The sequence below is a fragment of the Triturus cristatus genome, chromosome 4_1 (genome assembly GCF_964204655.1).
Source record: "Triturus cristatus chromosome 4_1, aTriCri1.1, whole genome shotgun sequence".
In the NCBI taxonomy this organism is placed as follows: Eukaryota; Metazoa; Chordata; class Amphibia; order Caudata; family Salamandridae; genus Triturus; species Triturus cristatus.
In genome coordinates, this window is record NC_140585.1 from 80,187,342 (window position 1) to 80,331,520 (window position 144,179).

At 46.4% G+C, this 144,179-nt stretch overlaps 2 protein-coding genes across 7 annotated transcripts in view; one reads left to right on the forward strand and one right to left on the reverse strand.

The window, feature by feature from the left end:
* The first annotated feature begins 1,769 nt into the window (after window positions 1-1,769).
* AIP (AHR interacting HSP90 co-chaperone) lies at window positions 1,770-86,994 on the forward strand. Its single transcript, XM_085651651.1, has 6 exons — window positions 1,770-1,982; window positions 24,154-24,333; window positions 57,716-57,904; window positions 58,291-58,467; window positions 65,086-65,227; window positions 85,043-86,994. Exons 1-6 carry the CDS (start codon window positions 1,776-1,778, stop codon window positions 85,243-85,245), a joined length of 1,098 nt encoding a protein of 365 aa, XP_085507777.1. The 5' UTR covers window positions 1,770-1,775; the 3' UTR covers window positions 85,246-86,994.
* A 32,116-nt stretch (window positions 86,995-119,110) lies between these two features.
* PITPNM1 (phosphatidylinositol transfer protein membrane associated 1) overlaps window positions 119,111-144,179 on the reverse strand; it is a 393,174-nt gene continuing 368,105 nt past the window's right edge. For all 6 annotated transcript variants that reach the window (XM_085651656.1, XM_085651652.1, XM_085651654.1 and 3 more), the window contains exons 21-24: window positions 143,904-144,053; window positions 140,667-140,850; window positions 139,602-139,730; window positions 119,111-120,595 (exon numbers count right to left, since the gene is read on the reverse strand). In XM_085651656.1, the coding sequence (XP_085507782.1) occupies window positions 120,314-120,595; window positions 139,602-139,730; window positions 140,667-140,850; window positions 143,904-144,053 (745 nt within the window). In that variant the 3' untranslated portion in view covers window positions 119,111-120,313. The remainder of the gene's footprint in view (window positions 120,596-139,601; window positions 139,731-140,666; window positions 140,851-143,903; window positions 144,054-144,179) is intronic.

The window sequence follows — 144,179 nt, forward strand, 5'->3', positions numbered from 1 at the left end:
GAGCCCTGGACCAGCACCTGCGCGCCATGAGAGGTACTTTACCTGTTAATACGTTATTGGCAGTCTACGCGGCACCCCCTTACACTTAACTACTCCCTGCTGACGAGAGGCAACTACCTCGAAACACGTGTCCAGGGATGGCGAATGCGACACTTACTTGCTTTCAACACTGTGGCACAGGCGTACTCGCCGTCGCCACTACATCGACCATAGTTCCTTGGGCCAACTTGCTGGTAAGACGAGCAGTGTGCGGCCAACTGGATTTGTTATATAGAGGCTCCCTTGAGCCATTTGGACTGACGAGCCATGGACCAGCACCTGCGCGCCATGAGAGGTACTTTACCTGTTAATACGTTATTGGCAGTCTACGCGGCACCCCCTTACACTTACCTACTCCCTGCTGACGAGAGGCAACTACCTCGAAACACGTGTCCAGGGATGGCTAATGCGACACTTACTTGCTTTCAACACTGTGGCACAGGCGTACTCGCCGTCGCCACTACATCGACCATAGTTCCTTGGGGCAACTTGCTGGTAAGACGAGCAGTGTGCGGCCAACTAGATTTGTTATATAAAGGCTCCCTTGAGCCATTTGGGCTGACGAGTCCTGGACCAGCACCTGCGCGCCATGAGAGGTACTTTACCTGTTAATACGTTATTGGCAGTCTACGCTGCACCCCCTTACACTTACCTACTCCCTGCTGACGAGAGGCATCTACCTCGAAACACGTGTCCAGGGATGGCTAATGCGACACTTACTTGCTTTCAACACTGTGGCACAGGCGTACTCGCCGTCGCCACTACATCGACCATAGTTCCTTGGGGCAACTTGCTGGTAAGACGAGCAGTGTGCGGCCAACTGGATTTGTTATATAAAGGCTCCCTTGAGCCATTTGGGCTGACGAGCCCTGGACCAGCACCTGCGCGCCATGAGAGGTACTTTACCTGTTAATACGTTATTGGCAGTCTACGCGGCACCCCCTTACACTTACCTACTCCCTGCTGACGAGAGGCAACTACCTCGAAACACGTGTCCAGGGATGGCTAATGCGACACTTACTTGCCTTCAACACTGTGGCACAGGCGTACTCGCCGTCGCCACTACATCGACCATAGTTCCTTGGGGCAACTTGCTGGTAAGACGAGCAGTGTGCGGCCAACTGGATTTGTTATATAAAGGCTCCCTTGAGCCATTTGGGCTGACGAGCCCTGGACCAGCACCTGCGCGCCATGAGAGGTACTTTACCTGTTAATACGTTATTGGCAGTCTACACGGCACCCCCTTACACTTACCTACTCCCTGCTGACGAGAGGCAACTACCTCGAAACACGTGTCCAGAGATGGCTAATGCGACACTTACTTGCTTTCAACACTGTGGCACAGGCGTACTCGCCGTCGCCACTACATCGACCATAGTTCCTTGGGGCAACCTGCTGGTAAGACGAGCAGTGTGCGGCCAACTGGATTTGTTATATATATATATATATATATATATATAATGAATCCAGCGGTGAGCCCCAAGCCCGACAAGGAGTTCACCGCTCCCGATGTGGGTGCACATTGTAGAGTAGAAAATTTAGCTTGTAACATGTGGCTTGTTATTCCCAGATGGGATGGGGTCGGGGATTTAGAGCACAGTACCTGCTGACTTCATTACTCTACCTGCCCGAGCTAGTGTACAATTATTAGCGCATGCGCACTGCAAAACGCTAGTAGGTATATCTATTTGCGCATGCGTTCTTTCACCGACGCTTGTAGGTAAGTCTTTTTGCGCATGCGTTATTGCTCCGAGTCTTGTTGCTTGAAGATGGCGGACGTCGAAGCGGTGTCGCCGGTGGCTTGCCACGGGGAGCACAAGACCCACCCGGGGTGTTGCGGTCAGCAGGGTTCGGTGACAGAAGCAGACCGTGAGAAAGGCATGCTGAAGAAAGAGGTGCGGCCTGGGAGAGGCGTCCAATCAGAGTTCGAAGATGGCACCAAGGTGAGTGACGTTGTGTTAACCGGAAGAGGCGTCATCGCGCGAGGAACGAGGTTGATAGTCTTAGTGACGTTAAGCGTGGCGTAGGCGAAGCCATGACGTCAATACGACGGTTGCGCAGTATCCTCGCCTGGCTCTTAAGTTAGCATCACAACATTGTGACATCTTCTTCACAAGCTTGTTCCCCCAGCAAAGCCCGTCCTTCTTTAGGCCAGCGCTGTCAGACACCTTATCTCGGATTTTTGCAGAAATAAAAGCCGTCGCTCCATCATCTTGTTTTGGGCTGCGTGGTGTTTGATTTGTGCCTGTAATACATCGTATGCTCTAAAATTAAAAAATAAGCATTTGAAATGCAATAGGACTCGCATTCTTCAGTGTTAGAGATGTTTGTGTTATTGTAGTAACTGGGCTATTCTGCATGGCTTGTATTAGAAATATAGAATGGTAGTATGTCGTTGGAGTGTATTTGTACTAGAGCTTAGACTGTTACTAGGTCATTGAGAGATAGCCTCGCGTTACTGCTGTCTGCAACCTTTTTGTACTCCGCTTGTAATCTTTAACAAAGGAACAGAACTACGTGTACAAAATGTAGTGAAATGTCTACTCCCGGTATCTACAACAAGTTGGTGGTACGCCGCAGATAAATCTAATGTGGAAAACCACTTGGCGTACCGCGTTAAGGATAGCATTTCGTCGATTCTGGGGAGTGGAAACTGATCCACCAAAATGTTGTTAAGATACCTCAAATCAACACACTAACAAGCCTTTCCGTTGTATTTACGGGCAACGACCAATGAAGAAACCCATTCTGATGCTTCCACAGGGTCAATTACAAATTTATCCAACTCTGCCTTGACTTTTTCTCTAACTATGAAAGGAATGTTTTGAGCTTTATGCACTTTCGGAACAGCTCCATCCTTCAATCATATCTGGTGAGTGAACCCCTTGAGTTTTTCCATTTTACCTGCAAAAACTGTTGGAAATTCCTGTAGTACCCACTTTTTAGTGTCTTCTCTATCACATGCGATAAGAACTTGTTCTTTACAGTTAGGATCATGGGTAATATTTAACCCTTTCTGGTCCTTCCACCCTAATACTGATGGTCCTTCTTTAGAGATTTACAATTTCCATGGAGTATGTCTTTTTTTTTTTAAACGGAACACCAAAACTCTGTAGCCTAAGAGGTCCTTTTTTCCACCAGCGTAACTCTCCGGAGAAAATCTCATTGGGTTCTAGCCAATTGCCAATATTATTTATGAAATGCTTTTCCCATACACCCTGGGAAATAATCGTATACGGGGACTCTGAATCTGCTGCAGGCTGAATAGTAATGCCACCTAAGGAAACTTGGTATAAGGGTATATTAAGTACCACCTTTTTCTTGAATGAATTTTGTTTGAACCTCACTAGAGCGTGAGCATGTGTCCTCCTCTCGTTCTTGTACAAAAGCAACTTTACTTTTAGATTTCTTTTTTGATTTCCTTTTGCAAACTCTGGCAAAGTGCCCAATGATGCCACTCTCAGTACTCTTTGCCGATTTTGCGGGACATCTATCAAAATTAGCTGAGTGCGAGAAATTGCTGCATCTGTAACATTCTAGGTTGCCACTTCTCTTAGGTTCGATCTTTTCTTTCCTCTTCTTGTCTGCTCAATAATTCCGGTTACCTTTGTACCCAGGTTTGTTCCCAGAAATTTTTGCCACCAACTCAGTATCCTTCTTATCCTTGGGAGAGAGTGGCTTTCGCACAACGCTCAGACAACTCTGCCCTTTTTTACCATGGCAACAATATCTTTGAGAGAACCCTCACCTTCCACCCATAATTTGTCTTGCATGGTTTTGTTTTTGTATACATAACCACCTGATCGCAAATTAATTTATCATGTAATTGTGCATATTTACATTTGCTAGCCAATTTCTTTAAAGCCAAAACGTATTCCTCAATGTTTTTGTGCTTTTCTTGTTTTCTCTGAAAGAAAGAATGTCTGGTAACAGCAATGCAAACAGAGGGAGAAAAATGGTCATCAAGATATAAAATCGCTGCTTTAAATATATCGATATCACCTCCCACCCTTTCAGGCTTTTGTAATTCATTATATATACGCAGGCCCTCAATAATACATTAGCATCCTTTTTTTTTTACTTTCTGGCGCAAAATTTCCATTAAGGTCTTCAAGGTTAGCAATGTAATTAGGGAAATACTCCTTCCAGTCATTCCAAGAAACTAGGGGTTTCTCCGGGTGTAGGGAAAAATTTATTTGGTGAGTTAATGTGCATTAAAGTACCACTAGCATCACCCACTGCTGTGCTTGTTTGTGGTGAGGACATGACTAAGAGGGGAAGTCTCTTGAAGATGAAGAAATTGAACCACACTATGTGAAATGTCACTTGAATGCAGTAGAAAGCCAGTAAAGAAACACACGAATGTGGTGAAAAGTATAGAACACAAAAGTACTTCCAAACGCTGTAAACACCCTTGAAAACACAAAAATTGCTTTATAATGGAGTCAAAACAGTACCGTGATTCCTTTACGTGTACATGGAAATCGCTACTCAAAATCAGATAGAAACGGGAAACTGGTGCCGATGAGACGAGTTCCAAGTCAGTTCCGACTCACTGAAATTGACGAGCATGACAAAAAATATGGCTCCGGTGCGTGCGTGATGAAATAGGGTGACCTTTGCACTGAGCGCGACGCATCGTGGTCCTTCTTTAGTGTTGCTGTCAAGCGCTGTGTAACGTCACGCAGAGAAGGCTGCCATGGGATGGTGGAATGATGACGCTGAAGATGCGGGATTTGAATGTCCCGATGCATGTCGTTGAAATAAACCGTTTGTAAGTTATAAGCAGCGCACTGCCACACTTACTTGAATGAAGGTTCCCGAAATCCTAAAGCACTGAAATTCACGTATTTATGCCATTCTCAGTATCCAATGACAGGCAGTCAAAGATTGCTCCAAGAGCGTATATTCCCATGAACAGATCAGGCAGAATTGATGAAATAGTAGAATTTGATGTGAACGTGGGTTCCTCAAGCTCTCCAGCTCGTCGTCAAATTCATGTAGTAACCACACAGAAGATGCACGTCTTCTGTTCCTTTATTAAAGATTACAAGCGGAGTACAAAAAGGGTGCATATACAGCAGTAACGCAAGGCTATCTCTCTCAATGACCTAGTTACATTCTAAGCTCAAGTACAAATACACAGTCCAAGGACATACTACCATTCTATACTACGCTCTGACCACAAACCTTTAACTAAGCTACTTCCCACTGAGGGTTTATGTAGAGCTTCTGCCAGAATAGCTAGGTTATCTATGAGGCTCCAAGATTTCGTGTACGATGTGAAATATGTTCCTGGTGTTAAGAACATAATTGCTGATTTGATTTTCTCAGCAGATTGTCATTGCCTTTGAGAGAAATTGATAGAGATCCCTGGAGTGAATTTTGTGTAGCCAGCATATTTTCTGACACTTGTGGATTGCCAAGATTAGAATGGAGGGATGAAAATGAGAAGGACGAAACCTTACTTGCTGCAAAGTGTAGGATTTCTAATGGATGGTCGAATGAATGTAAGATCAACCCGGAGTTGAGAGCATTCTGGAAAGTGAGGGACATATTAAGCCTGGATGATGAATTTGTATGTAGAGGAGAAATAATTATTATTCCTAAGGGTATGCGAAAAAAAATCATCTGCATTCGACATGAAGGGCAACTTGGTGTTTTCAGGACAAAAAGGAACATTAAGGCACTGTATTGGTGGCCTAGGGTGGATCTGGAAATCGAAAGATTTGTACATTCATGTGTAAGTTGTGAAAGTTCTGATAAATCTCAAAAGACACTTAATCCTCCTTTGTCTCCTTTAAGTTGTCCTAATTTATCTTGGGAAGAGGTTGCTTTAGATATTATGGGACCTATACCATGGCAAGATGGTTGCAGAAGTACATTTTGGTTCTGGTAGATTTATTTTCTAGATGAATTGAAGTTGAAGTTGTTCAGAAGGTTGACACTGATACCGTTGTCAGGTTTCTTGAAAAATGTTTCATTAGAGAAGGTTTTCCCGCATCCATCCTCACAGATAGTGGTGTACAGTTTAAATCTGATATTATGAGGACATTTATGGAAATGCCTGGCATTGAACAAAGGTTCACAGATTTGCACCATCCTAGAGGTAATTCTATCGTGGAGAGAGTTAATAGAGTTGTTAAGGGTGTGTTACCGTTAGCTATGCAAAGCAATAAAAACTGGGAAGATGAATTAGATACATTAATTTGGTCTTATAGAGTAATAATCTATGATACTGTTGGAGAAAGTCTGTTTGGTCTGATGAGAGGAAGATTTCCTTACAGTAAGATTAATCCTGGATGGATGGGTAGAAATAGGAAGTACGAGTGGGACAGTGATCAGGTGAGGGAGTGCATTGTGAACTCACAGAGCAAGAATAAAGCATATTTTGATGTCCAGCATGGCACCAACGAAGTGTGTTTGGGTGTCAGAAAGCTAGTCAGAGTGAAATGTGGCAAAAAAGTTGGAAAATTGCAATGTTGATTTTCTGAACCTAGAACTGTGACTAAAGTCATGCGGAACACAGTGGTATTGGATGATGGTAGTGTTCACCACATGAGTCGCGTTGCCCTTGCACGACTTCAAGTTTCTGAGTTCTGTAATAATGTTAAGGGGTAAGTGGTAGTTACTGGTGGATGGATTTGTTGCCTACAGGTAAAGTAAGAGGGGAGTCTGAAAGGGAGGGAGAGAGGGATTGCCTTATCCTTTGCCTGAGACGGTCCCAGGTGATGCATGGGCGTACCTGTTGTGGGTAGTGAGGGTGTTGCGGACGATGTTTCAACACCTATGCCTGATACTGGTCTACCTACGGGGGTTGAGCTTACAGAAAAGTTCAGCAGATGTGGTGGACGCATCAAAGCTCCTAAAATTCTCGAGGATTTTGAATGCGATTAATTCTGCACTGTTAATATTCGTTTCCTGTTCTTGTGTTCTCTCATGTAGTATCTTTAACTGCATCTTTTATTTTTTCAATTGTTTCCTTGTTCATGTTTCCTCTTTATTTTTTATCTCTGAAAGGAAGGGGGATGTGTAGTAACTGGGCTATTCTGAACACAGTTTTATTTAATGTTAAATAACAAAAAAGTGAGTTAAAAACATGCAAGAACTAAAAATGACGCCATGTTACATGCAGATGTTTTCAGTGTTTTTGTTTCCAATTATAACTCGAGATCTGCCGGCTAACTATCTCTGAAACAACAGTTTTAATCCACTGGCCCACCTTAGACAAGAGTGATGCTGACTGACAATAAAAAAATAGCAAAATCTTTGAAAAAGTACTTAAAACACTTGAAACAATTAGTGGCCAAAATACGGGCTACTAGTGTCTGTTTAGCACAAAGTGCCCAGGCCCTTGTGATGAAGACGGAAGCCATTTGATACACGTACCCACACAGAAAGCTAGGATGTGAAATCAGTGTGGTGTGAACTAAAACGCTTCTACGCACAGGGGAAAAAAACATTTGTTAAAAGTTTAGCCCATCCTTTAATCTTTCCTGTTTGAGAAATTGTTTCCTTTGTTCGCTATGCCTCTGTTTTTCCTTTTATTAAAAAGAAAGAACATCTAAGAGAGGCCAGAGGAGGAGGAGGATCACCCCGCAGTGTGCCTGGGGAGGTGCCTGTGTGCATGGGAACTCTTTGCGACAGACATCTACATCTAAGCCCTCTGTTATAATTGAAAAGGTGTGTTTTTCAGATGCGGGCCAGTCAAGAGCATTTGGTTTGATGGCCCAAGGGGTAGATGGAGGAAACAAAATCGCCATTTGCAGTGCCAGCCATTAGCAAAACAAAAGTGCAGGGAGGGGATAAAAAAACATAATTAAGGTACAATTCTGCACTCCTCCAGAAAAAAAAATACTGGACGCCTTCCCATTGTATTTCACTTTAATCCATTTTATCAACAACTTTAGGAGTGCTGCTCCAATTGTCTAAAAGAGTGTGCAGCTATACGAGAAAAAATGCCCAATGTCACTTATTTAGAAAGTGAAACTGTATGCCTAGTCGAATACGCCTGGGGAAATATCACATGAGAGCGAATGCTAGGGCGGAGCTAACTGTAGCCTAATCCTTTGCCCCGGAGGCATTTGCAAAGTCTTGAGCAAGAATATTTTTTTTCTGTCTGTCTCGCACTATTAAGGAATCACACGCCAGCATTTACGAAGGACAAAGACACAAGCCAATGAAAAATATTGGCGGGGCTTCTCCTCCGTACTGTACCTACAGCAGATCGCCAGAGCAGCGCTTGCGCGCTGGCTCAGGCTCCACCTGATGAGGCATACGTCTCCATCTAGTCACTATAAACCTGTGGGGCTAACTCTGAGGAGTAGTAGCTGTGCTTTTCTTTAGTTTGGGTGCATTGTAATTAGGCTTCCCATGTGGTTTCAGTATGCTTGTCATGAATTCTGGTGGGGTTTTTCCCAATATTTAAAAAAAATGGGGGGGGGGGATCAGTGGTTATTGGTATTTAATCTTTTTAGCTCCTTACAAAATCACTGGGTTGGCGTTTTTCCAATTCTTATAAATAAATATGCTTTTATTTCCTGCCTTGTTAATTCCTCCCTTCTTTTCAGCACCTAACTTAATTTGTCAAACCCGTTCCTTGAATTGTTTTTCGAGTAACTTTTCATTATTTCCCGTGCCTCCCTGTCTAATTTACTAGCACTCAAATCTCTTTCCAAACCCTCCAGTCCATTCCATTGTCAAGAACGCGAATGCATGGTGGCATGTTTGTACCAAATTAAAATTTGATTGTAGCATTTAAAAGGCTAATGTTAGGCTTTTAACACACCCTTGTGCTGCTCTGTTCTTTTAAAAATGGAAGAGATAAGATAAGTTAAGATTTTCTACTCAGGATGTGTATCCATGCCAAGTACCACACATCAGGCGTTAGAATTACGTATTTTAATCTGGTGGTCGGCATCACTGCAATAAAAATGCATTATCACACGTTTTTGGCACCATGAGCACCTGCTTGCGCTGAGCCTAGGTGAACCAAGCAGGTATTGGGTAGTGCCTGTCTGGCGATCATGCTGCTGCATTTAGTTTTGGTCACACAATCAACTGAGAGAAGGTCATACTTTGTTTATTTAGTTGCCGCAAGCGTAGTGTGACTTATGATCCTTAAAAAAAACATTAAAAAAATTTGTGATCTCAGATCAGGGCAGGACTCTCTGGGCCACGTGGGTTTGACGTCACTAAAATTAAAGCAACAAACCGCAGCGCTGGATTTGCCATCGCAAATGGAGCCGGCGGGACATATGTTGAGCAGGGCACACTGTATGAGTTATGCACTGGTCCTCCTGTGGCACAGATGCTTACCTGATGCACATAATTTTCACATGGATGCAGACATGGTTTGGTGCTTTGAAGAAGCATTGGTCCTGTTCACGGTGCAAACCATAAGCTATTGGAATATTGATTGGTTCTGTTTGGGATGTCCTATAAAAACCCCAATGCATTGACAGCTGCAGAAGAGTCAGACGCTGCAGCAGACAAGCAAATTATTTTTTTCTGGGGAATTCAATGCTTTCCCCTGGTTTGTGTCGGCTTTCCACTAATTCAAGCATTTCATCCATCAGTTTGTTTTTAGGTCTCGCCTGACCCAGTGCTCCAGCGTGGAGTGCAAAATCCCTCCCTCTGTCACAGACCAAAGATCTCACATACACACATTATCCATACATTCGCTGGTGGGGCCCATAACACCAACATTCACTCACCATTAATCCGTGTGGGAGGCGATTATCTTCCAAACGCTGGTATGAGAAGGAAATACCACTTTTACCCTAATGAGTGACAAATCTACACCACCTTCTGTTACTCATTAGGCCCTATATTCCATCTTTGGTATTCCTCCCATAATTTTGGCGGTGGATCTGCTAGTTGCTGTTTAAATGATTATCTAATTCTCTTTTCCCTTCGCATTAATACATTTTCATAAATAAACAAACCAACTCATTTCTGTAATGATTCAAATCAATTCTTTATCTAATCAATGCAAGTAAATTCTTTAGTTGTTCAAACAGCTGACCATCATATTTACCTATTCTGGCTAATTATCGTCTTCTGAGTCAAATCCAGTAGTCTCGTCAATCTATGCCCGTCAAATTTGAAAGTTCAGTTCCTCAGGAAATTGGGCATCCGATCAGTCTGTCAAAGATTCAGGGAAACAGCTGTCCTGCAGTGTCACCGTCCTCTCCGTCAGCATAACATCAGGAAATTGGAAAACGACCCCTTTACCCCTCTATTCTACCATAATTTATAGTGAAATCAATGTTAAATGTATCAAAGTTTCGGCATCCGAGTTCGCTGATTGGACAATCAGGGATCATCCTTTTGGTTTCTCACGAAAGTGTCTTTTGGGTTATGACCCTTGTCAGTTCCGGTTCACACAACAGTCTTTGTTCAAAATATTTGGCTGATGTCCCAGGCTGTCCTTGGAAGGTACATGTTTATCTGGAGTCAGGTCCAGGCCACAGTTGCTAGCGTCAGCGCAGGCGCACTTCACCCAAGCCTCGTTCGGTGTCGGCAGTCGGGTTAGGCACCAATGGCAGCCATCTTTCGATAGGCCAAAATGGTCAACTTAAGCAAAGAAACACAAAACGTAATTAATACATAGAAATTGCTAATTAAATGTTATTCCCTTGCTAATACCCATATGTGTGTGTATTTATCTAGCAAAAGCAACACTCAGTGCGGTTTATACTTACTAAATAAAGCACAAATCACAATTACATCACAAAAGCGACATATATCATGCAATATTCTAATTGTCTATCATTAATATGCGTACAGAATTTAGTTCATGTATTAATTAGGCCATGCAGGTGCAAATCCCACGTGTAATTCATATATTAGTAAGGTTGGTAAGTAATTTCCACATCACTCCAAGCCATTAGTTGGATTATAATTAATTAATTAATCTAATTAATAAAAACAACATGCAAAATGGGGTGGGTATACAAAAATTTTCGTATTACCCACACCAGCGCATGCGCTGGTCTGGCGAGACTTATTCAGAGGGCTCCAAAAAGTGCTACCATGCCAGCCTAGAGCTACAGTATATGTGCGCGGGCGCGCGCGCGCCACGCTTTACCGCGATTACTTTCGCGGCCGCACGGCCGCTTTGATGTTTGATCGTGATCGCGATCACTTTAACTTTCGCGGCCGCATGGCCGCTTTGCATAGCCAATAGGTCTCGCTTTTGGGACCTTATAAGTATTTAGTTATGCAACTGTTGCATGGCTAAACACATATAAGGTTCCAAAGGCGAGACCTATTGGCTATGCCAATGCTTGTTTGATTCTTCCATTAGGCGCTAGTTCTTTCCCGCTACTTTAGTAGGTCAGACTTTGCCTCAAAACCTATAGGTGTTTGCGGTGACCCTCCCTCAGAAACACTTGCTTGCACTGGGGTAGATATATAAGGGATGCTTGGTCATTTCAAGTCAGTTCCACACTTCCCTGATCATTGCCTTGAGGCACCAAAAAAGAGCTAGGGTAATACATGAATGATCACTGTCTGTACTAGGCTTATTCCTGCTCTTTCTCGTCCCAGGGGAGAAGTCTCCTAAGGAGTTAATATGCATACTTTACTATTGGGGCTTTAGTGACAGCACACTGTGCTGCTGCATAATTATGCAGCTGAGGTAGTAAAGAAAGTTCATGCCCTGCAGGATGCATTCGCTCATTTGCTTGTGCCTTTCACACAGTGAATGATGTTTATTATACATTGATGGGATTTTGTGTTTGTTTCAAAGCAGCGTGGGGATTGTCTTCCTGCAGGGCAGATATGAAAATTGCACAGTGCTCCTTACCTTTTGTGTTTTGTGAAGGGTTCACTGTTCTAGTGCATTTTTTATCTCAGGGAGAAGAAGGATCACGGCTCGATATGTTTCCTTTAAATGTGATCACTGGTTTGAATGGGCGATTTCGCCAGCTGTCAAGAGTTGATCCAGCACGAGAAGTTCCACTCTTCATTTTCACATAGAGGCATTTGCAATGATGGTTGAATTAGGTGGTCCTGGGGCCCTAACAGGAACACATTGGATGTCACTGCACAGGCTCAGAACGTCTCTACGCATCTGTTTTTGTAAGTGCGTTGTCTGCAGCATATACTAGGAAATACAGAGCAGTGGTTGACTAGTCCTGTTTCTCAGCTGTACTGTATACAGCATCTGCACTAACTCACACATTTTTAAAGTTAATCTGTGTGAACAAAAACTGTACCGTTTCTCCAAAATCTGCACACACTCGACTCCAGGGATTGCACAAGCGCACTAAAGAGATTCATGATCTAGTCTCTGATCTTTTTGTGTGAGTGGAGGCTTCTCCTACAGGCATGCTTTTCAAACCATCAAAATGTAAGCCTAACAACCCATACACTCATTCATACACTCATCCTTGACCACCACCAGTCCATTATTTTACACCAGGCTGCAGCAGAGCTCTTTAGTAATGCCCTGCAGGTAGCAACTAGACGTTTTCCAGGGTTGATACTAATACAGTTAGTCCACACACATAGAAGTTAGTCGTGACTTACAATGAGCTTTGCTAAGAGACTCCTGACTTGCAGCCCTCACGGACATACACACAGGTACCAACACAGCGAACAGCCCCCATGGGAAAGCCATACCTTCAGCTATTTATTACGGACACATTAATACCTTTTCCACTGCACTTAATTCTGAACTTATGGGTGGTGCTTCCGACATTGTGATGCGCACAGACACTCGTGCACATGCTCATGTGAATACACACCCACAGACGCACTTACATATTTCTGTGAAACCACATATTCACTCTTTGAGATATCTTGCCTCTGAATAACATATTTATTTTACCTAGCTTAATGGTACTTATTTTATCGTCCTCCGAAGGATGAGGAGACCCAGCGGGATTGGAAGCTGTAACTACAAATTTAAACAAGATTCCTTCACACCCAGGCACACCCAAACACTTGTGAACACACAATTATGTGTGCACCTCCTTACGTAAACATGCATTCAGTGCGCACACACAGACATGCGGATCCTCAAGTGAATACACTCACATGCTCACACACTGACATACACACAGACTCGTGCATCCTCATTCACCTGAGGGCACACTCATGTGCACCACACACTCATATGCTCACACATTCAGACAAATAGATGTGTACTCACAAACACTGTCTGCATTCACATTTGTTTTTTTGCTTACTTTAATGGTTCTGCTTTATCTGAGGAAGCAGAGTGGTAGCCTCCCACCCTATCCTCAAGCATCACCAAAAAGGACCACACCTCTTGAAAGCAGTATGGATCTTGAGGGTACAGAGGCCCAACTGAACGCTGGATCAGTGGCCTGCAGGAATGATTGAGCAGGATGCTTCGATTTCGCACTCCTTAGTTCTGACCCAGACATGTCTACTTTTTTGACCCCAGTCTCTATGTGCCCCATGCATGCCTAGCTGCCTGAATTCTCAATAGAAGGGGTGGTGAAGAGGTGTGCTTGGCCCCATCATGTACCGGAGACGTGTGTGACGCCAACCAATGCTGTCTGTAATGCGATGCTTTGTGTCTCTGGGTCACCCTGACCAGGGCAAGCCAGTGCACAATATTGAATTTCAGATGACATGTGCATCTCCTCCTGGTCCTTGCCACAGCATCCTTTTTTTTTTTCTTTTTTTAAATTTTTTTTTTATTCGTTTTTCTCATAAACATGTACAGTTTTAGCATGAGTTAATATCATACAGAATAACCATTTCTCAGAGCATATTATGAATCGACAGTCCCCCGGAATCCAAACATTAGTCCAAACGGAGCCCAAATCAAAGACATATTACATTGTTTCTTAATAGCTGGGTATGAAAGGTGTCAAGCATAAATGTGTAACCCCCTTTAGCGCAAGCCAGCAACATCAGCCGCACCCCCGCATGTCTGCGAAACTACCAACCCACACACCATCTATTAGTATTGTGTTTCATCTCATGTAATAGCATCGACAGTGACGTCATTGTTGTCAGTTGGATGTGATAGAAGATAGCTCGTAAGGGGACCCCAGATATCCACGGGCCTAGAGGCAGAAGGTAGAAGCTCCGCGTATCTGAGCAGAGCGTCCTGACAACGCATTATGTCTTGTATCCATTCTTTGAATTTAGGGGCTCTGCCCCTACCCCAGCGACAAGCCACTCGTCTCTTTGCCAACAAAAGAGCAACAGTTATGAATCTGCGATTCGGTTTCTTGACTGTTTTGGTGTACCCCAGTAGCGCCTGCGTCGGAGTCTGGATTAGGGGGATGTTAAGCATCTCAGAGAGGCCCGAGTACACCTGCTGCCAGTAGCTAGCGACGTCAGGGCATCCCCATGCCAGATGTAAGAAGTCCGCTGCCGGCGCATGACAGCACCCACAACGGTCATCCTCTCGGAGGCCACATCTGCACATCTGAGCGGGAGTGCAATAAAGCCTGTGCAAAAATTTGTAGTGAATAATCCTAAATCTACTGCTGGATGAGATCTGCTCGGTTAGTTGGCAACAAAAGCACCAAAGTTCGTCCTCCAGGGGCGTGCCCAGTTCCTCTTCCCATCTAGTGCGTGCTTTACAGGGTCCAGGGTCGAGCGAGTTGTGGATTGTGTGATATAATTTAGAGACTGCATGTGCAGGGGAGGCAGCTTGAAGCAGCTGGTGCAGTGGCTCCAGCGTGGAGGGCTCGTTAGGGTATGCTTCTGTTATTGCCTGAATTCCACTCCGCAACCGGATATATAGAAATGTGTCCATGGGTGTAGGCGTCAGTTCCCCAAACATATGTGTTATTGAACGAAAATGGCCCCCCTGGTAAAGATCTCCCCATGTCCTAATTTTAAGTTTGGTCATCATGTTTTTAAACAATTGCTCTTGTATTAGAGGTAATGAAGGATGGTACGCTAGCGGGAGCAGTGGGGAATAGATTAGCGATGTTTGGGCTTTACGCGCTATGTGCCGCCAAGCAAGAATGGAGCTAGAAATGGGAGTCTGGTACACCGCTTGTGTCTCAGGTTTACTAAATAATGCCCCCTCAAGCGGGACGGGAGCCGCAAGCCAGTGTTCAACAGCCACCTGAGGCATAAAAGGAGGGGGATGGATCCAATAGTAGACGAATTGTGCCTGTGCGCTGTGATAGTATAGCTCAAAATCTGGTATATCAAAGCCCCCCTGCGCAAAAGGGCGGATCAACGTATCCCAACTCAGCCGAGGTCGTTTACCACCCCACACCAGCCTAATGAGTTCAGATCGTAAGAATTTGAAAAAGGACTTTCCCGGGTGATAAGGAATATTGAGAAATAGATAAAGGAGTTTTGGCAGAATGTCCATCTTAATGAGGGACGCTCGTCCTGCCATGGAGAGAGGAAGCGTAATCCATCTGGTCACGTACGTCTGAATAAGGTGAATTGTACGGCCATAATTCAGCCGCATTAGTTCCTCTCGATCCCGGGAGATCATTATTCCCAGATATCTGACTTCCCCGTCACACCACTGCAAAGGGTAGTCGAGGGGAATGGTTGGGCCGCCACTGTGAGTGGGAAAATGGTAGATTTTCCCCAATTTGTTTGAATACCTGACAGTGCAGCGAAGCGTATGAATTCTCTCAAGATCGGGTTAAGATTGACGGCTGGATCCCTGATGTAAAGCGTAATGTCATCCGCGTAAAGGGATATTAAAACCTGTCTTTGAAAGCAGCGCAAAGCCTTGTCTCGGTGGTATTGCCGGAGCCGGGTCGCCAAGGGCTCAACGGCCAGCGCAAATAACAGGGGAGACAAGGGGCACCCCTGGCGAGTGCCCCTTGATATCCCGAAGGCCTCGGATATACGGCCATTAATACCCACCCTGGCCACGGGATTGTGATAAAGTATTGTGATCCACCGCGAGAAACCAATGGGTAGTCCCATGTTGCGCAGTATAAAAAGGAGGTAGTCCCATTCCAATGAGTCGAATGCTTTGGTGGCGTCTCTCTCACCCTGGAAATGAAATAAAGAAAGCAAGAAATAATTCAGAAGACAAAAGATACCAAAACAAGAGGTGAAAGGAAATAAGTGAAAAACTGATTAACACCCAGTTTTGCTAGTCACTGTCTTTGTTAGAACAGATTCACAATTGCTTTATTAACCTTCCTGCTTTCTACAATTTGCTTGAAACGGCACCATTTGCCCACTTTCTTTTAAAAATTTCCTCTTAGGTGGTTCGGGCTTGCTCGCTACACTGCTTTACCGTGTCGCGAAATGATGCATGTCTAGAAAGTGTGTCATCAACATCTAAAGTTTGGAAAGCTGTGCTATAGGGGCATACCCGTATTGGGGGACACATGGGGTCCAGACCCGCCCTAATTTTCCCCCTGATATTACACCCGCTGCACACCCGTCACAACAACTAGCGGCAATTGCGGGAAGGGGAGTAAAAGATGCCAGGGCGATTAACCGCTATACCAAAACGCAAACCCTGAGATTACTGCAACTTCACAGCTGTTAGGTGAGCATTGAAACCAATGTGTAAAACAGACATTGCCAAGTGAGAGCTAGACATATCATAAGGTGGAACTAGCACTAATGCCATATATGTAGAATAGTCCCCGGAGATCGCCTTCCCAGATTAGTCCAGTGCAGATGTAGGCGAGCGGGAACGCGCCCGCTCCGAGGGGGGTCTAGTATTGTCGTGGAGTCGCTTATTGTCTTTCAGAAAGTGTTCCACTTGAGCTGGATCTTGAAATAGATGCTGTTTGCCCTGGTGAACAATATGTAACTTAGCAGGGTAGATCATGGAGTATTGAATGCCCCTCTGAAGAAGCCTTTTTTTCACTGCCACAAACTTATGTCTCGCATCCTGTACTGATTGCGTGAAGTCCGGATAGAAGGAAAGCGTGACGTTTTCAAACTGAACCGGTTGTTTCTCCCTGGCAAGCCATAGCAAAGTGTCCCGGTAGTTCAAGAATCGGATAATGATGGGTCTCGGGGGAGCACCCGGTACAGGCCGAGGGGCCGAGGGTCCGGTGGGCCCGCTCCACCACCAGTTGTTGGGAGAATGCCTCCGGCCCGAACAGGTCAGCCAAAAGCTTCTCAATGAAGACTTCCATTTTTCCCACATTGGTGGATTCTGCAAGCCCTATAAGGCGCACATTGTTTCGGCGCGATCGAGCTTCTAAGTCTTCGCTCTTATCAGCGATCACCTTTAGAAGTCTCTCCATCTGTGAAACCTTGGTAGTAGTGGCCGCCGCACCATCCTCCAGTCCAGAAACCCGTTGTTCAGCTTCCTTCACTCTCTCCTCCTGTTGATGCATGCGATGCACCAGAGAGTCCAGGCGTTTAGACATGTTGTCTAACTTAGAGTCTATAGAGGTGAGACTCGTTTGCATACTGAGCAGGAGCGCCTTCCAATCCACCTCCGTGCCGTCTCCCTCATCAGAGTCGCCATCCTCCGCTGGTGGTGGTAGGGGCTGCTTTTTCTTTTTGTGGGACTCAAAGGGGAGCTTAGATTGTTTAGTGTCTGTTTTCCCCATGTTGGCGATGTAGGGAGGGGGGGGGTACCTACCACACAGCAGCAGGTACGGAGCACCCACCCCGCCTCTCCAGTCAGCAGAACCAGCAGTCGCCCATATACAGGAAAGTCTTACTTGGCCCTACGAGGTCCACGCACCACCCCTCAGAAATGTAGAACCGTATCCACTGGTGTCGAAGCGGGTCAAAGGATCGATGGGGCGGCCCACGGCGAGTCCCCGGAGTGATCCCCGAAGGCTCTCAAATAGATAAACTCTCCTCGTCCGGGGGCCAGTGGGATGCAAGCCAGCAAGGGGTTCCACAGAAGGACCCCAGGTGTTTATAAGTGCCGTGGAGGGTTATGGGCTGTAGGGCGCAACTCGATCCGCCGCAATGCAGGTATACCTCCCCCTCCGCTCCTTTCATGGCAGTGCTGGAGACTCTCTATCCCCCTCGTGGAGCCCAGAGGCACGATCCCGAGTATTCCTCCCACGATTGCTTCCACCTCTCCTCACCGTGCAATCCGGTGGCTGAGTGGCGTTCCGAAATCACCGGAGCTTCCAGCCGCCCTCCCGTGGCTCGCGGCAACGCCGCCTGGATCTTGCGGCCCTGCGTCCCCGGCAAATCCCCGGCCTTGCGTGCCCCTGCACGCCACTCCTCTCAGTGGGGAAGAGCCGCCGCCGCGTCCGCTGTCAGGAGGATCGCCCAGAACTCCGGATAGCGAGGTCCGTTCAGTTTCAAACTTTCAGCGAGCGTGCTCGCATGTGTTCTGCTCCGGTATTTTAATTTGGGTGCGGGTTTCCGTTCTTGTGGATGAGCTGGAGGATGGAATGATCACCCGGCTGGCGAGAGCCTCACGAGTGTGCGGCCATCTTGGTCTGGCGCCCCCTGCCACAGCATCCTTCTTTACAGCCAGGGGAAAAGTCAGTTTATAAGCCGACCAGCCAGTCTGCTGGGGCATGTTACCTACTGACTGTAAACATTGAGGGGGTGGGGGAGGGTGTCGGCCCACACTCCACCAAACATACGCTCCTGGGTATTACATCTTTACACAGGTTTGGCAAAGACCCTCCTGGAGAGCATAAATATGCTGTCCTAGTAGTTAACATTTTGAGTGAGTTTCATAAGGCACCTTTGAGGTTATGAGGAATGAAGGAATGACAGACTTCGGTTCCAGATTGCTGGGGGGGGGGGGGTGGGCACTAAGGAATGGATTTGACATATAATGCAATAGCGTGCTTTTATCTTGTGGAGGTGCACATTCTGAGAGGAGCAGTTAAAGCAGGACGGCAAAAAAAAATCTAAAATCTGCCTACTCTCCACCAACTACCACTTTGTATAGTTGCAGTCCAAGTCTCTAGCAGTGGCTGGGATATGTAGCTGATGGATGTCAATCCGGATGCTGGCGATGAAGGCGCCTGCAGGACAACAAACAGTCTACTACACCATTTGCCCCCAGCTTTCTGTGCCAGTGTTATTGATGCAGTCACTCTCTCGAGTAAATTCATGGGCCACTTTTAGAGGCCACTTTACTCGTCCTGAACCTGGCCAGTCCACTGCTCAAGGACCTGCCACTCTGTTGTGTGCTTAGAAATTGCTGGTCCGTCCAGGGCACAGTCCTCCGGTAGCTGGCAGTGTCATATGTAAGCTCTTCAGTGCCCACTCTTTCTGTCCTTTTTCCAATATGCTTATTTAGTTGTACAATTATTCCAGAAGCCTGATAAAAAGCCCCTAAAACCACACAATATTCTATAATTTAAATTTGATATTATTATACTTCCCATATTTCGTCCCTAAAACACAGACGTCGTTAAAATATAGTGAATCCATCTGTACGCCGTACAGCAAATTATTTGGTTTCCGTCTTCCGTTAATAAAGTGACTTCATTTGCCATCATCACCTTTCGATTTCAGTTTCCAGGGTATAAAAACCGCTACCATCGTTAATGGACAAGTCAATAGGAGATGTTTAAAATATTTTACAAAACTTCTCTCACATCTGCGTTTGCTGTGGTTGTGTTTAGCTTATTCTAGAAATCCATGATTTTTGCACCTAGATCAATTCTGATCCTTATTATTAATCGGACAACTCCTCTAGTTTACTATAAGGAAGGAGTTCCAGAATCTAAAACTAATTTAGTTTAATAACCTGTGCATCTGTTGAGTTCTGAACCGAAAGCTTCCAATAATGTTTTAACAGAGGACTTCTTCATAGCCTCCTTTGTTTTGAGGTTCCGGCCAGCTTAGTGTGCCTTGCCTAGATATTTCTTGCTGCTAACCTTTAAGTAATTCCTTCATAAGGTAGAAATCTTCTTAGGATCGTGACCTCTAAGCCACGTAACAGCCACACAGGTTAGATCCTGACTAATACTTCCAGAGAAATTATTCTCAGCTCAACGTGCAGGGGTCAGACCACTGCATTTCTAAATAGTTTTGGACCTTTTTTTAAACATTTCCCTTCTAGCCGGTCAAGTGTAAAGCTTACACATGAATGGGAGCTGACAGAAAATCCAGTGGTTTTGTCACTGATCTGTACTTAGCCTGCTTTGCAGTACCCCAGTAGATACTCTGTCTATTTTTACTACCGTGGTGGGTATTTGATATGCTGGGTGTACATCAAGGACACTGATTAGTGGAACGATTAGGGCAGATATGCAGGCCCTTGCTGGACAGCATGACACATCTTGCTCATGCTGCATTGCCTTCCTTTGTGTACCTGCTGGATATGAATGGAAAGTAGTATCGAGGATAATCTCTGCATTACCCAGCAGAATTGTGGGATCCCTTCCAACAACATAACAGGTTTCAGTATTGTGCACCGTGCTTGCTGTGCAAAAAGGTAGAGGGTCCTGCCAAAGAATGTGCCATGTGTATTTTATCATTCTTCAAAATCGTTGTTGCTTGTGGCTGTATTCACATTAAGGGCCCTTGGTGCGCTTACCTAATTTTGTGTGCAGAAGGGAGATACTGGTGTTGTACACCCTGCTTCCTATCACTTAATATGACTTGTGTGGAGTTATTTTCTATGCTGGTGAACCATTGAATGATCGATTCTACTCATTATCTGTGTTGGTCGTGTGGCTTATGTTGGCCCACACTGTTCCATCTGCTGCTGTGCCTTGATTTTAAGTTCCAACCTAATGGTTTGTCATTTGGAGCTTGTACTGCTCTCTTGCTTTTTTTATTCTCTTATTAATCTTAGACTTTTATCGAAGTTTGTTTAGGCCTGTTGTGATATTTCCTCTGATGCGGTACACGTTAACATTTGTGAGAACTTGTAGTGGTGATAAAACTCTTGATTGTTATAGAAGCCAAGGATGTCTCACCATCTCAGGACCTCTGCAACAAGCTCAGCTCCTACTTCCACCTGAAAATCAAGGCCCTCTACAACAACTTCAGCAAACAGACTCCGGACACCACCCCCCTCTCCACCACCGACAACCAGCCGACCATCACCACCTGGAAACCTGCCACCACTGAAGACACCACCATGAAGAACACCCACTCAGGTGCCCCCACTGACCCCTACCCACAGCATATCTACCACAGAGCCACCGCCGCCATAGCACCCGAACTAGGCCCGACCATCAACGCCTCCCTCGAATCCGGCATCATCCCCGACGGACCTGAAAAACTTCCGGCCCATCTCTCTCCTTCCCTTCGCAGCCATAGTCCCCAAGAGATTCATCAACGCCCAGCTGACCACCTTAATCGAAGAGAACGCCATCCTCGACTCCTCCCAGTCCGATTTCACAGCAACCACAGCACCGAGACCGCCCTCCTCGCCATCGTCGATGACCTCCGCATGCTACTCGACCAGGGTCACACTGAGGCCCTCATCCTACTAGACTCGTCTCACACCGCACTCCCGCAGCCAGACTCCACGATGCCGGTATACGAGGAACCGCCCTCGACTGGACCCGGTCCTTTCTCTCTGCCAGAACCCAAAGGATCAGACTCTCTCCCTTCCACTCCAAACCTACAGCGATCAACTGTGGAGTACCCCAAGGATCCTCGCTCAGCCCCACGCTCTTCATCATCTACATGGCCCCCCTCGCCGCCATCGTCCAACAGCATGGGCTCAGCATAGTATCTTATCCAGCTCATCCTCTCTCTCACGAAGAACCTCGAAGACACCAGACTCGGCTTCCATAAAGGAATGAAAGACGTCGCAGCCTGGATGAGCGACAGTTACCTAAAACTGAACTTGGAGAAGACAGAGGTCCTCGTCCTCAGACCCTCCCCCACTGCGTGGGACAGCTCCTAGTGGCCCCCTGCCCTCAGAAACCCACCCACCCCGACGGACCACGCCCAGAACCTCAGTATCATTCTAGACTCCTCTATCACCTTGACCTGCCAGATCAACGCCGTCGCCTCCACCTGCTTCAACTCCCTCCGCAAGCCCTTCAAGTGGACCCCCCCCCACCCGGAATGCAGAAAAACCATCACCCACGCACTCATAGCCAGCAGACTGGACTACGGCAACGCCCTCTACGCTGGAATCATCAAAACCCTGCTACACAAGCTCCAAACCATCCAGAACACCTCAGCCAGACTCGTCCTCGGAACCCCACGACCCGAGCACATGAGCCAGCACCTACGACACCTCCACTGGCCCCCCATCGAGAAGAGAATAACCTTCAAGCTACTCACCCATGCCTACAAATCCTTCCACAACATCAGACCCAAAAACCTAAACGAAAGAGTCTCCTTCCTTGATCTCAAAAGGAATCTCCGCTCTGCCGACCTCGCCCTGGCAGAGACCCCACGCATCCGCAGAACCAGAGCAGGTGGAAGAGCCTTCTCCTACGTCGCAGCTAAGACCTAGAATGAGCTCCCAGTCAACATCAGATGCTCCCCCACTCTGCACACCTTCAGGAAGAACCTCAAGACCTGGCTCTTCAAGTGATTCGGAGCTGCACCACCGACCCTCCCCCGGACCCTCTCCAGCGCCTTGAGACCCATACGGGTGAGTAGCGCGCTTTATAAATCCCTGATTGTTTGATTGTGGCACACAGTGTTGCAGGACCACTGCAGAACCCACACACTGTTCTGGACAATGGAAACAATACAGTTATTTGGAGTGGTTTATGAGTGGTCAATAGTTGGAGATAGTTTATTAAAGTACAGTTGAGTTCTATGATTGCATATTTGGACCACAGTGATTTTGACATAAAGTAAAACTCTGAGATAACCGTGACATCATTATAGAATTTTAATTCTAATCTGCAATCACACCTACTAGGTATACCACTTTAAATTATTTTTGTGTATGGCTGATGATCTGAGACAAAGTAGAAAATTCTTTTGCATCTAATGTTTGCCAGTAACATTTCTCGTACGTTGGAGCAAGAGGTTATTATACATTAGATGAGCTTCTGTATAAGCTATCTAGCATGGGGATAGCAGAGGTAACTAGTTCCATTAAAACGCCTTTGTGGGTCTCTTCCTTAAAGATGTGAAGCCCGTTTTGGTGATATGGAGTATTTGAGCGTGATGGAAGGGCTGGAATGCAGAGATGACTTATGGAGTGAGAAAAGATAAAGACGTAGTTTATGGCAAGGTTAGGTTGACACTTGCCCAACATCTAAAAGGCATTTTTTCGGGAAAAACAGAGGCATGGACGAATCTCATCCCAGAGATGCGATTTCTAATGCTAACCTTACTGAGGTTCAGCCCCCTCTTCAGCAGGCCTTTAGCTTGTAGAGAAGTGATAGTTAGCATCTCCAGGTGAGTATGGATGGTCTTTATTGATAAGGAGGTTCAGCTCCATTTAAAGGCAGGGTTTTAGGCCCTTGGGTATTGGTTGGTTCTTTCTAGTGATTTAAGGTTGGCATCCACTGAGATCTTGATCTCGTGACAGTAGGGTAGGTCCTTGCTACAGGGCGAAATCAAGTATGGCTTCCTTACTTTGAAAACTCTTCTGTTCTTTCATTGTGTATTTGCTGCCCAATCTACCAACAGCTGCATATTATAAACACTTACAAAATGCCTTTATAATTTGTAAAATTGGGTGTCTGATCTTTTCCATGTAGCTGCATAATGCCAGTGACCTTTGGGCTCTCTTTTGATTGTAGTTGATTCTCACTGGTGGGTGGATACATTTCAACAGGCTTGCGTGCCTACTGTTCAGTGAGGTTGGTGTCCACAAGTTTAGAAACTTGCGTCCCAGTTCACAGTGAGCTTATGCCAACCTCTGTGCATTGTGGAGAAGCTTGCTTTGCCGTGGATCTTTTTATTCTTGCACCTTTCTTCCTGAAATGTGTTCAGGGAATACAACAGTCCAAGTATGAATGTCATCTCTTCCACCTGGGCTACCTCTCTAGCCTTGCACGCTTCCAATGCTTGTCTTGTTCCATCCTCACCTTTTTCTCTGCATTCTTCTCGTCCATTCCTCTTTTATTCTGTCGTCCCAGTTAGTATTTTCTTTTTTCAAATTGCCTTTACAACATTCATTTTCCCATTCCTTGCTATTCTGATTTTCTTTTGTCGTTCTACCTTTTTGCTTTTTCTAACTTCGTTTCTTTCTTCCCATATCCTGCTTTTTGACCGCCATATATGTTTATAATTTATTTTTTGCTCCATTCAAATTTTTACTAACACTGCATTCCTAATTTCTCTCCATTCCGCTCTCAGGCAACCTTTCACTACAGGACCCTGAAGTGTGACCCTCAAAGGACGCTAATTGATGACAGTCGCACCGATGGGAAGCCTATGGAGCTGATCATTGGCAAGAAGTTCAAGCTGCCTATCTGGGAGTCCATCATCTCTACGATGAAAGAAGGCGAGGTCTCTGAGTTCTTGTGTGACACACCGGTAAGGACGAAACTTCTCATGACAGACTGATATCGCCCCCAAGAAGTCATCTTTTTTTGTTCTTTTCGTAAAAACATGATTTTCAGAATCCAGCATACCATGTTTTCTATCAACACAGTGCCCACGCATCCAAAATGAAATTGTAACCGTCAAGGTTGAACTCCACATACATTATGAAAGCTACAAGTGGCATGCATTCATGTGTCTCAACGGAGCTAAATTTATTAAGACAACTAAAAGTAGTACATTAATATAATAACATGATTAAATCCAAAAATAAGTACACACGGTAACCTATGTCAGTGGTTGCCCCCCCCCCCCCCCAATGAAATTCACACAGATGGAATCTTAACCTCCCCCAGGTTGTTCTACAAAAGCACTATGAGGAAATTGTAGCCACTGAAATCACAGATTCAAGCAACAGTCTTGCAGCTTTTAAAATTATCCCATAAAGTATAACTCTTTTGCTCTACTCTTTAGAGACCCCCTGGATCTGTCAAAGAAAAACAAATCTTTCAAACTCCTACTGACGTGTTGCTTGAATGTAATATTAGGTGGAAGTTTAGTGCACCGACCTTCATTCTCTCTCTACACTTGGCTCTTGGAATTGGTTCATGGGGGGAGATTTGGTAACCTCCTGGAGCAAAAGTGTGAGAGCTTGTGTGTGCTCTGATAGTCTTCGTTTCCTGCCTGAGACATAAGAGGGACAAAGTTTAAGTTACCAGTTGAGATTGCTATCTCCAGAGTTAGTTTCTTTCCCGGTTGACAAAGAAGTGTTGTCTGGTTCATAAGTCTGTTGCATTTGAGTTGATAAATTCTCAAGACATGAATAAGCATTTGAAGAAGAGAGTTGGATGTGCTGGCCAAGGAATCGCTTTGCTGTGATTGTGATCATCTACCAAAGTAGGCTGCACCCTAAAGCCAAATTAGAACGCACCTAAACTTGATTCTTGGAGGTTCTGCTTGTGTAAACATATTCATGTTAGTGTAGTAATTTACACATACACTGTTGTAAATTCAACCTTTTTTATTTAAGACAAGTACTGCAACCTCCAGCCAGCTCACAGCTAATCCAGCTGTCACCCCCCAGAATTATTTTCCTCTTACATTCCATATTGCATCATAACTCATAAGTAGGAACTTTCCTACATCTCTCTCCCCCTAAAAAATGCGTAAGGAATACGAATTTTATACAAATATACTTTAAAACATACTGCAAAGGATAAATTTTTCAAATTTAAGAATACACTCAACTACTTCAAAATAAAATTGTGAAAATATAAAACCTATACATAGATACTCTAAAACATAACAAACATTTTGTTCACCCCGTTACTCGTCAGGCCCAACCACTTCGCTTAGATTTCAAAAGCTCCATTCCTTCCCATCCTCCAACACAACCACATTTTCCTTTATTCCAGTTACTCTCCGGGGTTGAGAGTATTTACTTCCCCCCCCTTTTTAGGTCGAACCTAGTGGCAGCGCACATGCACTGCACACTCTGCGAGGCATGATGTAATAGAGTATGCTTTGGAAGACCCGCCCACTCGCCGCCCATATTTTTAATTGGCTTGTTTCATTGTCCTTTGTAAACGCTGGCTTCCGATTGATTATAAGGCTTGTTAGTCCCTCCTTGGTACCGCCTTGTCTCCAATTGTTACCGCCCATAAGGACTGGACCTTTTTCTTGTCTCGTTACACGGTCTGCATTATATTGGATGTGAGCACTATTTTGTTTAATGTTATGCCCCTATTTCGGGCAATTGGTTGCAGCACGCTGCCTGCTTTTATTTTACCTATTAACCGCGTTCCTCTTTTACTGTAGCGGTCGCCTTTCTTTCTTTATTTAATGTACTAATGTCGGTCCGCTTTAAGTATAGCAGCCGCATTTACTTATTTTTTTTATTCACTAGCACCCATGCAGTGCTTTCACATTTATTGAGGCCACCCCCTTTCTGTAAACAAACCGTGTCTAAAGAAGGGTGCGTGGCTGCTACTAAAGTAAAAGCGTGGCATGGGTGCTTGTACAAAAAAATATCTGTTTATCAAGTTGACAAACAGATGTTTTTTTTAATCAAAGCGCCGCATGCAACCGTTTCACTTTGATAGTGGCCACGCCCCTTTCTCTAGACCCGGCTTGTCTAAAGAACGGGACACAGCATTCATAAATGTGAAAGTGCCATATGGGCACTAGTACACATATAAACATTTGGCAATGCAATATGCGAGACCTATTGCATTGCAAATGCTTTTTGTTTTCGCCGTCCCTTCTAAAAGTATTATTTCTTTCTTTGGCGTCACTGGCTCCCTTTCCCAGCTCTGCTGCCGGCGCATTTAAATGCGTTCTCCCTTTAACTGTCTGCGGGCCGCTGCCTCTCAGAGGAGGAATGGGCTGCCAGCTGCCCAAGTTTGCTGCACTCACTGAAGGGTGCGCATTGCTGCTTCTCGATTTCATTTACCATAGTATTTTCAAGAATCACAACGTACCAATATAATGGGTCCTGATGTTAATTTCCATGACGCATAGTTCATCAGCACTGAAATTTATTTGGATTATCAAATGCTTTGCTTATGCCCCCCTCCCACCTAATGGTTTGTAGCGCTGCATGCACAGCATGCAACTGTGCTTTACGTCTAAGTCACCGCAGCGTGAGTATTTTATTTTTGTATCTAGGAAATTCTGCTTAAACTAAGGCATGTTGATCTCTTATTCTAATGTACCTGGTAGCAATTTAGCCCAGCACTGGTCAACGCCTTGCTGGCAAAAGATCATTTCTGTGGTTAAGTTGCCAGCACCGGAGTGTTTACTTTGCGTCCGAGCGTGCCATGCTAGAACTCGAGTGTCTCACCATTTCCTCTGCCTAGCTCCTCTTGCTAATAAAAGCCGCCCTGCGGCAAGTCATTTGTGAGATAACCGGTCAGCTAACTGCAGGCGCTGCAGGTAACTGCATTAACTGCAGTTGGAATTTAACCTGGCTAGTGAAAAAGGTCTCATTTCACCCTTCAGAAGAGCTTTACTCTGACTTTTGGTAGCCCATGGTATCTCCCTAGGTATTACGTAGTTTTAAAACTTAATCGACCCAGAACCGAGTTATAGGCCCTTTAAATTCAGTGCATATATTCCAAGTAAAGGTTTACGTAGTAAATAGAAGTCTCACCCGAAAGTTCTAAAATGTGTTCTTACCACCGGGATGGTCGGTCGTTTTCGGTTCAAGCCCCAAGATCTGGAAGTTGTTTAAGATGTTGGGCTCACCACCTCTGTCCAGAGCTTCTGGAAGAAGCCGAAGACTCACCAATTCGTAATGACAGAGTCATAACCAATCGCAAGCGGACAATCGAAGGGTGCCAGTCAGTATGTAGTTGGGCGCAAAGCACAGTAGTTGTACAGTGTGGGCAAAATGAGTATTATTTTGCTCCTTAACAGATACACAGGTGATTGCCACAAGCATTTGTTTTTTTCTTTCCATGTATATCGGTGGCTTAGGAAACAAAATTGTGGCATGCAGATTTTTAACTGCAGGAACGCCATGCAGCCGCATGGGATGAATGACAGGCTGGAATTTAACTGTTTTCTATAATAGAATAGGATGTATATTTTCCATAATTCACATAACTAATGTCCTGCCCACTGGGTGGCAAATTTTTTCTCATTTGTTTATTTTATTTATTATTATTTTTATTTTTTTGGATTGGTTTAACTTTATTCACTCTTTGAGTAACCACACCAACTTTACTTTGACGGCAATCCCTTTGAAGTCTATGAAGTGGGAACACTGTTCATGTCGGGTCATTAAAGTCTGGAGTTTTTCGGTCACAGCATGCAAGTCACCATTTATTTTTCTATGATTACGGTACACAATCTCCACTTTGGGGCTTTGGTTTTGATTAAATGTGTGAGCATTTTTCACTGATCACGGGTGTTTCTAGAAGCAGGACGAACAATCGATTTCTGCTTTTATAGTGGCATGGCTTGGAAATGTGTCAAGTTTTACACAGTGGCATAATTTAAGAGTACAGCACCATGGAGGATTAGCTCCAATTTGGAGGACTGTTGAAACAGTTATACTTGCGGCATGTTTCACGTATTGTCAATGGTTTGGGTATGTGATTTATTTCTGTATTTTTATGAAGGACTGGATTGAGTAGTCTCCTATTTCATTTTATGTTTTTAGACTGTAATGATGAGACCCCTAAGGAAGGATTGCCAATGACCCGAAATGCATTGGGTTTAAAGAGCATTTGTGTTAAAATTTAATTTCAACCATCACCAATTGGTACAAAAGAATTTTCCTTAACAACAAATAAAAAGGACAAGAATGAACATTGGATGACTTGATATTAATTGAACATAGCGTTTATAAACGTTTTGAAATTCAGTGAAGAAAACTATAAAGTTTTCGATGTAAGTGCTACCGTCAGCCAGGCAGCAGTTTTCCAAACCTGGCATTCCTGCAGTTATTATTCTTTCAGCGCCTTCAGACACAGCGCGACAACAGGGACGCACACAGATATAACCAAGAGTAATTTCAGTTCAGGCATTTTAAATTTGAGTGCACCGTGGCATCATTAGAGATTGACATTGTTTGGTCTGAATAATTTTCCGAAGTGCACCATCCAAAATGTTTTTTGAATAAATTGCACACCTAACCACCAACAAAGCTGAAACTTTAGCACTCTCATCAGAAGCAGCATCAGAGATTTATAATTTGATTCAAGAGGCCAGACTTTTCAGTCCTCATGTACTAAAGCGTAGTTGTTAAAGCAACTAGAATTATAAAGCAAGAAAGAAATTAACCATGCACTCCACACGACAACACACCTACAATATCATAAAGCCAAAAGTATTCCACGAGGTTTACAGATTGCCCTGAAACCAATGCTATGTAAAACTAATAAATCTTTTATGGAAAGATGGTACTTCATTTTAAATCAGTGCTCCTTGGACCTGATTTTGATAATTATTGAAGGATCATCAAATATCCTAAAGAAACTGGAGGAGGAGATTCAAACTATCAAAGGTGAATTATCTAAACAAACTGAAGAAAATTGGAGCGATTTGCTTGAAGATTTAAATCAAATTGGATAAATACGCTAAAGAAATCCATGAACGCAAAATTTAAAAAAATTCGCTGAGACATTATTGACTATAAACTCGATGAGGTCTATACATGAGCCGAAGTCTACAATCAACAGAAATGGCAGAGACAGCCCAATGCGGGTTCATCTCAAGAAAGTGTGGTGTCCGAGACGGATGTGGCACAGAATAGACCACCGTTAGTAAGAGAAGAAAGATTGCTTACTCAACCATCTACCAGTGTGGATGGCCAAAAATCATCAAAGGCATCCTTTTTGTCCACCAGTCTAGCTGCCAACCACCAACCCAACAAAAACGAGGAAAAACCAGGAGGAGCCAAAGAATCCCAGATAGACATGGAGAAAAGGGTTTTTCGCAGCAAAAGGAAACCAACTTAGTGATCTATATATTGCAACATAACAAGGGTACCCCTAATTTAGTTTCCTATCTCAGGGTTTTAAAGCAAATATTTATGAACAAAAATATATAGGAAACAATTGATAAAAAAGCAAGGTGATGTACAAACAAACAAACAATCCTTATATATACCCCCCCAATGATTAAGTATGACTAATGATAGACCTATTTTTCATGAAATCTCTTTATTTCCTGTTATTTTATATTTGTTTCAATAGAAGGTCATTTCATTTTTCTTATTTCTTTAAAGCCTTTCTTTATAAACATTTGCTATCGTAAATATTATATCATTTCATATCCATTTAGACTATTGCGTTTACACTCCACATTTAAATACAAAAAAAAGACAAAAAAAGAAAGAAAGAGACAGGGGGTAATCATCAATTATGGCTATTGTTAGATCTACGCGCGTTTCGGCGTTCAGCCTTCCTCAGGTGGCCATAATTTCTTAACTCCTATAATAAGAAAAACACAAACTATAATTGCTTGTACATACCTACTCATTCAAGTGTACATTTATAATTCTAAAAAAATCTATATATATATATCTACAAAGATGCATTAATCCTATTCATATATACATTTCTATACATATTATTTACAAAAAACAAACAACCAATATAATCCATTTCCAATTGCGCTGTCAAGTCCACAAAATCCTATGTGTCACAAAATGGAGCCTATTGGAAAAATCTTTGAACGCCATCATTTACATCTAGGGAGCTTCCACCCATCCGGTATTTCACAGCAATAGACATTAACGCCATCTATCATATTTCATGCCGATCTTGTGTTTATATCATTTGAGTGTATAGGTCTTAACCGGAGCTATATAACATGATATTCACCTTAGTGTAAAATCATTATTGTTCCGATAACCTGATTCTGGTTCTAAACAAAGTAACTATCAACAAGAGCGGGTTAGTTTAGTTTCTATTCCCTCGCTGTACATGTAACCGCATTAGCGTGTTACTAATGTTACCTTGGTTTTCTTTATATATATAGATTCCAGATTTCAAACGTGGATGAGTTCAAAGTCCTCCCTCCTTACTTAAGGATATCTTGTTATTTCGTTTTGTGGGTAGTCGTCTCTGTACTGGGCTGGATTTAGACTCGGCTTATTGGAAAACACAGACTATTCCGATGCTTCTAAAACATACAAAGATCAAAAGGCAGGAAATTAAAGTAAGGCCTGCCTAAGGTTGGGGCTCATAATAGTTATTTCTCCGGATGATGTATTTTTTCACTCACTCGTAGTCGCCTGCGTCTTTGTAATTAGCCATGTATACGCTTGACTTTCAAGGGATTGTAAACCATGCTAGTCACAATAATTCTAGAACAAATAGAAACAAAAACAACATGAATATTTTGGGGTGTCACCCTTTCTATGCCCAGGGCCCGTAATGACTCTCCAAGCAGATACGATGCTTTGCAACTTACTAGCGAGTGTTCGCGTAATTCGAATGTTCGTCGGTTAGCCGTTCCCGCCAAACTTAAGGCACGTCGATAGGCGCTCACTTTTCAAGAGATGCTACCACGCCATCTGAAAGAGAGCGTATTATCAATAGTACTTTAAATAACGCCTCGACATGAGGGGGTTATCCCTATGGACGTCGTTCACTACTACAATGAATATAATGTTTTTTTTAACTTACTGAAGAGCGCTGGCGTAATTCAAATATCCAGCGATTGGCTTATCCCACCAGATTCGAAGCGTGTAAACAAAACGCTCGCTTTCTAAAAATGTAGCCACGCCATCTAAAAGAGAGCGTACATCATAATGACCACCTTTAAATACCGCAGGGCCAAAAGAGAGTTACCACTACACTAGCTTGGGAGCATAATGAGCCCACACTTACCAGGTCATCTTTATATTCATTTCATCTCGGTTTGGAAAATACCGTCGAAGCACAAACGAGACCGTCCGTCGACGAGCTTTATGTATGTCCTAAACCCTTCATTTATTGGTCAGGTTTTTTCACCTGATCTTAGCGCATCCAATGGCACGCCTCCAAAGACCAATGTCCATTTGCATGTTAAAGGTGTATACGTGCCGCTGCCTTGTATACAACTTTTTCGTAATTGAAATAGCGGTGGATATTGACAACCAAAATAGGAATGGTGAAGACAAGAGCAAGAGGAAAACGAGCACCGCCAATGATATCCTAATCGTTGGGGAGTTTGTTTGATAACCTAAGCTAATGCATAGAGACATGTGCCCATTATTGCTTGAATCGTGTGCGCGTCAAAGGTATCAGCATGATAATGCTTTGCATCTAAACCCTTTAAAAGTTGCCAGATAAGCTACTCCTGTCCTATTCTGAATAACAATGCAGCCACTTATATGTTGATACAAATTCGATTTATAGGTTTAGGAAGATTGTAGTGCCCTGCTATTGAACATAGTATGGAGTCCCTTGTCATATAGGTTCCTTTAGATTCAGAGCATATTTTCCGGTGCATTAGGAAGACATCAATTGTTGTAACGAATCGCTTGACTCCATGGAATCTCGTTGTTTAGACCTCTTTTATATGTGTCCAGAGAGAATATCCAGTACACCTCTCTCCTTTTGCGGATCTCCATTCCTTGAGGTCCACTGATATTGACTTTCTCTAGGATCAACCAACGGATATCCTCTATGGTGTGATTGAAATCAATAAAATGTTGTACCAATGGCGCTTGTAATTTTTTTTTTTTTTTTTTTTTTATAAAGAAAGGCTTTAAAGAAATAAGAAAAATTAAATGACCTTCTATTGTAACAAATATAAAATAACAGGAAATAAAGAGATTTCATGAAAAATAGGTCTATCATTAGTCATACCTAATCATTGGGGGGGTATATATAAGGATTGTTTGTTTGTTTGTACATCACCTTGCTTTTTTATCAATTGTTTCCTATATATTTTTGTTCATAAACCAACTTAGTGATCAACATATTCAAAATCGAGTTGACTCAAGGACAAACGGCCTTACTAAACAAAGGTACCTCTTTTGTCTCAGTGTATCACAGCAATGTAGCTGAAACCCAGATCGCGATTTTCAAATTTCTGAGGACGATGAGGCTTAAATATTTTTTTAGTACAATTGAACCCTCCAAAAGTCCTCCTCAAGAACCAGAATACAAAGAATTTAAGGCCAAGAGTAACTTTTATTCGCCCATTTCACATAAGTCAATTGATGCGTTTGAACGGCTCATCAAGTTAGACGGAAACAAGATTGATTTTCAAGAAACTAGAGTTTCTAATTTCTCACCCAGAGAGTGGACGATATTGTCTTCCTTGGCAAACAATGAAAAATTGACCTTTCAAAAAGCCCACAAAGGAGGGGCTTTGGTGATAATGGATACTGAATTCTACAACAGGAGCGTGTTTTCACATGTTCAAGACACAAGCATTTACATGAAGCTGGACCTAGACCCAACCAAGGATTATTAACATGTCCTCAATCAAATACTACTAAGAGCAGTAGACCTGGACTGGATCAACGAAAACACCAAGAAGTTTTTATATACGGTATACCCACGCTGACCGCAATTTTATATGTTGCCCAAGGTACACAAAAGTGCAGCAAACCCCCCTTTCAGACCAATAGTATCAGCTTGTGCGTCAATTTCCGAACCCATTTGAAAATACTTAGAATTTTTTTCTTTAACCGATTGTCCAACAATGGGAAACGGATAAAAGATACTTTGGCATTTTTGAATGAATTGTCTACACTAGACATTAAGGGTAGTGATAATTCGTGGTTATGCACAATTTACGTCACTGCACTATATACCTCCATTCCTCACAATAAAGGCATGGAAGCAATGGAATGGGTTCTTTTAAAACAAGAAAACGTGGGAGCAAACAAAATCCTGCTATTAGAACTTCTGCAGTTTGCATTATTTCACAGTTACTACGAGTGGAAAGGGAGTTTTTATGCTCAATGCAACGGAACATTGATGGGCTTTGCTGTAGCACCATCCTATGCAAATATCATTCTGTCCAAACTGGAACCTGAACATATTCTTTTGAATAAAACATGGCAAGAACACCTGGTTGTATATAAAAGGTATATAGATGATATCTTCGTAATTTGGAAAGGTGAATTAATGAGCTTACAAGAAAAAATCTCTGAGCTGAATCGAATCCATGACCACATCAAATTTACCCATCAGATTGACCAGCATCAAATCTCATTTCTAGATGTTCTGGTTCAAATTGATGCACAGGACATCAAGACGAATGTATTTACAAAAGAAACTGACGGAAAAAACTCCATACATTTTAAAAGCTTCCATCAATATGCCTTGAAGCAACACCTACCTTATTCGGAATTTATAAGGTTAAAAAGAATCGCATCAGATCCCACAGAAGCAGGAGAAACCGTAAATAGATTTGCAACAAGATTCACACAACGTGGATACCCGAAGAAAATTATTGAAGATTCAATTCAACAAGTTTCCACACTAGTCACTGTTACGGAGAACACAATCCACCAAAATTAGTCCTATCAAATGTGTATTCAAACATTCCACTAAATCTCACCAAGTCAAATCTATCATCATGAAACACTGGGCAATCATTCAAATTGAACCGGACTTTCAACATCTTTTTAATCAAACACCCACCTTTTGCCTTTCAACGATCGAGCAATCTAAAGGAACTTTTAACTAAAAAGAAAGAAACTGACATCAGAGTGTTCAAGGGGATGCAAAGGTGCTCTAATTGTGTAGATTGCAACAACGTGATGACCGGTAATCAATTCATTCATCCCACAAAAGGTTCTATATTGATGTTACAACATTCAAGCACGTGTGACACTTCCAACGTCATTATGGCATTAAAATTTCCTTGTGGAAAAATTTATTTTGGGAGAACATAACGTCAAATTAAAATTCTAATCACTGAACATGAGAGCAATATCAGGAATCAGAACATGAAGTCCACAGTAGCGATGCATTGGAAGGAAGCAAGACATAATATCTCACAATTGCATTTCACCATTCTAGAGGTTCTTAAACCCAGACCTCATGCTGATCATCAGAAACTGTTAGCCAGATCCGAATTTTTTTAGATCAAAAAACTGAACGCCATGCAGCCGCATGGGAATGAATGACAGTCTGGAATTTAACTGTTTTCTATAATAGAATAGGATTTATGTTTTCCATAATTCACATAACTAATGTTCTCGACCACTGGGTTAACTTGTTTTTTTTTAAAGTTTCGGTTGTTTGCAAACATTTTCTCATTTGTTTATTTTATTTATTAATTTTTTGAATGTAATGTAAACAGAATTTCTAAAGCGCACTATCACCCCATGGGTATCCTGGCGCTGACTGACAGTGATTCCTCTACATGCACTTATTTACCCACCAGCTGAAAAAACCTACACTACCTCCTAGGGAAAAGAGAAGTGTGGAGTCTACTCAAAGGTTGAATGTAAGGCTTGTTGCTAGGGTGGGATGTTGATCTTTGAAGTGGGGTAGTTGATACTGTGAAGCTGGAAGAGTAAGCTGGAGGTACCTATCCTGCATACTATTAATATAGACAACCAACATTATTTCTGTGTTGGAGTGCATCTTTCCATTGGCGACGAAGGACCCAGTCTGTGCAGGGGGCAGACATCAAGTACCTCCACTCCTGGACCAATTACCAAGTTTCTGGTAGATGCTTTCTACAGGTAAGAAGAACCAGCGTTTCCCTGGATGAATTATCAAGATACTAAAGTTTTGGTATGTACTTTATATCCTGCAAGAATCCAGCGTTTTCACATTTACTTATTCTATTATAACTCTTTCAGCATCTGTGACTGTTGAAACTGTTCCCTGTTTGAAACTGTCACTGAGTTTATGCTATTTCTACTTTGGTGTTTCATCATCCCTAATCTACAGTTTTGGTCCTCTCTTGCTATACGACTGTATGCACTGTGCTGCATTTTCTGCATTTGACTGTCCTTCCTGCAATATAAACTGCACTGGGCACGTTCAAAATTGTGGCATTTTACACCGCACCAGTTGTGGCATTTCACATTGTATATACTTTGGAGTGCCTCCGCATCTAACACATTCAAGATTTTGTCATCGCACCAGAGATAAGTAAAAGAAAACTCAATACCGTTTTTGGAGCGCGCAAAGTCACCGTTTCTGGATCACGCGAAGTCTGCTCGCGAGTAACTGGCAGGTATTTTACGAGTGACTAACAGCGTTCCAGTTGACACGCAGACGAACGCACTCTAGCAAGGTGGCGGCCATTTTAGGAAATTGGGACAATCTCTTGTGAACTATTGTGCCCAACTTCCTCTAAACAGTGACGCGCAGCACGCACGGTGGCCGTTTTAAGAGGTTGGGAAAACCTCCAACCACTACTTTCTTCTTAGGATTTATTTGTCGTTTTCCTCATTTTCATCGTTTTCAAGTTAGGATTTTATCAAAATTCTTCAGCGACTGAACTGCTTCAGCTTCCAATCTCCTAACAGTAATTTATTGCTTTAATTTCTTATTTTCTTTAACATTGTTTTTTCTTTCAGGTAGACCTTAAATTATTAACAGCTTAGCTTATTGTTTCTTAACTTGTCTCAACTATTTATCTGCGAAAATTAACATACCTTAACTGCTATACAAGGGCTAGCTTGCTATAAACTGTTACTCTTATTCAACATTGAACCTTTCTATACCTATTGGTTATTTTTCACCATCTATAATGACTGATTAAGGGTTAGCTGCTCCCCCTTCCTTTCTTCCTACCCCTGGTGACCCTTCCATTCCTTGGAAGGAGTGGAAGAAGTTGTTCCTAACTTGTATATTATCAACTGTTGCAGATTAAAATGGTCCAGTACGTAAACAAGCTATTTTGCTCCATCACTTAGGCGTTGAAGGTCGACGTTTATACGAGAATCTCCCTGAAATTTCCTTAGCGATGGGAGATGGACAACCTACTAATGTTTATGAAATGAGCATGCAAATGTTAGAAGTGAGATTTATCACCAAGATTAATGTTGTGCTAGAAAGGCATACGTTTTTTTGTCGTGTGCTGAAACCAGATGAAGACATTGCGACTTATGTGGCCTCACTAAGGGGACTTTCTTCAACTTGCTGCTTTTACAGGATTAGGGGATTCACTCATACTTGATTAGATTGTCAGGTGCACTAATAACAAGAGGGTGCGTGAGAAACTGCTCATTAAAGATTCTACATTAGAAGAAGCAATACAAATAGCTAAAGGTCTTGAACATACTGATTTATGGATAAAAGAAATGGACAAGTGTAGCAATTCGATAGTACCTAAAGATGTGATGTTAAAAGATTTGGGGTCAAAGGACTTAGATTCTAGAGGGTCAGAGATCCATGCATGTGTAGATGAAACTAAAGCAGTGAAACATTTAGGAAAATTGCAATTCAAGCCTCTTAACAAGCCCACTGAAATTGCCCGTTCAGGAAATATGATTCCACGGACCACTACACGTGTTTTCAAATGTTATTGGGTGTGGTGCGCCTGGTCATATTGCCTCTAGCACTAGGTGCATGGCTAGAAATGCTATCTGTAGACCATGTGGAAAGAGAGGACATCGTGCCAAAGTGTGCAACTCTAAAACCCAGTATGTACAAGAAGTAGATGATACTGTGAGAACATTCATGAATTAATGCTGTGCCTGGATGGCTCCTCCATTCCTAACGAAACATGTTGCAACGTTGTAAATAGTGCTAATATTGCTACAGAAAGCACTGATAAGCTGGAAAAACCACACTCTAACATTGGCTTAGATATGAATAACGTAAGGATGCTAGTTGATTCTGGGAGTCTGTACACGTTGTTATCTAAAGACATGTAGCTCAAAGTATGGGGCGAAATGAGTAATGTGGAGGACTGGGACATTCCTGACATTAAGGCTGTAGGGTATGGTGGTAAAACAATTGACATTCTAGGTCTTAAGTGGATGATAAAAAGCTTTGCAGGGAAGAAAGTCCATGGTAGAGTAGATCTGACAAAACAAGGCTCTAACTTATTAGGTTGGCGTCATCAGAAGGACCTTGGTATTATGCTAAATCCAAATGCTAGTGAGCCTGTTAAATCTACTACTATTCATAATGTTGATAATTACGAGGCGAGTGTGATGGAGAAATTTTCCTATGTTTTCTCTGACAAGTTGGGAAAACTTGTGAATTTTTCCCATAAAATTATTCTTAAAAATAATGCAGTGCCTGTTGTTCATAAGATAAGGAATGCCCCCCACTTAATGAGAGGTCCTCTTCAAGATGAATTAGACATACTATTAAAACAAGGTATAATTGAACCTATTGAATGGTTGGCACCCATTGTGGTCGTGCCCAAGGATGGAATCAAAATTCGTTTGTGTGTTGACTTACGCGATTTAAATCGGAATATATGGGTAAATAGGCAACCCCTACCTAATATTTCCGAGATGGTGACTGCTATGGGTGGAGGAGTGCTCTTCAGTGTGATTGATATGTCTGCAGCTTATCACCAAATTGATCTTAGTGAGGAATCAAGACCTCTTCATTTGTAACACCGCTGGGTGCTTTTCGCTACTGCAGAATGCCATTTGGCTTGGCATCTGCCTCAAGGGTGTTCCAAAGAGTTATGCAACAGATATTTGCTGGACTAGAGAATGTCCCATTTTTTAAAGATGATGTATTGGTTGTAGGGAAGAATAGTGAACATCATGACAAAATAATGAATGAGGTTTTGAAACGTATGGAAAGTTATGGGCTGACTATAAAGAAAGAAAAATGTCAATTGAAAAAAAATTGTGTAACCTATTTGGGTCATGAAACATCTGAAGCAGGGATCAAACCAAAAAAAAGTATTGTTTCTGCTATTAATGATGCTCCTACTCCTCTCAATAAGGAGCAACTGAAATCTTTTCTAGGGCTAGCAGAGTACTGTTCTAAGTTTGTGAGTGGATTTACGGAGATAGTAGAACCACTAAGGCTGCTAATGAAGAATGGTGTTGCATTTGATTGGGACAAGAGCTGTGATAGGGCGTTCAGAAGTATAAAGAATTGCATCCTCCATGCTCCCACTCTTGGACATTTCAACGTAAATGCTAGAACGTTTATCACTAGGGATGCTAGTGCTGTGGGCATTGGTGCAGTTTTAACTCAAGTATATGATGGGGTGGAAAGGATTATTGGATTTTCATCTAGAAGACTACAAGGCGCAGAAGTGTCGTATTCCGTGATCGAGAAAGAGGCTTTGGCATGTTGTTGGGGCACAAAGCACTTTAATTATTTTGTTTGGGGTCTGCCTTTTAGGGTCCGCACCGATCACAAACCTTTGGTGCATTTATTTAAAGGTGGTAGAGGTCTGGAAGGCAATGTAACTCTAAGGATTTCCAGGTGGATTCTATCAGTGATTGAATATAATTTTGAAGTGGAATACATGGGGGGGTTTGAAAAATGTAGTGGCTGATTATCTATCTAGGATGCCGGTGGATGTCATGGAGGAGGATTTGGAAGATGGAGTAGATGTGATTAGGTGTAATGAAGAGCAGGCGTTCGATAAAGAAGAATGGGCCACTGCCATGTTCAATGATGAGGTACTGCAAGAAGTTATGATTTGTGTGTCGGGAGGATGGAGGGACAGTCATTGTCAAGATGTTTGTTTCAGAAATTATTGGCATATTGAAACTGAATTGAGCGTAAGTGAAGGAAAGTTGTGGAGAAGGAACAAATTGGTGCCGCCAATTAGTCTCAGAAGTAAGATAATAAACATAGCTCATGAAGGGCATTTAGGTAGAAACATGACTAAAAGGCGTGTCCGCCAGTCGTTTTGGTGGCCGGGTATAGACAGTGATGTTGAGGAGGCTGTTAAGGAGTGCTATGCGTGTGCCAGAAGTGATGAGACAAAATTTGTGAGACAGCCGCCCCTTGCATGTGCAGAATTCCCTAAGCGTCCATCGGATAGAGTGGCAATTGATTTTCTAGGTCCCATTTCCAAACTTGGTTCACGCAGTAAATTCTTGATGGGTTTTGGTGGATTACCACTCCAAATGGTTTGTTATTGAAATCACTGACTGCATTGAAATTGGAAAAGTAATTGGGTTCATGGAAAGAGTATTCATGAATGAAGGAATACCTAAGACATTTGTATCGGACAATGGAGTTCAGTTAGTCTCCAAAAGAATGAAAGAGTTTATCTGCAAGGTGGGAGTCAATCATGAGAGGGTTGCGAAGTTCAGGCCTCAGGCTAATGGCTTAGTGGAAAGGATTAATCGCCTGATAATGGAAAATATCCAGCTTTCTATTTCCAACGGTTTATCGTGGTCTGAGGAACTCAAGAAATTGGTGTGGTCATATAGAGTGACACCACATTCAGTGACTGGAGTGTCTCCCTTTGTCTTTCTTAAGGGACGTGAACCAGGTGTGAAAGAAGTCTCTGGATGGCTTAAAAACAAGGAGTGTGTGTGGGTTGATCGTGCTGCAGTGAAAGATGATGTTGTGGAACATCAAAGGGCTGCTGCAAGTATTACAATATTAGAAAATGTGTCAAGAATCCTGACATAAAGAAAGGAGATTGGGTTGTTGTAAGGCAAGGGGGAATTGTCATCAAAGGTGAGAGCAAATTTACACAACCTATGCAAGTCAAGAGAGTGAAAAAGAACATTCTCATTCTTACAGATGGTTCCGCTTGGAGTACAGGAAATGTTTCTAAATGTCATGCTCCTGAGCTGATTATACATGATTGATGTTACTTCTGCAATGTTTGTGCTTCCTATGTTATTATGAGGTAACATTTCTTATTATATTATTCATTCTCTTCTCTTCTTTATTTTATTGTTAGGTCTCGCTCTCGAGACCTATTGTCGCCGAGATGCCTCTTAAGGGAGACAGACTGGGGCACGCGCAGTGTTGTGGTTGTGGTGATTGCTGTCTGTGAACGCGCTTCACATGAATAGCATTTGCGCGTTGAGTGCTCCTCTCCGGAAGACCTGCTGAGTTAATTATAGGTCTGCAGCGTGGGGCGCCTGTCGGCATGCTGTGATAATGACCTTTTTCGCTTAGTTGCTTGGTCACTCTGCCCATAGACCGTGGAAATTCAACAGGTGTATTATCCTACGGATTTAGCACATCCTACAAAAATTCAAGAATTTTCCATTACCACTCAATTCTAAATTATGTCCATAGCCTAGATGTTTGTTTGGCCAAAGGCCACGCCGAGATGCCTCTCAAGGGAGACAGACCGGGGCACGCGCAGCAATTGGGGTCGGGGTCTGTGGACGCGCTTCTGAGACGCGCTTGCGCAGACGCACACACACAGACACACGCGCGCGCGCACACACCCCGCCGCTGCCGACCCCCCCCTCACCGCATCCGCGGCTGCCTAACGCGCGCGCACACACCTCGTACTGACTTGCTTCGGAAGGGAGACAGGAGATGGGCACATGCAGGGCTGACTAGAGGTTGTGAACGCGCACGTACAGACACGTGATGTGCACATCTCCTGTCCCCCTTCCGTCTTCGCAAGCCTCATGCAATTTTTTTTTAATGCGCACGCACGCTCCAAGCTCGGCGCGCTTTACACGTACAGCATGCCCCACTTACCGGCTCCTGTACATTGGCGCTGCAGATCTGGACGATGCAGTTAAACCCCCGGGACGGGGAGCGCTGCGGGTCCAAGTGCCCGTACATGGCGGCAGTAGTGTCTTTTTCTCGGTGCTGTGAAGGCTTCCCAGGTGCTACCGCCTTTGATCCAATACAGTGATCTGACTTGCCCCGGTACTGCTCTCAAGCCCTCTCCACTGCTCCTAGTGTTAGGTCCGCTATAGTTGGGTCTCTGAACCTGCCCCAACTGTCAGCTGTGTACTCAAACACCCATACCACACATGCGCCATGCGCAGAGCAAGGCACGCCTTGCGGCGGGCGCACTTGATCCTTACGTGCTACGTCACAAGGGCTTGTTGTCAATTGTGATAAGTAACCTGGGAGATGGAGTGGCCTTGCACATTTACAAGGCCTGGAGCTGCTGTCAGACGGTGACACGGGCAGAGACCCTCATGCAGCCTCCCTGCCAGGGTCCCACGGGTCAGCAGGGAGCGTTTAACCGCAGTGAACACAAAGTGGAAAGACCGCCTCGGTTTAAGATTATACAAGCTCTGCTGTCCCTGACTGACTTCAGACCATCAAACAACAAAGGTTTACATCTAGCAGCAACGGTTGGAGTACAGTCCACTGCCCCCCCAACCCCATCACTCTCCTCCCAACCCGGCTGGGCCTCCTCCACGGCCCTGGCATCTAAATAGCGCTCAGCCCTGCTCTAAGCGCTACATAAAAGATTTGGGGTGAAAGGAGTCGGGGGGGGGGAGGGGGGTTGGTGGCGGGGGGGTTGTTATATTATTCAAAGTAAAGAAAGCCTATTCTTTACATATTATCTTCTTTTGGGGAGTCGACACCTGCTGTGTAATCCCCCAATGCCCCCACCTCCCTACCCCCCACAATACACACGCACCGGCCCGTCACAAAAGTGAGTGGGTTCAGCCCCCGCCAGGGTGTACAGTAGCCCTGCTTGCGTCTCCTCGCGGGGGGCTCTCACTGCTCCCCCTCTTCTTCCTGAGTGACTCATTAGGGTCCGGAATGTGACAGCTCCTTTGTGCGTCTCTGATAGCAGAGGAGTAATCGCCAAACCGGAATGTGGTTGCACACTTAGACAATAGGTAGGCTGTTCCGTAACGAAATGGCAACCACATGACAGTGGAAGGATGGAAGGCTGTAACAACCCTGCCAACATTAGGACCCGTGCCCTGTATTGTACGAAGCTCCTAGGCGACTTATGTCATGCTAAGATAAAGGCCAGTGGGAAGGAATCTAGGACCCTGCACGTGCGAGTCACCATACTACTTTTCAATACCCACGGGCATCCAAATTGCCTAGGCGCTTTACAAACGGTGCTGCAGAGCTACGCTCGCATAAAAGACAGAGCACTCGTTTTATGGACCTCCGAAGGATGAAAGGCAGAGTAGACCTCAGTGGGATTTGGACCTGAAACAGCGCAGATGTTGACAGCCACAGTGGTATCTCTAGAAGTGATTTCTAGGGGCTTGGGGACAGTGGAAGGAGATGCAACTGGCCACAAATATAATTGGTGGAGCCATCTATAATGGGCAATCGTGAAGGGTGTTTGTGCACGTGTGTGTGTGTGAACACACATCTGTACTCACGCACATACAAAGTTATAGTAATCGCATTCACAAAACACTGTCCGTTACAGACTCATGTATTTCCTTAGTCACTGATTTACAGTGAGAGGTACTTGGACAACATGGGAAAGAACAGATTTAAATTGTTTTTCACCATCACTGATGCTAACACACCGAGTGCCAGCTGAAGTGCACAGCCTTTCAAAGCAACATTTGCATTCTGTAGCTTGTGCTCCAGTGAAAGTTTATATGACTGTCGCCTACTCAGGCTAACGAAACAACACTGGAGGCAACTGGAGCACACACGGAGAGTGAGCCAAAATCTGCAGACAAAGATGTTCAAATCCACACTAAGATGCGACCAGCAGCAAATCCGGAAGACCAAGCGCACAGCCCCCAAGGCCGCATCAATGGCAGCACCAGCAAAAACAAGCTTTTGCAATGCAATAGGTCTCGCAGTTACCCGAGTTTAAGCTAATGGCATTATAAATGCCAATGCCTTTTATTTATGTTTTAAAAACAAAAATAAAAGGCATTGCTATTTGCAATGTCAATAGCTCAAACTCGCATAAATGCGAGACCTATTGCATTGCAAATGCTTGTTTAAAAAACTGTTCTTAATATTTATTTTTATAATTTTATGGATCCACAATCCATGTATTTTAATGTAAGTGGGAGGGAGAGCCTTTCAGCGACGTGCCTGCTGGACCATCTCCATCTCTGTGTGCTGCTAGTTTGAGAACCAGGAAGGATAGTGGGACTGAGGCCCCAGTGGGGTGTTTAGCTGAAGACACTGCCGATGTGATGGTCTGAGTGAATGTCCCAGTAGTGTCATATCTAGGGCTCTTGGGAACAGGACTCTGGTGGGTGCTAATGAAGCCCCCCCTGGCATAGAATGGGGTTCTTGGCAGAGTGCTCTGTGCTGGGGTGACTGACGCAAGAGGTTGCCTGTATGGGCTGTCTGTCTGGGACTTGACCGGGTTGTAGTAGCAGGAAAATTGGTGTAGACACTGAGGGATGGCTTGTGGCAGGTGAGCTTTCATTTAAAGCCTGCACTGCCTTCTTGGGTATGGTGTATGAATAAAAGTTGCATTGTTTTGAGAAAAAGTAATTGTGTACAACATATGTACGTGTTTGCATGTGCTTGCATGAAAGCCCAATTGGCTGTGTAGCATTGGTTTAAAGTAAAGCTTCATACCAGTGCAACTGAAAGGTTTGTTCAAATTCTTCGGAACTCTGTTTCCCATAGACTTTACTTTTTTGGCCTCTATGCCTTCTTTCGCCTTTCCTGGGGCTTTTACCCGATTTTACAGATCTCGGAGGACGCTCAAATCAATTTACTGTGATTTTTCTTTTGTTGTGTGAACAAACTCTCAGCCCATGAAGAAATCCTATTTGCCAAAACTCTTATATTTAATGAATGTATTTTTTATGTGTTTCTGTGTTGCTCTAATCCTCTGTCCTAAAATGTGAAACCGATGTACCACAGGGTTTTTTTTATTTTAATGAACTAATTTTGTATGGTGTGGCGGGTCCACCATCTTTCCGAATAAATCTCCAATCTTCATGTAAGGTCAGTGGTTTGCAAGTCTATATTTTTTAGTGTTTTTGTAATTTATGTTGTCACATGAGACCCACGTTGCTCCACACATAATATATATAACAAGTGTAGAGTTAGTATGGCTCCTGGATTAGATTAAAATCCTCTGTGCGGAAGTCTGCTTCTTCAGCAAGAAAAACTAATGGCAAGTGAAAAATGTGTATTTGTTTGTGGATGATCCCCCCCCCCCCCATTGGTTTATCTGTTTAAGCAAAATACATAGGTCTCGCATTTGGGACTTTATAAGTGTTTAGCCCTGCAACAGTTGGTGTTGTTGCACCAAGGATATTCTGCTGCATGACTAAATACTTATAAGGTCCCAAAAGCGAGACCTATTGGCTATGCCAATGCTTGTTATTACATGTAAGGGGGAAGATATGTGGAGTCTACTCAAAGGTAGAATGTAAGGCTTGTTGCTAGGGTGGAATGTAGATCTTTGAAGTGGGGTAGTTGATGCTGTGAAGCTGGAAGAGTAAGCTGGGTGTACCTATCCTGCATACTATTAATATAGACAACCAACCTTATTTCTGTGTGGGACTGGATCTTTACAATAAGTTTTATGCTTTTCCTAAACTGAAGGTATTCTTCTACCTGTCTGATATCGGGCGGGAGATTATTCCACAGGTGTGCAGCCGCCAAGCTGAAGGCTCTCCCCCCGAACCTGGAGGTTCTTATTCTGGTGGTACCAACTAGGTGAGCTGCGGAAGAGCAAAGATTACGTGATGAAGCGTGCCAGGCAAACTTTTCCTGCACTGGCAGAGGTCCTGATCCATGAAGGGCCTTAAAAACAATACATAGTGATTTAAACTGGATTCTCTGAGCTAGAGGGAGCCAGTGCAGATCACTAAGGGCCGCAGATGCAGAGTCGCCTTTATTTTTTATTAATTTTTATGATTGGTTTAACTGTATTCACTCTTTGATTAACACCAACTTTACGTTGACGGCTATCCCTTTAAGCACGTTGATTGCACGTCACGTTTATTTAATTACAAGACGGAACACTTGCTCAAGCGTTTCCAGTCTCCGGAGGGAGAACACTGTTCACGTCGGCGAGATAAGCGCTTAATTTCCTTTCAGAGCATGCAAGTCACTTTTTGCACATTACGTTTGTTAAGCAATTGACTGGAGAGCCCGCTCTAGAGCGGTTCCAGTCTTTGAATAGGGAACACTGTTCACGTTGGGTCATTTAGCATTAGCGGACGTGCTTATTTATTTACTTAGTAACTGGCTGCTTTCGTAATTTATTAATTAATTTTATTAAAAGTGCAGGGCGCTTTCGTTAGGGCTGAGCAGGGGGGCACAACATGCAGCACTGGGGGGCATGCCAAACACGCAGCACTGCTATTTCTACCCCCCCCCCCCCCCACACTGAAGAAGGAAAAAAAAACATTTGCAATGTAATAGGACTTGCATTTACGCACGTTCAAGCTATTGGCATTGTAAATGACAATGCCTTTTATTTATGTTTTGAAAACCAAAACTCGTTCTCTGCTTCTCTGCCATTCTCAGTTTCATGTCCCTCCAATCAACCCACACTTGTTTCTTATCCTGCAACCACATTGGTGAGTCTTTTGTCGCAGGTTCACTTCTTTTGAGAGCAATAAAAGACACTACTCCTTGTCATAGATTTCAGAGTAATCCTATGGGTCCGCCTCATTTTGTCCAACTCCTCCTTCCATGGCAGTCCATTAGCTACCAAAAGCTTTGTTTTCCATAATCACCCGGTTTACCCTTTCATCTAAACCAGTCCTAACCGGTGCCACTCTTTCATGTCTGATACCCAGTTGCTTCAGGAAAATTCACCGCCAATAATGAAGTGAATTGTACCCCATTATATGCGGTAATCACTCTAGGAATTCCTTATTCCATGAACATTTCCTATACGACACATTCCGTAAACCACTTACTATGGTAGTCTACAATGACAGCCAAGAATCTATCTCCTCTTCCCCAGATTTTCTTCTGGCCCAATGAAATCCATAGCCAAATGTCCCAAGGTTTCTCAGGCCGTTTCCTACAGCTTCGGGGTGATTGCCTGCTTATCTTGCTCTTATATAAATTACCACATGCACTACAGTCTGTTACCTTCTCTTCCACCGCTCTATCTATTCCCGACCACCAGAACAACTGCCTAAGTATCCTTTTAGTTAGGCTTCTGCCTAGACGTCCTTCATGTCCCATATCGATCAATCTTGCCCTCAAATTACCTGGTGGAACAATACGATTACATCTTAATACCTTGGACCCACAAATACACAACTCATCTTTGACCGCACTATACAGTTTCATCTCTTCACTTTCTCCCCCATCCTGATGCCAACCTCCACCGATAAGGCGCTTCAAATCTACAAACTCTTCATCATCCGCCACAGCTCGTCGCCAATCATCTTTTGTCAATGCAAATTCACCCACATCACAAATATCCACAACCTCTTGTTCTTCTCCTTCTTCAATATACAAACTGTCATCTAGTGGCGTTTGCGGGACAAGCAGTCTGCCTCAACATTTTTCTTCCCCTTGACATAATCTACCACAAAATTGAAATCCATCACTGATAATAACCATCTTGTGATTCTTGGCATCACACCACCCTCCTATCCTTTGCCACACTTAAATATGTGCAACAAAGGTTTGTAGTCTGTTCGAACAGTAACGGGTAAACCCAACAGATAGGATTTAAAATGGTTTATCCTCCAATAACACACCTTTCCTGTGTGGAAATAAAACCTTTCTGCTCCCTGCAATGCTCCCTGCAATGCTCTGGATGCAAATCCTATTACCCTTTCCTGTTCACCCACCAGTGCCCGATCTGATATTGCTTGCATCAGTGGTAACCACCGTTTTGTTATTTACATGAAAATGACATGGTGGTGGTGACCTAATGATAGATTGTTTGATCTCAATAAATGCACTTTCACAGTCCTTTCCCCACTCAAACTCGCACTTATCTTTTTTTAACAACTGCTGCATAGGTTCAACGTTTTCTGTGAAATTGCATATAAACGTAAAGTAGTCTGCCAATCCCCAAAAATACTTTTTGTTCCTTATTCTGAGGTCTAGGCACATCTGATACAGCCTTGATAATGTTTTTCTTAGGCTTAATTCCCATTGCCGAAATTTCATGGCCTAAATAATCCAACTTCTTTTTCAACTGACATTTTTCCCTCTCTATGGTCAGTCATTGTTTTTCAATCCTTGATAAAACATCCCTTAACACCTCATCACATTCCTTTTTCTATCCGCCTACCATCAACATGTTGTCCTACAAGCATAAAACCTTCTCCATTCCAGGGAAAATACTGTGCATCATCCTTTGGAAGACAGCTGAGGCGGATTAAAGGCCAGATGGCATCCTACAATATAGAAATGCTCCCAGAGGCGTGACAAATGTAGTTAGTGGCTTTGACTCTTCGTGTCAGATCACTTGTTGGTATGCCGATGACATGTTAAGCACACTAAATAACTTCCCTACCCATCATGCTTAACATTTCAGAGATATTTGGAAATGGCTGTCTGTCCACCCATATATTTCTGCTCCGCTCCCTCAAACGATACATATGCAAATTGTCCCATTATCCTTCAGAGCCACTATCACTGGAGATAACCACTCGATTGGCTCTATGATCCCTTCTGCAAGCATCTTATCCACCTTTTTCTTTTAAATAATTCTCTTTATTGAAACCCTACAAAAATCCCAATTTTTCTGAAAAACTTGGAAATTTAAGCACTATATTCTCATAATGACTTTCCTCTTTTTCCTGCACATTAACTGTTTCTACTATCATGACAGGTTCATCAGCATTCGGATCCTTCTTGTGCCGCTACCCTGGAAGATCCGAACCCTCTTTGGTTATATACACCCTTCCTCGAAAATTGCATTCAAGAATTTTCTTGAATGCAATGTTCATCCATCTGATCGCCACAATCGCTATCATCTTTCCACCATATCTTACCGCTTTCATGTTCAACACTTGTAACTCTGCTACATTCCCTTTGAACTGTTCTTAAGAGGTATCCATTTCAAAGAGAGTGAATAAACAACCCAAAACCTCACTCCGTTGAAAGTACCTCACAGTGCAGTTTCCCCGATTTACAAGTACTCTCCATTTTTATCCTTCCATTCTTCTCTGTATACTCACCAGAACTAATTTCCTGTACTGTTTCTACAACCTGATCCACTGATAACACCACTTCTTTTATGTCTTCACACACACCATCTATCATCTTAACAACCTGTGGTTCCCCCTTTGTTCTGAACACTTTAGCTGGATGTCCTTTTCTACCCCAACTTCTACAAATAACATTTCTAGCACCAATCATAGTCCTTCAGCTAATATGTCCCAGCCACCACGCCTATAACAAATAAGTTCTCTGCATATTTCCTGATCTCTTGCTTGCCATATCCCCAACTCCACCACTTGTTCCATAGTTAACTCCACTACTATTTCCATATGTTTTAACTTGTTTTTCTTTTCCATTTCTTTCACATCTTCCTCTTTAACTTCCATCACTTTCTCATTACCCATATCCATTTCTTTGAGCTACATTGCAGCATCCTCCATGCTCCTTACTTTGGCTCCACCCACATGGTGGCACCTATGAGTTCATGCTTTGATTGGGCAGAAGTTTTGTGCTTCCACAAAAAGGTGCTTTCTTTCCACGCAGCTGTGATGATTTTGTTTATTTATGCAGTTGGCTGAGATTGAACTTTCAGAGGCACACACATGAAATGGAAATACTGTAAACATGTCTTAGATAATTAGATAGTTTATGGTGTATGTCTTTCTTTAGTGGCAGCTCAGATGATAGGTGGGCATTCATTAAACTACATGGCTTTCTAGGTCTGGCATGACAGTGCAACTGTCACCTAACCTTTTAACCTACACTAATAGTGTTATTCTACAGTTCCTTGCTTCCATACACATGCATTTTAATTCCCATGCTATTTATTCGTAATGGTTCATATTACCATGCAGCAGTCCTCTAAAGCCAGACCTATTGGCATTGCCAATGCTTGTTATTTCTAGGTTTCACATGTGGGTGGATCGTAAAGTCCCTGAAAAATACAGATCTGGCATAACAGAAGGAAAAACCTACAGAAGTGAATATAGTCACTTTGAAAATACTGCTATCATACGACAACAGCAGCATGGTGCAAGGAGCATTAAGTGAGGCTGCTGGGATTAATCTGGAACATGTGAAGGTTAATAGAGGAATGTCTTTGAAGAGAAAGCTACTGCAGTTTTTATGTCTCGCCTTCCTAGCAGGTTGGAATAGACCGTGCGCGAATTTACCAAGAACTTAAAGTGGGTTTAGACCCCGGCCTCGCTTACCATTGATTGGCTTTACTGTCACTCATATTTGCTTTCTTATTCACTGGCTTTCCTTCTCCCATCTTGTTTGTCCCTTACCTGGAACGTAACCTCTTTGCCACCCTATGCTTGGCTAACTTGCATCCTTCCACTGCTCTATTTTTGGGACTGCTTTTTTCTTACTCCTTGAGTGTGTAGTTCTCTCCCTCATGTGCTCCTCACCACCACCACATTTCCTGTCCCACATCTTGTGCTGCTTTCCTGTGTCTTGCTTCCTCTTCCATTCTCTTTGTTGTCTCTCACTCGTGTGCTTCACCCCAACCCTGGAGCACTGTATTATTATTCTCTCTTGTCTTTTTCTGAGACCCCCATGACTGCCCCATCTCATCCGTTGCTGTTCTATCACCATATTTCACTTGGAGCTCTTGTCAAAGTAGAAATTGAATAGACCTGCATTTTACTTATTTTCTTTTGGTACCCAGTTTCAGTCAGTCAGTCAAGATAGCTTTATTCGATTTCAGTTTTAAAATCATAAACGCAACACACAAATATATACATATTAAAAAACTAGAATAGAAATCGAGATAAAAAAACGGCTCAAGCACATCATGGTAGGGGTAACCAACATAAAAACAAACTCTGTACTTAATTCATCGACAATCTGCAGCGAATGGCAAATTTTAAAAACTTGGATAAGGCATTAATAGTTATTTCATCTTGTAATAAAAGCAGTTTTAAAAAAGCAGGTCTGCACTGCCTTAAACCCCAAGTCTTTAAAAGAGGAATCAAGTATTTCCTTCTTCCCCATATGTACAATTTACAGAAGAGGACACAATGTATTTGCGATTGCATTGCGGTATCATCACATGGGCAATTAATTAGATTTTTGGACCAATCATTTTTATCTGGAAAGGTTATCATCCGATAATAGGTGCCGACTCTCAAGCGAGCTAACAACATTCTGTCGTAACTGGAGTAATCAGGTGACAGATATAGCTGTAGGCCAGGCGCCTGTAAAAGTAAATTATGTTGAGATACAGATGTCTCACTATTCTCTTCACCCCATCGTCTACCTTCCAGGAAGTCAAGACAACATTTTTTAAAAGCTTTCCTGGAAATCGAGGTTAGAGAACAAGGGTTATCAAAAAAAGTGGAAAGCCCCATGTTAATCATAAACTTTTTTACATAACCAATCCAGGGAATGTCCATGCATTTCTCTAGTTTAAAACAATCAGTCAAAACAATTGTATTAAAAGCAGTTTCCTCTGTAGTCCATATCTTGTGCCATAGCAATAAAGGACTAACTTTGATTAGATCAGAAATATAAACCAAGTCTAATTCCTTATGGCAGATAAATGTGGGAGTCGAATTGGGAACCACTAACAAATAACGCAGGAAAACATTTTCTTTTACTTGAATCTCCTGACAGTCAGCGATGTCCCATATGCCAGAACCGTATAATGCAGTTGAGACACATTTTGAATTATAAATATCCATTAAGATACGGACAGGCCTGCCCCCCAACTTATTAGCGAACTGTTTTATTGCACCTAATGCACGAGCAAAAGCAAGGTTCCTACTCCTAATCGCTGCTTTCCAGGTACCGTTTTCATTAAAAACAATCCCCAAGTATGAAAAAGTACTTGTAACTTCTATCTTAGACTTTTCGATAAAAATATTACAAGGGAGTTTTTTCCTCGAAGAGCAGCACATGGAAAAAGTTTTCCCTATATTTATTTTTAGGCCTCTAGAACTCATAAAAGATGAAAAACAAGTTAAAGCTTTTTGGAGGCCCATTTGGGTTCTAGCCATGATGACTGCGTCATCCGCGTAAAGTAAAATCGGGACCGCCGTGCCATCAATTTGAGGGTAATCTAATTTTTGTGTAATTAAAAATTTCGCCACACCATTTATATATAAATTAAAAAGAAAAGGTGCCAGGATGCAACCCTGTCGTACCCCTTTCATTATGGGGAACTTATTAGAGCACTCTCCTTTCTTTCCAAAACGTATTTTTGCCCCAGCCCCCCTGGATAATTCCTTAACAAAATTAAGAATGTTTGAGTCAATACCCAAGCCTGTCAAAGTGTTCCATAATACCTCGTGATTCAGACAATCAAAGGCTGAACTTAAATCAATGAACGTCATGAAGAGGTTGCCCTTTTTTGCGGTCATATATTTGCCGATAATTAAAGCTAAATTTAGTCCTTGTTCAATTGTGCCTAAACCTGACTTAAAACCATATTGAAACTTAGAGAGAACATTGTTTTCTTCAGCCCAGGAGTGCAATCTATTTAAAATAACTCTACCTGCCACTTTCATCAGGGAGTCAAGTAGGGAAATAGGCCTATAACATTTGGGATCATTTCGATCTCCCTTCTTAAAAATAGGCACGACTATGGCTTCCTGCCAAGTCGATGGAAACCCCACATTATTAAAACTGTTTAACACATTGGTCAGCAAAGGGGTCCATAATGAAATTTTATCTTTATATATATCTATGGGGACGCCATCAGGACCAGGAGCTTTGTTCCTTGAACTTTCGAGTAATGCTAATTCCACTTCTGAGGCGGAGAAAAAAACGCTCAAAGGAAATAGAGCGGGAGGAGAAGGCTCAATAAGATGCTGGTAATTGTGAAGGTTTGAATCTATAATAGGTAGGACATCTTCTTTATAAAGCTCAGTAAAATGTTCCACCCAAGTTGGTCCTTCAATTGCAAACTCTACCCTATCAGACTTTCTATCTACAAAAAAGGGAGCATTTACTGCTTTCCAGAAAGCAGTATTATCTCTCAACAAGCTGGCTTTAATTAGAGTATCCCACGCATTCTCCTTCAACTCCAGTTTGCGTTTGTTCAGGGAAGTTTTATAGGCTGCTCTCGCTGCTCTGACTGCTAACAGATCTTTTGGAGTTTTCTTTAGGATCTGTTTTAGATGGGAGTATGCTTTGGTACAGTCTGAATTAAACCATCCCTCAGCTTTTTCTCCCGCCCCTGGTCGACGTGTTCCGGTCAGCTTTTCCCCAATATATAATGCAATCTGGTTAAAAGCATTGACAGTCATACCCGGATCAGGATTTTCCTCTAGACAGATCTTAATGTTATGGTATTGATTCACAATTAGCCCCTGGAGAAAATTTGTAGTATCAACTTTGTTCCATTTTATGGTATAACCATTTTGTCTCGCCAAGAAACAAGCATGGCGATACAAATTTTCAACTACGTTGGTGCCTGATCTAATACTCAACTCAATATCAAAGGTTGTACAGATCCGAAAATGGTCACTCATCACAATGTCCAATGTCTTAAATGACAGGACATTATAGTGATAAAAAGTAGAAACCAGGGTATAGTCTATAACAGACTGGAGGCCACGCCCATTAAAAGTAGTTTGAAATGAAACTGGGGGGCTGCAAAGTTCATTGGCAAAACCCAAGTTCCAGTCAGAACTGAGGTTATTAAACAAATTTCCCAAGGGAGTATGCTCAAAATGTGTACATGGTTCACCAATTTGGTTAACCATACCACATAGGCCCGAATTACTGTGAGGGCATAGGTGGCAATTAAAATCGCCCGTCAAAATAATGCAGGTGTCATTTTGTCTTGAATTAATACTAGAAGAACAAATGCAGGTGTTTAAATCTTCAAAGACTTTGTAATATTCTTCCTTAGGGATATTGTTATACAAATTAACTAAAATAATGAGTCGATTTCCTCCTGCTGTCAGACTAAGAACCTGGAAACTATTATGCCCCCGTGTAGTCTGCTGCTTTATAGACAAGTTGACTGTATTAGAAATGTAAGTACAAAGGCCCCCAGAGCTTCTGCCTCTCCTTGACTGGGTAGCAGGAGTAAAATACGTCCGATATCCTGCAAGATGAATCTCGGTCTGTTCCCAACACTCCTGGAGACAAATAATATCATTTTTCTCAATTAAATCACAGAAAATGGGGTCATTCACCTTGTTTGATAGGCCCGCAATATTCCATGATAAAAGAGTCAGCTCCCCTCTTTCGGCTACTCCTTGACCTTTCGAATCATAGGAATAGTCAACACTATGCTCTGTTTCAATCGATGGAGAAATGCTTTCAATTTCTCTCTGCAAGATATTTTGAGAATATCGTAAGTTTATTACAGATTCCAGTTCCAAAACAGGCTGTATTACCTTGTCTGAATTATCTGGATGTTCATTGGAAAATGGATTAGGTATTGAAGTTACTAAAGGAATTACTAATGGCTGTTTGGACCAGCCCTCATCAACAACCCTTAAAGAGCTATTCGCCCAATGGTTAGAGCTATTGTACAATGTATTTGGACTAGGACAGTGTTCCTTGGGATTCCGATTTTTCCAATGGAGTCAATCCACCATCTCCAGACCATTGAATCTATTGGAGGTTGGTATTCCTCTCCAGGAGTCCCTGGGTATTTGATCCCTAATGGGTTGCCTTTCCCAGAACCTTTTAACCGCTCCACTAGCATGATTGCCCACAGTCACCCAATTTTCATCATGAAAGGATGGATGAGGGTAAGGTCTAGGTGGATAAAAGAAAGAAAGTCGTTTAGTTTCAATACCCGCATCATTTGAAAGAGTGTCCCAAGAGCAGATATAATCGACCGTGGCTGGGTCATCAAAATTGACTAAAACACAGTCGCCTTGTGTTAATTTTCTTTCTTGCCCCACCCAGGGTACCCTACGGACCATTAAGATCTTACTACTCCTATTTAAAGGGAGTGGTCGGTTTTGTATTTAACCAATGTTGGACCTTGTTTTTGAGTGAACCAGTTGATTCTTCTTTATCCTCCTGCAATTTAGGGACCCCAGTCAGGATTACCATGTAAGGCGTTACTTCTGGGGGCAAATTAATAATTGGATTCTCTTGTTTGGATCCCCAGGTACGCTCTTTACGAGTATTAACCTCCTGTGCAGTGTTTGTAGAATTTTTAATTTCTTCCCTTGCTACTTTCTCGGTCATAGTGGATATCGATTTATTTATCTTTATTACGGGAGCTTGTGATTTAGCAGTCGAGGAGCTCACTAATGGTATTTTTGTACAGCTTAATATCCCATCTCCGGCCTTTATTAACTCCGAGGTAATCGAGGTCTTAAAAAGGACAGCCAGATCCGTTAACTGTATCTCAATCCGCTTTAACCTATTTTCTAAGGGAGAAATGTAGATTTTAAAAAGCTCCTTTAGATAGTTAAATGAATTATTATCGGACTCAATTGTTTTACAATTTGTATCAGTAAATGGAGAAACCTCAGCATCGGTCAGGTCCAGTATAGCAGCAGTTTCAGCTGAACAACTTCGTGTGAAAGCATCCTTTGACTGCTGATCTACTAGAGCAGCTGACCTGAGGGAGCGTTTATTTTCCCCTTTCTCCACAAGTGCAGTGGTTTTTCGTGGGTTCCTAGTCTTTTTGACATTATTTTCAGTTTTCTTTTTCCTGGGATTTTTAGATGTTTTTAATGTTTTTATTCTAGCTCCCTCCCTCGCTCCTCTCTTTTGACCATTTATTGAATCTTGTAACGGTAATTCGGTGCCCGATAATTCAGGAGCAAGGAGCGGGGACCTCTCTAATTGTGTGATGGATATAGAATCCGTCATTGACAGTGACAAATCCACTACATTTTGGATGTCCACGTGTGTTAAATTCGAAACTATCTTATTAGCTTGTGGAACGGGGGTTTTAGCAGTTGCGAAGAGGCCCATAGAGGAGCGCCTTGCTAAAAGTAAATCTTGTGACACTCTCCGTTTCATAATTGCAATCCCATGGTCTATGACTGAATTGGCTCTAACAATAAAATTATCAAGTGGGCCAGTAATAGAAGATACATCAGTATTTAACCTACTCCTGTTCCCTCGTGTGTAGTCGCCATTTATAACAGGAGTCAATACAAATATCTCCAGTCGTTAGATTAAACAGCAAGGTATTATATTCTCCCACTAAAAGCTAACAGACTAAAATGTTAGAAGGGGGGCCCGGTCTGGTCTTACTCGGTCTAAAACGGGCCCGCGTCCCGCGCCGCGTTATGCAGCTCAGAGTTTATAGGTAATAGTTACTAATTGTGGGAATGTCCGGGAAGAGGCCGAAGCTGTTGCTGGTTTTAGCACTGTGAGCCTCGCAGTCCCTCACACCCAAAAACAAACACTGGATCCGCTGGCAATGTTCCTCAAGCACGAACGTCAGTTTAGTTAGTTAAAAGTGTGCACCGATAATAGGGTTGTTTCCAGCTAAGTAACATGAAAATAGGGAGCAGGTAAGAAAAGGTGGGCGGAGCTCATAAGGCACTCAGCATACGCATACGCAAAATCACTTTTACCACAGTCACTACTTTTGCTGCTTGCAATATGCCACTTGCCGTCTGCCTTTACAAGGCTCGCCTGTGCTCCAGTGCTCCCCCTGTCGGAAAGGGTTGCAAATGATTGCAATGAATGCGATGATGCAGAGGTGGTTGTTCACGCCCAATGGATCAGCCCCTGCGTTTCTAAATTTGAACAGTTCCCGGGACCCCCAAGCAGACCTGGCGTACTGGATCTGAGTCTAGGGGCTATCAGGAATACTTGCTGTCAGTGTCGCTTTTTCAAGGGGGTTGGTAATCACGGCTCCTGCTGCTATTGGGCTGCTCCCGCAGCTCTAGCTGCTACTGGGGTAGCTGTTTTGACTCCTGTTGGATGGACCTTACAAGCTACGCAGAAGCCCTCAGATAGCCTCTCACAGCCTCACACAGTCTCAGTCTCTATCACCCCCACGCTGAGGCTCGCGGCTGCTGCGGAGAAGGAAACGACCCTCACCACTGCTGTCGCCTCTCACCGCTGCAAGGTGGAAGTGGCGGCTCCTGCCGCCTGCGGTGAGGCTTTTCGTTGGCGCGCCCGGGAAATCTGCGGTGGGTCCGTCACGGCTCCTGCAGCTGCCGGGTTGCTCCCGCAGCTACCTGCAGCTTCTTGCCACCGCTGTAGCACCGGGCTGCTCCCAGGTAGCCTCGTTACCGTAGAAGAGAAGAAGAGAAGCAGGGAGCGTCCGCTGGTATCCTGTGCTCCGCGCGGTAACGGGTAACCGGAAACGCCGGACTCGGTGTCCTCCTCGCGCACACAGTCAGCGGTGGCTCGCGGCCGGCGCAAAGCTGCGGGCTGGATCTCACTGACTGCCTACTCTCTTAGCCTTACAATGGGACTGGCATCCACCCAGTTTCTAATTTGTGTACTTCTTTATTTTATAGTGTGATGTGTTTCGAGAAACCATTTCTTAGCGCAGGACAACAAATTAATCAGATACACAGAAAAATCGTGTCAGAACAAGAATGGGTCACATCCATCAGATATGCTAAAAAAAAATGTACCCAGTTTTCCTAAGTATCTGTTTTGCGCTCTGCAACACTACCCCGGCAGATCCCATAGCTCCTGTGTAGCCCGTTTAAACATCGGACCTTAGGAGAGGGGCAGCCGTGGGTGCATGTTCTACTTGTGGCACCCGTTGCATGGGGAGACCAGCAAGCGCAGCAGAGCTGATACTGGGAGTTGTCTTTTTTTTTTTTAAATTATTATGGGGAATATTATTACTGTCCTGTGCGTACTCGACTGTCTTTCTAAAGAGTGGAGAAAAAGCAGGAGGGTAAAAGCCCTCCTGCTTTTCCTCCACCCTTTAGATTTTGCAATTACCGTCTAATCTTCCTTTCACTTGGCCTTTCTCTCTTCTGCCATACCCTTCTTTATATCCACTTGCCATTTTACTCCCTCCTTCCTATCTTCTGCCATACCCTTCTTTATATCCACTTGCCATTTTACTCCCTCCTTCCTATCATCTAATCCTCTTTGTGTTGTATCGGTAATGTTTCCCGCTGCAGCATGTAGTACAGTACCCCTTGGTGTCGAAGAGCCTGCGGAACATCGCTGCTGGGAAGGACCCTCTGGAGGGGCAGCGGCACTGCTGCGGCATTGCACAGATGCATGAGCACCACTCGCTGGGGTATCCGGACCTCGACGAGCTGAACAAAAACCCACAGCCACTCATTTTTGAGATAGAGATGCTTAAGGTAAGACGAGTGGTGAAAGAGCTCATGAAGGTGAGGAAGGGAGGATCTGGAGAAAGGCCAGAGCTAAATAAATAAAACGATGGTGGGTGTCCTCAACAATAGAAGAAATGGGGAATGATTTAGTGGAATAGGTAGATGAAAATTCGAGTTGTGTAATGTAGGACAAAAAGTTGAGAATTGAAAGAAGGAGGGAGCAGATATGAAGTGGACAGAAGGTAAGGGGGTAAGAATGTGATACAAATAGGAGAGACTAAGAGGACTCTAGCAACATACGCTGTCTTGCATTACTGTATACATTAGTAAGTGGTGTCACTGTGCTGATTAGTTTGAAAGCCTACACACACAGAAAACAACGTGACACCACACTTTCTTCCCATCCTCCTCAGGTAGAAGATCCAGGTTCCTATCGACAGGACCCCTGGGCAATGACCGATGAGGAGAAGCTTCAGGCAGTGCCTCTAATACACGAGGAGGGCAACCAGCTGTTCAAGGAGGGAAAGGTGCAGGAAGCTGCCACCAAGTACTATGATGCCATCGCCTGTCTCAAGAACCTGCAGATGAAGGTATTGAGCCTTGACGTCTCCTAAGCAGTGTTTGTGCCACTTATTTGTGAACGTGCCATTCACCACCCTCATCTGAAGCAGAACAAAGGGGGTAAGGTGAGTGGGTCTTGCACTATAAATAGTGGCATTCTGTCCACTAGCTACCTAATCTGTAGCACCTCTGGCAAAGCTTTCTCTGCGCTGTCCAGAGCATCCTTCACCTCCGCATTCACTCACCACATTTAACAATTGACGCCATCACTTAAATGAAACCATGCTCAGGTAATGCAGCCCTGGGCGCATGTTCGTCATGGTGTGGCATTAGCATCTTCACCAGGTCTTTTGCGAATTTCCTTCAATTTCACATCCCCTGCACATTGACCTCATTATAGAGTCAGTTGTGCTTGGACACTTTCCTCACCCTGTACTGCACTTCACATGCTGCTACCATCTTTGTGTGACCATTGCTGACTTTAAGGAGGTCATGGTCCTGCTGAAAGGAGGTCATGTCCTGACATTTTCTGTCTGAAGAACAGCACATGAAGGTGCAAACTAAGGGCTTCAATGTTTGTGAAACTAGGTCTTTGAAATCTTGTAGGACACCGGCTCTGTACATGGTATGTCACTAGGTGGTTATACCGTGCACAGAGTTCTGGGGTTCTTCAAAAGTGTACAGGGCCCAATGTAAAACCCAAAGTGCTCTATTAGTGGTAGTGTGAATGAGCAGCCTTAGGCCTAACACAGAGGAGTAAGACATATATTGCACAACATTGACCAATAATGGACATCCAACTCAAAAAGGAGATCCACATCAATTTAAAAAATATATACTTTGTTTGTACTTTATTTTAAGACCAAGATCTTCGCAATAGGGTTAGTACGTTTTGGAATACAAATACTTTTGACTTTCAAACTTTGACACCTAGAATATTTCAATGTTATCCTACGCAGTTAAACAGGTAAGTATCACACCTACAGTTCCAGTCTTCTGCACCAAAGGTCAGCAAGGGTCAGGTGAGTACCAAACCTGCACCATGAGCGGCACTGGGGCCGCCGGGTGCAGTGGTCAAAATCAGAGTTCAGCCTAATGCGTTTCAATGGAGACTGGGGGTGCTCGAAGCCCCACTGCTTGCAGCTAAGTAAATCGGTTGCAGGGGCCAAGCTTTGGAGGTTATGTCAAACACAATGACTGGGGCGAGGGATGGCTCATAGCAACACCAAACCAAACTGCTCTTTAGTGAGGATTCTGTGGTAGGCAACCAGGCTGCAGGCGTGGCACCAGAGGTTCAAGGAGGGAGACCCACAACAGTAGAGGTCTCAGCTCACCAAGGTCAAGGGACTTCAGGTGTTGGGGTGCCTTTCGACGTTGGAGTCTTCTTACCGAAGCAGGTCGCATGCGGGGGAGCCTCTGGATTCACACTGCAGGCACTGTCGTGGAGGGCAGGAGAGGTCAGCTAACGTTGGACTCTAGGTCCGGATATCTGGGCAGACGTCACTGCAAAGGTGAGCCACTCAGAGTCTGTTTGTGGGCGTCGGGTGAGCAGGAGACGCGGATCCACCTGGATCTGTGGTCCTTGGAGTAGATTTCTTCTGGACAGAGCTGCTTTCCTCTGGAATTTGAGTCTTTTTTCAAAGGCAGCAGTCATCTCGGGGTTTTTAGAGGTTGCTGGCTGCAAGAGAGGTTGCAGGTTCGTTGAAGCTAGAGATAGGCCGGTAAGGAAAGGGCCGTGGCAGTCGTCGTCTTCAGTCATCTCTGCAGGGATGTCTTCTTAGGTTGTCGAAGATCTATTTTCTAGGTCTGGGGAGCCCTCTAAATACTAAATTTAGGGGGCGTAGTAGGGGAGTAGTGGGCAAAGCCAATGGGCACCTTATTTGGTGTGACTACAAATACTAATATGCCACCTTCCTTTGGGAGGGGCATGGATCTAGCCCAATAGGAGGAGTCCCCTCATCTTCAAGATGGAGGGGACTGAAAACTGTGCTCAACTTCGCCTCCTTCACCTGAGGGATGGAGTTAGCAAAGCTGGACATACTTCCTAGCCTTTCTAAGTTTCCCAGCAGGTTTTCCTGCCCAAAGTGGGGGTGTAAACTAGGGGCTACCATCTGCCACTAGCAGCAGAGGCTAGAGGTCCCATTACTAAGGCAGCAGGCCTTTGAATCTCCTTGAAGCACTGGCCCATCCTGGCGGATGGGATGTGACACCTCTGCCCAGGATGTGCATTGTTTCTAGTCCCAGAGAGCAGAGGCTCTCCACCAAGGGGACCGGAAACATGCCTGTGTGTGGCAGGCTGCCTAAAGCCAGTCTGTGCCCACACCCGGGTCAGTAGGTTTTCAGGTGGGCACCTGAAGTTGTCAGGTTCCCAGCCCATGTACACTCTATGGCTTCCCTGGCACCTACCAATATTAAGGAATAGACTTAAATATTGTAGGGGCATCTCTGCTCATGCAGATATGCCTACACCTTTGATATAGTGCGCCTTGCCTTAGAGCTGGTAAGGCCTGCTAGAGGGGTGACTAACCTATATTCTGCAGTACTAGTTGGCATGGTACACAGGCAAGTCGACTTTGTAGTTTTGTCTGCACCAGGCCATGCAGCGACCTTTGACCCTGCCACCAGGTAGGTTGCTCCCCTCACCGCCACGCAGCCCCCTGTGTGTCCTGGTTCCTGCTGCCACTGCCGCCCTTGTTAGCCGCCTCTAACCCGGCTAAGTACTGTGTTTGCCGTTCTTGATTGTCTGCTCGTCTTGGTTGTTGTTGTTATTGTTCCCTTGATTGCCCCCCTGTGCCACTCTTGCCTTTTGTACCCCTGTGTGCGTTTTCCACATTTGTGCCCCCTTTCTCGCTGTCCCCGCTGCCTCCGTTTCCCCCGCCGTTTTCTTTCCCGCCGCTGTGTCCCTGCGGCCCCGCCCCCTCGACTCCCATTGGCCGCCCCGCTCCCACCTCCCAGCTGCTCCTCCCTCCCTCTGTCCCTCATATGGAGGCCGCGCAGCGGCCGCATGCAGCTGCCGCACAGCTGGCGCGCCAAAGGCAAGCCCGTCTGCGCCCGTCCGCGCCTGGACCGCACCCAGCGCCAGTACCCCTGGCCCCCCCCGGAAGCATCGAATGAGATACGACCCCGCCGCCCTCAACGCACTCAACACCGGACGACCACCCACCTGCTACCGAGCCACCCCGAGGCGCACCCAGGGACCCTTCACCTGCCAAGCCTGCAAATTCACCTGCCTTCGAACCTCCCCCCCGACAACAACCACCTCAAATACATCCTCCTCAACACCCGCTCCGTCCACAAGCACGCTGTCAAACTTTGGGACCTCCTTGACACAACAGCACCAGACGTCGCCTTCCTCACGGAAACCTGGATGAACGCCTCCTCGGCCCCCGACATCGCCATAGCCATCCCGGAAGGCTACAAGATCACCCGGAAGGACCGCGTCAACCAAACCGGAGGAGGAATCGCCATGGGCTACAAGAACACCATCAACATCACGACCAACACCGAAGACACACTCTCCGCCGCCGAACACCTACACTTCCAGATTCACACCAACCCCAAGACCACCCTTAGAGGAACGCTCATCTACAAACCCCCGGGCCCGCGCACACAATTCAGCAAAACCATCACCGACTTCATCAGCCCACATGCCCTAGCCTCACCAGAATACATCCTCTTAAGGCACCTGAACTTCCACCTGGAGAACAACAGTGACAACAACACCACCACCCTGCTTGCCAACCTCGGATTCAAGCAACTGGTGAACACCCCCACCCACCTCGCTGGCCACACGCTCGACCCCATCTTCTCTGCTAGCAACGACTTCTCCTTCAGCCACTCCACCGGACTACACTGGACCGACCACAGATGCATCCACTTCACCTTCCAAAAGAATACATCCCACCACCGTATGCAACAAATCGCCCACAGAAGCTGGAGCAAAATCACCACAGACCAGCTCCTCTCATCGCTGAGCCTGAACCCGCCAGCCAACACCGCTGACACCAACGACGCAGCCCACAACCTCGCACAGTGGATCACCAACTGCGCCGACGACCTCGCCCCACTGAAGAAACCCCCTTGCATGACGCCCTCAAAGAATCAAAGAAATCCTGCCGTACCCTCGAAAAAACCTGGCGCCACGAACGGGCTACAGAAAACATGACAGCCCTCAAGAACGCCACTCGCGATCACCACCAGCTGATCCGCACCACCAAAAGGTCATCGTTCAAAGAGCGGCTCGAAAGCAACACCCACAACAGCAAGGAAGTCTTCAGCATCGTCAAAGAGCTCTCCAACCCCAGCGCCAACAAGGACATCACACCGTCACAAGACCTCTGCAACTCCCTCGCCACGTACTTCCGCCGCAAGATCGCAGACATACACGACAGCTTCGGACCCCAAACTTCGCCTCCAGTTACCGAAGCAACGACGCCCACCACCACCCTCAGCGCCTGGACCCCATCAGCACTGAAGACACCCCCTACGTCATGAACACCATCCACTCTGGCTCCCCCTCTGACCCATGCCCACATCATATCTTCAACAAAGCCGACATCTTCATCGCACCCCACCTCCGGAACGTCATAAACAACTCCTTCACGTCAGCCACCTTCCCTGAGAGCTGGAAGCACGCAGAAATCAACGCCCTTCTGAAGAAACCCACAGCGGACCCCAAAGACCTCAAGAACGTGCGCCCCATCTCTCTTCTGCCCTTCCCGGCTAAAGTCATCGAGAAGACCGTCAATAAACAGCTGTCTGCATTCCTCGAGGCAAACAACTCGCTCGACCCGTCCCAGTCCGGATTTCGAGCCAACCACAGCATCGAGACCGCCCTCATCGCAGCCACCGACGACATCAGGACCCTGATGGACAACAGAGAAGCAACCGCTCTCATCCTCCTAGACCTCTCCGCAGCCTTTGACACCGTATGCCATCGCACCCTAATAACCCGCCTCTTCAACACTGGAATCCAAGGAAAGGCCCTAGACTGGATCACCTCGTTCCTCTCCGATAGAACCCAGAGAGTCCGCCTCCCTCCCGCTCAGCGGCCACCAAGATCATCTGCGGTGTACCCCAAGGCTCCTCGCTCAGCCCAACCCTCTTCAATATCTACATGAGCCCCCTCGCCGCCATCGCACGCAGACACATCAACATCATCTCCTACGCCGACGACACCCAGCTGATACTCTCCCTCACCAAAGACCCAGCCACCGCCAAAACCAACCTCCAGGAAGGGATGAAAGACGTCGCAGAATGGATGAAGTTCAGTCGCCTGAAGCTGAACTCAGACAAGACGGAAGTCCTCATCCTCGGACAATCCCCATCCGCCTGGGACGACTCCTGGTGGCCCACAGTGCTGGGCACCGCACTGACACCCATGAACCACGCACGCAACCTGGGATTCATCCTGGACTCCTCCCTCACGATGGCCAAGTAAGTCAACGCCGTCTCTTGCTTCAACACTCTGCGCATGCTCCGAAAAATCTTCAGGTGGATCCCCACCGAAACCAGGAAGACCGTCACCCAGTCCCTCGTCACCAGCCGACTGGACTACGGAAACGCGCTATACGCAGGAACCACTGCCAAACTTCAGAAACGACTCCAACGCATACAGAACGCCTCAGCACGACTCATCCTCGACATCCCTCGCCATAGCCACATATCCGCCCACCTGAGAAACCTGCACTGGCTCCCCGTCAGCAAGAGGATCACGTTCAGGATCCTCACCCACGCACACAAAGCGCTCCACGACATGGGCCCCGAATACCTCAACAGCCGCCTCTCGTTCTACACCCCCACCCGCCAGCTCCGCTCTGCCAACCTCGCCCTTGCCACCGTCCCACGGATACGCAGAACCACCACCGGAGGAAGATCATTCTCCTACCTGGCAGCCAAAACATGGAACTCCCTCCCCGCACACCTACGACTGACACAGGACCATCACACCTTCAGGAAACACCTCAAGACCTGGCTATTCGAGCAGTAGCAGCACCCCCCACCCCAGCACCTTGAGACCCTCGCGGGTGAGTAGCGCGCTATATAAATGTACTGATTGATTGATTGATTGATGCATGGCCTAGGTGAGGTGTCCCATGGGGACCTTCTTCAGACCCAATGCCCTTGGTACCCATGTACTTTTTACTAGGGAATTACAGAGGGCCTGAAGGGCAATTGTGGATCAGTATTAGGGAAAGAACACTGGTACTGGGAACCTGGACAGCAGGGACCCAGTACTCTACGGCCTAAGGTGCATCAAAAGCCAGGCAAAAGGTGGGCTGGGGGGTACAGCAACATGACCCCATTTTCTCACATATCTCTCTAAAAATATTATGAACTCTTGCTGCTTTATCATCTCCCTCCTCGTGCTGCTGTCTTTCCACCCCCACCAATGTGCTGTTCCCCATGTCTGTGTGCACTGTGCTTCTTCAAGGAGAATGTGCCCATTCTTTTCCTCTCATCCCACCCCAAAAAAAGTCATAATACTCCTGTGGCTGGGTTGTCATATTTGCAGATGAAGGTATGAGGGCAGCAACCGGTTTCTACTAATCCACCCATCTCTGTGTGCCCTGCTCTCCACCTGTAACCTCCTCTGTCCATGGAATATTCTGGGTGGCTTTGATGCTTTCATTTCTCTCCTTCCTCAGGAGCAGCCAGGTTCCCCAGACTGGATTCAGCTTGATTTGAAAATCACTCCTCTGCTGCTCAATTACTGCCAATGCAAGCTAATTCTGGAAGAGTATTACGAGGTTCTAGAACACTGCTCCTCCATCCTGAACAAGTATGAGGGTAAGCCCAACTTCCATCCCTTCTGTTGTGTGCTTTGAGTAACACCTCCATTCTCATGGGTGCTCACATCCCTTTCTCATGGAATAAAAAGGCAACCAACGTTGCTGTTCACTGTCACTCTCTGAACAAATGAAATGCTTCTTTGACTAATTATTCATAATTACATTCACTACCTTCGCACCACTATCTGGTAGAGTGAACTGTCCTCATCAATAAGTATTTGCGAAGTTAGTGCAAGCACAAAGAGCAAACTATTTTAATATATATATATATATTACTTTTAATATAACCACGATTGTTTATATTAAATATGGACATATTCTAAGTCACACTATTTTATACTCGTGTTCCACAACCAAGAAGTGAGTTGTACAAACATACAGTCCAAAGGGATTACTATTCTTTTGTTTTTTGTAGATTTCATGTTGACTGGGGATCCATTTCTCAGTACACCGCAATCTGAATGAAAGCCTGGTCATTCAGAATTGTAATGGGCGATGAATCCTTCCTAAAAGATATAGCGGGGCTTTCAACGTAGACCCAAGTAATCCAGCCATCTGGAATGTGTGAATTACTGTTCCAGGGTTTTAGTCCACGTTCTGTTGAGAATAGACACTCCTTCCAATACTAAGTTCCCCAGTCCTCTTTTCCGGGTTCTTTTCCATGCAGAGAAAAGGGCCTGTAGTTGTTCTGGATTAACTTCTTCCCTGGCACACAATCTATATCCAGTGTTGCCTGCGCATTGCCAGAAGTGACAGTCTACGCTAATCTTTTTTTGCTGGGCTGCTGTAATACGTATTTCTCAAGGTTTCCAAAGACTTTCTAAATTACAGGTGATACAAAATCTGGCAGTACACACCCTGCTAGTTTCCAGGATAACTGTTCCATGGGTTAAAAGGGCAAGAGTAGATGGCCGATTTATTTGGTTATATTCCAGGGCATATGCTTTGGAATAGATACAAACCTGCTTGCATCTTGGTTGTTCCCAAAATGCTGATGTATGTATTGCATTCTGTCATCTCACTAGAATTGCTCATTCTGTATTTGGGTATTTAGGAACAGGACACCCTTAGAAACTGTGGCCTTTAGAATATTTTTTAGTTAATATAACACATTGCACTGAGCTCCAGCGTGCAGTGCTAGGTTATGGCTCTTACCTTTTGCATGCAGCATTAAATTGCGGAGCTCCCAGGTGCTTATGAGGTTGTGACATACAGCACGATATGTAGACAACCAAGGATACAAGCAGTTGGAAAGCCAATAAGGGTTGCTCCTTTTAAAGCAGCAATGGCATTCGGATACCCTTACAAAAGCTGTAATCTCTCGAGCAATGCTGCAGTATCAGGCCTTTACTTGAGGTGCCTTAAGTTAGACACAAATGTTATCTGTAGCCGGGTGCAGGTTGGTGCCAGAGGTCCCGCCACTTAGATACAAGTTTTTCTGTAGCCGTCTGCAGTACCTTAGGTTGATTCTAGAGGTCCTATATCATAACTTTCCCTTTTTCCCAAAGGAATGGTAGGTAGAATAGGTCTGATATGTTAGGGAAGGTTTTGTAGGTATGGTTATGTTAAGGAAGTCAATTCAATTCAATTGTCTTTATTCGATCGTCCGAGGACAGATCATAAAAGGTACACACAGTAATGAATGGGAAAAAAAGACAAACCACATTATAATCAGAGCTCATTAGAGAAATAATAATCATATTTTCCATTAAAATAAATAAAACCGCAGGCAAAAACAGTAATTTTGCTATAGCTCAGCAGTGCACCTGAACTGGATCCATTGATAGCAGCGAGTATTAGACATTTAGCATTAATGAAAAGTATTCAAATCATTCTTATAGAAAGATAATGAAATTAGCAGCAGCAATAGACATTTAAACAAGAATACAAATACAATAAATACTGAGGCTACTTAAATACTTTTGTACTAAAACAGCATGCTCCTTCTCTTTGCGACAGCAAAGCAAACATCAGTCATTGAGTTGCAAAAGATGATATGAAGCCGCTTTGCACGCAGAACATTTATATCTGCGCAATAGTGGTAATAAAAATGTCCTAGTAAAAGAAAGATAAAATTGACAGAAAAAAATAAAATGTAAAATAGTTTGGCACAATTGCTCATCACATGGGCAAATGGCAATAGTTTCAGGAGAATACTGGCCCAAGAGAAAGCACATCATCCAGAGAAATGACCCCAACCTGAATCTAGTCAACAGTTTCCTTTCCTAGACATTACTTACATATAATAGATCTGGAGCAATTTTGGGAGATACTTGAATAAGGCAGTAGTCTCTAACGGAGGGTTTAGACACTTCAGATAATTCCCTAGAGTATTGCTTATACTTACGGAAGCTATCCATAACCCTCTGTTGGTCCCGTTTGCCAATTAATTCTGGTTGCTCAAACAATGCGGCACAATCAAGTGCCATGAAGCAAGTTTTAATGTATTGAAGCCAAGGGATAGAACGGCCTCGGGCACAACTTAAGCTGTCCCTGATAACTGCCCGGTTAAAATCAGCTTCTTAGTTGGACCAGATAGAACACCAAGTGGCTAAGGGGAGTGCACTTATAGTGTCTTGGATGTAATCAAGACCTAGCTCCAGATGGAGGGGAAAATGTGGCGATGAGGGGGGAACCTCTAAAACAGCAAAATCTATTCTCCTCAGTCGGTATAGCAGATACATCCCTACATCCCTAAAGACCCATACCGTATGTTAAAATCAGTACACATTTACGATTATAAATTTCTAATATTGGAGCAAGGGGGTTTTTACCTATGGATATTGCAAGTGAGAAGGTGGTCCCTACTTCTTGTATATATCGATTTATTCTGTTTTTTATACAGGTGTGCCACTTGCAACCTTCATCAAACTCCCGACCTAGTTAAAGGAAGGAGCTAACCCTCTCCAGAGGTTTACCCTCTATGTTCAGACTGCGGGATTTTGTGTTTTAGGGCCACATATTATAGTAAAGGTTTTCTTGTAGTTTGGTTCCAGGCCCAGGTCCTTCATAAAACTAACATAGCTGGCGATGAGTTTTTTAAGACCAGTCGCAGTCCTTGCCAAGAGGACTGCATCATCTGCATATAGAAGCGCTAGCACAGCCTTATTCTCCACTTGAGGGATGTCATACCCAACCGAAACTAAGATGTTCTCCATATCGTTGGTATAAAAGAGAAATACGATTGGGGCAAGGACGTAGCCTTGGTGCACCCCGCGCTTGATGCTGAACGACTAACCTAACTGATGCAGAAAGATCATAATGGAGTAGACTTAAGAAGGAAACCGAACCCGCATCAACACCCATATTTACTAAGATGTCCCACGACTTTGAGCGGGAAACATAATCAAATGCACTGGTCAGGTCCATGAATGCCAGATGAGTGGAAACGCCCTTCGCGTATTTATATTTTGCCAAAATAAGATGGAGGCACTGTTCAATTGTGCCAAACCCCTTCCTGAAGTCCACTAATTGGTCCAGCACAACTCTCCCAATTACCTTGACAGAAGAATCGAAAAGGGATATTGGGCGGGTGCATTTAGGATCGTGCACATTTCCTTTTTTAAATACGGGCACTTTGATGGATGAGCACCACAACTTTGGCACTCCCTCACTGTAAACTGAATTAAAAACTGAAGTAAGCACCGGGGTCCAAAACACTGGATCTTTCTTGAATAAATCCAGTGGAGCCTTCTTGACTTTACTATTGACAATAGCTTTTAGGACCTCCCCTTCTCTAAAAAAAAAAAAAAGGTTTGGGCGCACTGTATTCCGGTGTGCTGGGGCATCAACAGCACTAAGATCAGTGGAATACAAACCAGCGTAATGCGTCACCCAAATCTCAGCCGAAATATGGACAGTTACTTTATCGGCTGGTGGTGTGGAGGATAAGACAGACCATACTGCTTTCCAGAAGGCTTGTAGGTCTTTAAAATGGCATCCACCCACTATATTTTCCAATTTCTCCTCCTTCAAACCCGACTTTCTTACTTTGATGGCATGCTTATATAACCTTCTACTTTCCATAATCGCAATCTGGTTTCTAAGAGTTTTGCTTGAGGGCCCAACGTAGGGTGTTGTTGGCTTCTCTACAGGCATTATCAAACCATTATTGTACATGTTGACATGACTGGGTAACGGGTCTAGAAAGCAGAATTTTGATCTTATCTGAAAGGACTACAAAATCAAAGAAGATGCAGGCCGGAACACGGGGTATGCAATTACAGCTATACACCAGGGCAGAGCTATTGGATAACACCTGGGACATTATGCTGTTCATATTCGCGGTTCGCCATACCACCCTTCACCCTGCGTCCTTAGTGGTTAGTACCTTGGGAGGCGGAGGCTTGGGCTTTTGTAGCATATGTGGTAGCACTATCTTTGCAGGAAGAGGATTGTGGTCACCAAAGAGCTGAATGAGGAACTCACAATCCTTAATGAATGGAGACATGCTCCAGGTCACGAATATATAATCAATAGTGCTTCATGCGCCTCACCCTATGAAGGTTGGGATGTGTTGGTCAGTAAATTTGGAAACCTTATTAATCATACCCCGTTCTGCCAGATAGAATAGAACCCGCCCCCTAGCATCCATCACATTATGGTCTAACTCATGAGAAAAAGGATCAAATGTAGTTGGAGAAAGGGGCGGAGGGTGCCCGAGTTTTGCATTAAAGTCCCCCGCCACCAACAGCTTAAGGGGGCAATCCACTCGAGCCTCTCTGTCCACAAGCGTGTCAATTAACACGAATAGGCCTTGAAAATCACCTTTGGACGAGAAGTTATTATTATAAAAGATCACCAAGTATATCTTATGGGTGTCATTCCAAGTGAGGCAGAAGGCCTGCGCCGCCCCCTGTTCCTGAAATAGCTGTGCAATCGAAGCAGCAATATCCACTTTAAACCAGGTCCGACAGACCCAACTTAGTTAAGGAAGTCTTAAGTGGGGTAGTGTGGTAGGAAGGCTTAGCGGGTAGGAAGGTAGATTAGGCTTGATAAGTCCGGTTTAACGGGCATGGTATGGTAGGACATAATGATATTTTGTCTGATATTAGTTTTGTGCTGTCAAGTATGTTTTTTCCAGACTTCTTGCTTGGAAACTATTGCATTGATGATAACCACAAAAACACTGTTAATAATAACGCACATGTTTTTGCTTAAGAGTTATTTTATTTGATGCTGTGTATTGCGTAGGCTTGTTACTTCCAGATCACTGCATGAAATATAAACAAGAAATGTGACAGTGTGTATGTTTAGCATCTTCAAGATGGATGTTTTTCTTTTGCAAACGGGCAATATGCATTAAGGTACGAAGAAAAAATGCTGCAGCAACAACCTTCAGTGGAATTTGCCAGTATCCTTTGGCAGAACCCAGGTGTCCCTGCAACAAGCATTGTTACTTGCTTGCAGCAGGATTCTAGAAAATCTACCTTAACTAGCTGCCAAAAGCTGGAACAGTGGGCCACCGCGATTGGTGCTGGAAGAGGTCTTACAGTGGGGTTGTGACAAATAACGCAAAAATCCTGTGTTCAAAGCAGAGAAAGGATAAATAAGTGTTGTAAAGTATTTCAAGAGGGTTGCTACCACCCTTGGCAAACCTTAAGACCAACAGTGCATTGTGCAGTGTTTCTTAACCTTTTGACTTGTATGGATTCCCCCCAACCCACCCACATTGACTACTGGAAGTCGGGGACCCCCAGCCTAAGCAGTTTCTACTATTTGAACCTAAAACCATTTTCCAAGAACAAGTATCAACAGATATATAAATTATGAAAGAACTCTTTTTCAAACAAAGAAGTACAAACATTTTAATTGCTTTGAAAACGTTTGAGCTTTTTACATTTTTGTTCTTCTTTCTAATAGTTAAAGTGACATGCTGGGCTTCAGCATATCACACTGTCTTTCTTTGCTCCTAATGCCTGCGCTCCTTTGTCAGCACATACCGGTGATTCATTTGAGGCCACCAACCATCTATACTAAACTTTGTGTTCGAGGCATATGTGGCTGTAGATACACATGCCTAGCATAAGTCTGCTGTCTGGTGTTGCAATGAGCTGATGGAAAGTTGTTTTTGTTTGAAGACGTTTTTTGAGTCACGAGGCTAAGTGACACTGCATATGTGCGTCAACTCCATTGTTAGATTGTTTCTTTCTGACGACTGGTTCGGATGTACTCGCTCGCGCTCCGGTAAGAGATTGTTTCGGGCCCCCTTCGGTTCGCCAGTAGACCCCCCTCAAACTCTACGGTATTGTCTCGATCGCAGAGCTGCTCTTGCATTCTGAGCAGAAGAACAATTTTGTGCATCGGGTCCTTCTGCTCGCCTCGGTGGCCTACGGACCACACCCGACTGGGCCCTTTTCACATCAAACTGCTCTAGCCAAAAAATTAGCTGCTGATGGAACATACTCCGTTCCGCTTCTGTCCAAAGTGCCATTTGAAATACCATCACACTAACTAACACTTGGTTTGTAACTTATGCCTCTCGCCCCACCATCAGGAAAATTCCTGGGGGGCCTGCTGGTCATTCTGGTCTAAAAAAAAACCTTTGGGACCGACGAGCGTGGCGCCTAGAAATGCAGTCCAGGCACTCAGACGACACACCTGACATCTTCGGCCACCCGGGCGTGGAAGAAGCAGCAGCCTCTGCAGCCAAGCATGAGTCCAACTCCGTCCACGACTTAAAATAATCTGAGACAGAACAAAATCCAGTCGGCCGGGAATCTTCAGAAAGCTGTCTGACCGTGAGTACACCTGCCCCTGATCCAAAGCCCAAGAAATCATCTCAGACCAATGAAACTGCACAAAAGCCATTGCGTGCCCTGACACACCTATTTGGATTCCCCGTCCTCTGGCTCGGCGCCGAAACATCGGCCTACAGCAGGGGTCCCCACTGTCAGAAAATCAGCATCTGAACTGACACATCGGAGCATAGACTCGGCACTGAAAAATGGAGTACACAGTGCTTCAGCTCCGACCTCACCGCCAACAAAAGCAAAACATTTTACGGCACTGAATGGTACACCTTCGGACCGAAAAGTCCACCTGAGCCTATTCTCGAAACTATGCAAGAGCAACTCTATCCGAGGCATAAAACATTACAGATTTAGCCCAGAACAAAGAAAATGTTTCTTCAACCGTCAACGCTGCTACCCTCTAAAAGACCCTCGAAGAGGCTATTGACGCTCCAATTCAGCCTCTCAAGACGAAAAAAAGGATGTGGCCACTAGCCCTTTACATGTTCCTGTCCCTATCTCTCCAACTCCACCATCACCACCCCCATGGTCCACTCAGCCACCTGCTTCACCACGACAGTCGGAGGAAGGCAACAGTGCACCTCATCACACATATTCACCCACCAGGGATAATAATGGTGACATAGGAGAGGACACATATCCTGTGGACCCATGCGATACCTATGACATAGACCTACAAACTGGGACAGATCCAGACCTCTGACCTGTGCGCCCATCCTCACCAGATGATGCTTAGCAAGACTTAATAGCCAGGTCTGCAGCATCCCACTAGGTACCCCTTCACAAATACCCTATCGAGGATGAGTTCCTCTTTGAGACCCCCTTTACTGCACAGTAAGGGTCCAGATACTTACTAATGCTTAAAGGAGTGCTACGCCACACTGATGATATCTTTAAAGATCCAGTGAGAGCACAAATTATCTCACCAAGAGTTGACGAAAAATACAAGGCAGCACCATCTGACCCAATCTACATTAGAGGACAGTTAACCCCGACTCCTTGGTAGTAGACAATAAAAAAAAAAAAAGCTTCTAACTCCAAACAGCTGGGGATGCACCTCCCCCAGACTGTCAAAACTCATTGACGCATCAGGAAAACTGGCTGCAGCCCAGTCTGCTAATCATTGGCTCATTGCCAACAGACCAGCCTTCAGCATGTCCCAGAGGAATATAAAAAAGCAGAGTGTGAATTAGTCAATGAAGGGAAGCTAATTATTAATAATTTAATCAAATATACACTCATCACAGCTGACTGCAGCTAGAGGCATAAATACAAGCATTCTCCTGCGATGACACACATGGCTTCGTTTCTCCGTTTTTAAAACCTAAGTCTAGCAGGGGATCCATCTTCTCCCTTTAGACAAGGAGCACTTTTTTGGCCTCCGGGTGGACACTGCCCTTGAAACAGGCATTGAGATAGCCAATAGGTCTCGCCTTTGGGACCTTCTAAGCCTTTAGCCATGTAGCACATTATCCTGGGTGCTGTGCTGCCAAGGATTGAAGAGCTATACAATTACTGCACACTGGGTCATGCAGTGTGATTCAGGAATACATGCTTGCTTCAGGAAACATTTATGGACACATGAAGCAGCCCGGGCTAATGCGCTTTTTAAAAAAGTGCATTCGCACTGTATGCTATGTACGCAGAAACGCTGACTGAATGCAGTATGTGCAGCAGCAATGCAGGCTTCACACACACACAGCCGTGCAAGCTGCACACCCAGCAGTGCAAGCTTCACACACACAGCAGTGCAAGCATGACTCACACACGGACACAAAAGGCAGCGCAATGCAGGTTCCCTCGCAGAGACACTGACTGAATGCAGTATGGGCAGCAGCAGTGCAAGCTTCATACACACAGCAGTGCAAGCTGCACACCCAGCAGTGCAGGCTTCACTCACACACACACACACAACAAGCAGCGCAATGCAGGTTCCGTCGCAGGATTTGAAAATGCACCCCAGGTCATGTAACCGTATTAAAGGCGGGGGGGCAATTGTGGCCAGTACCATTTTGTGACTATCACCGCCATACCTTTGCCAACCTTTGCCAAAGAAGAAGATCAGCAGAGTCGCCGCCGCAACCAAGGCAGCTTGGGGAGAGTGCTCATGGGGCATCTGGTTTGAGCACACGGTTGGGCAGGAGGTGATCGTGTCAAGAGAGGCAGTGGATTGAAATCATTAATGCGGGCCTGGACCACTGACCAGAGGTGAGACAATGGGCGGGTGAGCGTTACCCCAGGGGCCCGCCCATGGAGTGTGAAGACCGGCATCACTGCTGCGGCACAGGACCTTCGTGAGACAATGGGCGGCACCCACCTGCGAATAAGGACTGGCATTATAGCTGCAGCCAGGGCACTCGTGCGGAGGAGGAAGTCTACACCTACCAGGGGCCCAACTTTGATTAAGACAGGCATCATTGCTGCGGCCCGGGTTGTCTATCGGAGGAAGGAGAGAATGAGTCACCTGAGACCCGCCTACAAATTCAAGAGGAAACGGCAATTTAAAGGTACATGCCACTATGGGAGCACTACGGATTACTAAGCATTACAATATGAACGTCACCTGGGACCCACCTACAAATTCAAGAGGAAGCGGCAATTCAAAGGTACAGGCCACTACGGGAGCACTATGGATTACTAAGCATTACAATATTGTGCAAACAGCGGAGCGGGGAAAGAACTTAATAAACTATTGAGAGACGTGACCCACGGGGCATATATTAGAGCGGTAGAGCTTCCAAGATGCACATGGGGACAGCCCATCAAAGCAAAATGCAGCAAATAGCCCAAAAGAGCACACAGGACTGCCCAGAAGGGCGACACGACCTGCGGTGCCCAAAGGACAGCCGTAAGAACAGCTAGGGACAGCGCTCGTGGGGGTAATGCAACCCAGCTCACAATACAACCAGACTACAGGTCACGTGAAAAAAAAAAAAACAAGCGCTGCGAACGCGCTAATAGGAAACATGATGCCAAACAGATGTCGCTGCTGCTCGCTCTCGCAAGCCGTAGGCGGATTCAAAGGTGGGACATGCACCTTTGCCCAATTGCGAGCTGTGTTTTTAGGAAGACTCACGCAAAGCCCAGTAGCGTGTGAGCACCACACGCACGAGCTTCAAGAAAAGCTGAAGCGATTCCAAGAGGCCCTCTCCTAGAGCAGCGCATGCGCGTTGCGCTAAGCTCGACCTCAAAAGGGAACACAGATGTCACTGAAATCTATGGGTGCCCTTCAAACTCCCACCTATTGTACGTCCTTTCGACGCCCTTCCTTCAAACATGGTGCCAGATCAGCATCTACAGACACCACAGGGTCCTCATATAAAAACTAAGGCCAGCCATCCACCTCTAGAGGCTTCTGCAGGGGCACATATAGGGGTAATAATTTCAACGGCCACAGACGGGAAATTTCTACTTGTGCCTCAAATACTACCTCCAAACAATGACTTCCTCACGTTTCCTCCTGACCATCTAACTCCTGTCGGGGGATGTCTACAAAACTTCTCCCCAAAATGGAAATCCATTCCAACTGGTCAATGGGTGTTGGACATTATCTAACATGGTTAGTGTCTGGAGCTCATCACAACTCCTCCAAATATTCCACCCCGCTCACACAAACTTTCCATACAATCTATATTACCTGATCGCACAATGCGCCCATGCCTACGCCTGGTACCACCCTGATGCGCAGATTCCATTCCTGCGCCCGGAAGCTGATTTTGTTCTTCCTGACCGCTTGGCAGCGGTCCTGCCTAGAGGCGAACCCAGGAGTCCGGTCGATATACAAACGGTCTCGACCACTAGCTGGGCATGGAACAGGCTCCTGCGCTACATGGGCCAGTCCATTTTATATTCCTCGTCTCTTCCATTACCAATTATCCGCTGGCTTCCCATAACCGGCGAGAAACTTGTGCAACGCACATTGACTAATTTTGCAATCACCAAGTTGGGTGATTTGTACCCGGCCGGGCACATATTCTCGGTCTCAGAAGATGCACGCTTTAGGAACACCACATTCATGGACAAATTTGTTCCCAACCGTCTTTATTTAACAGCAAGATCTGAGATAAGGGGATTCCCACTAGAGTCTGCCTCTTTCGAGCCAATGACTCTCCTCATTGAGAAGGAAACAGGGGCGCATATAATTTCAAAACTGTACAAACTGTGTATAGCACAGGTTCCCTGCATAGACGATAAGCTGCGTTTGGAGTGGGAGTCCGACCTGGGACATCCTATTTCGGATGATCAATGGTCCGCCTGCTATAAGGTCACCAAAAGAGTATCATTAAATAGTCGCCATAAGCTTTTACATTATAAGTTTCTTCGTAGAAGCTACATGACACCTGCAAAACTACATAAAATTGACCCGGAGAGGCCGCACATATGCTGGAAATGCGGCGCCCCACACACTGATTTTGCCCATATGACTTGGACCTGTCCACGTATACAATCGTATTGGGTGCAGATACACAAAATACTGGGGGAGATGCTTGGGCTTACTTTGGTTCCTACCCCGGAGGTTGCATTGTTGGGGTATGCAGTCAATTTTCCCAAGATAGTCCGGAGGTTGGCATCTCTGGGTTTTCTGCTGGCAAAACGAGAGATTGCACTGCGCTGGGGGGGCGGGGTGGTTCCCACGACACAGGACTGGCTTACTGGTTTGGCCTTTTGCAGCACAAACAGCGAGATTTATTCTGGTCTACTTCCCAGCATAGCGCGCCCTAAAGATATCTGGGGTCCCTACAGAGCATATATCGCGACACTGTCCACTGTCTCTTCATCCCACTCTAACTCGGGGATTGTGCCCACGGGGGTTGGTTCGCTCATGTGGTCGGAATACTGTCACGTCGAGCAGGGTATCTGGGTCGTGGTGGTATCATCCCGTTCCCCCCGGACAGGCTCAGATAGTGGAAAATGCCGACGTCAGAACCGCACTAGTTTATGGGTGGCGGTTTGTTGCCCGAGAAAGCATTTGAGGGGATAGGGCTTCGCAAATGGAGTTGTAAAGTGGTGACGAGTCTGAGTTATGCTGCAAAGGCAGGGGTACTTTCACCGCAGGGATAGGAGTGTATACTGTAAATGGAGACAGATGTGCTGTCATTGAAATGTGCTTCACACACCAAAGACAAATGTAACTGACTGAGATCTTATTGTTGATTTGATTATAAAAGATAAATAAAGTTTAAAAAAAAAAAAACTTTCCATACAATACTAAGCTCTGCTCAAACAAGAGATAACAGCTCTTAGTCAAAGGAGCCATAGAGCCAGTTCAACATCAAGGAACAGGAGTATATTCACTATATATGCACTAAACTTTCTCATTCCCAAAAAGGATGGTTCACTAAGACCCATGCCCGCATTAGACCTAAATGATGCCTACTTTCATCTACCCATACATCCCGCGCTTCGCAAATGCCGACGGTTTGTCTTCCAAGGAAAGCACTATCAATTCAGAGTGCTTCCCTCACTATACCATTTAGGGGAGCCCTTGGCACCAGGAAATCAGATCCTGTTGACATGAAAAAAAGATGGAGGACACTGAAGAGCCGCAAAAGCAAGAACAGAGGAGCAGCAACTGACTTGGCACCAACCCTGCGGCCTGCTGTCCCCGACAGTTGTGCCAAAGTCGACTTGTTCTGCAGCTGCTATGCCTCCAAAAGCTTGGAAGGACTGCCTACACTTCAAACATGACCCAGGAACGCCCGTGGAGTAGCGGAGCTGGTTCCCTTCCTCCTGCAGGCACCCCAAAAAAACTGCAAGGACTCCTGACCGCCGCAAACCCCACACCAGAAAGCACCAATGCACCTGTGTCCTCTAGCCCGAGTTAAAGTGGGCCAACTGTGCCAGTGTGGTCCCCGGCCCTCCAGAGACTAAGCTCATCTATGGTTTACCCACAGTGGACTTTTTGCTGCCTGCAGCCTTTTTGTGAAGGCCCCCTATACAGCGAGTGTCTTCTGTCGTTAAAACCTGACACATCTGCACCTGGCCGCCATGGCCTGAGGAGAAGAGGACCGAAGGTGTCCCCACGCCCCTAGCATCGTGAGTTCTAACCTAAGCTCTCTTGTTGGTTCAGGTGGACTAGGCCCCCAGTCCCAGCTTACAGCCTCTTTTTGACTCGAACGATCCCCATAGACTTACATGGGACAGCCAACGCCATAACACACCTCTGCACGCCCCAGAGCCTCCTGAGGTGACCTGTTGGTGTGGCTTAGACCCTGCCCCATACTCACCTTAATGCCAGAAGATTGGTCCTGTAACTTACTGTAAAGTACCTGTATGCAATATGTCTCTTCTCCATGGGATAAAGTGCCCATTTTTTTAAAACTGTAAAAGTTCATAACTGAAAACATACTTACCTGATTTTGCTGAACTTGGTGCCTAAAGTTTTATAAATTGGTGTGGACCACGTTATTGAGTCGTATGTATCATTTATTGACTGTGTGTATACACCAGTTGTCCAACACTCCTCTCTGATAAGCCTGAGGCTGCTCAACCACACTACCAGAATACCTTGGGCTTGCTAGAGCAAGGCCCTGTGCACTTATAAGGGAATACCTGGACTCTGCACAGTATACTTTTTTTTGGTATGTAAAGAGCCAGCTTCCTACAATAACACATGCTGGTAGTCATTACACAAGACGTGGTAGCAATTCCTGCACTGGCTCAAAGCAAAGGAAACACATCCACACAGGTGACACGTTACACTGTGTGGATAAGTGCTTCAGCACCCCGAATAGTAGTAAGTGTGTCCCAAATAATGCAATACACTATGTCATATGCAAGTAGTGTTGTTTTTCTCTAGGTTTACACCTTCAGTTTGCATGCTACCTTGAAAAGCCCCCCCTCCCCACTATATTACTAAAGCCTTGTATGAATAGTTAACCTTGATGATAGGTTATCTCTTTCAGTCAAATGACTCCTTGTTAGTCTGTCTTATTCTTGATTTATTGTATCTCTGCAAACAGCCCACGCCTCATTTCATTGACCAACACCTATCTGTTCACCCCACCAACCATTTGCATATACTCACATAGTCCGAACTAAAACATTTTTTACTCGTTTTTATTAAATCTACCACAAAGATACTGGAGTAAATGCGAGGAATAGTTTTCTAGCAGGCAAATTACCAAAACCAGGAATCATAGTATTAACTACTAACCTTAAGTTCCAGATCAGCGTGCTGCTTGCCGCTGGAGGTTCAACATCTTATCAAAGGGTAGTAAACTCAATTTAAAAGGAAGTACAAGACGGTATGGTAGACATAGCTTTCTATAAACTGCATTACGAGTTCAGGCCTTCCTGTTCTATTTACCGGATCTGATCATTCTCGGACTTAGATCAGAAGACAAAAAGGAATGCTAATTGATGAAAAATTGTTGGAAGGAAAACATTTGTGTAGATATTGGCCCTAGTGTAAATGAACAACTGGAAAGTGCAACATCTAGGTGCCAAATAGCCACATCTCACGTGTGATGCTCTCTGCTATTTATTCTTCTTGGGGGCTCTGGAGTCGGGTACTCTAGAAACCGGCAGAATTCTGCGTAGTGCCACCTGATGCTCCCCTCTTTTATGACCGGGATACATGTACAGCCTTCTCCAGATCATTGATTAACAGTGACGCAGACAGTGGGCAAGAAAATCTTAAGCTTATGTATGGGCCTGACCAGCACGTGTCGGTAACCTCAGAATGCACATCATTAAGGGTGGGCAGCTGTGGATTTGCTATTCCCCCCTCTTGTTTTGATGCTAAGAATACATTTCTAGTTCTCAGTTAGTGTTTTCTCTGATAGCCATAAATAGTAGAATATGTGCACGCATGTGCGGGATCCACAGAACATCATTTTAAATAAATTACAACAAAAACATGCCTAGAATTGGCAACATTTTTAGTACATTCTCCTTTTTTGGTTTTGAAAAATAAATCCAAATAGACTAATTGACATTGTAATAAATTTGGCTGAAAACACCACAGTGCTAGACCCTTTTCAAAACCTCAAAATAAAGGGAAATGTAGTGTGTAATAAGATGGGCACACCCTGTGCTAATTGGACACTGTACCTTTCAGCTGCGGTCTGTGCTGGTAAGAGCGGTGGGGTCGGGTGAGGGGGGATTTCGACGGATGATGACGAGGGAAAATTCAATAAATAATTAATTTTCCCTCTTCATCGTCCGTCGAAATCCCCCCTCAGTTGGCACCAATGCTCTTACCTGCACGGGCCGCGGCTGGTACCTTTAATGATCATCATCGTAAGCTGTCACCCTTCCCATCATACAGTGCCGGATTGTTATTCCAGTTGACAATGTGAGGTACTGGAGTTGCATTGTCAGTGTTCCATCTTCTCCAAAAATGCAACCCTCTACTGAGGAGCCCCGCCCACTGACATCAGTGGAGGATCGCTCACAGCTGCCCAAAGGTTTAGTGCGACCAACTGCATTGTCTCCTAACCGTCCAGTGTCACCCCCATCAGTCCCACAAAAGCATACAGAGCAGAGGTATAACCATCAGTGGCTGACTGAAGATGAGCCTGCTAAAAGGAACAGGAAGGGTTGTCACGCTGGACGCTCTAGTGAGAGAAGTTATGACATGTCCCGCATATCCAAATCCCACACTCCTCAGCAGGAGATCACATAAGGGGATTCTCAGGAAGAGAGCAGGAACCCCGCCTCCTACAGTATTCTAGTTGATGAAAACAGTTGGATATATTCTGGGGAAAAATGACAAATTATCAGAATGTCATCCTCTCTTCTTAAGCGAAACACCGCCTCCTGAATCCTTGGTTGTGTCACCGCTAGGAAGTGCTCCAGGGCTTGCACATTTACTTCCTTAGAACCGTCAAAAAAAGAGCATGAGGATGGATGCTGTTGGCATGTACATTTTTAGCCACAGCCTTGAGGGTTGTCAGCTTCACCACTCTGTTAGATAGCTACAATGCCGTGGGAGATCTGAAACTCTGGTCTGGTTTATTGAGTGGCATCCAGAGAGGAATCCGGATGGTTTCATATGTTCCCAAAACACATGTTTGATCACTTCAGAGTATAAGTGCAGCCAAGGACTCAATGGAACTAATGCCAATGGAAAAACTCCATCGCTTGAAGACAGAAGTGTAAAAAACTGTCTACTTGAAGGAAAGGTTTTGCAAGATACAGTGTAAGTGCCATGGTAGAGGCCAACAGCATGCCCATTTTCCCTTTTGGAAAAGTTACTACAATCCACAGAAACTGTTTTTTCCAGAGGCTAAATCTCATATAAACATGGACTCTCGCAACATGCCCGATGGTAAGGCCCTCCCACAAACCATGACCTTTGTGGCACCACCGTCCAGCACCTAGGTGGATGGGAGCGTTTCCAACCAATATCCCTCATGATAAAATAAAATGAAAGAGTTGCTTGCTAGATATGGTACCTTCAGAATCTGATTTAGTTATTTTCTGCTTTCCATTGAACTAAAGGTGATGAGATTGCTATACTTGGAGCAACTGACTCTGGGGTGAAATTCATCTTGGTAAAGGAGCTATTGAGCAAGCCCCAGGTGGGTGAAGAAAAGGAAAATGTGCTCTGCCTTAGTTCAGAAAAAAAATGGTGACTAGAATTTTTTGTCCATGCTCGGCTTCAAATTTGCCAACAAATGGGTCAAGAGGGAGAAATTCCACATGCTGGTTCTTTATCAAATAGTTCCTATTGGATGACATTAGTGATGTAGGATGGCTATTTTCACATTCGCATCTGCAAGGCATATAAAATGTTTCTCTGCTTTTGAATAGAACATGCTTATAAGTAAGATTGTGTCCTCCTTTTCAGCCTGAAGTCTGCTCCCAGTGTATTTTTCAACTATGTGGTGGTGGTAGCAGCAGTGCTGCAGAAGGGAATATTCGTCTACCCATACTTAAATGAATGGCAGGTCAAAACCCCAATGAGACATGGAGACTATCCTGGCTCTTCTCTGCAACTTGGGTCTACAGATCAACTCATCAAATCTACGCCCAGTGCAAAAATACAATGTTTGTGGACTACAATAGACAATCTGCCAGCAAAAATGTATCTTTCAGAGGAACAACAGTCTCCTCTTTCTCGGAAAGCAACAATAGCCCCATCAGTCAGACAAATATTGTTATTTTTGGGAAACGTGGCTTCAAGCATTTTTCCTGTTCGCAGTCCTAGACCTGATATGCAGCCACTTCAAGAATTCTTGGAAGCTTAATGGTGCCAAAAGACATAGTACCGGAAAGAGACAATAACACTGACCAACTGAGCTACACATTCTTTCCGATGGTTGTGAAGAGAGTTAACATTCTGTGGGGTGCCCTGTTCCAGAAACTGTCCTGTCCTGTCTCAGTTGTCGCATATGTGCTGCTTGTAGGCCAGGGAGTCTACATGAGAGGTTTATCGGTTCAGGGCAGATGGTCTTCAGTGGAGATGTTGTACTACATCAACATGCTCAAGTTGAGGGCTGTTCATTTGGCTCCGAAGTCTTTCCTTCCTTCCATCTCTGCATTGGTGATCCTAATCCAGCTGACAATACCACAGAAATGCACTGTGTAAATGAGCAAGAGGGAACACGATGAAGAGTACTGTTAGGGAAGCACTATTGATCTGGCCCTGGTTGGGAACATTTCTTTATGGACCTCCCAGGCTTTTAGAGCATGAGAGCATAGGAGCTCAGTAGGCATTTTTAGAACGCGAATGGGAGCTAGATGACGGCATGCTGATAAACATCTTTTACCAGAGGGGCAAATCAACATCTTTGCTACCGGGAAAAACACAGAATGCCACACCTTCGCATCCACATTCACAGATAAAGGGGCAATGCCCTTTTGAAAGATGACTCCAGGATATTCGCCTACGCCTTCCCCTTGCTTCAGAGAGTCCGTATCAAACCGGAGGCCAAGGTGAAGATGATCTTTATAGCTTTGGATTGGCTGCAAGAATGGTGAGATCGAGATCTTCTTTACTGGTCACTTCAGCCTCACAAGAGGCTTATGCACAAGCGGAACCTGCTTTCCAATATGTCGGGCAAGAGTGTTCATCCCATCTGCGCTCGCTGACCTCGATTTCCTGGCCCCTAAGTACTTACAGTACAGCCACTTGAATCTTCTAGGTGGCTGCATGAAAATCCCAAAAGATGCAGATCCTGTCCCTTCTGTTCTATATGCTTTTAAATGGCAAAGGTTCTGCAAACGGTACCTCCGGAACAGGTGGATCCAAGAACCTGCCAAGAAGAGATGGGCTTACTGTACCTACGAAGCGAAATCTGGCCTTCGGTTCGCATCTGTTAAAGTGCATCGAGCTGCTGTTGTTGCTCAGGAAAATTTCCATTAATAGTTTTTTGCTCCCAGTGGTAAAAGATTTTACTGAGGACCTCAGGAAAGGTTTTCCTCCTCGTTTGGTGGCCTTTCCAATCTCTCACCCCTGTGGGAACCTAACTTTGTACTTTCCAAGCTAATGGGGGTCCTGCTTTTGAACTCGTGCACAAGACAGTTCCGCAACACACTTCATAAAAAGCGGGTGTTTGGTTTCAGCTTCAAGCTCTGTGTTCCAAGGAATTCTCTCTGGTTTTCAGCCTTATGAAGATTTCCTTAAGAACTCATTCTGCATTTTTGCTCAGATTGACTTTGGAGCTTCATACAAATCGAATGATCTTCCCATATCACTCATCTCTGGCCAAAACATCACTTCAGACTCTGGGTGTTGAAAGAGTTCTTAATTGTTACTTCCATACGACTAAATCCATTAAGTTCTAAACTTTTATTCTTAAATTATAGTGTACTCCGTTACGACACCACAAACCACAGCTAGAAGACGGACTCTTAGCAGCAATAAATAACCAGACCATTTAGGCTTCCTCTGGGTAAGCCTAAGGCGTGTTTCACATGTGTCAAAGCTACTACTGCTGTGGCACTGTTGAATGTGCAGATCGTAGAGGTTTGCGCAGCAGCAGCAGGGGGATCGGTGGACACGGCTGGGCATTACTGCGTAGACTGACTCCAGAACAGATAATCTCTTTACCTCTTCGCCATTGTGCTTGGGAGCCTCCTCTAGGGTCGCGTGTAGTCTGGCATGTTACTTTCTTCGGTCTGTGGATATTAGAGGGAGTTCCATGACGGAAGGAACAGCTACTTACCTGTAGTCCTAGTTCTCTGCTGCGGGTTATCTCTCTGAACCCATAAACAACTCCTGTGCCTCCCCATTTCCACACATTCATGAAAATGTGATACTCATCCTTCCTTCCACTGTATTTCCTGCCAAATTGAACTGCTCATTGACCATACAGTGCGTTATGGGGACGCTCACAGCCTCTGTAGTGGCCTAAATGTGTAGTGTCTAATTAGTGCCCAGCCAAGTAGAGCCTACAGTTTCCCTTTTTTTAATTATTAAAAAAAAAAAAGTCTATTACTCCTGTGTTTTTAGGTACAATTTTTTGCATTGTCAATTTAGCTAATTCTATTTACTTTTTAAAAATTAAATAAGGAAAATATATAAAAAATGTTGCTTCGTATAAGCATGTTTTATTTGTAAAAATTCTATTAAAAAAATAAGTTGTACTCCTTGGAACCTGCATTTGCGTGGAGTTATCCTGCTGTTTGTAGATATCAGGGAGAATACCCGTGGCCGAGACTAGGGCTACAGATAAGTAACTTTCCTATTGTGTAGGAGGCCAGTGCATGGGGAGAGGAGTGCACGGTTTTATATAGGCTAAGGTAACCAGACTTAATATTACTACGATTTTCAACAGCCTGCTAATCTTGAAGGCAATCATAAAAAGAAAACCTTGGAGGTATCCAAGTGTTGCCCACCTATTGATACAAGAAGGTTGTGTTTTAACCTTTACATTAATAGAAAGCTCTTGCTGACTGCGATCTGGTTTTTAGTTTTGCAAAAACATGCCTGAATGATTCTGTGGCCATCCTTTCTTGTTTGTACTCCAGCCTAGTTTCCTCCTTTACTTGCTGTATCCTGTCAGTTTAGATAATACATTTCTATCTCTGTTTTTGTTTCTTCACTTGATTCTTCTGTCCTTCCCACACCATGATTTTCTTTCTCATTATTTTTCTTGCCTCCTCCACAGACAATGTGAAAGCGTACTTCAAGCGGGGCAAGGCGCACGCGGCGGTCTGGAACTTGAATGAGGCCCAGGCGGACTTTGCACAGGTGGTAGCGCTGGACCCGTCCCTGGCAAATGTTGTCGCCAAAGAGCTGAAGAAGCTGGAGGTCCGACTGCGAGAGAAGGACCACGAGGACAAGGCCCGTTACAAGGGGATCTTCCAGTGAGCTGTGGAATCTGGAAACAGACATATCACGAATAACGCCCAAGGACCCAACGGTGTGGAGATGAGACTAGACTTCATTCTAGCATTTGCCCATTAGTTCCACAATCTTTCTCTTGTGACTGACAAGAAAATGTGGTGGCAAGGTGGGGAAGGCTCAATTATCTGACAAAAGTATAAAAGGCATGACTTGAACCCCGTGTCATGCTTGCTGTTACCACCCGCCACGCTTCCTGTTGGCACTAAGGTTTTTTTGGTTACTTCCTAGGCCATGTTCACATAGAGGTAGGAGGAGTGAATATCAAATGCCCTCCAGGATGCAGTTAGTCATGGGCTCTTCCCAATTCCAGGAAAGGCACGGGAAGATGGTGGTATCTTGGAAAAGGGGTAGCTCTTCATTGAAGTGGCAGATTCTTATTAAATCTCAATTACTTTACAGTTATTTTATTATTATTCAGCTTATTGGGTAGCTTTTCTTAAGTCTACAAGTGAAATGGCAGTCCATAGATTTAGGAACTCATTTTAAAGTGTGTGTGGCTTTGTAAAACCGATGTGCTTTAAGTGGGTGTGTTGTATGGCCTTGTCTATTAATTGACATTCCTGTTTTGCTCTTTAATATGACAGAAGATGGCTCCATGGTGTCTTTGAGAGGCCCCTTAATGGTGAACGATACGTGTTCCACACCTATGAGGAGACGCGCACACACACACACACACACACAACATGCTGCTGTAGTGTTGTTTTTCAGGCTGCGTCTTCATTTTTCAGCATTTTGATACCTGCATAGTAGTTACTTTTAGTACGTTTATAGATACCTGTGTCATCTGACTGGTCTTCAAACTTTCACCCCGAATATAAATGGTGGCCTATGTTTTTGGCTTCAGCAGTCGTAGTGTTCTGCCCCCTGAGAAGGACATCACCTATTATTTCGCTCTCCTTGTTGTTGCCACATCTGTGCATTACTTGTTGTTGTTTAGTTGTTGCCGTAGTGTTTCACTTCTCATCATTCTCTTCCTTGTCCGAGTGTTCGTGGTAGAAGCCTGTCTGCTCTTCAGAGTAGCTGCTGCAGTGTCAGTAGGGTGTGCAGATGGATCCCTCCTTTGGACACAGGCTCGGTTTCCTCCAGGGTATCCTCTTATATGGAAGCAGCCAAAGACTGTGTGTTTGGCCACCTAGGGTCACTGTAGCAGCCTGCATGGCTCCTGTAGTACCAGGTGACATTTGCTGGCTTTCTTTTAGGATTAAGTGAGCACCAGCAGTCTTCCTTCCTGTCTGTGGCAAGAGTTGGTGCCAAGCTGTTAATCCTTTGCGTGAAGCTCATGGAATAGCATTGATTTTATTTTCACATAGTTAACCTTTCAAGTGGAGTATGTCTCGTTATCAGACGCCACGTGCTGTTGCCCCTTCGAGTGCAGAGTGGTGATACCCCTGGTTCAGACTTCTGAGTGATGCAAGTGACAGTGTGAAGTAAGCCGGTAGAGGAGATAATGTGACACTCCTTAGACCAGAAGGCATCCTCTAACTGTACCCAGGTTTGTGCAACACTAATGTCCATCCTGTACATATACGGGTGCACCCCACCACCCCGGTAGGCCTTGCAGCCCACTGCTGTCTATGTGCCAGCTGCTTAAAGCTTATGTGCAGTGACCTCTAAAGACATTTTTTTCTATATCTATGCCTTTGTTTTTTATATATACCTTTTAAAATGTATCTTGCTTTGCTTAATATATAAAATATATTTATGTGGACACTGTATAAGGTTGATGTTTTACGTATGCTTTCCGGGAGGGGTGTGGGGACAGATTGTCACTCCGTGGTAACCCTTTGCCCACCTTGGCACACAGCTTTCTAAGATTTCCCCAGAGCCTCGAGGCAGTCACAGGTTGTCTGATTTAGTCAGCCTGAATCATTTCCATTCGCAGGTGCCTTTATGAATTTATCGTTGAGCGAGGAGTACTGTTGCTGTGTCCAATATCCCAAGATTTTAGTGCCATCTCCTGACATCTAGGACAGTTAAGGGTATTCATGGATCTCTGCTTCCCACTGGAGGACCCTCATTCCCATGCTCTCCCCACTTCACCTCTACATTTGGTTTCTTTTAGTACGTTTCTTTTTTGTGCCTTTTTATACTTCAGTTCCCCCTTGTCGCCTCTGTATGTCTGATTATTTCCTTTTGTTTATCCTTTTTTCACTTCCATGTTTTTTTTTTATTTGCACATAATTGCTCTACTTCTGGTTTCTCAGTGCCTTGCTCTTCCGGGTCAGGTGCCCTCCCTGAGCTCCTAGCCTCGGTCTCTTCCAAATACAGGCACCTTTCCCAAGAGCACCGACTATCTCAGTATCCATGGAGCTCTTGAGATGTGGAAGAGCCTGGCGTGACCTCTGAAAGGAAAGACTGTTACCAACATATCACACTCTCAAGACCTTTCAGACCAGATTTGCGAACCTACACCTGTTTCGTATGTCCTTGATATAATTAACGTGAGAATAAATTAGGAAACGTGTGTCCAACCAAGGAGCTCCTTTCGATGTGCTCTTCTGCAACACCAGGACTGCAATCTTGTGCCTTTAACAACTGGTACAGCCCGAGGCAGAAGGGCTATAAGGCTTTTAGAACTATCCACCCACAAAGTGTAGAATGTTCTAAATTAAAAAGGCAAAAACATTAAGACAAACATTGGAATGTTGAAGCTCTGGGCTTATACCGGCCATTATAAGCCCAGAGCTACTTTACTGTCTTCAGTGGAGCTCCCAACATTCCAATGTTCTAATAGCCTTAGTGCCTCTGTTGCCGGCTCTACCAGCTATTAAAGGCGTGAGGCGAAGGCCTTTAACGGCCTGTAGAGCCTGCTACGGAGGGCTTGGGCTATTAGAAAATTCTGCCCCTAGAGGGCGCAATGTTCTAATTTGTAAAACAAAGGCCTTAAAATCCAATCGGGCTCCGTGAGATCTTTGTTCACAGCAACAGCTGTGAACAAATATTAGAATGTTGATGTTCCGGGCTTCTACCGGCCATTAGAGGCCCAGAGCACTCCATTGTCTTCAATGTAGCGCTCAACATTCCAGTGTTTAATAAAGAAGCAGTCAGTAGTTTGATGATTTGACACTTTTATTTACATCGGCTCTATACACGGTTGTGCTTCCTCTTATTACACTGAAATAAGCTACGAGTTGCATTTCCGAAGACCTTGCCTTTGTTTCTATCGCTGAGTGTCTGATGGTGGCTCAATCAGGGAAGCTTGGTGTTTTGGTAGGAAGTCCTAGACTGACATACTCTACCATCTAGAAAAGATTGCGTGTTTGAGAACACTCTGAAACATGTCTGGGGCGCCTTGCCTGTGGTCATATGATAATCAAGATGGTCTCATTTCAAAACCAAATTTGCTCTTAAGTGACAGAAAAAATCATTTACAATTGAAAGTGCAATTTTAGGATCAGAAAGCCCCAACGTGGTGGATTGTAGTTGAAGAGGACACGCAAGATGGCCAAGCACTTCATGCGGCCATTCCATTGAGGCATCACTTGAGAAGTTTTTCACAGGGTTGAAGTAAATATTTTCAAGTGGGAATGTGAAGAGAACACTCCCATGTTTGATTAGATTGTAGGGGAAATGTTTTACTACTCTCGGAAAACGTACTTGATTTATACTTGCTTGTTTAGCCCTTACGGAGCCACTTTGATAGTCCAGTATGCATACAATCAGCATGTGCATGGAGAAGAACTACAGCTGAACTCTTGGATTTCAACAAGTACACCATGGAAAACTACTAGCCTAGCTTTCCATCTCAAAATAGTCAAGGGCTGCCATCGTCTGGTCACACGTCAGACTTGGGGGCCAAATTTACCAAAATTTCATGCAAGGCTACTTGCTGTATTGCGTGAAAGGGAGAGAGCAGAAATGTGTCATATCTACTGAGATATGGCGCATTTCTTTTGTCTCCTAATGTTGGCGTACTTACGGCTGCCTAGCGCCAACGCAGGCACCCTTGCTCAAGGGTTCCTGTTTTACAAGCAGGGTTATTGTGCTGGAAGGGATACAATCAGCAGCATGAATACAAAAAGTAAGTAAATAACTAGTACAAATAAAGATATCGCTCCTTGCGATGCCAAGGTCAGGAAAGCGCACAATTTATGTGCTGTCCCAGGTTTACAGATCTTTGTAAATCTGGGCTATGTCAAAAATCATGGGTGGGATGCGTGGAAACTCCCATGCTCCACCCATGGAATGCCTCCCTGCCGCAAGGAAGCAAAATGCGCTGCCTTGCTTTACCTTGGATTTACTAAACCACGCTAAGCCAGGCAAGGTGGCTTACTACATCCCCATTAAGTGCTTGTGTTGCCCTGTGTGACACCTATCTACCTAATCCCTCTGCCCGAATATCGGTCTTAACACAGATACAGGCTGAAGCCTTCTCTTGAAGAAGCAGGTCTTTAACCTCACACACTGAAGTCCTGTCCTTGAACGGAGCCAAATTGTTCAAACCCTCACAGACTGAAGCCCAGAATTTGGAAGGAGGTAACTGAAGTCCTCTCTCCGATAGGCTTCTTTATCTAACCCTCTGTGACAGAAGTCCTGCATCAGAATGAGTCTGGCTTTGATGCAACCCTCGCGACCTAAAGTCCTGCCTCTGAAAGAAGCTGGGCTTTACGTAACTCTCACAGACTGAATTCCTGTCCTTTAGTGGAGCCAGACTGTCTAACCCTCGTTAATTTAAGGTCTCTCTCAGACGGAAGCTGGTCGTGATCTAACTGAAAGACCATAGCCCAAGCTCTGAAAAGAGCCAGTCTTGTTCTAATTCTTACAGACTGAAGTCCTGTCTCAGAAAGAAGCTGCCTTGCTGCACCTGCAGTCTGGAATCCTGCCAGGTCTTTATGCACTATCTACCTACTGAAGCACTCTCTCTGAACAGCAGGATTGCTCTTACCACGACATGCATTTTAGTCTGTTCTCTGCGTGAAGTCGGTCTTGCTCTAACTTTCTCTCAGTAGAGCTTTTCTTGCTCTAAACAATTGAGGGCACTATCTGAAGAGGGCTTTAATTCCTGTTCACAATGGACCAGCATCGCACTCCCCCAGACTGCAGAATAGAAGTTTACTAGTGAAGGCGAGATCTGCCAAAGATCAGACTGGCAGGGCAGATCACGGTCTCATGTAGGTGGTGTGGGAGTGTTAACACCCAGCACTGTAAGGGTACACATGTGGATGGCAGCCTCATGTGGACTGCATAAAACAGCTTGTATGCCACGCATGCCTGAGGATGATCCTGGGACTCTTTAACAAGGTTACTAAATAGGTTTCGGAGTTAGTTGTCCATGCCTACTGAGTTCGGTATAGGGCCCATTCAGTGCTCAGCCTTGAAGGGATCTGTGTATTACGGTCAAGGATTTATTGCTCATGTTTGTAGGTACAGGTGTGGAGTGGGCACGCTTTGAGTAACGCACCACACTAGAAGCGCAAGATGTTTCCAAGACACTCGCACTGTCACTGTAGTACACTTCCAGCACATCTTTTCAACCCCAAGAGATAAAGCCTTCTCACACAGGATACAACACAAAACAACAATAGGTACAGCTTCTTACCACAGTAAGAAGCAACACCAGCATCAGCCTAGAAGCTCAACTTCCTACATACGCCATAGAATGACTTGAGCAAGGCCAAACCACTCTTTAACAGGCAACTAACACAATATGCCCATGAAAACAAACTTCGGGGCATAGTTACAGAAAAATGCTGGAGCGCAGTGTTATGCCAAATTTGGCAATTCCGTGCTCCGACATTTTTAAAATGCAGGGATGCACCATATTCACAAGAATACAGCACACCCCTGTTTTTCCCCTAGCACTGGCGTGAAAAAAGCTGCCTAGTGCCAGCGCAGGCACTCTGTTGCCGTGTTGCAAGGGTGCCTGCACTGCAGGGGAAAGTGTTTATGTGATGGAATAGACACCTTCCTGCACATAAACAATCATTCATGGCAATATTCTCTTTCTATGTGTGCTGCATGCAGCACACATAGAACGAGCAAAAAACTAGTAGAGATTAATAATTTCTCCTCGTATTGCCATTTTAAGACCAGGTATTCCCTAGCCTCCGTTTTTAGGGCTGCCCCAGCCATATAAATCTGTGGCACATCAAAAAGCAATTGGTGTTGCGGTGGAACGCCCACAGCAAAACCCATTGCACTCCCCTTTGCCACAGAGGACTGTGGCCGAAAGGGGCGCATTTACAAGGTGGCATTAAGCGGCTTAGTGCCACCTTGTAAATATGGAGAATGCTGCTATGCCACCGGAGCGTCATTAAAAGTGACACTGCTGTGGTGTTAAGGAATTGTAAATATGCCCTTCTGTATCATATTTTTCCGTGGTCACCACAGTGGCTCTTTAGCTCCCTACCACAAGAACACACACAGTACAAGAAAGTCATGGATGGAATTTCTTGCTTCAACAGACTCCGCCCTCCTCCAAAATTCAAGACCTTCCAGTGTCTTGACAGGCGTAAAACTTGATATCTTCCTAATCCCTCAGCCTTAAACCAGATAGCAGTCCTAGTCCCTTTCACCCTACAGCCTCCTCCAATACAGGCGTTTTCCGGAGAGCGGAAGGATACTTGTACTCTGCTAACAAACTCAGCCCAGCAAAGCACCATATAACATGCCATCTGGCTCACATACACCAGAGTCCTCGAGAGCTTATGTGGCCAGCAACTCCGGTGACGGGCACAGACTTGCACTTAAAAAAAAAACACACAACAACCAAAGTGACCCAAGCCATCTCAAAACATTCATTCGGAAAAAACACTTTGAAGTACTGTCCCCCTGGAAATAACTCCATTTCTGGCAGGGGAGGGGGTAAGCATAACTCAGAGGTTTCTTTGTTTCCTGGATGAGGTGTGGCATCTATCTTCAGGGATTCACATACGTACTGTCCCACCATGTTCAATGGTGGTCAAAGTGCCACACTAGACCAGTTCCCTGGGATAAGAGTTGAAGGCTTAGTTGGCTGATCTCAGTGAAAATCAAGATGAAGTGTGAGCCTCATGTGGAAACTTAGACTTAGGAAATCATGAGGTCAAAGACAATCTCCTGCCTTTCAACCATGGTGTGATTGGTCTCAAAATGTAAGGGCCATCTCCTGGAAGGAATCTGCTACGCTGCTGACCAGGTCCTCTCAAACATCTCATTGATAAGGAGATGAATTCATGTCCTGCAGGTGCCCTCCCATAGCCAGTCTTAGGCAGGCCAGATTCCGAGTCCTATAATTGGACAGATGTTTGCTCCAGTAAACGAATTCAGAGTAGCAAGCCGTTCCTCTTCCGTAAAGAAAGGAACCCATGAAAGTCTAGGTTTGCTTCCTTGAGAACCAACTTGTACCTCCAAAGCTATGCTGTTCTCATATCTTTAGGAGGTGTTCCTGAAAAAGGGGTTGTAACCACACAGTCTGGATTGCCCCTCCTACCACTTCTCAAATTTGTAGGATCTTTGTGAATGCTGCGCTTGGACAGTAAGGTGACAGCACAGGGAGACTTCTTGCTCTCTTGGGCTGCATCAGGAGTAACCTTAGAATAGGAATACCCAAAGCTTGCCTCAGTAAATAAATTGTCTGTACCAAGCCGACTACGGCTCATGGCCTTGCAGCTCAATGAATATAGCAAAAACATGGAAATAAGACAGGATTTCCTCACCTCATTGAGAGAAGCTTCTTAGGAACTTTGAAGAATGACTACATAGAGATGACGAAGAACTATACAGTCACCCCATCCTTTCATTGGTTCAGCACCTCATCCGCTCTCCGCACTGTCCTTAAGATGGTGGTCCAGACACAAGGGTCTGTCATTTCAGACATAATCCTCTTCAGGAAACGGCCCCAGTAGCTTCAGAGGAAGACCCGTGTAGGGTGGATGATGCACATCCAACCACCTGTGTCCTTGTCCACATCCTCCCAGTCCTCCACAAAACACAATACGCTCTGGTTACCTGAGCATTGGGTATTCAAAGGACAGTTTTTTTTATCATCGGGCCAGCTTTCACAAAAAGTTGGCACTGTGGCTCTGGTGCATTCGATTTTTGCAATCTGCACTTAGGGAGTGGGGCTGTACTGAGGACCTATGAGGTTTCAAGTCAGGGACGGACCCCTGTTGTAGAGATCCTCTTGTTAGTCTTGGGAAAAGTGTGTTCAGAGGACACAAGCCTCCCCTGCACAATGAGAGCCCTGGCAAAGCAGATCAAGGTTAAGACATGACCAGAAACATGCTTAAGAGAGACAACCTTAAGGCTTGTGGAAGTGCTGCACAGAGGACAAAGAACAAAAGACATGGGCCTGTGGTGTGCAGGAGTGGCTCAGACCGAGTTCCCTCTATCTAGGTAGCGTATTCGCTTGCTGGACTTTGGCTTGACACACTGCTCACTAACATGTTATCAGATCTAGACCCTGTAACCATCAGTGTGTCAAAAGTGTGATCTAAGAATACTTCATCCCCAGATGCTGAGAACCCCCACATGAAAGTACTCAGTAGTTTACCGGTAGAGGCATATCTGACATCACCCGTGAAGACCTCGAGGGTGTCCCATCTTTTCCTAAACTTTGACCAGCTTATAGCCCTTGCTCTAAGTTCCTCTACTGGTGGCCATTATCATTAATGAGATGCGGAACGCTTGGAGTCACCATCAAGACTTTGAACTGAGCTGCTCAATGGGTGCCCTGTTACCAGTCCCAGAACATCCCACACATATATGCTTGATTGTTTTATGCACTTGAGCCGGTTTCAGGACTAACCGCACCGCTTTGGCAGAACATACTGAGCTGCCCTGGAAAGTCACGGAGGTGTTGTCTGACCGTTCAAGCTAGATTCACAGAAAACAGAGGTACACTAAAGCTGTTCATTGACCACAGCATGGGGACGGAAACCTGTAGTATTTGCACACAATGCAATGCGCTCACTCATTCTTCTCCAAGAAAGCACTGAGGCAACACTCAATAGACAGCTCAGCAGTTAATATTTCTCAGCACTTGGGGGACTTATTTAAAAGCCTCTTGCGGCGCAGAGTGAAGAGCCATATCCACGAGGCCACGCGGAGTCATTTTGCGTGGCTTTTCATGGCCTCGTAGATCTGGTGTAAGGCAACGCAGCCCATGTCCCTGCATTGCCTTACACTGAGTCAGAGAGGCGTTCCCACGCAACACACACAGGTTTTGACGCATTCCCATATTTACAAGGATCTGTAAATCTAGGAATGCGTCAAAACTAATCGCGTCCCCAGGGCAGGCATAGCGAACAAGTTACTTACCTTCGGTAACGCATTATCTGGTAGAGACTATCTAGCTGCAGATTTCTTACCTTTGAATTTCCCAGGGGTCAGGCTGGATCCGAAAACTTCTGCTGAGCAATACCCCTTGCGCGCGACGTCGGGTGGCTCCATTCGGATCCGTGTGACGTCGTCGTCGGCGGCGGCGGCAGCAGCGTCGGTTATGACCTCACGGTCCCTATATAGACGCCACCCAGGCGTGCAAACGTCAGTACTTTTTGCATTTTCCATGCCAGAAGCACAGAGCCATGAAGTAACTGACGTAATAGTGTGCAAAAACTAGGGCCCTGTAAGGGGAAAAAGATTCCTAGACCTACTACCTTAGTCCGCAAAGCAGGGAGGCATGGGTGGGGCTGTAAGGAATCTGCAGCTAGACAGTGTCTCTAACAGATGATGCGTTACCGAAGGTAAGTAACTTGTTCATCTGATAGAGACTTCTAGCTGCAGATTCCTTACCTTTGAATCAGATACCTGAGCCATACCATCCTGGCGGTGGGTTGCAGACTCATGATCTTGACTGAGAAGTCTTGCAGGACTGAACAGGCAAAGTGCCCGTCCCTGCACACTTGACCACCAAGGCAAATGTTTTGCGAACATGTGCATTGATGCCCACATTGCTGCCTGACATGTCTTGGACTGGGACACCCGAGCCAAGGCCGTAGTCGCAGCCTTTCCCCTGGTGGAGTGGGCCCTTAATCCCTCAGGGGCTGCTTCTTCGCCAAGGCGTAACAGATTTTAATGCAGAGAACGACCCAGCAAGCGATTGGTCCTTTTCTGCACTGCACTGTCCTTCCCTTCTTTGCTCCCACATACCCCACAAAGAGTTGGTCATCCACCTGGAACTCTTTTGTGCAGTCAAGGTAGAAGACAACGATCTTTTTGGGTCTAGTCGGTTGAGACACTCCTCTTCTTTAAAGGGATGTATGTGTCGCGATCCTCTGTGGATTCTGTGGGAGCGAATGAAGCACAAGAGTTCCACCTCCCGACGTCCCCGGCTCTGAATGTGAACACAGAGTACCAGGGCAATCAGGCGAGGGATGGGGAATTAGGAAGGGAACAGCGGGGAATGGGATATCTGTAACAGAAGGAAATCATAATACATAGTACAACCACACTGGGCAACCTACTCTCATTAGGTCTCACTATGTCTCCCCAATGTGTCACCTCAAACACAACAAACACCAAGAACCTTGCCGAAATCGCCACAAGTTACAACAAGAGATTTCCTCCTTTCATCGAACACACCCCCGGTTGGTTATGGCTCTCTGGGTTCTGTTCCCCCTGACTTAAGGCTCCTTTGAGGTGGTAGCACCCGATATAGTTCTGCAGTGCTTCAATACTAAACGACTCAGTGACTATAGTCTTTCCCTGACCCCCTTGTTTAGCCCTTTAGGTGAGGTAGAGTTAAAGTCACGCACACCCCCTATAACACCAGGCTGGTGCCTTCGTCGAAGTCAAGAAATGTCCCGCACAAGGCAGCCCCTCCTTAGAACGACTCTACCTTGCTATTGGCAGGCTGCGGCTCTGGCGGGGAATGGCACCGCTCCGGCTTCCACGGCCAGGGAGGAAGCGTCCGCTCCTAGTACCTCTTTTGGTCCGAGGCTTAGATATCAGTCCCGAACTCCTGGAACGCGGCGGCGCTTACGTCAGCGTCCCGCGAGTGGTCCCTCACCTTTGGCAAATCCTGGATTCGAAGTAACGCGGTAACGCTTGGATTCAGCGTCCCGCGAGTACAGAGTGCTCCTACCCTTTTTGGCAAATCCTAGGTTCGAAGTAACGCGGCAACGCTTGGCATCAGCGTCCCGCGAGTGAAGAGTGCTCCTTCACCCTTGGTAAATTCTGGGTTCGGAATAACGCGGCAACGCTTACTCTAGCGTCCCGCGCTGGCGAGCTTCAGCGGTTCTTCGTTTCGTTCGGAACCCACCGAACGGAATTCAAGTGAACAGGATTACGCGCTCCGATTGGTCCTCCTCTCCCGTACTAAATAGCGGAGGCCACGCCCTCTACCGCCAAGCTTTCTGGAAGTTGTGGTCTGGTTACAGTTTCGGTAGGCGCACTAGATCAGCGCCTGACGGTATGCTCCCCTCCCGCGCGCCTCCTAGAATCAGGCTTGTCCGGGAAACGGGCGTGAAACAACCGCACTGCGGTCGGGGCGTGCACATCCGAAGACGGAACCCAGGAGTCCTCCTCAGCGGTGTACCCCTTCCAGGCTATGAGGTACCACAGACGACCCCTCCGGAACCTGGAATCCAACACCTTACGTACTTCATATTCCAAATGACCATCTCTGAACACTGGCGGGGCGGCCACCCTCCGAGCCCCCAGCGCCGGCTTTAGCAGACTGCAGTGGAACACCGGGTGGATGCGCAAAGAGGCAGGTAATGCCAATCTGTACGCCACGGCACCCACGCGACGCACCACCAGATACGGACCTATGAAACGAGGATGGAATATGCTGCGCAGCTTGAACCGGAGGTGTTTCGTGGATAACCATACTCTGTCGCCAGGTTGATACCGGGGTCCATCCTGCCGATGTCGGTCCGCCCACGCCTTGTACAACCGCTTGGCCCGATCCAGGTTGAGTTTCAAGCGGCCGTGCAGCCTACTCAACTCCTGTAGATGAGCAGAAATGGCAGGTTGATCGCGCACCTCCGCAGGGAAGGATAAAGGGAGCACCTTGGCATGATATCCGTAGTTAGCCCGAAAAGGGGACTCCTTGGTGGAGCTGTGCCACGCGTTGTTGTAGGAGAGTTCGGCTAACCAGAGAAGCGACACCCACGACGTACTCGCCTCTGTAGCATAGCACCGGAGATACGTCTTCAGCGTCTGATTCAGACGTTCGGTCTGGCCATCCGTCTGGGGATGGAACCCTGTGGACGTGGCCGCTTCCACTTGTAGTGCCTTACACCATGTTCTCCAGAACCTGGCAACAAACTGCGGGCCTCTGTCCGAGATTATGACTCCTGGAAATCCATGCAAGCGCACCACGTGAGACAACAACAACTGGGCTGTTTGGCTGGCTGAGGGTAGATTCCTGCACGGGACGAAATGTCCCATTTTGGTGAGACTGTCCACCACCACCATAATCGCATCACATCCCTGATCCAGCGGTAGGCCCACCACAAAGTCCATGCTTATGGTTTGCCAGGGCCCCGCAGGAGTCGGCAAAGGAACCAGCTTGCCCTTAGCCTTCGAGTGATCTCCTTTCGCTCGAGCGCATACCGCGCACTGCTGTATCCAAAGACGGATGTCCTGGTTCATGTGTTCCCACCAAAAGTGTCGTTGCATCAGGTGCTGCGTTTTCGTACAACCGGGGTGTCCTGCTATCTGGGACTCATGGCACCATGCGAAGGCCTGCCTTTGTAGCTCCATTGAAGGCACGAACAGTCGATTCTGATAAAAGGGCAAACCCCCTGTTATGCGCCTGTCCGCCTCCTGTTCCTCCCATCGGAGCCAATCCATTAACGTGCGGTGTTTTCTGACGGAGTCCAGAAACGAGTCTGCCCGTACCGCGCATATCACCTTCTCTGGGGGTATGATGGCCTCAATGACTTCAGAGCGGTGTTCTTGCCCCCCGTCTTGTCGTGAAAGTGAATCCGCTTTCCTGTTCTCTGACCCAGGGCGATACGTGATGATTAACTCGAAGCCAGCAAAAAACAGCATCCATCGCATTTGCCTTTGCGTGAGATGCCGGGCCGTTTTTAGGTACTGTAAATTCCGGTGGTCGGTGAAAACAGTTACCGGATGTTTGGCCCCCCACAGATAGTGCCTCCATTCCTGAAACGCCTTCCTGATGGCCAAGAGCTCCTTTTCGGCGATCGTGTAGTTTGTTTCTGCTGGAGTCAGTTTCCGGGACAGAAAGGCCACTGGATGCAACTGTCCTGTTAGAGCTTCCCTCTGTGACAGCACGGCCCCCACCGCTATGTCGGAAGCGTCTGCTTCTACTATGAATGGGACATCTGAGCGAGGATGTTGCAGGATTGGGGCAGTAGTGAAGGCCTTTTTTAAGTCACAGAACGCCTGCATGGCCTCCTGAGACCAAGAGAACGGATGACCTTTGCGTAGCAAACGAGTGATAGGCGAGACTAGCTGCGAGAAGTGAGAGATGAACCTTCTATAATAGTTAGAAAATCCCAGAAAACACTGCACATCTCTCACGTTCTTCGGTATAGGCCACTCCTGCACTGCAACCACCTTTCTCTCAGCCATGCTCAACCCTAACGGACTCAAGACCACCCCCAGGAATTCTACCTCTTCTACGTTGAATTCGCATTTGCTCAACTTGCAAAACAAATTGTTCTCTTGTAGTATGTGTAGGATTTGTGACACATGCGTGATGTGCTCTTTGGGGTCTGAGGAATATATTAGTATATCGTCGATATATACTACTGCAGTTTTATCGATATATTCCTTGAGAACGTCATCTAGGAAGTATTGGAACGCGGCTGGGGCGTTGCACAGCCCAAACGGCATCACCCTGTACTCAAATAGCCCGTACCGCGTCTTAAATGCCGTCTTCCACTCATCGCCCTCTCTTATCCGGACCAGGTGATAGGCCCCTCGCAAATCCAAGCGAGAGTAAATGGACGCCTCCTTCACCTGGTCTAGTAAGACTGGGATGAGAGGAAGAGGGTAGCGGTTGCGCACTGTGTTTTTATTCAGTACTCTATAGTCGATGCACGTTCGTAATTCACCATTGGCTTTCTTGATAAAGAACAGGGGTGAAGCCGCTGGAGAACGTGAAGGTCTTATAAACCCTAACTCAACGTAATGGTCTAAGTAGTGTCGTAAATGTTCTGTCTCCGGCTCTGACAAGGCGTATACTCGACAAGACGGCATGACTGCCCCTGGGATTAAGTCAATTTGGCAGTCGTAAACGCGGTGTGGTGGCAAGGTTTCCGCCTTACTCTCGCTGAACACCTCCCTGTACTTGCCATAGGCCGCCGGGAGAACCGTCTCTTTCTCAGCTGCGGTACCGAGGTGAAAACCGTGAGTGAGGGCTAGAAGATGGGTTCGATGCGCCGTGGCGCACTCCTCTCTACAGTACTCGGTGTCGAACTCCACCGATTTCTGCTTCCAATCGATCGTGGGGTTATGGGTTGTCAGCCACGGCATTCCCAATATCACTTCGTATTGCGGAGCCTCGATGATGTTGAAGGCCACCCTTTCCACATGATCCCCCAGGAGTCCTGCTTTGGTCAGGGTTAGAGATTCAGTTACTTCTGTGATGGGCCCTGATTTAAGAGGCTTCCCATCCACCGCCCAAACTATCTCGGGACTGGTTCTCGGAAGGCGTTTTAGTCCTAGTCGCTGTACTAACCCACTATCCACGAAGTTCCCAGTGGCCCCGGAATCAATCATCACCCCTATCTCGTGCTCGCTAGCGCCCGCGGTCAATCGCATGGTTAACACTACGTGTGATTCGGATGCAACCGACTCTATCACGGCCAAAGAAGGCAACCGCATAACCCGAGGTTCGGTTGTCGTCTCCAGTACTTCTGAGGTTTGCCTACCTGATGGCAACGCCGGCACTCTCGAACATAATGGCCTTTCTTCCCGCAATACATGCAGAGACCAGCGAGTCGGCGACTTTCTCTCTCGGCTTTAGATAACGGGGCCCTGATCGCACCCACCTCCATGGGTTCTGCCTGAGACTCCGGAGATACCCCTGTGGTCCTGGGTCCTCTCTCCGTTTTATCGACGTGGCCGTACACCCTCTCTCCCTTCCGCTCAGCCAATCGGTGGTCTAACCGTAACGTGAGGTTCATCAGGTCTGTATAAGTAGTAGGCTGTGGATCGATCTGCGCCAGTACGTCCTTCATATCATCATGTAAGCCCTGATAATACAGGGACATACGCTTTTCCTCTGGCCACGCCGTCTCGGCTATGAGCCGGTTGAACTGGGTCAGATACGTCACTAACTCATGTTTGCCCTGTCTGAGTCCCAATAACTCTCTGTCTGCCGAAAACGTGGTGGCCCTTCTATCGAACACTCGCTCGAATTCGTCTCTAAAGGCGTTCCAATCGGATAACAGGGGATCATCGTATTTAACCAAGGGAACTGCCCAATTGGCAGCGTCCCCCGTCATATAAGATATCGCAAACGCTACCCGCGAATGATTGGTGGGGAAAGAAGCGGGTTTGCATGAAAAATGTAAAGCTATTTGTGTCAGGAAGGTTTGGATCTTGAGGGGGTCACCCGAGAACCTCTCCGGGCTCGCCAGGGGGATGGGTGGTGATACATTCACATGTATAGGCGATATTGACTGCGAGGCATCAAACGGGTTGCGCCCCTGTCGTTCTACTCTATCCTTCAGGGCGGCTGCTTCTATCTTTGAGGCAGCCAATTCCTGTTGGACCAACAGGAGGGCTTGCAATACATCGTCTAAGGAGGCCATACTTGTGCTTGACTCGAACACACAGAAATAATTCTTGAGCGCGTAATTCTGTCGCGATCCTCTGTGGATTCTGTGGGAGCGAATGAAGCACAAGAGTTCCACCTCCCGACGTCCCCGGCTCTGAATGTGAACACAGAGTACCAGGGCAATCAGGCGAGGGATGGGGAATTAGGAAGGGAACAGCGGGGAATGGGATATCTGTAACAGAAGGAAATCATAATACATAGTACAACCACACTGGGCAACCTACTCTCATTAGGTCTCACTATGTCTCCCCAATGTGTCACCTCATACACAACAAACACCAAGAACCTTGCCGAAATCGCCACAAGTTACAACAAGAGGCTTCCTCCTTTCATCTAACACACCCCCGGTTGGTTATGGCTCTCTGGGTTCTGTTCCCCCTGACTTAAGGCTCCTTTGAGGTGGTAGCACCCGATATAGTTCTGCAGTGCTTCAATACTAAACGACTCAGTGACTATAGTCTTTCCCTGACCCCCTTGTTTAGCCCTTTAGGTGAGGTAGAGTTAAAGTCACGCACACCCCCTATAACACCAGGCTGGTGGCTTCGTCGAAGTCAAGAAATGTCCCGCACAAGGCAGCCCCTCCTTAGAACGACTCTACCTTGCTATTGGCAGGCTGCGGCTCTGGCGTGGAATGGCACCGCTCCGGCTTCCACGGCCAGGGAGGAAGCGTCCGCTCCTAGTGCCTCTTTTGGTCCGAGGCTTAGATATCAGTCCCGAACTCCTGGAACGCGGCGGCGCTTACGTCAGCGTCCCGCGAGTGGTCCCTCACCTTTGGCAAATCCTGGATTCGAAGTAACGCGGTAACGCTTGGATTCAGCGTCCCGCGAGTACAGAGTGCTCCTACTCCTTTTGGCAAATCCTAGGTTCGAAGTAACGCGGCAACGCTTGGCATCAGCGTCCCGCGAGTGAAGAGTGCTCCTTCACCCTTGGTAAATTCTGGGTTCGGAATAACGCGGCAACGCTTACTCTAGCGTCCCGCGCTGGCGAGCTTCAGCGGTTCTTCGTTTCGTTCGGAACCCACCGAACGGAATTCAAGTGAACAGGATTACGCGCTCTGATTGGTCCTCCTCTCCCGTACTAAATAGCGGAGGCCACGCCCTCTACCGCCAAGCTTTCTGGAAGTTGTGGTCTGGTTACAGTTTCGGTAGGCGCACTAGATCAGCGCCTGACAGTATGGGCACGAAGAAGGTGGGCAAAGTGATGGACTGACACAGATGAAATGGGGTCACAACCTATGGCAAAAAAAAGATGCCCTGGTGCATAACACCACCTTGTGCGGAAAGGACAAGAAATAAGGAGACAAGCTGGATAATGCCTGCAATTCACTCACCCTTCGGGCCGATGTAATCGCCACCAAGAAAGATGTTTTGATGGTGGGTACAACTGTGCAAACGCTCGAAAGGAGAGCACATCAGGTAAGTGAGGACCAAATTAAGATCCTATTGTGGCATAACAAAAGGTGTAGGTGGAAATAAATGGCTCAGCCCTTTCAGAAATCTATTTACAATAGGAGATTTAAAGAGAGAAGGTTGGTCTGGTAGCCGCAGAAAAGAAGCAGACAGAGCAGAGAGGTAACCTTTGAGAGTACCCAAAGAAGAACCCTGCTCGGTAAGAGTAGGAATGAATAAAAGGACAGTAGAAAGAGAAGCCAAAAGAGGGTCAATAGACCTTTCTGTACAGTATAATTCAAATTTCTGCCAACACCAAACAAATACAGTCTTAGTGCAGGGCCGCCTGGCCGCCAGAATAATATTAGAAACTTCGGGAGGAAGGTAAAAAGCTATCAACTTGTCGCCGCTCAATCTCCACGCATGGAGGTGCAAAGTTGAAAGGTTCGGGTGGATAACACTCCCCTGCTGCTGCGACAGAAGATCCTCCCGAAGTGGCAGCCTGATCGGAGGATCGACACTCCTGCTCAGAAGGTCTGGATACCAGACTCTCCTTGCCCAGTCCGATGCCACAAGAATGATTTGGGCCCGGTCACTCCTGATCTTGTCCAGAACCCTGGGTAGGAGTGGTATGGGCGAAAAGGCGATCAACAGGCCTGAGCTAGCTCCACTTGCGATGAAACACGTCACGGAGTGATAGCCGTCTTGGAACCTCCAGCGCGCAGTACTTCTGACATTGCGAGCTCTCTTCAGAGGCGAACAAATCTAACCAATGTTCTCCCCACTGCTGAAAGAGACCTTGCGCCACCTCCGACTGGAGACGTCATTCGTGATCCTGAAGGCATCAACGAGATTGTCCGCCCGGGCGTTCAGAGAACCTGCCAGGTGTTGACCCACTAGGGTTATGCCCTGCTGTTCCAGCCATGTCCAGAGATGCAAGGCCTCTTGACAAAGGGTCCACGACGCCACCCTGCCTTTCTTGTTGCAGTACCACATGGCAGTGGTGTTGTCTGTGAACACCTGCATCAGTTTCCCCTGGACAGAGGGAAGAAATTCTTTCAATGCCAACCGAATTGCTCAGAGCTCCAACAAGTTTATGTAGGGTCCCGTCTCCGGCTGAGACCAGTGAAACCCTGATCTCCACCTCTCCCATGTGGCCACCCCAGAAGTGACGCGTCCGTCACAACTGTGAAATCTGGTTGGGGAAGGGAGGTCTGCCACTGACCAAATCGCAGTTTGTTAACCACTGTAGATCCTTTAAAGTTCCTTCCGAGATCTGAACCACGTTGGTGAGATTTCCCCGATGCTGTGCCCATTGGAACTTCAAGTCCCACTGCAGAGCCTGCATGCACCACCTGGTGTGCCTTACCAACAGGATACAGGAGGCCATGAGACCCAACAGCCTCAGAGTCAACCTCACTGAAATCCAGGATAGAGGCTGAAATATCGGAATCATAACCTGAATATGCTGGACTCGCTGCTCGGGAGGATAAGCCCAAAACAGCACTGTGTCCAAAACAGCTCCGATGAAAGGGAGCGTCTGAGAAGCGGTCAGGTGTGACTTCGGTACGGTTATAGAGAACCCCAGTAAATGCAGGAGGTTCGTCATAGTCTGAAGGTGGGAGACGACTGCCTGTGGCAAGAATGCCTTCAACAACCAGTCGTCGAGGTAGGGGGAAGACTGACACTCCTAACCTGCGCAGATGAGCTGCAACCACCATCATCACCTTGGTGAACACCAGAGGGGCACTGGTAAGACCGAAGGGGAGCATGGTAAACTGAAAGTGCTTGAGGCCTACCTTGAACCGCAGGTAAACCTGTGGCCCGGCAGGATGGGAATGTGAAAATACACATCCTGCAGGTCCAATGCCACCATCCAGTCTCCTTGGTCTAGGGCAGACAAAACCTGAGCCAGAGTGAGCATTTTGAATTTCTCCTCTTTGAGGAAGAGATTGAAGGTCCGAAAATCCGAAATGGACCGAAGACCTTTGTTCTTCGGAATCAGAAAGTAGCGGGAATAACAGCCACTGCCTACTTCTGAAGCTGGGAGCTTTTCTATAGCTCCTTTGGCCAAAAGAGCTGTAACTTCCTCTTAAGGCAACTTTAAATGATCCTCCGCCAGCCGTTCCTGCCTTGGCGGAATAGGAGGAGGAAAAGAAAGAAAAGGAAGAGAATAGCCCTCCTGGACGATCTGCAAGACCCCCTTGTCTGTTGTTATGGATCTCCAGCAGGGGAGATGATGACAAATTCTCCCACCCGCTGGAGTAGTGCGGTACTGCAGTATCAGCCAGGAGTGCTTGGAGGCTGCGGCTGCGGCTGCTGGGGGCAGTGTGGTAGAAGACTTCTGGCCTCCATTCTGAGGACAGAATGTACGGCGTCCACGTCCGCGCACAGCTTGGGTAGTCTGAGCGGGACGGTGGCTAGGATAGGGTGGCGCGGCTGGAAACCCCTTCCGTTGCCATGGAAGGGACGAAAGGAAGACTGGCCACGAGGAGTGGAGGAGAGGCCCAAGGATCTGGCCATAGCTCGAGAGTCCTTGAACCTGACCAGGGCCGAGTCTGCCTTTTCCCCAAAAAGGCAGGATCCATTAAAGGGCATGTCCATCAAATTGGCTTGGACATCCTCCGAGAAGCCAGTTGTATGAAGCCATTCGTGGCGTCTCAAGTCGTTGAAATCGACCTGCCCAGTGAATCAGTCGTATCTAATCCACACCATATGGTGAATTTTGCTGCATCTCTCCCATCCTTGACAGCTTTGGAGAGCACAGACGGGTCGGGACTTATGGCAGCACCTGCCCAACAGTCTCCCAAAGAAAGTGAGAGAAACAGCTCAAAAAGCACACTGTATGCACCGACCGCAATGCCAGACTGGAGGAAGAACACATCTTCTTCCCAAATGAGTCCAATCTCTTGGATTCCCTATCCGAAGGGGCGGAAGGGTATGCGCCTTGGGACAGGGCCCTGCACCACCAAACTTTCTGGGGTGTTGGCTGAGGAACTTTGGGTTGCCTGGAGCTGGGTGATGGCGGCGTGCAATCATCCTGTACACAGGAGGCCCTGTGCTAGGCTTGGACAATGTACTTAGAAGGACATCCATAAGTGCCTCATTAAAGGGCAATAGGGGTTCAGAAGTAGAAGCCCCAAGCTGAAGCACTTCAGTCAGGAGATTAGTCCTGACCTGCATTGAGGACAGCTCCAGTCTAAGGACCTCAGCTGCCCTCTTAACCACCATGGCATAGGACGCCCCCTCTGTAGCCACTGTAGGCGGAGAGTGTATGGCAGTGTCTAGGGAAGTATCCAGACCACTGGCTTCTCCAAGTTCCCCATACCAGTCCATTGTCTCCTCTGAGACATCCTGGTTCTCAAGAGGGTCTCCAGACTCCTCCCATTCCTCTCCTGAGCCCAGCACGTCCACAAAGTGCTCTGGTGACAACATAGAACCCCTGGGTTTTGTCGACGTCGGAATTGGCGTTGCTCAACGCACCTCTGGCTCCGTGGATGAGGCTTGCGCCACCAACGGGCATCAGCGAAGTCTTAGGCACCGACTTTGGATTCGAAGCCTGGGAAGGTCGCGTTGACATGACCGGCGTCGACCCGGATCTGAGATCGGATCCCTGAGGCCCACCGGCGCCTTGGCCGGAGCCGATGGCTTCGAACCCGATAGGGCCCCATCGGACACCGTGGGGCCGGAGGGCTCACCAACGGGGTCGTTCCGCTCAAATACACGACGCATGGCCCCGTAAAACTCTTTAATTTGAGCAGGAGTAGCCCCGGCTCCCAGAAAGGGTGGAAGGCGCAAAGTTGACTCAGGCTCTGGCTCCACAGAACCTTGCCTAGAGTGTCAGTGCTCTTTACCTTTCTAAACAACGGATGTCAGTTGAGGCAAAGACGAAGTCCGCTTGGCCTTGTTTTTCTTCTTGTGCCTCTTCCCTGAGTGTCCAGAAGACCTCCAATGGGAGGAAGAGGACTTAGGGCTCCGCGAGCGGTCCTGAGACCTCCCCTACTTCAAACGGGACCGAGACCTCCTCGGAGTCTCGCTTGACGTGTTGAATGCCGGGCCGCAAGCAACTTCATCGCTTGCGCCCTAAGGTCTTTGGTGCCATCGCCCGACATTCTAAACATGACTTCCAATCGTGGTCGCGTTCAAGACACCACAGACATACACGGTGTGGATCAGTGACCGACATCATGCAGGAACTAGTCCTGCATGGTTTGAAACCTGTCTTTCTCAAGGACATCCCTCGAACATGAAGTCAAATCCCAAAATATTAACAAAACTCGAGAAAAAGCCTGCCAAAAACCGGCAGCTCTTCCTGGATCAGCACTTAACTGGTGTGGAAAGAAAAGAACTGACATCCACGTGCCTGGGTGGCACCTATGTAGGCACCGTAACGTCATAACCGACACTGCCGACGACGTCACGGAGAGCCACCTGACGTCGAGCGCAAGGTGTATTGCTCAGCAAAAGTTTCTGGATCCAGCCTGATGCCTGGGAATTTCAAAGGTAAGGAATCTGCAGCTAGAAGTCTCTATCAGATAAGAAGAAATATCTTTATTTCTTCTCGTTTTTCCATGTGTGCATTCTGCAGCACACATGGAAAGAGGAAAACGCCTTCATGGATTGTTTTTGTGCAGCAAGATGTTACTTCCTGCACAAAAACAATCAAGCCAACAATGCGGACAAATTTGCAAGGGTACCTGCATTTGGGCTAGGCTCAAACTGTGCGCCGGCACTGTCTCAAAGGACAGGAATGCACTGTATCTCGTACACACAGTGCATTCCTGCCCTTTGGATTTGGCGTAGGGCAGCACAGCAAAAAGACGTGCGGCGCTGCCCCATGCCAAATTGTTGTAAATGAGGCTCTAGATTTGCACCTAGAAACAAGTTTGTAGGCCCCAAAGATATTACAAGTTTCAGGATTTAATTGCGTCTTACTTCCACTGCTCTACCTTAGCGGAGTGTAAATGGAGTTAGATTTTTACCTCCAGCTGGGGCTCGACCTTACTTTGTGATAACCTTCTTATTCAGTTCCTAAACCTATTGCTAGATTGAGCCTCAGCTACTCTTCCACCTGCCACTAGAGTGCAGAGTAAAGAACGGGAGTCTTGCTCAAACAGTAGCCCTACCCTGAGGGGAGGCAAGAATATACTCCAAGGAAACAGATCAGCACTCTCTGACAGGCCCTAAAATGTAAGGAGGGGACCTGGTAAAGTCAGATGGTGAGATGGATGAATTGGGAGTGAAGCAACTGTAGCACCTGCTGCTAGCACTTTGAGATTTTAGTAAAAGCAGTTCTAAGAATAGAAGTTATCATTGGAAGCCCTAAACTTTACGTGCAAGGTATCGAAGATAAAAGTGTAAACATACGGCATGGGAAAGAGAACTGTCAGGGTCGTCATAAACTCAGACATTTGAGAGTGGTCCTTCGCTGGACCTCACGTGTCTGCACTGGCTGGTAGGTCAGTCTATCTGCCACGCAGCAGAACCATCAGTGCATCCATGAACATCCAATGGTCCAATCTGATGCCAGGAAAAAGGTATTCTTATGGGGGAGATTTACTAAGATTTTGTGCTGTGGTTGGGTCACAAAAGTGATGCAAATCGTCTCAAAATCTTTTTTTTTTTCCAGTTTACTTTCCAGCGCTACACAAGTGTAGCGCTGGAAAGCATAGCGCTACTTTACATTACTTTGCGCCATGGTGCGTACCAAGGGTGGAGCATTGGCGTTCCCATGCAACAACCCAAGGTTTCTCATTCTAAACCCAATTTACTAAATAAAGTAGATTAGGTTTAGCGTGAGAAAACTGCGCCCCATCAAACTAGTCACAGGGAAGGAGAAATGCTTTAATTTTGCCTTCCTTTTCCAACTTTGCATGTGTGCTGCACTTTGCAGCACACATGCAAAGTGGGAAAAGCTTTCCCTCGTGTCTAGGCATAGTATTTTGTAAAGGAAGGGTACCCCTTCTGTACAAAAACTCTGCTAGACTCACACGCACACACCCTGGTGCTATGGCTCTAAGGTGGTGTGTGGGGCACGGCAGCTGTAATCAGCGCCGGCGCAAGGGGAGGAGAGAGCCATATCTTTGGAAATATGGCGTTCTCCTGCTCCTTCCCATTTGGTAAATCTCCTCCTTAGTTTCTTGCCCTGAGCTGTGCCCTTAGGGCAGCACTTTTTGCCAGTCACAATTACTACTTTTCAACCATTCCTAAAAATATTTTGGGAATTTATAACTTTCCCAAAGACATTCCAGGACTGGAGTTGGAATAGTAACTAAGGAGAACCAGGTTCAACAAGTGCAGCTATGGCCATGCCCTGCAAGCTTTGAGCAGGTGTCTATCTTGCCAGGAGTGCAGCCTGATGTCAAGGAGAGCACAGTGATATGCCAGCTTGCACAAACAGCCATGTGATGGCATCAGTATTCAGGAGTACAATATTTATATCCCATACTTTGTCATTAAAAGCTCGAGTCACTGCCATTGTACAACAGCATTAATACTATCATACTCGATGGAGTGGTTTAGCCACGGTGTGCCATAAAGGTGCGGAATGTGCATATGTGCAGCAGTCGTGTGCTTGATGTACCTGTGTGCTACCGTCGGATGGCAAAGTCCCTAGACTGGCATGATGCATACAGATATTGTACCACTGATATCCTACAGACCAGGGAAAATGCCATAACATGCCCGTGTTGCTGCTTAGTGTCCGTGTGTGGCATCAGTACATGCCAGGGGCGCTTTCGTCTTATAGTAGGGGTACCTACTTTAATGTGTGCCGCTCTGGATTGTGCCCTGGGTGTCGCCTGAACTCCCTCAGCACCTGCTCCGCATACATTATGAGATTCACTCCTGTTACCAGAGGGTTTAAGGAGTACCTTGTAAGCTTCTGTGTGCAAGAAATAGAGAAGACTAACAATGACACCCCGCAAACTCAACTGCTCCACTAAAGCGCCATGCTTCAACGGTGTCTCTGCATCTTTCTAGGACTAAGAGGCCACAGTGACAGAAGGAAGAGTCTTAGCCAACATCCAGAGATTGCAGCAGCCAACAGTGGACGGATCTAGGGAGGGTCAAGAACCAGGACCCTACATAGAGCAAGTTATTAAAAAATGCCATCCCTGAACCCCTTCCACTATAGTAATGCCCACTGGCATAAATAAGGGTGCCCAGGCTCCCTACAACTAAAGCCTGGATAGTTGCCTCTGCCCTGGGACAACTACTGAACATTTTGTAGCTGTTGCTCTGCCTGATGTTGCTTTAGAGCCACGTTGCAATAACCTTCTACATTTACACAAACGCTGTGACTACAGTGCACTTTCTACTCCAGCTTTTCATACCATTTCGGCACGAAGTAAAACTTGGCATTTCACTACTATAAGCAAGAAAGAGGGAAGACGCTTCAGTATGCCTCCATGGCGGCAGAAACCAAAGCTGGGAGAAAGTAACACAGGTGTGGGATAAAAGATGCAGTTTCAGGCTGGTCATATATTAACAGGGATGGCAAGCAAGATCTAATGGCACGTGAATGTCATTTCACTCTGGTTAGAAGTTAATAGGTCCTGTGAGCAATACTCCACAGACATGACCAATGTCACATCACACCAATTAGAAGTGCCATGAGTGACACTTGATGGTTTAACAGAGATCATCTCAGTTAGATTAAGCATTAGTAGGGTCTGCCGGTGAGGTCTCTTGTGTGTAAGAGCTGAAACCTCAGGCATGTTACAAGGTAACAGGTTTCCCATTCTTTAAGAGAAGTCATTCACAGTGTTCAGATGCTGTGTTCTGGTGGATAGCTGTTCCCAAGCATTCTTCGTCGTTTCAGATATTTCAAGACGTTTGACTGGATCCAGAGGAGAGCTGACATCATTGCTCAAAGCGAGATATTGGCTCCATAAAGAGGCCCCTGACTTTACGATGGTCGAGCACACCTTGTTTTCACGTGTGAACGAAGGGGGTGGCTATGTTGGCACCTCTGCAGTCTTTTCAGGTGATGTCCAAGACCAAGGAGCGCCTGATAAAGGACACCGGCCTAGTCATGACACCACAACCATTTTAATGTGGTAACTTACCATCACAAGACTCTGGTGGTGGAACCACGTTTCCTGAAGGAATGGAGTAGAATCATCTCAGATCTGTGGCTCCCACCCATCAGGAGACCACCACATCACAGCCATCAGGACAAGGTGAGATAAGCATGGGCTGTGGTTAACACAGCCCCATAGAATTTGTGCTCATAAAGGAGCGCTGCAGAGGATGCTATGCCAGGTATTTTCTGGTTCAGGAGAAAAGTAGAGGAGTTTGCAACATCCTAGACCAGAGGTATATAAACAAGTACATTTAGAAAATACAGCTGAAGAAGATGGTTGTTCTGTATCCAATTTCTTCAACTCTTGGAGCTACAAGACCAATGAGTCTTCGGACCTCCAAGATGCCTACTGCCAAGATCCTCGCTGGCATTGTCACTGATACTTAGAAGTATAGCTGAAGATTTTTGGCTTGTCGGTTCGACTCCTAAGGGAGTCGTTCATGAGTCAGAAGGAAAATGTTACTTACCCAGTACTCATCTGTTTGTGGCATGTAGTGTTGTAGATTCACATGCTTACCGTAAGCCTGCCATCTGGTGTTGGGCTCGGAAGTGTGCAAGTTTTTTTTTTTTTTTTAAAGAAGTCTTTCGAGTCACGAGGTGTAGTTGGTGACTGCTCCTCTTACTTGCAATGCGCATGGTCATCGACTCCATTGTTAGATTGTTTTCCGCTTTGCGGGTGAGGATGGAGCGTAAAGGATGATGTATCCTAGTTAGATGACCGTGCAAAAGTAATGTATGGTTTTAATATTCAATGTAGATAAGTGCAACCTACACCAGTGCCCTGAAAGAAGGGCGGGTGCATGTGAATCTACAGCACTACATGCCACAAAACAATGCTTACTGGGTAAGTAACATTTTCTGTTTGATGGCATGTGTGGATGTCGATACACATGTTAAGCATAGACCTGGGTTTTCCAAAGTCTGTCCTGGGTGGCCACATCCATACCAGATTTTTACGGTAACTACATTTATCTAAATGGGAATATGCTAAAAATCTGGCTTGGATCTGGCCCTCCAGGACCGACTTTGGAGAACCCTGGCATAGACTGTAAAGCAGTTTCCTTCCGTAGGCGATGGCTAACCTGTGTGGGTTGCATTTGCTTGAAATAATGTTCTTAAAACTGCTTGACCAACAGTGGCTTGATGTCATGCCATAACATCTACCCAGTAATGTTTGGTAAATGTATGCAGTGTAGTGCATGTAGCTGCTTTACATATGTTAGCTATGAGTATATTTCCCAAGAAGGCCATGGAAGCTCCCTATTTATGAGTAGAGTGAGCTTTGGAAGGGATAGGGAGTGGTCTTTTAGCTTTGGTATAACAGATTTTTAATACATTTTACAATCCTGTGTGCCTGATTTAGAAGGAACATGCTACTTACCAGTATGCATCTGTTCTTGGCATGTAGAGCTGCAGAGCCACACACTAAGGATAAGATCGCCATCTGGTGTTGGGCTCAGATGATTGCAGGTTGTTGTTGTCTTCGGAAGGAGTCTTTGGTCACGAGATTGGTGACTCCTCCCCTGGACAACAGTGCGCATGGGCATCCACTCCATCCTCAGATTGTTTTTCGCCATGATGGGAAATGATGGAGTGTGTAAGAAGTAAAGAGAAAGGATGTCCATGTGTAGTGTCTAATTAAGACAAAGCTGGAACGGATACAGGTCCCGGGGAGGCGGGTGTGGCTCTGCAGCTCTACATGCCAAGAACAGATGCATACTGGTAAGTAGCATATTCCGTTCGAGGCATATGAGCTGCAGATCACACACTAAGGATAGACTATATAGCAGTGTCTCCCCTAGCGGTGGTCACCTGTATCAGTTGCAGCAGTTTGGAATAGAGTTTTTAGGACAGCTTGGCCTACTGAAGCTTGTTGTTTGGATTGCACATCAACACAGTAATGCTTAGTGAAGGTGTCTGTAGTAGACCATGTGGCTGCTTTGCAAATGTCTTCTAAGTGGATGTTTCCTAAGAATGCCATAGAAGCCCCTATTTTACGCGTGGAGTGCGCCCTAGGGGGAACGGTAAGAGTACGTTTAGCTTTTTGGTAACATATTTGGATACATATGACTATCCATCTGGCGATACCCGATTTGGAAATAGGGTTGCCTTTATGTGGTGGAGCGAAAGCAACAAACAGTTGCTTGGTTTTCCGAAAAGGTTTGGTTCTGTCGATGTAATACAGCAAGGCTCTTTTAACATCTAATGTATGAAGTGCCCTCTCAGCTACTGAGTCTGGATTAGGGAAGAAGACTGGCAGTTCCACTTACTGGTTTAGATGGAAAGGGGAAATGACTTTAGGGAGGAATTTTGGATTCCTCCTAAGAACCACTTTGTTCCGATGTAGTTGCAGGAAGGGTTCTTCGAGAGTTAAGGCTTGTATTTCACTTACTCTTCGCAGGGATGTGATTGCGATGAGGAAAGCCACTTTCCATGTTAGGAACTGCAGTTCGCATTTGTGCATTGGTTCAAATGGGGGACCCATGAGCCTTGTTAGAACAATATTAAGGTTCCACACCGGGGAAGGTGGTAACCTTGGAGGAATAATTCTTTTAAGACCCTCCATAAATGCTTTAATGGCTGGTACCTTAAAGAGGGATAGGTGTTGTCTATTTTGCAAATAGGCTGCTAATGCCGCTAGATGTAGACGGATAGAGGAATACGCTAAATTGCATCTTAGCAAGTGTAATAAATAGCAAATGATGTTTTGGATGGAAGCATCCAGTGGTTGTATGTCATTGTTAGCGCAGTAAATGGCAAACCGTTTCCATTTTGCAGCATAGCATGCCCTAGTAGTAGGTCTCCTGGCTTCTTTAATGATATTCATACAGTCTGGAGGAAGGTTGAGGTACCCGAACTCTAAGACTTCAGGAGCCAGATTGCCTAGTTTAGTGTTTGAGGATCTGGGTGTCTGATTTCTCCATGGTTCTGGGTTAAGAGATCCGGGGAGAGGTGCAGTTTTTGATGTGGAACTAGCGAGAGTTCCAAAAGTGTGGTGAACCAGGGTTGACGTGCCCAAGTGGGAGTCACTAGGATGAGTGTCAGCGACTGTTGTTTCAGTTTGCGTACCACAAATGGAATGCGTGGGAGAGGCGGAAAAGCGTACGCAAATCTGCCTGACCAGTTCATCCATATTGCATTGCCCTTTGACCGTGGGTGTGGGAACCTGGCGGCGAAGGTTGGGCATTTTGCGTTTTCTTGTGTGGCGAACAGGTCTATGTCTGGTTGTGTCCACTTTTGGAAGAATGGGAGTAAGACTTTGGGGTGTAGTTCCCATTCGAGTATCTGCTGTGTGTGGCGACTTAAGAGGTCGGCCACCTGGTTCTGAACCCCTGGGAGGTGTTCTGCTAGCAGGTAGATGTTTCGGGGAATTGCCAATCTCCAAATTTGTTGCGCCAGTTGGGACAGTTGTAGGGAATGTGTCCCTCCTTGATTCTGTATGTAATACATTGTGGTCATGTTGTCCGTGCGGATGAGGACAGTGTTGTTTTGTATATGCACTTGGACGGATTTCAGTGCTAGAAACACCGCTATAAGTTGTAGGTGATTGATGTGGAGCTGTTTTTGTTGAGTGGTCCACCTTTCCTGAGTGGTGTGGTGAAGGAGGTGGGCTCCCCACCCCGTGAGAGATGCGTCGATGGTCAGCACAACTTGTGGAAGAGGCTCCAAGAACGGCCGCCCTTTGGACAGGTTGATGGTGTTCCACCACTTCAGCGAGCGAAGTGAGCGGCTGTCCACCAACACCAGATCGGTAAGTTGTCCGTGGGCCTGATTCCACTGTTGTGCTAGACATTCCTGTAAGGGACGCATTTGAAGGCGTGCGTAGGGTACTATGGAGATGCATGACGCCATCATGCCTAAGAGTTGCATGAACACTCTTGCGGGGAGAGAGTGTTGCGTTTGAAATTTTTTGATGAGAGACTGTATGTTGGCTATCCTGGCTATGCTGGGATAAGCTACGGCTTTGGCTGTGTCTATGGTGGCTCCCAGGTATTGTTGTACTTGGGAGGGTTGTAGGTGAGATTTGGGATAGTTGATGGTAAATCCCAAGTTGTGTAGGGTTTGAATAGTGCGGTGAGTGTGGAGAACGCATTTGTCTAGAGTATTGGCTTTTATGAGCCAATCGTCCAGATAGGGGAAGACATGGATGTTTTGTCTCCTGAGATATGCTGCCACAACTGCCAAGCATTTGGTGAACACCCTGGGTGCAGTTGTTACTCCGAATGGGAGAACTGTAAACTGATAGTGCTGACCGTCTACCACGAATCGTAGATACTTCCTGTGAGCGGGATGCATAGGGATGTGAAAAGATGCGTCCTTGAGGTCTAATGTGGCAAGGAAGTCTCCTTGTTGAAGTAATGGAAGGACCTGTTGGAGAGTGATCATGTGGAAATGATCCGATTGTATGTACTGGTTTAGTAGTCTGAGGTCCAGTATGGGTCTTAAGGTTTTGTCCTTTTTGGGAATGAGGAAGTATAGGGAATATACTCCTGTGCCCTGATGTTGTAGTGGAACAGGTTCTATTGTGTGTTTTTGAAGCAAAGACTGTATTTCCTGTTTGAGGAGCGTGAGGTGGTGAGGCGTCATGGAACGGTGTCTGGGTGGTATGTTTGGGGGTGGGTTTATGAGTTCGAGGCAGTAGCCAGATTGGATAATTTGTCTTACCCACCTGTCTGTAGTGATGGTATTCCAGACAGGTAGGAACTGTTGAAGTCTGCCCCTGACCGGAGTGGAATGGTCTGGGGGGAGTGGTGGCAAGTCACTGTTTGGTGGCTGTAGAGGTGCGGGTGTTGTTGTTGTTGCCCCGTCCTCGGCCTTTAGTATTGTTTCCCGATAACCTCCTCTAAAATATCCTCTGTTAGGGGATGTTTGACCTGATGCTTTGAAGGTGGAAGAGTTGTCTGTTCCCACATTTTTGGAAGCTCCTCTATAAAAGGAGCGACGAAAGGAGCCTCTGGGTTGAGTAGACTGCAATGCTCCCATAGATTTGGCAGTCTCATTATCTTTCTTCATTTTTTCTAGGGCAGTGTCTACTGCAGGGCCGAATAGTTGCTTCTGATTAAAGGGTTGAGCAAGAAAGGTGGTTTGGACTTCCGGCTTGAAGCCGGAAATGCGCAGCCATGCGTGGCGTCGAAGCAATACGCTTGTGTTGACTGCCCTAGAGGCAGTGTCCGCTGCGTCTAATGCACATTTAATGGAGGCATTGGATATTAGTTTGCCCTCTTGGATGAGGTCAGTGGCCTGTGTTTTGAATGGTTCAGGCAGGTGTTGCAAGAGATCCTCTAGTTGATCATAATGGGCTCTATCATAACGAGCCAATAGGGCTTGTGTATTTGCGATACGCCAGTGGTTAGTAGCTTGAGCGGCAACCCTTTTCCCGGAAGGCTCCAGGAGTTTAGACTCTTTGTCTGGGGGTGGCGTGTCTCCGGTTGTTTGGGAGTTCGCCCGTTTTCTGGCATTTGATACGACTAGTGAGTCTAGGGGGAGTTGCGCCTTGATGTACGCAGGATCTTGTGGCGCCAGTCTATATATTTTTTTCTATTCTGGTGTTGAGAACCCTGGCCCTGACAGGGTCTTTAAAAACCTCATTGGCATGCTTTATCACTCCCTTAATCATGGGTAGAATGTGGACTGTTTTCTGGGACTGCTCAAAAGTGTCGAGTAGAAAATCCTCCTCAGGAGTGTCGGTGTGCATGGTGACACCATGAAACAATGCTGCTCTGTTTATAAGCTGACCGAACCCTAAATGGTCATCAGGAGGGGAGGGTTTTGAGGGGTATGGAGTGGGGTCAGGCATATCAGGCATAGGGTAAGTCCAGTCATCTACTGGTGCTGTGTCCGGGAGTGTAAAGGGATCAGTAGGATCAGTGGGATAAGTAAAGAAATCTGGGTCTCCCCCTCCCCTAAATCATCATCATCCTGTGGAGGTGGTGTGTGAGAAGGAGATGGTAGAGGTGAAGGTGGTGGGGGTGGGGGGGATGGAATAGGAGGTAATGTAGGAGAGGAAGGACGTATGGGTGAAGTGGCACAGTCCTTCTTCTTTGGAGGTGTTGTGTCCAGCTTCCTTTTCTTGTAGGGCACCGCTGTGACATGTCCAGTTTTCGGATTTATGTAAATCCGTTTTTGCTTTGGATCAGGCCGAAAGAGTTCCTCACTGTCCGAAGGCGGCTTTGGCGCCGACTTTTTTGTTTCAGATTTAGATTTTTGTTCTTTATGGACTTGTTTTGGCACCGAGGATGTTTTGGGTGCCGAAGAACTTTTCGGTTCCGGTGGATTTTTCGGTGCCCGAAAGGGTGCCAACGAGCCTTTCGGTGTCGGTGGAGACCTCGGCGCCGAAGAACGTTTCGGTGCCGGTGGAGATGTCTGTGCCGAGTGACGTTTCGGGGCCGATGGAGATTTCGGTCTCGGAGCCTGCTTCGGTGCCGAAGGTATTATAGGCACAATGACATAAGGTTTGCTCGAGCCCGAGCCACCTGCAGGCTTACTTTTCTTCAGTGCCGAGGGCGGGGCCTCTGAAGATGTTTTTGGATCTCGACTGGGTCCAGATGGCAGTCTTGACCAATGTCTTTTTGGGTGGTGTTGGGGTAGGGGGGCCGGTACTCACAGGCTGCCCCCGATCAGAATCGTCGGCCTCGGTCACGATCTGGAGATCTTCGGAGTCATCGTCAGGGACATCCTGTGCAAAGATGTCTTCTGGTTCCGGAACCGGCTTGGCCATGATATGGCGTCGAGCTCTTCGGTCCCGGATAGTCTTCTTCGAACGGAATGCGGCGCAGGCTGGACAGCTGGATTCGTTGTGGTCTGGTGAAAGGCACAAATTACAGACCTCGTGGTGAGCGCTATGAGGGAACTTTGCTCCACATTGGGGGCATTTTTTAAAAGGTGTCCTTTCCATCAGCCGCGTCCGGAGTCGGTCCGATATGGTTTTCGACGTCGAGTTTTCAAATTTTGAGAGTTGTAGTGATTGTTATAAGTTTTCTGCTGGAGCGGAAAAAGGTTCATCCGAACCCAATGGCGGAAAAAAACAATCTGAGGATGGAGTGGATGCCCATGCGCACTGTTGTCCAGGGGAGGAGTCACCAATCTCGTGACCAAAGACTTCTTCCGAAGACAACAACAACCTGCAATCATCCAAGCCCAACACCAGATGGCGATCTTATCCTTAGTGTGTGATCTGCAGCTCATATGCCTCGAACATCGCTTTTCCCTTATGTGGCTTTGAGACTGCAAGCAAGAGTTGTTGAGTTTTCCAAAATGATTGAGTTCTATCAATCAAATATATAGGAGCTCTTTAAACATCTAATGTGTGTAATGCTCTTTCCGCAACTGAATCTGGTTGGGGAAAGAACAATGGCAATTCAATGGATTGATTAATGTGGATTTGAAAGACCACTTTTGAAAGGATTTTAGGGTTGGTGCATAGTACAACCTTGTGTTTATACATTTGAATGAATGGTTCTTCTAGAGTTAATGCCTGAACCTCACTTGCATTGAGAAATGTAACGCTCCATGAGAGAAATTGGAGAGCGCAAGTGTGGAGAGGTTCAAATGGGGGACCCATTAACCTTGTTAACACAATGTTGAGATTTCAGTGCAACCGCTTGAGTCAATCTTGGCTCAAAGCCGATGACTGGTGACTGTGGCCTTGGTGCTGCTCTTTCAGCCCCAGGCTGAGCCTTTCCGATATGGGTGTTCTGTGCCGGCCATGGCCCGAGGGCAGTGGTGGCCCGTGCACATATTTCGGTCAGTCTGAATTGGATGATAAACCATTCGGGAAAGTTTGTTGAGGCTGTGGCTGGGATGCAGGGGACACAGTACTCACAGTCTGTCCTGGTGGAAGGTCCTGGATCTAGATCTCGGATTCCCAACAGTCGTCGTGTGAAAAGGTACCCTCAGCCACTGCCGACACTTGCGTGAAGGCCTTGTGGTGGTAGCCTTTGGACCCGAATACATCTGGAGTGTCTTCGAATGTTTGTCGGGACATCTTGAGTCTTCTTGCGCGCAGACGGCTCATCGTCTTTTTCGGAACGACTGGCAAGCCTTGCAAATGGATTCCTAATAATCCGGAGAAAGGTACAAGTTGCACACCAGATATTGGTTGGTGTTTGAGAACTTGGCGTAGCAGCTTGGACAAAATCTAAAGGGTGTGCATTCCATCACTAATTGGACATGGCATGGAGGAAATTCAAAAAAAGGAAGGTTTGCCCCGAAGGGGGAAGTCCCTCAGTGCCACAGTTGACTGGAATTATGTTGATATCTAAGTAACCGTGATCAAGGACAATACTGACGTTCAAGGCCTAACAAGTAGGAACTGACGATACGGAGCAGAGGAGCACACATCTGAACCAGACGGTGGATGGAGTTGACTACCATGTGCATTGCAAGTCAGAGGAGGAGTCACTTCACCTGGTGACTCAAAAGACTTCTTGAAAGAAAAACAACTTGCACACTTCTAAGCCCAACCCTAGATGCCAGACTTATGCTAAGCATGTGTATCTACAGCCAAACATACAAGCTACTCACCTTCAACAACACTATCTAACGGAATGCGTAACAACCTGCTTAGCTTCCAATCACAGATCTTTGTTTTTTTTATTCTGCTAGGTGTTGAACAGGGCATTAGGTGGAGCACCCATCTGAGGATATGGAAAAGAAACCACATATTCAACCTGATACTGGAGTCATTTAAAAATATAATCAAGTTACTTGTTCATTAGCTGCGTAGGGTGATCAGACAAGCGAAGGCATTTCATAGCATTATTTTATAACACTTGAATGTCCAGGCTTTTGTACAATGAGTTTTGAATTAACATTACAGTTTTTCATTTGAAGGCCTTGTCTTACCCGTTACCCCAATTCTTGGCAAGAACATCACATGTAAGGTCACGTCACCTGCCTGGGACATCTACAAGGATTTATGGGGTCTACTCTAGATGTCCCCATGTGCGACCTTACAGCTACACACTGGCATGCTGTCAACAGCCTTTTAACTGCCTCAGAACATGTTCGGTACAACAGTTTCACATTAAGGGTGCCCAGGAAGGCGGAAGACGACATCACCGGCGGAAGTAGTGCACAGGACACGCTGCCCTGCCCCTTCCACTCTGAGGCCAGGGGCAAGGAAGCAAACTGGATCACGAAGCCAGGAGTCTTTGCAAGTCTCGGAATGTCAACGGCTCTGCTTCTTTGAAGCATTTGTTTCAGGGGTCTTTTTAAAAGTTATTTTTATTCACAAGTATTTTATGTTTTTTTTTTTTTAAAGGTTGCAATAAAGTGCATTCGTTTTACTTTGCGATAGGGCTATTCTGTTTCATTCAAATTCAGTTCACAGTTCAATCGACGTGGAGTTGGGGGGGTTCAAAGACCACCAGCTTGTCAAATGTCCCAGAAAGACCCCGGAATGAAAAGTGCAGAGTATACTTATCATGTGGAGGGGTCCATTTCCTATCCAAGTGAACTGGACATTTTTTTGCGTTGTGATAGCGAGACTAGCCCTCGAAGAATGAACTTAGGAACGTGTCGGGAGTACTGGTGTCACCGGGAGCCCTGCACGGTGGAAACAGATGCGTTAGCAGAGCTCGGTCTGGCCGCTGCAGGGCTTTGGAAGAGGCGTGTATGCCCTGTACTGGAGGGCCTGCAGGCGAGGAGTGAAGTGCATCAGGGTCCTAGTTCTTGAACAGCAAGGCTGATGCAGCAAGCATGAGGTGCATTGACAGAGGTCTTCACAGGCCCAGAATAATACCATCCAGCTTGAAATAAATAGGAGGGGGGTTGATCTTGCCTTGGCGCATGCTGGCTGCTGGGAGGGTCCCCAGGGTCTTCGAAAGAGGGGCCCCGGCTCTGCCACGGCACCTCTGCCTGACGGTCACATGGTCTTCACCCTTCACTCTCCAGCTTCAGACTGACGCTCCGCGGCTTGCCCCTGACCAGCCCTGGTGGAGCGGGGGTTCCGCCATCACGCTCAGAAGCCCCCCGCTCGCCGGCGGTGTGGCGGGAGCGCAGGAGGTGGCTCTGCTTCCGCAGGAAGTTCACGGGCCCCGGGCAGCCGTAGGCCCCCTTCGACAGTCCAGCCCGTGGTGGGTGGTTCCCTTTCGGCGAATGCGCCTGGCTTGTGCTCTCCAGCTGCGCCAGGTGTGCCACGTAGCCCTCCGACAGGAACTGCAGGGGGGAAACAGGAGAGACAAGGTGAATTATTAAAGTGGTCTTGATATGCTGCCCTCATGGTAGAAGGTTCCTAGACCAGCACCTCTGAAAGGCCAGATACTCACTTGTGCCCCAGTGGGACACTGGCCTTAGGGGCCCCAGGCGCCCCTCCATTTCTATACCCACTGAAGGACTCTACCTGCCCCCAGGCACCTGGTTCAATCCCCACTTTTCACTCACAGACATCGTGCCGTATGCAGCCTTTCCCCAGCGTTCAAACCACCCCTTATCAGCCTCTTTGAATTAGTTTTATGGTTCTGCCCGGGCACCTCTAGAAAGTCAACCAATGCACTTACTACCCCTTTCCATGACAAAATATAGCACATATTTACATTTTACAACAGCAGTCTCTTATGGCCTAGGCTGATGCAAATTCCCTCTTCTTACTCTGCTCGTATTCCCTATACTATAGGAAGTGGAGTGTTACAGGTGTAAAGGTGCACAAGTGCATTTACTAACATTTTGTTTGTGAACTATGCGAAGTATGCAAACACCTTCATGTCAGTAGAGTCTGAGGGTACATCAGTACCAGGTTCAGACCTGCCTTACTCTAGACATGGCCAAGCACTAGCAGGTCAGTAAAGTTGAGGGTACTTACTCCACTTGTCATCAGTACCAGGTTCAGACCTGCCTTACTCTAGACATGGCCAAGCACTAGCAGGTCAGTAAAGTTAAGGGTACTTACTCCACTTGTCATCAGTGACAGGTTCAGACCTGCCTTACTCTAGACATGGCCAAGCACTAGCAGGTCAGTAAAGTTAAGGGTACTTACTCCACTTGTCATCAGTGACAGGTTCAGACCTGCCTTACTCTAGACATGGCCAAGCACTAGCAGGTCAGTAAAGTTGAGGGTACTTACTCCACTTGTCATCAGTGACAGGTTCAGACCTGCCTTACACTAGACATGGCCAAGCACTAGCAGGTCAGTAAAGTTGAGGGTACTTACTCCACTTGTCATCAGTGACAGGTCCAGACCTGCCTTACACTAGACATGGCCAAGCACTAGCAGGTCAGTAAAGTTGAGGGTACTTACTCCACTTGTCATCAGTGACAGGTTCAGACCTGCTTTACTCTAGACATGGCCAAGCACTAGCAGGTCAGTAAAGTTGAGGGTTCTTACTCCACTTGTCATCAGTGACAGGTTCAGACCTGCCTTACACTAGACATGGCCAAGCACTAGCAGGTCAGTAAAGTTGAGGGTACTTACTCCACTTGTCATCAGTGACAGGTCCAGACCTGCCTTACACTAGACATGGCCAAGCACTAGCAGGTCAGTAAAGTTGAGGGTACTTACTCCACTTGTCATCAGTGACAGGTTCAGACCTGCCTTACACTAGACATGGCCAAGCACTAGCAGGTCAGTAAAGTTGAGGGTACTTACTCCAATTGTCATCAGTGACAGGTTCAGACCTGCCTTACACTAGACATGGCCAAGCACTAGCAGGTCAGTAAAGTTAAGGGTACTTACTCCACTTGTCATCAGTGACAGGTTCAGACCTGCCTTACACTAGACATGGCCAAGCACTAGCAGGTCAGTAAAGTTAAGGGTACTTACTCCACTTGTCATCAGTGACAGGTTCAGACCTGCCTTACTCTAGACATGGCCAAGCACTAGCAGGTCAGTAAAGTTGAGGGTACTTACTCCACTTGTCATCAGTGACAGGTTCAGACCTGCTTTACTCTAGACATGGCCAAGCACTAGCAGGTCAGTAAAGTTGAGGGTACTTACTCCACTTGTCATCAGTGACAGGTTCAGACCTAACTTACACTAGACATGGCCAAGCACTAGCAGGTCAGTAAAGTTGAGGGTACTTACTCCACTTGTCATCAGTGACAGGTTTAGACCTGCCTTACACTAGACATGGCCAAGCACTAGCAGGTCAGTAAAGTTGAGGGTACTTACTCCACTTGTCATCGGTACCAGGTTCAGATCTGCCTTACTCTAGACATGGCCAAGCACTAGCAGGTCAGTAAAGTTGAGGGTACTTACTCCACGTGTCATCAGTACCAGGTTCAGACCTGCTTTACTCTAGACATGGCCAAGCACTAGCAGGTCAGTAACGTTGAGGGTACTTACTCCACTTGTCATCAGTGGCCGGTTCAGACCTCTCTTGCTCTACACATGGCCAAGCACATCAGGAAGCTTCCTAGATTTCTAAAGACGTTTAAAAAACTGGCTGCCTCACCCCGCCCCCCTCTCCATGTGAGCCCCCTCGCCCACCCACTGAGTTAAGATTACCTTACAACATGGGGTCCCACCAATAATCAGCATCCAAAGCAGCCACCCAGAGCCCAGCTGGAGGTTGTATGGACCAATAAGAGCACCCCCATCTAGTGCACACTCTTGTGAACCAAACACCTGTTTAACATACACTGTCTCACCAATGCACATTAGGCAGAGCAGCAGTAAACATGACCGGTACTGTACAGCGATTCAGGCCACGGTACGAAGGTGCTACATGAATATTATAATGGTTCGTAAATGCACAGCGTGTCCCCAAAACCTCTCCGTAACTTGCCTACCATCTAAATGGCACACTCTTCAAGGGACCCGACTGTACATCTCGAATTTAGTTGTGACAAAGGGCCTCATTCTGAGTTTGAGGGTTAGGGTGCTCCACCACAAACTAGTCCCTTTTCCACACGCTTCATTTAGAGTCAGGTGGACATTCATGTTTTTACCACTGGAAACCTAATACCAATGTCTAAAAGGACCTGGGACCCTCAGTGAACTTTTTTTTTTTCACGAAACAGTCTGGGAGTTTTTTTGTAACACATAGTTCTGATGACCCAGACACCCTGGGAGTCTTCTAACTTGGTGTGGGGGGTTCATTCATCTGGACGGGACCGCTAGGTTTTCCCTGGCAGTCATGAACAGAAAAAAATATATATACTTCAGACCGTCCTCTGTAAGTAGGGCAGATAGTCTGATATACCTACACCAACGTCAGGCCGCCAGTGTAAGTACATCAGGCTGTTTACCGATATACAGCGGACGGTCTGATGTACTGTTCTCTGTTTGGATCTGCCAAGAAAAGCCTGGCGGCCCCGCACAGGGAAAAATAAAAATAGAAAGAAGGTGAAACTAAAATACTCATGTGGCTGATCCAAGATGTGACCATGTGTCAAGCCAGTGGCTGAATGTGCCTGAGACAAAGAAGTGAATGGCTGAATATTATAGCCCCTTACAACAGGCACAGAATACAGTATGTATGACCATGAATGACACAAGCGCCATTAAACATTAATCCTAGAGGACCGCGGCCCAGCTCTCCCTGTGCTCCTGCACCGCTCTTACTCATCTCTCCTCCTTGCTATTTCCCCCTGCTTTTTGAGCGCAGTCTCCTTTCTTTTTTCTCATTTTCACTACATTCTCTCCTGATTTTTCGTGTGCTTTTTCCTTGCTTTCACTGCTTCCACCTTGCTTTTCCCCCTGTTTTTTGAGAGCCTTCTCCTTGCTTTTCCCTCGTTTTCACTGCTTCCCCCTTGCTTTTCCCCCTGTTTTTTGAGAGCCTTCTCCTTGCTTTTCCCTAGTTTTGCAGTACTTTCTCCTGCTTTCCCCCTGTTTTTTTAGACCCTTCTCCTTGCTTTTCCCTCGTTTTCACTGCTTCCACCTTGCTTTTCCCCCTGTTGTTTGAGAGCCTTCTCCTTGCTTTTCCCTCGTTTTCACTGCTTCCCCCTTGCTTTTCCCCCTGTTTTTTGAGAGCCTTCTCCTTGCTTTTCCCTCGTTTTCACTGCTTCCCCCTTGCTTTTCCCCCTGTTTTTTGAGAGCCTTCTCCTTGCTTTTCCCTAGTTTTGCAGTACTTTCTCCTGCTTTCCCCCTGTTTTTTTTAGACCCTTCTCCTTGCTTTTCCCTCGTTTTCACTGCTTCCACCTTGCTTTTCCCCCTGTTGTTTGAGAGCCTTCTCCTTGCTTTTCCCTCGTTTTCACTGCTTCCACCTTGCTGTTCCCCCTGTTTTTTGAGAGCCTTCTCCTTGCTTTTCCCTAGTTTTGCAGTACTTTCTCCTGCTTTTCCCCCTGTTTTTTGAGACCCTTCTCCTTGCTTTTCCCTCGTTTTCACTGCTTCCACCTTGCTTTTCCCCCTGTTTTTTGAGAGCCTTCTCCTTGCTTTTCCCTAGTTTTGCAGTACTTTCTCCTGCTTTCCCCCTGTTTTTTAGACCCTTCTCCTTGCTTTTCCCTCGTTTTCACAGCTTCCCCCTTGCTTTTCCCCCTGTTTTTTGAGAGCCTTCTCCTTGCTTTTCCCTAGTTTTGCAGTACTTTCTCCGGCTTTCCCCCTGTTTTTTTAGACCGTTCTCCTTGCTTTTCCCTCGTTTTCACAGCTTCCCCCTTGCTTTTCCCCCTGTTTTTTGAGAGCCTTCTCCTTGCTTTTCCCTAGTTTTGCAGTACTTTCTCCTGCTTTCCCCGGTTTTTTGAGACCCTTCTCCTTGCTTTTCCCTCGTTTTCACTGCTTCCACCTTGCTTTTCCCCCTGTTTTTTAGACCCTTCTTCTTGCTTTTCCCTCGTTTTCACAGCTTCCACCTTGCTTTTCCCCCTGTTTTTTGAGAGCCTTCTCCTTGCTTTTCCCTAGTTTTGCAGTACTTTCTCCTGCTTTCCCCCTGTTTTTTGAGACCCTTCTCCTTGCTTTTCCCTCGTTTTCACTGCTTCCCCCTTGCTTTTCCCCCTGTTGTTTGAGAGCCTTCTCCTTGCTTTTCCCTAGTTTTCACTGCTTCCCCCTTGCTTTTCCCCCTGTTTTTTGAGAGCCTTCTCCTTGCTTTTCCCTAGTTTTCACTGCTTCCCCCTTGCTTTTCCCCCTGTTTTTTGAGAGCCTTCTTGCTTTTTCCTCGTTTTGACTGCTTCCCCCTTGCTTTTCCCCCTGTTTTTTGAGAGCTTTCTCCTTCCTTTTCCCTTGTTTTCACTGCTTCCACCTTGCTTTTCCCCCTGTTTTTTTAGACCCTTCTCCTTGCTTTTCCCTCGTTTTCACAGCTTCCCCCTTGCTTTTCCCCCTGTTTTTTTAGAGCCTTCTCCTTGCTTTTCCCTAGTTTTGCAGTGCTTTCTCCTGCTTTCCCCCTGTTTTTTTTAGAGCCTTCTCCTTCCTTTTCCCTTGTTTTCACTGCTCTCTCCTTGCTTTTCCCTCAATGCCACTGAATGAACAGATCACCACGAAGCAGTTAGCAACTCCAGCGCCTTGCGACCCGGCCGGGTGATTTGCTGTGCTTTATAAATCCATGATTGATGGAATAAGGTCGGTGCAAGCACCGTTACAGAGCAACATAAAAAGAGATGGGCAAAGCTGCAAAATCAAAGGACGAACGGATATGTCTCTCATAGAAGAGTCAAATGTATTCTCGTATCCGCTGTACCACATATGAAGTAACAAGGATGCAAGAGGGGAGAAAGAGAAACCTGATCCAAAAATGATTTTTTTTCTCCCCACAAGTTTATTGGCTTATAAGCACAATACAAAACCAGAAAACCATCCAACCAAATTGTCTGGCTGTTGTTTAGGAGAAGATGGTGAGTAGCTTGTAGAGGTCAGCACTGCCTTGTTTAGCAAAGCATTTAAAGGTACAGGTGTGCACGGCTTGAGTCCTGGGCTTGTGGGAACTATGGGATCTATTTATTGTTCTGTTGAACAGCAAGGCCAAAGATTTCACATCAGACAGGACAATGTGCTGTGCTAAGGTCACTAGGCAGCCAGGAGGGTGCAAGCTTTGGTACACAAACCCAGATATACATGTATTCAAAAGCAAGAAAGAAGTCAGCATGTGGGAGCAGAAGGTTAGCGCACACATACTTCAGTCCCCTTATCGAAGAGACTCTTGCTCTCGGGCTGCAGCACAGCGTACGTTTTTAAGAAAACACTGGACATTGCAATTCATTGTGGCACTATATAAAAGCCTTTTTACTGAATGTTTGATTTTTTTTCGCCACCTTATTCTCCCTGGTCTCTTTAAACTCAGTCTCAAGTTTAGTTAAAAAACCAGGAGAAGTTTCGAAAAAACCTACGCTCATGAAAAAGTTATTGCCTTCTGTATCAATATTTCTGGTGGACCGTTAAGATTCCTTGCATGCTTCAGACTGGTCCAGAAAAGCCTTTTCCCGGTAGTATGACTTCTGCACCACTAGGTGACACTATACTGCTTCAACCATGACTTTACCTCCAGACATGACAATACAGGAGTATGTTAGGCACCAACCGGTGCAGTGACGTCAGTTCTGGATGCTTTTCCTGCACCCCAACAAGAAACGTGGATAGGAACCGTGAGAGCAATAAATGCTGCACATTAAGTGATTACATACCTTAAAAATGTATCATGGCAATAACTCACTAGGGACAAGGAAGGCTGGTGAGGAATCTGTCTCAGGATTATCGATCTACCAGAAACCTCATAAGTAACGTTTTCTTCTGATATATGCCTCTTAACGCATATTCCTTAGTTTATGAATGAGTTCCAAAGCAATCCCTCCCTTAGATGTGGAGTTAAATAGAACTGGCTAATCGAAAAAGTCACACAACACAGCTGAAACAAAGTACCTGTCACGGTCTGCCTGAGATTCGATGCAGGCATGCAAGAATGACCATGTAGCCGCCTGGCACACGATAGTAACGGAGATGCGTCTGGGGTGAGCCATGGAGGCAGCCGTTACAGAGTGGGCTAGGCACGAGTGCTCTTCGGAGGAGCTTTCTTTCTCAGGCCTTAACACATCTGGATTTGTCTATACGTGGAACAATGTGTAACTTGTAACTGATGTAGCAATGTAACCTCATGTAAAGCGCTCTGATACCTCCGGGTTTAGCCAGCGCTATATAAAACTCATTAAACAAATAAATACAGAGAAAGGTTCAACACAAAATAGTCTATTTGGTCACCACTTTGCCATTTTTAGTTCCGGCGAAGCCCCAATGAGTTGGGCATCTAATGCTGGTCAATGCAGTATTGCACTGCATGTCCGGGGTCCAGTCTAGGCAACCACTCTTCCTTCTTGGTCGGATGTGGACGATAGAAGAAAGAATGAAGCGTAACAGACTGGACCCTATGAAATGGGTATGAAGGATGGGCAAGTGCGGAGAGCCAACTTACCTGGGTGGAAAGCTGCAAGGTGGATGGACTGAGAGGGCCTGAAGTTCCGGACTCCACGCACTAAGTAGGACCAGTTTTACTATTCGTTCACGCACCTTGCTCAGCTGCATTGAGTGAAAGAGAGAAAACAGAAATGTGCCATATCTACTGAGCTATGGCACACTTCTGCCCTCTCCCAACGCTGATGCGCTGTATGCTGCCTAGCACCAACGAAGGCACTCTTGCACCATGGTGCAAGCGTGCCTGTGTTGCATGTAGGATTGTTTTCGTGGAGGAAGGGACACTTTTCTACACAAAGAAATCCTTACAGGCATACTTCCTCTTTCCATGTGTGCTGCAGGATAAGGGACACATGGAAAGAGGCAGTAGCGAATAGAAATAAAGATATTTCTCCTTGTTACACCTTTGGCAGATAGAGACACCATTTTGTTGCAACCACAGGCTTTAAGTCTTTCTAAACTACGTTTTTGTCAAAATACATGGGTGGATGCATGAGAATGCCCATTCTCCACCTATGGAATGCCTACCCGGGGCAAAGCAATACAAGACAGCGCTATGTTCATTTGTATTTACCCAAATCAACTTTGCATGACTTAGTAAATGCCAGAAAGGATTTTGTGTTGGGGCTGCACCACAAAAGTGATGGAACCCCGCTGAAGCAAAATCTTAGCCTACATTATTGCCACCAACAAATCTATCTTGGGAGTAAGAGGTCGAACCAGGCAAATACATCAGCTTGAATGGGGAAGCCATCAAGAAGGAACACACAAGGTTCAAATACACTGAAGAATGGAAAACAGATTTGGGAAAATACAACACAAAGCTTTTAGAAAATGCACCACGAGTAGCGATCTACACTGGGAAAATTGATCAGACAGGGTTTCCAGACAGCCTTCAAATGTGGCCACCTCCAGAATCTGCTGTGGAAGAGACAACAAAAACCACAACCTGTCAGAAAGCCAAGATTTAAAAGGGTTGATGTCCTCTGACTGGCACCACTGAACAAACTAGTTCTATCAACCTAGGTAGATGGGCTTGGTGGCAGGCTTTCTGGCAGCCAGGATAATGTCTGCAACCTGACTCTCACTGGTGACACTCTGTCTCCTAGTACGTAATCTCAGCGTTCAGGGATTGGACGGAAGCACCTAACTAATCTGCCGAGATAGCAGGCCGGCTCTGTATAGAAGATGAGGAGACAGACTAATGTGGGGTGCCAACAGTTAGGCACAGGAAATCCCTCAAGCTAATGCGATCAGGATTAGCTGTGCTCAGTCCTCCTACAACTTCTGTAGTGCTTGACAAAGGTGGCGTTGGTGAGAACGCCTACAGTGGGCCCGAGACGAATATGCGATGTTACATCGCATTACAACTCAAACCATTGCAATGCAAGTCGTTTCTACGACTTGCTGTAGGGGGCGTGCTGGACATAGGAATAGTATAATTTACTATCCCAACTCCAGCGTGTGCAACAGTACGGAAGGTGTTAGAATAGTAAATTATACTATTCCTTAGTTTAGCGTTCCCCCTACAGCAAGTCATAGAAATGACTTGCGATGTAATGGCTTGCGTGTATGACGACTGCGTTGTAATCAGGCGCACACCGCACATTGGGCTCTAAGAGCTTCAGGCTCCACCCCCCCCGTCATGTGTGTCAGCCTGGGCTGACACACAGACAATTTTTTACCTTATCGCAGCCGGACCCGAGTACTTCACAGGTCTTTAAAAGACCATTTACGTGTTAACGAGGCTTTGTTGTTTTTTCACCCCTTCATCTCCACTCTGCCTATTGCTGGAAGAATTAGCCCCCTCCCCCTCTCCGAAATTTGTAGTAGCCCCCTGAAATGTAGCTCTAGTTGTGCCTCTGGTTGTAATCGCATGCGTTGTAGCGCATGTGATGTAAACGCTGTTCCCCCCCCTCCTGAGACTAGTTCAACCTGAAGGCGTGCCACAGGGAACTATTCAAGCAGACGTGTATGGCACAAAGCAAACAACATGTTATGTTTGGAGCTATGGCGATCTGGAGAAGTTCACCTCCGTTACTTCAGGGTATAACTCCAGAGACAGACTACTGAAAGCATCTAATCTCAAACTAACAGACTGCAAAATGAGCTGCTATGGGGAAATTCCCCAATACTGCCCCCACTCAACAGGCAAATGGCCTCTCAACAAAGTTGGCATGACCCCCACTCTAGCCAGCCTGTTAATATAACGGAGAGTGGTAATATTGCCAATAGAATATGAATTTTGCTACATGAGACAGGGGAGAAACTTCTTTTTTATTTATTCATTGTTTTCTATAGCGCGAAACAGACCCAGAGATTGGGTGTCGGAGCGCTTTACATTTTAACCATCTTCGATATCAGCAGTTATCCAATTCTTTCACATCAAAACAAGTCTTAGTATTCACTAACAATGGCATATATTTATCCATAAACAAGACAAATGTAATGCGGAATAATAGAGGTCATTAGATTACAATCAAGATTGTTGTGTCGTACTTAAATGTAAGATAATACCATTCCTGAGTTCTTCTATATCCCATCTGCTTATTGTATTGTTATGGTAAAACACATTGTTCGTTATGGAAGAAATGTATCCATTAGAAAGGACTTTGTCTCCTTTTTGAATCATGGATCTATTGAGAATTGCAAGAGGATCAGCTAAAACTCAAGTTCAAACACTCCAAGTCCTATGTTGCCCTGCGGGGCACTCCAGTGTAGTGGAGAGGCGTCTCAGACCATGGTAACCGAAGCCTTTTGGATGGGCGAAAGGACAACCCACCAAAAGGTTGATGGGTACGCCCACTGTGCAGTTATCAATAAACAGCATAGAAGGTCTCCGATTTCTTCAGATGTTGAAGCCACTGTGATCTCAGACACCACTGGAGGGCCCTTATCCTTCATCTGGCACCAAAAGGATGCACAAGCCCACGAGGCCAAGCAAACACAAGTCTTGCGGACCTGGCATCCAAGCCTGAATCAGAAATTTCAAAATCCTCTTTCAAATATCCCCAATTCTTTGAGGAGAAGGAAGGGCCTTTATGCCAACCGTGTCTAGTACCACCCAGATGCAAGTTGTTTTTTGCAAGGGAAAGAGGTGGGACTCTTGGGCATGGATGCTAAAGCCTAAACCAACTTTTGCAAGATGTATGAAGCACCGTAGAACCTTGAACTTATAGTGCTGGGATCCCGCGGTGAACCTCCGGTAACCTGGGCAAGAAGATGGGAATAAGTGTCCTGTAGATCCAAGGACTGGAGTCTGTTTCCTCCATGCAGGGTCAGTAAGACTGGACTCCAGGGACAGCATCACGAACTTGCCCTCATGAATTAATTATTTCAGAAGGCAGAGCTCCAGGAGGGGTCTAAGACCTCTGTCCTTCTTAGGGCCCAAAAGACAAAGGGAATGCCCCTTTCTTCCAGAGTCACTGCCTCTATTTCCCCTTTGTTCAGTACGCCAAGACATCTGCCTCCAAATTCGAGGCTTGCACTGGAGAGCACGTCCTGATGAAAGGAGGGTGTTTCGGAGAGAGGAACAAGAAGGTAGGGTGTAGCCCTTGCTGATTAACTCGATGACCCAGTGATCATCTTTGAATTTGCAGAAATATGTGAGATTTTATCCCCATGGAAGATTATGATGATGATGGGGGGGGGGGGGACGTCAGACAAGTCTTGAGGCGCAGAGCATGCAGAGAATTCCAGAGACTGTGTATGATAATGCTGCCGTTCATGTCGTCCCTTAGACCCACCCTTGCCCAGAAAGGAGCCGTATAGCTGCTGGGGGGTCTGAAGAGGCTAAGGTGGTCGTCCCTGTCAGGACTGTACTGCCCCTGAATGGTCACAACACTTTCCATATTGTTGGTTGAATTGTCATGGGGACGCTAGGTCGAGCCCTCGAGCCATAGCTACACTGTTTATGGAGTGTCACAGGGAGGAGCCCACTTTCTCTCTTTACAGCCATTCACCATCAAATCGTCTGTCAAGGAGTCTGCTATTGGACGCTTCAAGAGAAGCCGGAGGGACGCATTTGAATGCGCTGGAATTCCCCATGGACCGAGCAACAGTGTTTGCAGAGTCCAAGCTGCACCTCTAAACATGTTTGGATGCATCCAATCTGTCAATGACCAGGTCTGTGAACATGTTCATGTGGTCTGGCAAGCTGGTCACTGTAACGTTGACCAATTCTCACCAGGCAGAAATATACTGGCCCCTGATGAAGGTGGTAATAACAAAGTGGAGGACCAGGCTGCAATAATCAGACTTTGGAAGGCACAGAGATAAGTTTCTTTGACTTTTTGTATGGCAATAGTCACTGCGAGGGCTCTGGAATTCGAGTTATCTCCTCCAAATGGGCAAATCTGAGCAGTAGGGAGGTGCTCTGCCAAGGGAACATTATTAAAGATCAGCTTAACTTCCTCATCACACTGATAGTTTCCTCCAGTGTCGTGGCTTCCCGTGCAGGGCTGTAGCCAGCTCAGTGAGCAGTGTCTGCGCCAGAGGAGGCTCCAACTGATTGGGGGATGGTACCTTAGCATGCTTGTGCTCCCACACTGCAGCCTGTGGTGGTTTAATGTCAACAGGCTAGTGTTGGCACTGCAGCCCGTGGTGGTTCGATGTCAACAGGCTAGTGTTGGCACTGCAGCCCGTGGTGGTTCGATGTCAACAGGCTAGTGTTGGCACTGCAGCCCATGGGGGTTCGATGTCAACAGGCTAGTGTTGGCACTGCAGCCCGTGGTGGTTCGATGTCAACAGGCTAGTGTTGGCACTGCAGCCCGTGGTGGTTCGATGTCAACAGGCTAGTGTTGGCACTGCAGCCCATGGGGGTTCGATGTCAACAGGCTAGTGTTGGTACCGCAGCCCAAGGTGGTTTGATGTCAACAGGCTAGTGTTGGCACCGCAGCCCGTGGTGGTTTGATGTCAACAGGCTAGTGTTGGCACCGCAGTCCATGGTGGTTTAGTGTCAACAGGCTAGTGTTGGCACTGCAGCCCAAGGTGGTTTGATGTCAACAGACTAGTGTTGGCACTGCAGCCCGTGGTAACAGGCTAGTGTTCGCACTGCAGCCTGTGGTGGTTCGATGTCAACAGGCTAGTGTTGGCACCGCAGCCCGTGGTAGTTCGATGTCAACAGGCTAGTGTTGGCACTGCAGCCCGTGGTGGTTCGATGTCAACAGGCTAGTGTTGGCACCGCATCCCATGGTGGTTCGATGTCAACAGGCTAGTGTGGCACAGCTGCCGGAGTCACCAAGCATGCATAAATGTGTTCTCCCATCGGTGGATTCCAAAAGGTGCAGGAGGGGTCAGAAATAAATTCAGCATAGCGAGCTGGTAGGCCTCAACGTGCAGGGGCCGCATATAAACTTGGATGCTGGAGGCACATAAAATGCAGACTGGGGCATCTTGTTTTGATCAAAAACACAATATATATAAGGGTCACAGGGGAATTTAGTTTAAGGAATACCACACCTCCAATCCCCGATAGACACTGATGGACTCTTAACTCCCGCCAGGTGATGTACAAACTATTTGAGGAGTTTTTTACACTCTTTCACAGCGTTCAGTGGCTTTGCTGTTCCTTATGAACGGACTTAGCACCTCTTGTTAGTTGTGGTAGCATCTCGTTTTGATCCCAGGCACCATGTGTAGTTGTCATGTGGATCCAAAAAGGATATCTTCTAGCAGCACCTACAACAAGTCTTGAAACCTGACATTTTTTAAGGAGACATTGGACCTAGTTACGACTTAAATGCAGAGGAACTTCGTTATACAGACATTCAGAGAGCTGCGGACCAGCGTCGATGAGGTGCAGAAAATGGGACCCGACAAGTGTGCACCAGTTGGCATCCTGTCATAGGCCACATGGCACCAGCTACTGCCGCCCTGGAGACCATGTTGGGGATAAGAGTTTCTGGACAATTCTGAAGCCTGAGGTATAATCCATAACGTGAGGATTCTGTGGCAAGATAAATCCATAAGAAAAGGACAAAGTCTCTGGAATTCTCCAGTGAGCAAAAAGTGTTTCTGTCCAAGCGTGTGCTGGGACATTTACAAATCACTGCTGGGTCTGAGCGAAAAGGCGCACGGTGGTCACACATACATTCCAACTACCTTATTAGCAAGACCAGCATGCATCAGTTCCAAGAACTGCGGGTGAGGCCTGAAAGATGTGCAAGGGATACACGTGAAATTTAAATCTGAAAGAGACACGTTAGTGATAGATTCAGTTAGAGCACATACCTTAGTCACTTTTTGACTACCCTTTTTGAGACTTTTGTCTCCTGTAGAATTTGGTTTCCTTGGTGCACGTAGGGATGCCTGGATTTAAGTCTTGTGGGGCCTGCCGTCGCAATATGTCGGTGGTGGACCCCCACGATGTCTGCCTCTACTACCTGGAGACCGATCACGGCTCTTGGTCCTGGTCCTGTCTGGACTGTCCGGCCGTGGCCCGAAGGCCCTGAGGAAGCGGCACCGGAAGCTGCTGGAGGTCCGGCACTCATCCCTGCGCTGTTCCCGGTCCAGGGGCCGTTCCAGGGAACGCTTGCGGGGCCACAGCCGTCGCTCCTCGGGCTACAAGTCTTCACCCTCGGATTTGGGTAAGAGACGACACAGAAAGAAGTAGAAGAAGCGTGTTTGCTCTCCGACGCCCACCCGTCGGTCCTCGGATGCGGATGAGGGGGACAGGGGCTTTGTTCCGCGACTCCTTCGGGGCTCGAGAGTCCCACGGCCTACCCACCTTACCCGGGTCCGTCGGCGACTCCCGCACATGTGCAAGAATTTCTTGCTACCCTGAACTGCCTTTTTAGGCCTTGGGCTCCCTCTGGTGCGCCCTTGGTCAGGATGCTGTTGGGCCGCCGGCGGATCCAGCTTCGACGCCACAGGATCCTGTGCCATTGGCTCCGGCCACGGCGCCACAAGGTCCATCGCTGCCGGCTCTGATTCCAGCGCCACCCTCAGCTCCGCCTCCGATGCCACAGTGGGTGCCGTTTGTCCCGCCCTTGCCCAGGTTCCAGGACCATTTTGTTCCTACCTGGGATCCGCATTGGGACACGGCGCCGGCTTGGCCCTGGCTGGCGCCGTTCCTGGCGCTGTTCTCGGTACCGTTCCCGACGCCGTTTGTTCCTTCTACAGCTCCTGCCCTGCCTCCGCGGTCTGTACCACATGCGGCAGAGGTGGAGGACGACTGGAAGGGGTCCGAGGACCCTCTTGCCCATCAGTGTGACTCCGAGGAGGACTGGGCGGACGACTTGGAGGATGCCGGTGACCTCGATGTCTCCTCTGACCTGGGGTTTGCCTCTCCCCCGCCTACCATGGAGGAGAGCGCCTCCTACACAATGGTGAACCTTGATCTCCCTACGGTGGCCCTCAAAACTAATCTCCTCACTGAAGTGCTGCAGACGGCGTCCACTTCGTCGGAGCCTCTGCTACCATTTAATGACGCCCTCACTGACGTCTTGCTAGGCACTGGGTTGCAGTCAGCCACAGGGGCCCCTGTGGATAAGAATGTTGCCAGGCGTCATCGCCCGGTGCCCCCACTTTTCTGACCACTCATCCTGCGCCTGAGAGTCTGGTCATCCAAGCCTCGACGTCACAGAGTGCCTTTCCCACGGCTCCGCCGGATAAGGACTCTAAGAAGCTGGAGCAGTTCGGTAAGCGGTTGTTCTCTTCGGCCAGCTTGGGGCTGCGGTCGGTGAACACCGCATGCCTATTGGGCCGCTATTCCCACACGGTGTGTGATACAGTTGCATAGGTGTTGCCTCAGTGTCCTGAAGAGGTCCAAGCTGTGCTGTCCCAAGCTGTTGCCGAGGGTAAGGATGCAGCTAAGTTCACCATTCGGTGTGGTTTGGACACCACGGACTCACTAGGTAGAGCGATTTCTACGACTATGGCGCTTCGTCGCCACGCCTGGTTGAGATCTACCGGGTTCTCGCCAGATGTCCAAAGCTCACTCATGGACATGCCCTTTGATGGCACTCACCTGTTTGGCGATAAGGCTGACACTGGAGCGTTTTAAGGACTCGTGGGCCACGGCCAAGTCCTTGGGTCTTTCCATGAAAAGCCCAGCCACTCCTGGGTTTCGTTCCTTTCGTGGCCACGGAAGGGGCGCCCAGGCACGTTCAGCAAGCCTGTGCAGAACCAGCCTCAGCATGGCCGCGGTTTCTGCAGGGGCGGGTCTGGGAATCAGCATTGGGGGTCAGACCACCTCCGCCCCCGCTGCTCCTGCCTCCAAGCCTTCCTAATCCGTGCTTTGTGGGGCACTCCACGCCAGTGGGTGGCAGGGTCTGCCATCATCTCTCCCACTGGCACGCAATCAGATCGGACAAGTGGGTGTTGCAGATCATCCGCAAGGGTTACACCCTTCCCTTTCAGTACACCCCTCCAGCCATGCCGCCTCAGTTCCACCGCCTGTCGGGGGAACACTTGTCACTTCTCCGGCAGGAAGTCACGGCCCTCTTGGCCAAGGGGGCCGTCGAGTGTGTTCCTGGGCCAGAAGCAGGGAGTGGTTGTTATTCCCACTACTTTCCGGTCCCCAAGAAGGACAAGGGGGGCTTGCACCCCATCTTGGACCTCAGGCACGTCAATCACTTCCTCCGGAAGGAGAAGTTCAAGATGTTGACTCTGGCTCAGGTCTTGGCTGCCCTCGACCCTGGGGACTGGATGGTCGCGTTGGACTTGCAGGATGCATATTTTCACATCCCCGTCCTGCCGGCCCACCGTTGTTACCTGCGGTTCACGGTGGGCCAGGAGCATTTTCAGTGTGCTGTGCTCCCCTTCGGCCTTACCAGCGCCCCTCGGGTGTTCACGAAGGTGATGATGGTGATCGCTGCTCATCTGCGCAGGTCAGGGGTGTCAGTCTTCCCATACCTCGACGACTGGTTGTTGAAGGCGGGCTCGCCCCAGGCAGTCGTCTCCCACCTTCAGACTACACCCGACCTCCTGCATTTGCTGGTGTTCTCCATCAACATGCCGAAGTCGCACCTGAGTCCCTCTCAGAAGCTCCCCTTCATCGGAGCGGTTCTGGATTCGACGCGGTTTCGGGTTTATCCTCCCGAGCAGCGAGACCGGGATATTCAGGCTATGATTCCGATCTTTCAGCCTCTAACCTGGGTTTCAGTCAGAATGACCCTCCAGCTCCTGGGCCTGATGGCCTCCTGCATCCTGCTGGTGCAACATGCCAGATGGCATATGCAGGCTCTGCAGTGTGACCTGAAGTTCCAGTGGGCGCAGCATCAGCGCAACTTGTCCGATCATGTCCAGATCTCAGAGGGCACTGCCCGTCAGTTGCATTGGTGGCTCATGAATCGCGATTGGGTCAGTTGCAGATCCCTCTCCCTTCCCCAACCGGAGCACACAGTGGTGATGGATGCGTCCCTCCTGGGGTAGGGTGGCCACTTGGGAGAGGCGGAGATCAGAGGCCTTTGGTCTCCGGCGGAGTCCCGGCTCCATATCAATCTTTTGGAGCTTCGGGCGATCCGACTTGCACTGAAGGCATTCCTTCCCTCTGTCCGGGGAAGTGTAGTGCGGGTGTTCACGGACAATTAAACCGCCATGTGGTATTGCAACAAGCAGGGCGGGGTGGGGTGGGGCCGTGGAGCCTATGTCAGGAGGCTCTGCGCCTCTGGTCTTGGCTGGAACATCAAGGCATTACCTTGGTGGTTCAACACCTGGCAGGTTCTCGGAACGCCAGGGCGGACAAACCCAGCCGCCGGTGCTTGATGGATCATGAATGGCGTCTGAACTCGGACGTGGCGCAAGGTCTCTTTCTGCAGTGGGGAGAGCCTTGGTTAGATCTATTCGCCACCGAAGAGAACACGCAATGTCATCAGTTCTGCGCGTTGGAATTTCCAAGGAGGCTCTCGCTCGGCGACGCCTTTCGTCGCGAGTTGAGTTGCGGTCTGTTGTACGCCTTTCCGCCTATGTCACTTCTGCCCAGTGTGGTGAAGAAGATTTGGCCTGATCGAGCCCATGTCATTCTTGTGGCTCCGGATTGGGCACTAAGATAGTGGTATACCGAGCTCCTCAGCATGGCGATCGATCCCCCCGATCCGACTGCCTCTTAGGGAGGATCTTCTGTCGCAGCAGCAGGGGACGGTTCTCCACCCGAACCTGTACGGCCTCCACCACCATGCGTGGAGATTGAGCGGCGACAGTTGACAGCTTTCGATCTTCCTCCCGAAGTCTGTGATGTCATTTTGGCAGCCAGGCGTCCTTCCACTAAAACGGTATACGCCTGCAGGTCGAACAAGTTTGTGGCATGGTGCACAGCTAAGGCTTTCTGCCCCTCTTTCCGAAGTCCTTCTGTTCCTTCTTTCTTTGGCCCAGCAGGGCTCTGCTCTGGGCACTATCAAAAGTTATCTTTCGGCCATCTCCACCTTTCTCCGGCTTCCAGTTCAGCCTTCTCTTTTTAAGTCCCCGGTTGTTAGCCGTTTCCTAAAGGGCATTACGCACACGTTTCCTCCCGTGCCGTTCATAATGCCTCAATGGGACTTGAACCTTGTCTTGACATATCTGATGTGCGCTCCCTTCGAGCCCCTTCATACCTGTCCTATGCATCTTCTCGCTCTCAAGACGGACACCTCTGCCAGAAGTGTGAGTGAGCTCCAGGCTCTTTCTTCTAAACCTCCTTGCCTTTCTGTTCATCCAGACAAGGTGGTTTTGAGGACCCGTCCTTCTTTCTTGCCAAAGGTTGTCACGCCCTTCCACATCAGGCAGACCATCACTTTGTCCACCTTCTTTCCGCCTCTGCATCCTTCAAAAGAGGAGGAGAGGCTCAACCGTCTGGACCCAAAACGTGCGCTCTCGTTCTACCTGCAGTGCACAGGGCAGTTCTGGGTGGATGACCAGCTCTTTGTTGGCTACGTGGGTGCCAAAAAAGGCCGGGCTGTGCACAAACGGACCATCTCTCGGTGGGTCGTTCTCTGCATCAAAGCCTGTTACTCGCTGGCTAAGAAGGAGCCTCCTGTGGTGCTGCGTGCCCATTCTACCAGGGCGACAGCAGCCACTACTGCCTTGGGATGCGGCGTCCCGTTGCAGGACATTTGTCAGACAGCTATGTGGGCCTCGCTGCACACGTTAACCAAGCATTACTGCCTTGACAGTCCGGTCCGAAAAGACGGCTTTTTTGGCCGTTCTGTTCTCCGTGACTTTCTGGTGTAATCTATTCACAGACCCACCACGGGGTTGGTATTGCTGGGGTATCTATTCTAAGGTAAGGAATCTATCACTAACGTGTCTCTTTCAGAAGCACAAGTTACTACTTGTGTAACGATATATCTGTAAGAGACATTAGTTAGTGATAGATTCCTTACCGCCCCACCCATCCTCCCCGTGCTGAAAACTGATTTCTAGGGTTAAGGTCATCCATTTCAGGGCCCTAGTTTCTTGGCACCAGTGGTCAGTTTCTTGCATGGCTCTGCGTTCCTGGCGCAGAAAGTCGTGTACAGATGCCACCTACTGACGCGCAGGGGTACTTCAACCAAAACTTTCCGGATCCAGTCTGACGCCTGGGGATATTCTAAGGTAAGGAATCTATCATTAACTAATGTCTCTTACAAGTAGTAGATTGTGCTTTAGCCTACCCATAGGTGCTGCATATGGTAATTCTGTATGCTTAATTCTGTAACCTGTCTGAGACTTGTATTGATCTCCGAAGGCTCGGTCAGTTATTTTGATACAGTACTTGTTGGGGTTCCTGAATTCCACTTTAATCTAAAGGAATACAGCAGCACTGTGACTCACCCCAGTCATGCGTCCCTCGTAAACATTGTTTTTGGACGCATGAGAAGTGAGCCACTGCCTTAAAATATCTTCTGATTCCTGGTGCAGCTGCCTGCTTCTGGCCCCAGGCTGCCTCCGGTCCCCACCCTATCCTCCACTTCCAGAGAGAGGACTCACTCAAGTCAGACTCACCTGACACTGGTTCTGGAATTTCTTCACCCCCCGGCCCACGATGTAGATCTGTGCAGGCAGAAGCCCCAGCGCTGTGTACATGGGGATATCTTTAGTGGAGCCGTATCCGGCCACGATGCTCAAACCCACCTGTAACAAAAGGAACCGATTTCAGTGCGAACAACTTGTCCATGTGCGTTCAGTGAGCACGTATATATTTTACTGCTTATGGGATATTCAGAATTTTCAAATGGGACCTAGATCCTCAACACTAGAAGATAATGATATGGACTGGGGCCAAGAGATGAGGAGGCAAGCAGCCAGGATGAGGTCTCACAATGGTTCAATCTAGATCTAGGCACCCATCATGGGTGGGGGAAGGCTCCCACTGGGCTGCAAGTGAGTAAGTCACTTTGCTGTGCCGCCCTGCATCAAAAGGAAAGGGCGAGAGTGCGTCATGTATGATATACTGTGCATTCCTGCCCTTTCCCACAGCTGGCACCGTTTTATCTGCCTGCGTTGTAGGAATAATTGTTTTTGTGTAGTAAGGGAGATCTCTGTACATAAACAATCAATGGGGGCGTTTTCTTCCTTCTATGTGTGCTGCAGAATGTAGCACACACAGAATGAGGAAACAACTACGAGAAATAAATGTATTTCTCCTTGTTACTCCTTCCATGGGGCTTTTGACGCATTCCCATGTTTATAAGTCCTTGTAAATCTGGGAATGTGCTAAAATCCATGGATTTTGCATGGGAACACCCACCGCAATGCCCATGAAAAGCCTCATCAACGCAGCATAAGGCAACGCAGAGATTTGCGCTACACAACATTACTTCATATCTAAGAGGCCATGAAAAGCCACTTAAAATGGCTTTGCGTGACCTCGTAAATATGATCTAATTTGCTCCTCTGGAGTGCCACAAAAGTGACGCTCCGGCAGAACAAATGTGCCGCTAAGGGCTAGTAAATGAGCCCTTTTGTTCAATCTCAGAAAGTTTCTGCTTGTTGGTGGAGGCCTTGCAAGGTCTCTGGGTATGGTTCCTCTTGCGTCCCCTCAGGCCTGACTTCACTTTGCATTCTTACCTCTTGCACCAGGCTCTGAAGAAAGACTGCCTTCTGACGCAGAGGATCGTGGGTCAGCCCGTCGCAGAAGGACACAATGCCGTGGGGAAAGTTGTGCTGCGAGAGCCACGCCACCACCCGGTACTTCTGCATGTCCGGCCGTCCGGTGACGTACACAATCATAAAGCCAGAGTCCTGCCAGTGCCTGTGTGAAAGAAGTGGTGAGGAAGTGAGGTTGCGGTGTTAGAGCAAGAAGAGCGAGCAACAGGAAAATAAAAGGGGAGAGCAAGGGATGAGCACAGAGAGAGCAAATAGGTGACTGGTACTGTGTGGCAATAAGATGCGTTACATGGGTGGCTGTGCAACCTCTTTATGTAATAGACCTACCAACACCTTAAGGACTCTTAGGTTTCATTTGTCATTTTGCTTCAGCTCAACCCTGGGTAGCTGGGACTCTGAGCAGCAAGGCGTACACAAAGGAACAAGTAAAAAGCATTTAAACGGCATCACAACAATTGAAGAAGAAACCGACAAGACACCAAAGAAATCTGACACCAGTTTATACAAATGGATTGTATTTAGATGTATTTTTGGACACCTCAATGGAGAAAAAGATACACCAGAGGGTTCCGGAGATATAAAATGTACAGGGTATAGTAAATCAAAACATTTGACTCAACCGCAAACAAGCATAGACAAACTCAACTAATTTGACATGGAAATCTTTGTGCTAGTGGAAATGCGGTCACTAAGAGTCACTTTAAGCGACCAACTCCAGTAGGAAGCCAGTCAGGGGGACCAATAAGGTCCTCAGAAACAGATACCTCAGCAGGTGCAGCTGTCTCCAGTCAGCTCCAGGTACTTTTATCCTTTGTTGGGCTCTTCTATGGAAGTGGTACTGATGCAGGGGATGAAGGAAGCTGAAGATGATCAAAGGATGCTGTGGATGCGATGTGGTCAATGGGGATCTTGCTGCAACTACTCCTCGGTCCTTGAAGGGGGTGAGGTGTTCCTGGTCATAGCGTAGACGTCATTCAAAGTCCTCTTGGTGCTGGTAGAAGGCCAGTCGCTTAGCATTGCTTAACAGCCCAATCCTTCCTGGGCCGATAACTCGTCGTCTGGGGGTCCCAGCTGCACTTCAACAACCCTCCCGGCCTCAGCGAACTCCGGTGCAACTTTGTGCACTGGGTCCTGGTCCCTGGTGCTGCACAGTGGCGGTGTTGAAGATTTTGGGCAGAAAGCTATCTCAGCGAAAGGACCTTGTGTGCAACCAGTATGGGCACGGGACTAAAGGCAACAAAGTGGCAACTGTTTCAAAGTTACACATTGCAACTTGCTACCTTAATTTCGACCTGGGAATCAAGTTGGGTTAATGTAATGAGTTGTTTGATACCTTGGATGACCCACTTTGGTGGCACTATTCCTGAGTTAGCACAGATGCGGGGTCAGTGTGTATCTCTGCACTCCCCAATTGGGCAACCAAATTTTTCCACAATAAAAAGATACGTTTTGTTTTTTTTACTATCAGAACATGTACAATCACAAGTTCTGCCTGTGGAATATGTGGCACCCTGCCTTAGAACGTAATAAACTAGCCATAGGGGTGGTTTACACCTATACCAGGGGGAAGTCTGCCATTTAAAGCAATGGCAAAGCCAAAGCTGGGCTAGCAGTTAAACCTGCTCTTGCAGCCTGCAAATGGTGGGCTGGGAGTCTTGTTGTACTTGTGTCCCACAAAGGGTGGCAAAACCAGTGCTGCAATTCCTCAGGGGACCCTCTGTCTTACATGCCCTGGGTACAATTTACTAAGGATGAACAGGTAAGTTAGCTCAGCCAATTGGATAAAAGTCAATTTGACATAACAGTTAAAGGGCAATGAGCCTGAGATCTGCTTAGCAGGCCTCAGGCACTCTCAGTGTCCAGAAACCAGTAGCACCAGTCCAAAATTTGGGGTGGACACCAAATTTGGCAGAATGTTAGACCTTTACTCAGAAACTGTGCTCTTTGTTATTTGGTGTAAATGCATTAAGCCATTTCCAATAAATTAGCTTTTAAAATATTGTGGTATCTGGACTGTTGGTCGTTTATTGCCAACATTTTTAAAAATAAAGCATTCTGACAACTCTTTTCCAGTCAAACCCTTCAATCCTGCAGGACCAGTACAGGTTAAGCGGGACAGAGCAATCTTGTGTGTGACTGAACACAACATGAAGAGGAATGTTGTAGCTGGCATTTCAGGACTGTCACCATGCCCAGAGTTAAGGAAAAAAAAGAAAAAGGGGGTAGGGTAGGGTTTCCCTGGATCCCTGGCCTTTGAATAAAAAAAAGTAATTCTGCAGGTACACTGGTACACCAGCTAGACCCAGCGCAGCCTCCCGAGGACGGTAGGAGCCATGGTACCAAGAGAACCACACAAGCATCAGGAAGTGTAGCTTTAAGCTGCAGTACTTCCAGAGTACCCCAGTACCGCAATAAATAAATAAATAAACAAGATAAATGGGGGGGGGGGGGGGGGGGAAGGAGTGTCCGTGGGTAGTTGGGCTCCCATGAAGACTTGGCTGAGAGGGTTTCTTTTCCCCCTATCAGCCCCTAGGGTCCCATAGGAATTTACCGAACTGAGGAATCTGGTTTGCTGTTCGCAACAGGAGAGGAATGTTGTGGCTGCCGTTTTGGGACTCGGGGACTAGGTCACCCGGTCCTAGGTTACAGAAAAAAAGGTACAAGGAGGCAGTCTACGGGCACCCCCTGGGCCTTGTGGGTTCCCGTCCTTGAGGCGGAGCCTGAAAAGCCCCAGGGTAGAGTCTAATCCTGCTCTGATTTTAGTAATCATGAATTAAAAAAGGCAAGCAGAGCAAAAATATTCATTATGCTTAGCTGCCAGTAAGGAGACGAAGCAACCGTATTCAGCAAGTCTGCCGCTTCAAGACCATACAGAATAGAAGAAAAGAAACTGGAGAGACACATATGCCATGTACAGAAGGAGCAACTAATGAGCTCTTTAAGAAACAATTCCCAAGAGCTGGGAAAGGAAGAGAGTTGATAATCAAAAAACAGTAAAAATGGTAGGGTGTCGAGGGACGGCTGGGCGAGAATAGTGTTACTACCCCACTGTTGGTGGGTTATGTGTCTTGTAACATTGGAAACATTGCTGTAATTTCTCATATTAAAACATTATATTGTCTAAATTTGAAAAAATATAAACCGTAAAATAAACTACCACCGACACATTTCTTTGGGAGTGGCCCGATGAACACCTACCTGACCACGTCCACAGCCCCAGCCCGCACCTTAGGGTCACTGCCCATGATGGAGACACTGGCAGTGAAGGAGCCGTCGATGCTGAAGACAACACACTGGGTGTTCTTCGCAACCACCGTCAGATAGGACTCGGCATAGGTGTGATCTCCCCTGCAGAGGAGAGGTAGAAAAGGGGAGAGAAAGGCATGTTAGAGAAAGAAGTCCCTTGGACAGAGAGATGGTATATCTCACACACACATCTACAATCTACAGTAAATCTGGACTCGGCATAGGTGT

Excerpts from the sequence above, each read along its gene's own strand:
- AIP (XM_085651651.1), top strand. The coding sequence starts at position 1,776 with ATGCGTTATTGCTCCGAGTCTTGTTGCTTGAAGATGGCGGACGTCGAA. Across the intron at positions 58,468-65,085 it reads TCAAGAACCTGCAGATGAAG|GAGCAGCCAGGTTCCCCAGA; the intron begins GTATTGAGCCTT and ends CTCCTTCCTCAG. Across the intron at positions 65,228-85,042 it reads CATCCTGAACAAGTATGAGG|ACAATGTGAAAGCGTACTTC; the intron begins GTAAGCCCAACT and ends CCTCCTCCACAG.